This window comes from Electrophorus electricus, chromosome 2 (assembly GCF_013358815.1).
Source record: "Electrophorus electricus isolate fEleEle1 chromosome 2, fEleEle1.pri, whole genome shotgun sequence".
NCBI lineage: Eukaryota > Metazoa > Chordata > Actinopteri > Gymnotiformes > Gymnotidae > Electrophorus > Electrophorus electricus.
Window position 1 is genome coordinate 14,401,239 of NC_049536.1, and position 140,642 is coordinate 14,541,880.

The 140,642-nt window shown below is 39.1% G+C and overlaps 12 protein-coding genes across 16 annotated transcripts in view; 4 read left to right on the top strand and 8 right to left on the bottom strand.

Annotated features, from left to right (window-relative positions):
• Window positions 1-11,743: 11,743 nt before the first annotated feature.
• On the bottom strand, window positions 11,744-13,911 carry atp6v1f (ATPase H+ transporting V1 subunit F). The gene is made up of 2 exons (XM_027014247.2): window positions 13,653-13,911; window positions 11,744-13,137 (listed from the first exon to the last, which is right to left on the bottom strand). Exons 1-2 carry the CDS (start codon window positions 13,808-13,810, stop codon window positions 12,936-12,938), a joined length of 360 nt encoding a protein of 119 aa, XP_026870048.1. The 5' UTR covers window positions 13,811-13,911; the 3' UTR covers window positions 11,744-12,935.
• Window positions 13,912-14,035: 124 nt separating this feature from the next.
• Window positions 14,036-16,279, top strand: lamtor4 (late endosomal/lysosomal adaptor, MAPK and MTOR activator 4). Its single transcript, XM_027014262.2, has 4 exons — window positions 14,036-14,201; window positions 14,456-14,536; window positions 14,696-14,813; window positions 15,322-16,279. Exons 1-4 carry the CDS (start codon window positions 14,199-14,201, stop codon window positions 15,417-15,419), a joined length of 300 nt encoding a protein of 99 aa, XP_026870063.1. The 5' UTR covers window positions 14,036-14,198; the 3' UTR covers window positions 15,420-16,279.
• Window positions 16,280-16,733: 454 nt separating this feature from the next.
• On the bottom strand, window positions 16,734-19,721 carry LOC113579986 (ADP-ribosylation factor 4-like). Its single transcript, XM_027014260.2, has 6 exons — window positions 19,523-19,721; window positions 18,726-18,806; window positions 18,284-18,393; window positions 18,059-18,130; window positions 17,676-17,801; window positions 16,734-17,327 (listed from the first exon to the last, which is right to left on the bottom strand). Exons 1-6 carry the CDS (start codon window positions 19,587-19,589, stop codon window positions 17,241-17,243), a joined length of 543 nt encoding a protein of 180 aa, XP_026870061.1. The 5' UTR covers window positions 19,590-19,721; the 3' UTR covers window positions 16,734-17,240.
• Window positions 19,722-20,432: 711 nt separating this feature from the next.
• Window positions 20,433-25,058, top strand: gcc1 (GRIP and coiled-coil domain containing 1). 2 transcript variants are annotated; one of them, XM_027014280.2, is made up of 3 exons: window positions 20,433-20,496; window positions 20,950-22,102; window positions 22,443-25,058. In XM_027014280.2, exons 2-3 carry the CDS (start codon window positions 21,032-21,034, stop codon window positions 23,775-23,777), a joined length of 2,406 nt encoding a protein of 801 aa, XP_026870081.2. In that variant the 5' UTR covers window positions 20,433-20,496; window positions 20,950-21,031; the 3' UTR covers window positions 23,778-25,058. The 2 variants fall into 2 exon arrangements, with proteins under 2 accessions (XP_026870081.2, XP_026870082.2); XM_027014281.2 differs by lacking the exon at window positions 20,433-20,496 and having other exon boundaries at window positions 20,512-22,102.
• A 2,226-nt stretch (window positions 25,059-27,284) lies between these two features.
• dennd6b (DENN/MADD domain containing 6B) lies at window positions 27,285-35,053 on the bottom strand. The gene is made up of 20 exons (XM_035523902.1): window positions 34,845-35,053; window positions 34,449-34,487; window positions 34,324-34,367; window positions 33,748-33,862; window positions 33,508-33,588; window positions 32,587-32,692; window positions 32,015-32,094; window positions 31,596-31,658; window positions 31,442-31,497; window positions 31,224-31,346; window positions 30,889-30,984; window positions 30,619-30,713; window positions 30,465-30,530; window positions 30,314-30,378; window positions 30,127-30,216; window positions 29,930-29,983; window positions 29,618-29,727; window positions 29,315-29,417; window positions 29,111-29,185; window positions 27,285-28,176 (listed from the first exon to the last, which is right to left on the bottom strand). The coding sequence occupies exons 1-20, from the start codon at window positions 35,013-35,015 to the stop codon at window positions 28,054-28,056; spliced, it is 1,755 nt and encodes a 584-aa protein (XP_035379795.1). The 5' UTR covers window positions 35,016-35,053; the 3' UTR covers window positions 27,285-28,053.
• A 133-nt stretch (window positions 35,054-35,186) lies between these two features.
• Window positions 35,187-55,067, top strand: ppp6r2a (protein phosphatase 6, regulatory subunit 2a). Its single transcript, XM_027014265.2, has 24 exons — window positions 35,187-35,495; window positions 37,479-37,637; window positions 38,062-38,319; window positions 41,318-41,504; window positions 41,903-42,040; window positions 45,579-45,644; window positions 46,050-46,162; window positions 46,693-46,806; window positions 47,005-47,131; window positions 47,237-47,389; window positions 47,645-47,875; window positions 48,265-48,329; window positions 48,433-48,548; window positions 48,756-48,841; window positions 49,071-49,151; window positions 49,341-49,438; window positions 49,571-49,628; window positions 49,715-49,842; window positions 50,196-50,362; window positions 50,546-50,675; window positions 50,897-50,949; window positions 51,025-51,181; window positions 51,447-51,578; window positions 52,228-55,067. The coding sequence occupies exons 3-24, from the start codon at window positions 38,093-38,095 to the stop codon at window positions 52,271-52,273; spliced, it is 2,673 nt and encodes an 890-aa protein (XP_026870066.2). The 5' UTR covers window positions 35,187-35,495; window positions 37,479-37,637; window positions 38,062-38,092; the 3' UTR covers window positions 52,274-55,067.
• Window positions 55,068-56,358: 1,291 nt separating this feature from the next.
• Window positions 56,359-63,115, bottom strand: fam3c (FAM3 metabolism regulating signaling molecule C). The gene is made up of 10 exons (XM_027014266.2): window positions 63,028-63,115; window positions 62,343-62,439; window positions 62,139-62,237; window positions 61,924-61,947; window positions 60,885-61,008; window positions 59,948-60,006; window positions 59,811-59,861; window positions 59,617-59,701; window positions 59,301-59,427; window positions 56,359-59,094 (listed from the first exon to the last, which is right to left on the bottom strand). Exons 2-10 carry the CDS (start codon window positions 62,356-62,358, stop codon window positions 59,005-59,007), a joined length of 675 nt encoding a protein of 224 aa, XP_026870067.1. The 5' UTR covers window positions 62,359-62,439; window positions 63,028-63,115; the 3' UTR covers window positions 56,359-59,004.
• Window positions 63,116-64,585: 1,470 nt separating this feature from the next.
• Window positions 64,586-73,897, bottom strand: si:dkey-159a18.1 (sortilin). Of its 2 annotated transcripts, none has more exons than XM_027014264.2 (21): window positions 73,592-73,897; window positions 73,312-73,374; window positions 72,973-73,049; window positions 72,739-72,841; window positions 71,893-72,060; window positions 70,965-71,038; window positions 70,171-70,217; window positions 69,792-69,928; window positions 69,446-69,529; window positions 68,947-69,007; window positions 68,205-68,360; window positions 67,823-67,920; window positions 67,640-67,739; window positions 67,383-67,554; window positions 66,804-66,997; window positions 66,428-66,620; window positions 66,210-66,326; window positions 65,980-66,106; window positions 65,407-65,495; window positions 65,210-65,321; window positions 64,586-64,977 (listed from the first exon to the last, which is right to left on the bottom strand). In XM_027014264.2, exons 1-21 carry the CDS (start codon window positions 73,826-73,828, stop codon window positions 64,963-64,965), a joined length of 2,424 nt encoding a protein of 807 aa, XP_026870065.2. In that variant the 5' UTR covers window positions 73,829-73,897; the 3' UTR covers window positions 64,586-64,962. The 2 variants fall into 2 exon arrangements, with proteins under 2 accessions (XP_026870065.2, XP_026870064.2); XM_027014263.2 differs by having other exon boundaries at window positions 65,407-65,513.
• Window positions 73,898-79,906: 6,009 nt separating this feature from the next.
• cep83 (centrosomal protein 83) lies at window positions 79,907-87,816 on the bottom strand. Its single transcript, XM_027014249.2, has 16 exons — window positions 87,756-87,816; window positions 86,690-86,892; window positions 86,374-86,524; window positions 85,858-85,950; window positions 85,352-85,483; window positions 84,953-85,204; window positions 84,531-84,662; window positions 84,301-84,415; window positions 84,018-84,162; window positions 83,735-83,884; window positions 83,303-83,378; window positions 82,987-83,144; window positions 82,104-82,233; window positions 81,093-81,196; window positions 80,823-80,991; window positions 79,907-80,680 (listed from the first exon to the last, which is right to left on the bottom strand). The coding sequence occupies exons 2-16, from the start codon at window positions 86,890-86,892 to the stop codon at window positions 80,516-80,518; spliced, it is 2,175 nt and encodes a 724-aa protein (XP_026870050.2). The 5' UTR covers window positions 87,756-87,816; the 3' UTR covers window positions 79,907-80,515.
• A 1,611-nt stretch (window positions 87,817-89,427) lies between these two features.
• On the bottom strand, window positions 89,428-98,533 carry lrrc17 (leucine rich repeat containing 17). 2 transcript variants are annotated; one of them, XM_027014277.2, is made up of 4 exons: window positions 98,438-98,533; window positions 94,347-95,187; window positions 91,298-91,453; window positions 89,428-90,059 (listed from the first exon to the last, which is right to left on the bottom strand). In XM_027014277.2, the coding sequence occupies exons 2-4, from the start codon at window positions 95,074-95,076 to the stop codon at window positions 89,632-89,634; spliced, it is 1,314 nt and encodes a 437-aa protein (XP_026870078.2). In that variant the 5' UTR covers window positions 95,077-95,187; window positions 98,438-98,533; the 3' UTR covers window positions 89,428-89,631. The 2 variants fall into 2 exon arrangements, with proteins under 2 accessions (XP_026870078.2, XP_026870079.2); XM_027014278.2 differs by lacking the exon at window positions 98,438-98,533 and adding an exon at window positions 98,095-98,431.
• Window positions 98,534-120,956: 22,423 nt separating this feature from the next.
• fgl2a (fibrinogen-like 2a) lies at window positions 120,957-129,469 on the bottom strand. Of its 2 annotated transcripts, XM_027014267.2 has the most exons (3): window positions 128,751-129,469; window positions 127,288-127,939; window positions 120,957-121,618 (listed from the first exon to the last, which is right to left on the bottom strand). In XM_027014267.2, exons 1-3 carry the CDS (start codon window positions 129,376-129,378, stop codon window positions 121,399-121,401), a joined length of 1,500 nt encoding a protein of 499 aa, XP_026870068.2. In that variant the 5' UTR covers window positions 129,379-129,469; the 3' UTR covers window positions 120,957-121,398. The 2 variants fall into 2 exon arrangements, with proteins under 2 accessions (XP_026870068.2, XP_026870069.2); XM_027014268.2 differs by lacking the exon at window positions 120,957-121,618 and having other exon boundaries at window positions 125,902-127,939; window positions 128,751-129,465.
• ccdc146 (coiled-coil domain containing 146) overlaps window positions 125,144-140,642 on the top strand; it is a 16,272-nt gene continuing 773 nt past the window's right edge. The window contains exons 1-17 of the mRNA XM_027014269.2: window positions 125,144-125,802; window positions 131,159-131,241; window positions 131,358-131,567; window positions 133,008-133,065; window positions 133,178-133,354; window positions 133,427-133,500; window positions 133,766-133,993; window positions 134,153-134,339; window positions 135,232-135,324; window positions 135,534-135,704; window positions 136,121-136,209; window positions 136,508-136,672; window positions 137,037-137,261; window positions 137,514-137,742; window positions 139,605-139,721; window positions 139,820-139,957; window positions 140,514-140,642. The exon at window positions 140,514-140,642 is cut by the window's right edge and continues 120 nt beyond it. Coding sequence (XP_026870070.2) covers window positions 125,638-125,802; window positions 131,159-131,241; window positions 131,358-131,567; window positions 133,008-133,065; window positions 133,178-133,354; window positions 133,427-133,500; window positions 133,766-133,993; window positions 134,153-134,339; window positions 135,232-135,324; window positions 135,534-135,704; window positions 136,121-136,209; window positions 136,508-136,672; window positions 137,037-137,261; window positions 137,514-137,742; window positions 139,605-139,721; window positions 139,820-139,957; window positions 140,514-140,642 — 2,538 coding nt within the window. The 5' untranslated portion in view covers window positions 125,144-125,637. The remainder of the gene's footprint in view (window positions 125,803-131,158; window positions 131,242-131,357; window positions 131,568-133,007; window positions 133,066-133,177; window positions 133,355-133,426; window positions 133,501-133,765; window positions 133,994-134,152; window positions 134,340-135,231; window positions 135,325-135,533; window positions 135,705-136,120; window positions 136,210-136,507; window positions 136,673-137,036; window positions 137,262-137,513; window positions 137,743-139,604; window positions 139,722-139,819; window positions 139,958-140,513) is intronic.

Here is a 140,642-nt window from a genome sequence, read left to right on the forward strand (position 1 = left end):
GTGCAACAGGGCTTGTCTGCAGAGCCTCCCCTGATGGGGGGGGTTGAACACAGCCCTTAGTTCCCAAACGAACTCAGAATAGTCGTTCATTAGGGACGATGTGTCAGTGACTAGCACCGCACATCATGCGCGAGCTTTACCTGTAAACCTGGAGATCCCGAATGACACCTTCACGTGATCCGTCACCCGAGGCTGGTAACCAAAGAAGAGCTCACATTGTACAGTGAACCCCTCACAAGCTTCCAGGTCTCCTCCGTATACCTCAGGGATAGCAATCAGTCCTTTTATCCCTTCCAGTACTGGTGAACTGATTGTGGGGTTTGCCCGTTGTTCTGCGCTCGTGCCCAAGCAGTGTACGTACTTCCCAAGTACCTGCACCATCGAGCGAATCTCCCTGATCTCCTGCTTCTGGTCCAGAGCTGCCATCTGAACTGTCAGCAGGTGAACCCAGTCAGGCCTACTCACTTTGCTTCCAGTTGGCTGTGCATTCTGTGATGCTGGTGGCACAGAAGAAGCGAGAGGCGATGATGATAAATATATTCAGTAAAATTATCCGTGGGAATACTCTGGAAATTGAGTGGCAATACATCGAAGGCTTCCAGTGGTTTCCGTGACCGCTAATGCGCAGCGTTGTTCCTCGGGACCTGTGGAAGTATAAAGAGTGAGACATAGCGATGAGAAGCAGTAAACAGGTGATTGGGAGCAGGGTAAACAAACGGTACGGCCCTCGTCTGATGTGAGCGTTTCCCTCTTGGTGTTGGACTGGCCAACCGTGACAGACACTTTGACATTTTATATGTATATTAATCCTCATTTTTCATCCCTACAATTATGTATCCCAGTCATGTTGAGTCATTGAACCTGGACCATTATTACGACCCTGATTTTGGATTTGCCAATAATAAATCTCGCTCTTCTCAGCCTTTGCGTCCGCCTTACGTTCGCTCCGCATTACAGCCGTCAGATAGAGGCAGCTAATCTCCATTACCTCGACCTGTTACTATAATTGATGCATGTTTTCGCATATTTATGTGCATTTTACTTTTAATGATTTTTAATAAACCTATAATGATAAGAACTTGATAAGAGAACAGCTACAAACACTTTCTCTGAGCTTTTTTGTGGTTTATTGCACAGAGGTAAGAAAGCCACACTGCTAGCAGTAATCTCTCACTAAATTATTTTAGCAGTCTTCGTTTTCACAATACATCTGATGGTGAACCTTAAGGTTTTAAGGCACCAAACTTTCCACTGAGTTACCAATGAAATGAGGAAACGCGATTCAATGAAACCACTTCAAGGTAATTTGGTGTGTAAACCTCACATATGGTTAGAGTGAAAATACCGATAACATGTTTAATGACGCATGAATGCAGTGGGTGTGGAAAGGGAGGTTTGTTACATGGTTCCTTTTTAACTGGGGATTGGTGTCTCCTAGTCTGTGAATATTACCACGAACATGTGGGACGCGTGTTTATTACCAGTAACAGACCAACTGTAAAAACCTGGCGGTAAGCATTTAAAATGGGAGCCTTGGGCTAGTTGTTCAAAGGCTTTCTAAACAACTGTCCTTTTCCATTTTTTTTTTCTAACAGAAACACCGAAACATTATTGTTTGTGTTTTGTTTTGTTTTTTTCCTTGTGGACAGACAGTATTGCAGACAGCAGCAATTGTGCAAGCAAGATTATTCAGCATGGGTGTCGTTAGGCCTGTTTAAGGCATCTAAATACACACTATCTAAGAACTCACCTGAAAGAAGGAGGAAATATGAGGTTTTTTATATGGATGTGGATACTAGAACTTTTTAAGTAGATGTGATGGTGAATGATTACATTTTGAATTTATTAGTGTGTACACATTGGTATAAATGTGGTCATCCATCTTCACCATAAAAAGTACTCCAGTACTTGGTGTCTGCACTGAATTTATTATTATTATTATTATTATTATTATTATTATTGTTGTTGTTGTTGTTGTTATTGTTATTGTTATTATTATTATTATTATCTGGGCATTGAATAACCAAGCCAATTATATGTTATCTCTACAACATACAGACAATGCTTTAGGAGCATTGCATTTTAGCAGGAGTAGCTCAGTGGTTAAGGTACTTGACTTGTAAGTGGAAGGTTGCTGGTTCAAGTTGCCACTGTTGGGCCTCTGAGCAAGGCCCTTAACCGTCAATTGCTCAAGTTGTACTCGCTCATAATTGTAAGTCGCTTTGGATAAAAGCGTCAGGTAAATGTGCATTAAATGTGTGTGAGTGTGCGCACTTATAATTTAGAGAATATACTTTAATACTTAGTTCAAAACATGAGTGTAGTTTTGGAGGAGAGGACGTTCCCCAGTATCAAGGAACATAATTACAATACTTAATGTAGGTTCTAATACATATTATAAAACATGAATTCCGAGCAGGACATCGGTGTAAAATGCTTCTAGAAATGTTAGTCATAACCTCTACAGTTTGGAAAATACTCATTTAAAATTATGTCATACTGCCCTCTTGTGGTAACTACATCATTATTCCGCTGAATAATGAGGGTCCTGAATGTACACTATGCAATGACAGCAGTCTTATATTTTTGCTTTATTTATAGATAGATAGATTGATTGAATGATTGATTCCTCATTCCTGGCAGTCTTCTTCAAGCTCAGGTACATTGCAGAGTCCTGGGAGCTTGAAAGTCCTGCATAGAATCCTGCATCCCAGAATTGCAGTCTCACCCACTCATTCTCTCTCTCTCTCTCGCTCTCTCTCTCTCTCTCTCTCTCTCTATATATATATATATATATATATATATATATATATATATATATATATATATATATATATATATACACACACACACACACAAATTCTATGTCTGTAAGGTAGCTGTGGAGCAGTCATATTATATGCATTGCTGAATGAAAAATGGAGTGGAGTGGACAGGTGGGCATTGCCATGGGGTCCATTGACCAAATTTTTGTTTTCACAAAGTTTACTGCCTCAGTTTTTTTTAGCCTTTTGTCAGATGTTTATATGTTATAGTGAAATAACAAATACATCCAGTTTAAACAAAGACGTAATATTTACAGTGTTGACCATTCTTTTTTTAAGACTGTAATTCACCTTGGCATGTTGGATATCAGCTCCTGGGCAAAATCCTGACTGATGGCAACCCATTCTTGCCTAATCAGTGCTTGGATTTAATCACAATGTCGTTCCTTGATTTTCCTCAAGTATACAATTGTTTTGTTTCATACACAATAAATAGAAATAAAGAGGCAGACTCATTAATTAATTTAGCTGGTCCAATAATTATTGATGAACTCACTGTTACACATGAACAAGGCATAGTCCACAGTATGTCTAACAGTCTCAGGTGGGTTCAGTCTTTATACATTTTCATCAAGGTCAGTTACATAACCTTTTTATTATTACACAGTATTCTTCAGATTTTCCACCATTATGTTCAAAACAGATTGCAAAGCAATAACCCAAGTTGATACCATTATCTCCAAATCACAGACTGTAGGTTTTTTGTTTTTTTTTAAACAATGGCTTCATTCATCCCACCGGGTACCCATCACAATAACAGTGTATCTTTAGGTGTTATCTTGGCCTCAATCCCGGACTTGCCACAAAGGCCTAATTTGGTCATTCATCCTTCCTGCTTACTTCCAAAGCCTAATTTGATCTTTGACACATCATCAACACATCATCACTCAGCAGTTTCTGTGTTTTTGTTTGTCCACCCTCTTTTTGAGGATTGACCACAGGTTCTCAATGGGATTGAGATCTGGGGAGTTTTCTTGCCTTGGACCCAAAATTTCAATGTTTTGTTCACCTAACCACTTGGTTATCACTTTTGCCTTGTGACATGGTGCTCCGTCATGCTGGAAAAAAATTATGTTCATCACCAAATTGTTCCTGGATTGTCTGGAGAAGTTGCTCTTGGAGGGTGTTTTGATACCATTGCTTATTCATGGCAGTGTTCTTAGGCAAAATTTTGAGCAAATCCACTCCCTTGGATGAGAAGCAACCCCACACATGAATGGTCTGACTCATGGTAGCGTTCATCTTCTCCAGACAATCATTTGTCCAAATGTCCCAAACAGTCTGAAGGGGGCTTCATCAGAGAAAATAACTACCCCCAGTCCTCTGCAGTCAAATCCCTATACTTCCTGCAGAATGTCAGTCTGTCCTTGATGTTTTTCTTGGAGAGAAGTGGCTTCTTTGCTGCCCTTCTTGACACCAAGCCATCCTCCAAAAGCCTTCGCCTCACACCTGCCTTCTGCCATACAAGGGAGTGGGTTTATTCAAAATTTTGCCCCAGAACACTGCCATGAATAAGGAATGGCATCAAAATATCTTCCAAGAGCAACTTCTCCCAACTATCTTGTCACGGTACGGCCCCTCCCCCTCAAACATCTCCATGTGTGTCTGTATTGCCACGCCCTTTCGTGTCGTTCACCTGATCCTTGTTGTGTGTAATTGTCATGCGTGTATATAAGTCTCATGTTGTAGCATTGAAGTTGTCAGTGTTTGACACAAGTTGTGTGTGTGTGTGTGTGTGTGTGTGTGTGTGTGTGTGTGTGTGTGTGTGTGTGTGTGTGTGTGTGTGTGTGTGTGTGTGTGTGTGTGTGTGTGTGTGTGTGTGTGTGTGTGTGTGTGTGTGTCGAGTCGTAAATGTTACATTTAATTGTATGTTTTTGTTCAACGTGCCTCGTCCCCACATCCTGTTTAACTGTCCAACATTACAGAAACACTGACCTACGACGGATGTGAAGGTAAAAAGAAGGGAACGCCCTCCCACAGCCCGTGCAGCGAAGCCCCCCGTGTTCTTGGACACCCTCCTGACTCCAGGCGCAGGTTCAGGTGAGCGTGGTCCAGGTGCGGAAGCAGGGGAGTCGTACGGAACCACGTCTGGTGACCGGGACTGGTATAACAATTTCCAGTCCTCGGAGTTGGACTCCGTGGACTCCCACTATCCAGCGGAGAGACCTTCCCTCATCCTGGCCTCGCTCCAAGGATCCAGAAGGAGGGAGGAACCCGCTGAACGATTTTTTTGGGGGGGGCCCTGTGTATGGTCCAGGGTCGGACTTTGCGGAGTCCTAAGGAGACCAGCCGGACCATGAGAACTGGCACTCGGAGATGGGCTCCGCTGGGTCCTACGACCCCTGCTTGGAGAATTATGGGGGCTATGCTGACTATGGAGAGAAAGGGAAGGTAAGCGACGTCTGTCTGTGATCAGATATGGGGTCCGATCGTGAGGAGGACACACCAATGGAGGTGGAAGAGGACCCTCATAGGGATCTTCCCTCCCGTAGCGACACCAAAAGCTCTGAGAACAATGAGCCTCCAGCACCCAAGGCTCCGCCCAGGGCACGCCGCCCCGGAGCAAGCAGGCTGCCCCAGGTGGCTAGCAGGAAGGCATCATCGTCAGAGGAGGATACTCCTCTGCCTAAGGCGAAGAGCCCAAGAGCACATGCGCTTACGCCTAAGCCTTGTGGAGGCAAAAAGGCAGCGGCACCAGTGCCTGCACCGGAACCGGGCAACACAGATGGTGCTCTTCCCGACGCGCATGCACCAAAAGCAGGACAGTCGCCGCTACCCACGCCAGCGAGGGATAATCCCCCCAAGCTGGTTGGTCTCCAACCCAGGGGATTACTGGGGGACTGGCTAGGGTTCCTTCCCCCTTCTCCGGACTGTTTAATATGTGTGGTGTTATTCATGTGCCTGTCCCCGTCACCGTGTCTGTCCCCATTACACTGAATGTACCGGTCATTTTGTCCCCCTTTGTGTCTGTGCCTGTCCCCGTTAGTGTGTGCGTCCCTGTGTCTGTCATCGTCCTGGTCCCTGTCCTTCTCCCCGCTGCCCTGCTCATGCTGGCCCGTGGTGGGTTGTCCGGTCCTCCAGCCTCGCGTTTTGCCGTTGGTCTCGGGGCCGCAGTCCGACAGACAGGTGCACTGTCACGGTATGGCCCCTCCCCCTCAAACATCTCCGTGTGCGTCTGTATTGCCACGCCCTCTCGTGTCGTTCACCTGATCCTTGTTGTGTGCAATTGTCATGTGTGTTGTAACGCTGAAGTTGTTGGTGTTTGACCCAAGTAGTGTGTATGTGTATGTGTTGAGTCATGAATGTTAAATTAAAGCGTATGTTTTTGGTTAACGTGCCTCGTCCCCGCATCCTGTTTAACCCTCCAACCTTACAGATCCAGGAGCAATTTGGTGATCAACACTGTAAATATTAAGTCTTTGCTTAAACTAGATGAATTTGTCAGCAAAAGGTTTTTTAAAAACTTATGAAATGCTTATAATTGTACTTCACAATACCATATAAACATAAAAGGATTAAAAAAAAAAACAGGCAGTAAACTTTGTGAAAACCAAAATTTGTGTCAGTCAAAAAACTTTTGGCCATGACTATATGTATATGCATATAATAGTATATTATAGTATAGATAGTTACTCTCTGTGGAGCAATCACATTAATAATCAGTCTGTTAACAATTAGCAGCTCTGTTCACAGCTTTGTCGTAGAATTTGTAGATACGTATAACTTGTACAGGATTTATATAAGTTGTTATTAAAGATTTAAGAAAACATTTTATACTACACTGTGGGCTATTTGCCATTAATCCAGACCTAAATAAGATTTTGAGATGAAACGTTTTAGTTTCATAGCCCAAAGAACATAGCTGCAGTGTATTTCACAGTGTAATTCATTATGATTACATGTGACTAATCTACAGCTTACATTAATGATCTTACTTGTAGCTTCGGTTTCTCAAGTTAAAATTTATTTTTATTTTTGGTGACACATACATCATTGCAGCACTGTTTGACACCTTATTCAATTCCCACACCTTTGACCCTCGTAGTAAAACACTTGACCCCACATTTATCATATATAAATTGTTTTATATTGCAATTATTGCAATGTGAAAAGGTCAGTGAATATGTGCCCAGGTTACATGTATAGGTAGGATGGAAGCTCTCATCTCTTCCCTATTCCATACGGGTCGCGTGTGGCGCTCCCAGCTTTCTCATCCCCAGTCTGGAGTTTCTCACTCAGGTGATGCACGGCACATGTAGGCAAGAGGCAGTTACGTATTGGAGATCCAAACCTAAAAAAGAATACATCACTGCTTTACTACCTCAGACACAAGTGAAAAAGTTTTACCTAAGCACAATCATTTTCAAGGTAATGATACATTATATATACAAAGCCCAAAAATGCTGGCTACTAGACATTCAGAGGTCAACTCACCTGGGGTTTTTTTTGGCAGAATCTGATACGGTTGTTATGTAAGATAGGTACCTGGCAGAGAAAAATAAGGAACATTGTTACCTACAGACAACAGGAATCAGATATAAAACATCTCTCTCTCTCTCTCTATATATATATATATATATATATATAGAGAGAGAGAGAGAGAGAGAGAGAGAGACAGAGACTGGTTGAGCACAATGTTAACATTTTCATATATTCATATATTAATTCTAGTTTATATATATATATATATATATATATATATAGAGAGAGAGAGAGAGAGAGAGAGAGAGAGAGAGAGAGAGAGAGAGAGAGACTGGTTGAGCACAATGTTAACATTTTCATATATTCATATATTAATTCTAGTTTATATATATATATATATATATATATATATATATATATATATATATATATATATATATAAACTAGAATTAATATATGAATATATGAAAATGTTAACATTGTGCTCAACCAGTGTTGTAGTTGGTGCATAAAATATAGGACTGTTATTTAATAGGCTTAATAGGCTTTTCTTTTTAACAAGTTAACCTATAATACAATTGCCTTAACAAATATAGATATATTGATATTTTAACATAATTTCAGTGTTATTAATAGAATACATTTACCGAATCTACCTGGGTATTTATAATTTCAAAACACCATTAGCAAAAATACATCTATATGGCATTATTAAGCCATATACATTATTGAATCTGTGCTGGCTAAAGTGATCAGTGATTTGCTGCTTGCCTCAGATTATCAATGTGCTTTTCTTCTTGTACTGCTAGACCTGAGTATTTGATACTATTGGCCATGATGTTTTATGGGAAAGACTTGAAACCACAGTTGGTTTAAGGGAGAAATGTCCTTGCCTGTTTTTGAACTGACCATTATCAGTTTGTTAGCATAAATGGGGATTTTTGGGATTTTTAATTTTAATATGGTGTACCTCAGGGTTCTGTTTTAGGTCATTTATTGTCATTGTTCTATATACAGCCCATTGGACATGTAATTCGTAAGCACAGTAGTGGCTTTCATAATTACCCTGATGATATTTGCACACAGTTATACCAATCAATTCAGCCTACTTCAGACAACACAGCTATGCAAAATGAAAGACTATGAAATAAAATAAAATAAAATAAAAAATTAGATGACTAGAGACTTACCTCTTTAAAACTGATTTAACCAAAGATTGTTTAGGGGTACTAAGAAGGGTGCTAAATCTGCTCAAAGTTTTGATGATTTAATGGTTGATGGCTATTCTTTTAAACCAAATGCTATGGTTAATTGCCATGGTGTAGCCCCCTGATTCAGTATTTTATTTGCATGTTTTTAAGTAACGTCACTAAAACTCTCAGACTGTACTGCTTGTTTCATTAAGCTTCATCTAGTTCAGAGTGCAGTTTACAGCAGACATGTGCTTACCAGCAAAATACAGTAAGCTTTCTCCAGAATGTCTTCCTGATCTCTTGATACTCTATAGATGATACTGACCACTTTAGTCTGCTGAGGCAGACCTACTTTTAATCTCTAGGGTTACATGCAACTGAGTTGGTGGAAGCTTTTCTCTTCCTAAACTGTACTATTCTCAAAAGTATTAAATCTATGGAGGATTTTAAATTTAGTCATACTTGATTGGCCTGGCATATACATCGTTTTTATTTATTTATTTATTTATTTATTATTGAATTATTTGATTTAAATCTAGGTAGAAAATGCTATATAAAGATTATTATTATTATTATTATTATTATTATTATTATTATTATGTTCAAAATATTTGAAAGTCAAATAAGTCAAATAAAAGTCAAATAAAAAAGCATTTGACTTTATACTTATTTACTCTTGTTATCATTTTACTCATTTATTTCATGTTTTCATAAAGGCATGAAATCCAGTTCCACTGCTGAAATAAAAATATAAAACAGCTTTGCTTTTTGTGTTTATTTTTAATTTTTTTTTAATTACCTGTAATTCGTATTGGTAAAGACTATAAAACTTAGAATAAGAGATGATTTGTTCTGTTCCCAATTTGGAAGAAGGAGAAAATTCTGTAAAGGAAAAAATGCAGTATAGGGTTGTCCATACTATAAATATAGTTTCTGCAATTAGCACCCATTTCATCAAACACTTCCCTTGCAACTAGACTCAGTGACCACTTTTTAGGCACACCTATTACAGGTTTGAGATATACACACTGTAATAAGTGGCTGCAAAATTAGTCAGTGCCCCTCTATCCTGTTCATCACGTGCCAGTTTCTGCCCGCGAGATTGCTGCTGACCAGGTATTAAATCATTCTGAACCCAAAGCATTCTTGCTTACAAGTGTTTGTGATACACTTCAAACAAGCAGGGATGTCACATCATTCACAAAGCACAGGATACTCACATTGGAGGATCAGACAAAGTATAGTTCTGATTATCACAAATGAGGCCCGTACAGTTCCTGCAAAAAGTATTAAAATAACCACTGTTTAGACCCCCAAACAAACTTCTCTGACATCACCAACAGCTTTCCAAAAATGCATTTAAATACAATGAATTTATGCAACTTATCACAGGATTTAAAGGTTGTACCAAGCTCACTATTATAAATAACAGAAAGGCTATGTCATTAAGAGGCTAAATGCAGATTTGACCCCCAAGCACTTTGTAATACAGTGTTTTCATGAACAATCGAAATGACCATAAATATGTGCCAGTAAGATAAGAACACATTAGAAAATCTACACTGTTGTTTTCTTGTTCTTCACTGCAATAATGAAGGTCTATCCTAGACATTTTATTAGGAGAGTTTTAATACGATAAACAGTCAGAAATGTTCACACTGGTCAGGTAGTCTGCCAGCACATCACTTTATTCTGAAAAGTATAAGCATGTCTTTGATGTATGTTCACTTGGCTTTCATAAACCCCATTTGAGATTTTTTCACAGTTCCTTGTCATACTTAATAAGAGAGGTTCAATGACTGTTAAGGCATTTAGAAATATTTAGATATTTTCTAAATTTCTCACTGCCAGGACAATTGCACCAGTTTCATAAAGAAAATATTTTTGCAAAAGCCATGTTCCCATTTATGTCCAACCATGCCTTGCAGAAAAGGAGATCATAATACTTACTGTGTAGAATTGGAAGAGTTGGTATTTGAGCTAACTGTATAAAAGGGAACAGCATGGTCACTAAATGAAAAGAAACAGATAGTGACTTTTATTTTTACCTTCAAACATCTACCCTTCCAGAATTCAAATTACACATCCCAAAAGTGTATTTTTTATAGCAGATCTAAAGTTAGTGAACATCCTAATTCTGCTGGAGCCCATGTTAATCGTCAGTGTCTTACCTCATACTGGTGTCTGTGCTATTATAGTAGATGGGTGATCCAATCACAGTACCCAGAAGAAGTGCATTGAAGGCCCAGGGAGTAGGCATGTTCACAGTCTGCTAGAGCAGCAGCTTACTGAACTAATGAGCCTGGATCGCGTAAGTGCACATTTAAATACCTTAACCAGACCCGCTCCTTTCAAATACCCTTTAAAATTCCCATGCTTTTGTTTGATGTACAGTGGCATCTTTTGTTTGAGGTAGATGGTTCTCACAGTTCTACATAGCTTTAGTAAACAAAAAGAAAGAAAAGTAAACTTCATGGTAGATTAATAGGGCTTTCTGTGTGATCTGAAGATTAGTGGTCAGACACACCGACATAAATCAAATCCAGTGTCTCACTGTTGGATAGCAGTGAGAACAGATCTAATAACAAAGTGCATTACCTTTTAGGTCTATGTGAAAGGCCTTGGACTCCACCTGTTTGCTAAAGAATAACTCACTTTGTACACACTAGCACTGTTTTTGAAGGTTGCAGCTCCTCTTTCATTGTAGACACAAACAATCCATTGATTCAAGCCTACTGCAACATCATATGCTAGACAAATCATAGATTGGCTATCAGTAAAGCTTCATCAGTTATCCTTTTCTTATATTATCATATAAATGATATCATGTTATATCATTATTACTCAGTACTGAAATTTCTGATCGTCTTTAGCAATGAACATTTTCAGTTGAAAACAACCTATACAAAAGCTTCAGACACGTTAAGACTACATCCTTGTCTAAATGAATTACCCAGTGATGATATAGAATCACAAGAGTTTGTACCTTAGATCTGGACTCATGGGTTAGCAAGCTAACTTTAGTTTGCATGAGTAATATATAGGTGACCCTCCCACTCTAAAACAGCTAGTCATTTCCAGGAACATCTTGTGAAATACAAAAAAAACCAAGATGTTTAGGGAAGTGATCATCACTCCTAGATTCCCAACCTCACTTGGAATCCATGATGGACATTATTCTGATTAGTCTGTGAATTTTACCTTTAGTGTTTATATAAGTATGTGTGTTCATTTTTTAATTAATGGGGCAAATCACTGACCAATAAACTGAAAAATAGAAGGACAGACATGATACATATTTTTTTAATGAAAATTAAACACATTTGTTTAAACATATAATCAAATTGAATAATTATCACAAAGAAAAAATCCAAACAAAGTAAAACTGGATGCATCGTCAGTGTCATAGTCAGTATGATTTTACTCAACAAATTAATGCTGAAGCACAGCTATGGTAAGAATGTTAGAGGCTTCACCCACACCAGCACCTATAGATGTACAGGAAAAAAGAGGTCTGTGACATGCTGCAGTTAGCAACAAAAAATGCAATAGGGTCTGGCAGTATTAACCAGTCAGGAAATTTCTTTACATGTTTTTCACATGTGCACACAGCAAAAACAGGGGCAAGCTAATGCTACATTCATGACAAAGTAGGAACTGGGAGGCTTTTGACTTCAAAGAAAAAAAATCAACTTGAACCAGCCAACTTGTAATTTCAACACAGAAATTTGGAGACTGAAATTGCAGTCTCAGTGCTGTTAGCACTGAATTACTGTATCCAACATGAATCTATGCCCTTCTTTCTTGGGTGTTTGTGTACAAGATATAAAGCTATCTGAAATGTTTTTTGTTTTTTTTTCATACAGTAGCCAAATAAGTACTGCACACCAAGAGTGTCAATTTCCCCCCACTTCAAACAGTTGAGATTATGAATGAAGTTGTGAATGCTCTAATGTGGAAATCAGAAAATTCAGTTCTCAGTTGTTATGAATACAGCATAAGCACTGAACATGCATCTCATTGGACTCAGGAGCTTTGACAAATGGTCAGATGAGGGGCATGGATTAAAGAGAAAGCACTACCTATGTGGCTGAATCTGGGTGGAATTTAGCTAAATCAAAATCTGTAACTGTAGCTTTAAATTTAGTTCAAATGTGTTATGAAACAATTAACTAAACATATCTACTTAGTTCATGAGGAGAAAAAATTTAACAGTAATTACAAATTGCACACTGCCGTGTGGTTTGAGAACACTGGTAAAACATTTCCATGCTTCAAACGACAGGTTGACACTAAACTAGATGCACATTAACAACATTTAAATTTATAGAAGCTTTCCATATTTAAAGTATATTCCAGGCAAGACCCAGGAGAACAATCCACAAAACAGCAACAAATCATCAGACTCTTCCAGTCCAGTGCCCATAACCGCGTAACAACTTGTCTACCAAGCCTCCTCTCTCCTTCCTTGTCAAGACCTTACTGGAGCCCCTGCTTATCGGAAATCTTCCGCAGAGAACATTCCCTTAGCCCTGCGCAGGATGGAGTCTTTTGACGCGTCATACGGATGCTCTTTTGAGGGAATTTCCAACACAGCAGGGATGGACTGCAAATGAGCATCTATGGCGTGACGAATCATCTCTGCGATGAACTGGTTGATAAGAACGATCCCAATGTCATTGCGAGCCAGGAAACTCCTGTTTGCGAAATGAAACAGGACTTATTATCTGACACAATATACACATCTAGACAGTGTGTTGTCCGAGCTTATTCCTACACATAGTTTAGTTGAGTTTATTATAGATTTATAGCTACAGTGACCATCAAAACAGTAAGATAAGCGTCTACGGGAAATGGATGATAATGAGGATACCCAAAGCAACATAAGGTTATAGGGTCAGCTCGAGCCTTAAGCTATGTTTAGATATTCTCCTGAATAGAAGGTCCTGGAGTTTATTTAGATAACCGCTTATTGATAAAAGTGACAAGCAAGCTAGATAGTTAGCTATTACACTGAATGGTAGCGCATAGCCAGCTAGGACTAAGCAACGCCACTGACTAGCCACATAACGTTTGTCTTGTCGAAATCGATACAGCTAAGTAGTTTCTCTTAAGTGTGCCTAAACCAATGCTGAAAATAACATGCCAAACTTTACATATAATAAAATATAGGTCAAATAAGACAAAATACTGAGTGATAAAAAGAGCTTACTTGAAGGTTTCCTCTATCTCTGTGACGCTGGTGTCCTTCTCGACGACCAAGAAATTAGGTTTTCGATTTTTATTTAGCTCTCCGATCCCTCCGAGCAGAAATCCGGTGCATGTGTCTTCGTCACCTATAACGGCGATTAATTTACCCCGTCCAGGCATTGTGCTTTTTCTGTATTTTACAGGCCAATTGGATCAGGTAATGGACATAAAATGTACCCGTTTTAACTTACTCCCTGACTCATATGCTCAAGTCAGCTGACAGTCCCACTCACTTCCGCTTTACCCTCCCGTCATCTAAACTAAAGCTAGATACCTCAAGCGATGAAACTGTTGACTGTTGTAAACTAAAATGTCCAAATAATAATAATTTAAAAAAAAATAAAAATAAATAATAATAATAATAATAATAATAATACCTTTCTTCTCAGGCATCGATACAGTAGGTGGCGGTATGCACATTTACTAACGCAGAAGAAGGCTCGAACCGTCACGTGAGACTTACGAGCCAGACGAGCTTTCCTGACACTTTCTGTAACGTGAACTGAAAATGGTATGTACATTTATTTTATTTAATGGGCTTCCTATATGTTTCTTAAAAAAAAAAAGAAAAAACTATTTGGAGTGTCCAAATACTGTCAACTTGTAAGTGGCTTCGACCTGACTTGGAATTTATCCGAAATGTATATTTGTAACTAGCTAGCGGTTAGCTAACTGGCTTGCTAGCAGTGGCCTCATTAAGAGTTAGCTGGTCGATTTCATATTGAAATTTCACCCCCTGCTTTTGCCTTTTTTTCCTCGCGGAAGACCACTGCACTGACTCAGGGTTTGGAAAGAATACCTGACCAGATTGGATATTTGGTGGTCAGTGAGGACGGCGTCCTTGCAGTGAGTTTTGATATAAAGAAAAATAGCTGAGGCATTATTAAGCATCTTTACTGAAGTACTGAAACCGCCTCTTATCTGTAACATATTTACAGGATGCACTTACAGTAGAATTCCTCCAAATAGTGACTGACTATTTATTGTTGTGTTATTTTATGTCAGTCTTCTGGAGAGCTGGAAAATGATGAACACACTGCAGGAGTGATCATGCAGATGGTCAGAACAGCTTGTCGGTTCAAACTTCATGGAGCAGCAGAGCCTCCTTTCAAACGCATGTCAGGTCAGGTGTTAATAATGCTGTAATTTGCAATGAGTCTCACAGTCTGTCAATAATACTCTTACAATAGGGTTGCACAAAAAATCATTGGTTGATCATTATCATGATATTACATGATACTGATTGCAGAAAGCTGCAAAATGCAAATGAGCCCTTTAAAAATGTTTTGTGTGTGTGCTATGAACATTCTAACCAATCTCAGACATTCCAGATAAGTGTTCTGTGTGTGCTTTTGGTGAATCATTGCATTCACATGATCCAATAAATGAAAATAATTTTGGTTAAATTAATGTACATTAATCTTTAGTTATGTGGTCATCTTCACCAGTGAGTTTTAATATATTGCAAGAAATGTCTCAATTGCAATATGTAGATGTATTATTGCAGTGTAGATTTGTTGTAGTTTATATTACGCAGCCCTGTTCAAAAACTACGCAAATGCCTGCTAAGAGAAAAGGGTTTACTGTATTAAAAAAAAAATCTCATAATCATGCTATAATTTTGTCCACAGTGATGTTTGAGGACTATGTTTATGTTGTCACAATCTCCGGACAGAAGGTGTTTGTAGTAAAACGGCAGAACAACCAACGGGAACCTGTGGCTGTCTAGAAGATACAATTTGGACTACTCAAACAAAAACTGAGTGCCCTTTGATTAAATATGCACCCAAAACATGACGTCAACTCTACTCTGAGTGAATTACTCAAGAGTGAGTATGGGTGTCAATATGTATGATCCATTCATGAAGTCATTCTCCTCAAGCTTTAAAAGGCTTCACTGATTAAGGTCTCTGTCCAGATTTGATTACACTTTAAATTATGGTTAACACAATACAACAGATATATCTATAAAATGACAAAGTGTGAGTATAACAATTGCAAAATATTGGTAGATGGAACTTGTTTGATTTTTCATTTATGGAATAGAGGCTGCATTTGGCATCCAATTTTTTTTTTCTTTTACTGGTGACACCATTCTTTGAGTGTAGTTATATTTTGTATTAGATGTGAGAGTTGATATGCAGAACTAAGTTTGTGTACTTTAGTTATGCATTAGAATGTTGGGCGTTTTGTTTGAGCACTTTTTTCCCCCAGAAGCTCGTGTAATATTTTCAGTGTTTAATGAACGTTTTTGTACATATCCCTGTTCTCATAAGAATTCGGAATCAATATTCTTGCAATTCACTATTTGATTTTTACTTTTATTAATTACTTTTCCTCCTGATTAAGTATTATTGTCAGTGCAATTGGATTGCTTTCTTCCATCCCCTGGGGAAAGCAAGCAAGTCAGAAGAGTTGTCAAAGTTGGTGATTCAGTTTGGCCAGCCCTATAAGTGAGGTAGCAGTGTGGATTATTTACAGTGCTAATGCCATGCTTGATTGTTTGGCGCTGGACTAAGCAGTAGATATTGAATACAATAATGATACTAAATAAACTGCTGTGCATTAGAGTTGAATAGGTCATTTTTACACGAGGTTCCTTGTTTGACTTTAAAGTGGTATTTTTTTATGTAGATGTACATTTTTTTAAAACAAACCTCTCTGTAACACCTGTTGGTGTCAGTCTCTAGTTGTCATCATTCTGCCACCACAATGCAATGCACTTCCATCTCAACACCAAAGATGGTGTCATGCATCCAACACCCTCCTTATACATAATTTCACTACTTTCTAGTGTGAGTGATTCCTGTTTGATTCTTACTGGAAGCTGTTGCTTGGTTGGAAGTACCACAAACCAAACCATCAAAACAAAGAAAATCTTTTAATTCTCTGAACTTATCTGTAAAAAGACCTGTGGTCTGCACTGATCAGTGCCAGACTATGAACATAGATTCTTCCAAAGGTGTGCTCCATCCTTATAAATAACTGAATGTGATAATTGGAGATATATAATATTTTCCCCCTTGTGTGATTAGACCTCAGATTGCAGTTTAAAAAGTATCTTTATTGCATCAAAGGCCCTTACAGTGACAGAAGGTCCATCATATACTTATGGAATGGAACTTGTCTTCAGAGGTTGCTTTATGGAATTACTTGCACTAAAGGAGAAAAACCTTTCTTCCTATTAATGTCCAAATGAACCCACACCCCTAAAATACATCATTAATTCTCACAAACACCAAATAATTGTGTGTTTCATAGTCTTAGAACATGCAACTCAAAACCTTGTACTATAGAGAATTGTAGTGGAATAAAAAAAAAAAAAAATGTGTACAGAGTGCCGGTTTGAGGAAAATGAGGAAGAAATGTGGCGAAAACATTTCAGAACAGGAACTGATTTCAAAGTTCATTCAAGTACTACCCAACAAATACGACACCAGTGAGTTTCCCTCAAGATAAATGCTTGTCTGGCACATCTCTGTCTTCTATCCTTTCACTCTCTTTCAACTGCTTGTCTTCTGGTCCTTCCCAACCTGGTCTTCTTCACAATTTAGCGCTTTGACAGTTCATTGGATAACCAGTCCAGTCCCTCATACAGACCTGTGCCTTGAGTAGCACATGTGGCCTGAACATGCCACTGGTGGAACAGAAGGGGATGAGGAGCTTAATTGCAATGTGTAAAAAGTTTGCTGCATGCTAAAGTTTAGGAGTAATAACATACACAAAGCTATTCAATGTTTAAAATGGGACAAACTGTGCTCTATAGAAAAGGTAGGTATATTTCTACTTGTACCCAAATGTACCTGGAGTAAGTATATTTGGTCTTATTCTGATATTCTTATTCTTGTATATTATTTATACTATATATTATACTTACTAATATATAATTATTATATATTATTCCATTAATTTTGATAGCACAGAAGTGGAGCATCTGAACTGTCACAGGAGTAGAACAGTACACAAATAAAATGAACAAACTCACAGTTCGGCTCCGGAGGCTGTGTAGACCCAATTTGTCTGTCAAGTCACTCACTGCCATAGCATTGGGCAAGTCCTGTTTGTTAGCAAATACAAGCAGCACTGCATCTCTGAGATCATCCTCCTGTAACTAGATATTCAAGAGGGCAGGTGGCAGACATGTAAAAAAAAAAAAAAAGTGCTTAAATAAAATAGAACCATTAAAACTTGTTCTTGTTCTGTTTAAATATGAAGAGTATTAGAATATTCTTATAACAGACCTGGACTATATTAAAATATATTTAATAAATGCATATTTTTAATAGTTTATGATGGACTTAAATTCTCTTTGAGACATAGTGAAGTTCACAAACATTTCAGAATTGACTACTTTTGTCACAATCTTACCATTTTAGACAATTCCTCTGCAGATTCTGCTATTCTCTCTCTGTCATTGCTATCCACCACAAATATAAGGCCCTGCAAAAGAAACAGTGTGTGTGTGTGTGTGTGTCAACAAGGCTAGATTATAGAAAATATCCATTTAAGCATAACTGAAACCTCATGCTCGAAGACCTCTGTGTCACTACCATGATCACAAAGGCAGGTGAGAATGGAACCCATGAGTTGTACCTGTGTGTTCTGGAAGTAGTGCCTCCACAAAGGTCTGATTTTGTCCTGGCCACCAACATCCCATACAGTGAAGCAAATGTTCTTATATTCAACAGTTTCCACATTAAAACCTGTTTAGAAGAAATATATCCTTTTACAGTAAGCCATAGGTTGCCCAATTACTGTAAATTATGCAGTAGAACCTAACAGAACATATTGTACATGCATGTTAAATAAGGTACACAGAAAATGTAGTTCTTGTGTGTGAAATTACAACCACGAATGACCAAATGTTACACAATTCCTTTTTAATACTGAAATAATATCATTCTGAAATAGGTATGCCAAAATCAAAGAAAATAACTTGTGGTAAGAATGCTCTTTTTTTTTCATGAAAAACATTCCTTAGATTTCACAAAGGAGCAACCCGGCATCTCAAGCAAATCGACACATGGAGGATTACCAATAGTTGGAATGGTGGTTACAATCTCCCCAAGCTTTAGTTTGTACAGAATAGTAGTTTTTCCAGCAGCATCCAAACCAACTGCAATTAAAGGAAACAAAAAAAAATCTTAGAAAATGTTCAGAAACAAACTGTCAGTACACTGCAGCATTTGGGGTGAAGTAAGTTGCAATAAGCTCGTCTGAGGCTTGAACTATGTTAATGCTGCATGCGAATTAGCATTACCTGATGATAAATACAGAAACTATGCAAGCTAATGACTCGGAGTAGGAAGTAAGTCATTCATGCAAAATAAATACGGCTGTATGTGGTGAAAGCACTTTCAAATAGTATTTTAAAACTCATTTGTAAAAAGGTTAAATGGCCCTATAAAGGGTGCGTAAAGGGCAGATTTTGCGAAAAGGGAAGCTTTTCAACTACAATGTTACATAAATCCACTAACACGGTAAACTAATTACAAACAACTGACGGATTTACTGTACAACTCTCGAATTTTAAATGCATCAACTGAAATGAAAAGATACACCTGAACAACTGGTTAGTTACCTTGTAACTGAGTATCTAGACAATGACAAATGGTGTATCAAGTATTAAGAGGCTTGAAACACTGAAACTAGTTACGCTTTCAGACTATTATGGATGAAAAGAAATTAGAACCATCTATCTAGCAACTGAGCCTTGGTCATAGGAGCAGATGTGCGTGAAAACAGAAAACTGATATTAGTAAATGTCGCTAACGCGATCTAGATAGCATAAGTTAAGAATGTAAATAACAAACTGTTAGCTAGTTAGCTCACCCATAAGTATTCGCATCTGTTTCTTTCCGAAGAGTTTGGAAAACAGCGAGGAAATCGTGAGTCCCATGTTGTATAAGGATCTCACTTGATAGGAAATATAACTAATAATAAAAACCTATAAAAACAGAAGGTACTCAGTATGGCCGGTCTATACTGTGTATCCACACCAAACAGGTGCGTCCTCAGATGCCACGTCCAGGCCAACGCGGAAGAAATTACGTCAGTATTGTATTTTGTATGTTAAACTTTATTTAAATGATACAGAGTTAAACGTTTTTACGTATTTTTTCAAATCGCTGTTATGTGTCTACATTACAACACAGTTCACAAAATCCCACTTATATTTTATTGCTTCCAAACAAAAGCTTAGTTTAAAAAAACTTTCTGTTTCTCTAGTTATCTGTCTAATGTTGACACAGTTCCAGATCCATTTAAATAAAATATATACTTTATTCTATTTCGTATGTTCCTTACTTTATAATTATAAACAATCTATATATTTCTGAAAGTGAAGCTTGAGGTGGAAAATTCTTAGCATATTATGAAGATGTCTCGTTGTTTTAAAACAGCACTCATGACGTAAAGAGAACAGCAGGCGAAAGATGCTTTTATATTTGATCAAAAATGTTATTTTTGTATAGGCCGAAATAGTTGCATTTGATTTTATTCTTTTTAATATGTTCTTTATTTCAATTGATGTATTTGTTTACTGCTTTGTTTGTTTTGCATTCTGTGAGCGATATAATGTGTACGATACAGTTTCCCAAGTTGTATTATTGTGAGGGCGTTTGCATTATGAAAAAAAGGAAAAATCTAAATATTTCTATACGTTTGGACGTTCGTGTTTGAGAAGAAAAAAAAAACGGTAATCAGAATACAACGAAATTATGACGTAACTTCCTAAAACGGCCGGGAGAAAAGAAGCAGGAACCGAAATGAGGATTGTTGACACGTAACAGACTTTGACTATTAAGGTACAACAACTGTATTTAAGTTATTTATACATGTTAATAATTCAATTATGATAAGGATATATCCGTAACGTATGACTAAAAGAAAAATATCTACTCATATTTCTAACTTTATGTTTAGCCGCTTGAATAGCCTAGCATACCTAGCTAGTTTTCCATGAAGATAGCTAACCTAGTTAGCTTAGCTTGGTAACCGTCAAGATACTTTACGTTAGTGACGCAAATGCCTCTAAATACTATTTTTTGCAGATCAGTTTACTAGCTAATGATTTGGCGGCTATTCTTCAAACTTATTAACTATGCCATCACTTGCTTAAATAAGTGGCAATTGTAACCTAGCATCAAGTTTATTTGACTTGCTTGGTTTTCTGCTTAAATATCAGTATTAGTCATTTAATTTTAATATAACTCTAGAACAACAGTATCCAACAGTTGTCATATTAATCCCTCTTTTAGACATCCACAGTTTCCCATATTCTAGCTAGCTACCGTTTTAATTATGAAACGACAGTGAATGTGAGTTGAGTCTGTCCTGGACATGGAGAAGTTTGGAATGAGCTTTGGTGGAGGCCCAAGTAAAAAAGAGCTGCTTGATACAATTGAGGCCCAGAAAACACAGCTCATCCACTATCAGACCAGATTGAAAGACGTTGTCCGAGCCTATAAGAGCTTATTGAAGGAGAAAGAAGCTTTGGAAGCTAGCCTGACTGTCCTTACTGCATCTCAAGAAGTCAACTTGATCAGCAATGTCCCATCTTCGGGAGGATGCAGTGTCCATACAGAGTGCCCAGTGCCCTCGGAACTTGTGGATGACCACTGTTCACAGCATAGTGAGGACAGCTTGGACACAGCAGCGTCTGTTGACACGGCCACCAGTGTGACTAGCAACAGCACTAAGGGAGACCCTGCAGAAGAAGACCAGAGCAGCTCTGGAGAAGGACCCATTCTCCAGCAGTCAGAGGAGGCAAGTGGGTCGGAGAGCGGCGTCAGCTCTAGCAGCAGTGCAGGCATGGAGCAACCTGTTGCGCTTGCTGAGGCAGACCGTCGAGTAATCCAACTCAAGACCCAACTGTCTACCCTGACCACCTCTTTGGCCACGGTCACCCAAGAGAAGTCTAGAATGGAGGCCTCTTTCCAAGCAGACAAACGGAAGATGAAGCAGGAGCTGGAGGAGATGCAGGAAAAAATGGAGGAGGCACATAGGCAACACCAGGCAGAGTTCCACGCTTTACAGGAGCAGCTTGCGGAGAGCAAGGCCCGTGTCATCATGCAGCAGCACGAGCGGGAGCAGGAACAGGCAGACCATGTCCATATGCTCCGTGAGCTCCAGAAGCTCCTTCAGGAGGAGAGGAGTCAGAGGCAGGATGCCGAGCTCAAACTGGAGGATGCCAGGCAGACCTTGGTGGAAACCATGCAGGCCATAGACCGAGGGCTGGATTATGAGGAGCAGCTGAGGGAGATTACTCGGGAGTGTGAAACACTTAGAAAAAGCCTACAGGCTGCAGAGGCTGAGAGGAGCAAGCCTGACCCACGGGTGGAGGAGCTGCAGCAAGAGATTGGCGATCTCAAAGCACACTTCAACCAGCAGCTTCAGCAGGAAATTAGGAAGGTGTGGATTTACTGTGTCATACATAAATCTGACTGTATAACTGTGAAGCTCTATGGCCTAATTTATTTAGTTTGCAAAGATCTTGAATTTAAATTCAGTTAAATTCATTCAAATTTAAATTGAATTGAATTTATGATCAGTTAAAAATGTGCTTCAGCATGTTTTGTCCTGTTCTATACAACATTTCTTTGTGCAAAATATTAGTAGAGATTACATTACATGCCTTTTCACTAAAGGAAGAAGGCTATACTGTAGGACAAATCCTAAACCATTTTACACTAAATAAGAAAAGTGAAATGCACTCAAGATTCATGTGTTCTATATTCACATGTCTTTCCAGGTCGCTCAGGCAGAAGAGCGTTTGCGAGAGCAGGTACAGTTGGAAGAGGGGAGAGTGGCCAGTCTAGAAGAGAGAGTCTCTGAGCTTTCAGAGCTGCTGGGTACTTGTGAAAAAGCCAGGCAAAAGGACCAACAGAATGCTCAGAGACTACGGGAGCGCATCCTTCAGCTAGATACAGAGAACAAAACCCTAGCCATCGCAGCCAGCACCAGGCCAGCTGTGTCAGACCTCGGCCTCGATGAAGCGAACATGGATGTGAACATGCTAAAGGACAAACTGGAGAAGGTGAAGATGATGCTGCAGCTGGCCGTGCAGCGATCTCAAGACCAGACGATGGAGATTGAGAAGCTGATGGAGGGAGACATCGGACAAGGCAGCGAGGCATCGGATGGCGAGAAGGCCTCTGCGCTTTATTACCAGCAAGAGCTGCGGCAGCTGAAGGAGGAATTTGAGCGCTACAAAATGAGAGCACAGGTAGTTTTGAAGAACAAGAATGTCAAGGACGGCAGCCAAGCCAGAGAACTCGAGGAGGCCCGGGACCAGCTGGCCGAGCTGAAAGAGAAGTACATCAACCTGCGCATCCAGGCTGATGAGGCGGAGGCGCAGCACAAGCATCAGCTGGAGGATCGGCAGCAGAGCCTGACTGTTCTTCAGCAGGCCCATAAACAGGAGCTGGAGAAGCTGGAGGCTCAGCACAGGGACAGCTTCTTGCTCCTGGAGGAAGAGCTGCACAAGCAGCGGGACCGCACCATGGCTCTGCTTGCCGAGAAGGACCTGGAGCTGGAGCAAGTCCGAGCTGCTACGACGGCCGGCCTTGGAGGCCATCGAGGGTGGGGCACGAGCGATGGTGGCGCAGAGAGAGGAGGTAAGGTGGAAAGGGACGACACTGCAGGCAGCGTTCCGGCAGATGGAGAGAGCGAGATCATCGCCCATGCGCTGAAGCTAGTTGGGCCAAACGAGCCTACCATGCTGCTGTATGCCGAGCAGCTGGCTCGGAAGGAGGTGGAGATCACTGCCCTGCGCAAGCAGAAGCATCGGATGGAGGAAGATGTTCGTCAGCTGCAAGGAAAGTTGATTGCTAACAGTGAGAGACATGAAGAGGAAGTAGCCAAGCTACAAGCACAGCTAGACAAGTGCGTGCGCGACCAGGGCAGAGATGGAGCTAACTTGGAGTACCTTAAGAATGTCATCTATAGGTTCCTCACGCTCCAGGACTTCAGAGGGCGCCAGCAAACGCTCACAGCCATCTTGACCATCCTCCACTTTAGCCCTCAAGAAAAGCAGGCTGTTGTGAAGCAGCAAACACAGAACTGGTGGACAGGTGGAATGAGATGATATGAAGTCAGTGACAGTTAGAAAGGCAGATAGATTATTTATTTTGTAATTAATTAATTAGTTTTTCAAGACTACAGTTTTCTATCTTGAGGTTTATGAAAGTTTATAATAGTTCTTTTTTTAAACCTTAATTACTGTTTTTGTTCTGTTAAAGCTTGCAATCATTAAATTTGTGTGGCCTTTTGCATTCCAGGTGAATACTTATTTCAGATCTCTACTAACTAAACAAGTTGACATTTGGTAGGAGGTATTTTCAGGAGGAGAGACATTTGGTAGGAGAGGACTATTATTTTGTTTACTTATACAAGATCAGCACATCCTTGTTCCCTAAGGAGAAATGTAACCACTACCTTTTAAACTTGTATGGAAGCATGTAATTAATTCCACAAATATTAACACCAAAGAAGGCAGTCAGCTAATTTGCTGTTTGCAATAATGTATGAACCTCAGTTAGACAATATAAAATGAAAAATAAAAATCTGTAAATAATGCAGATTTTTGTACCCACTGTTTTTGTTCTTAAACCTTGTATAGTTTCTCTACATTTCCATGCATATTACTATTCAGATGGTCATGATTGTAATATTAGGATTGAAGACCCACTGCACTGCAAAGTGTAGCCTTGGTATAATGTTAATGTTTCCCCTGGCTAGTTAAAATCGGTTAATTATTATAAAGCTGTTTATGATGATAAGCATGTAAAGGGTGGAAAACAAGCTGTTCAGTGTTTTTGCCTTCTGACTCTGTTATGTGATTGTTTAGTAATTCTGTCAATTCAGTCTTTGTTTCTTCACATTTTGAATTCTTTTTTTAATTAATTACACCAAGACCACTACAATCACAACACCCAACACACGCTTATGTCAGTCAACTTTTCCTGTGACTACTGCTGATCAGATGAACTAATGAAAACATTACTGCAGATTTCAATCAGTTTTGGAATAGTAAGGCATTCACTTAAGCAAACAGACAATACAAAGTTTACAAAGCAATATGTATAAATAAATTATAACATTTATGTAAACAGGAATATTAGGGTAACCAGTGTGTTGAAATAATTTAATCCTACCTTACATAAATTGGCCACATTTGTATTATTGTATGCATGGAAACATAGCCAGGGATGAGCTGTTAATGACTTCTGTTGAAACCCTGCAGCTTTTTCAGATCTAAAAATGTCTTTTTGTGGAAAGTAACTATTAACTTTATATTTGATAGTTTTTCAACTTTCAATAAATGGATCATGTATCTAATCAAATGTATATTTTTGACTTCGATTAAAAATAAAATTATTCTCTTAAGGATAAAGGAGTCAGACATATGTACTATGATAGTGTGCTAAATAGGTTTTACATTGGAATCTGCAAATACAAAATTCAAATCTTGTCAAGGTGAAGTTTTCATTTCATAATTTGAATTTGTAAGTGATGATTAATTTAACCAAACTAAATTTACATTCCATATGTGCAAAGATTTGAAATGGAAAAAACAAAAACAATGTACCCCACACATCTCAGTATCAGCTCTTTAGATAGATTCAACTTTGACACACTATATGGGTGGAGTCTTCTACTGCCACCTAAAGCTGTTATGACAAGTCTGAAGTCTCTAGATTGCCACAGTCAATTTGATAACATGGCCAATTCTGAATGGTTGAGAGATGGTTTTTCTTTTGTCCATAAATGAAATGTGATTAATATTGTGAATTATTGCTTCATCAAATTCAGTTTCAAACTCATATACAAATTCAAATGATGAAACAATTAAAACTCACTAAATACAAATGATAAAAATGCTAAATTAATTTCCAAAATTAAACTTGAGTGGCACAATTCTCATTCCAATGCAGTTTTTAAAAAGATGTTTAAAAATATGAGGAGATATGAAACATCAGTATCACTTTTTAATTGCTACATTTTCATTAGCCCACTCATACAATCAAATTACAATCCAAACGAGGTGAATTCTGTAGTATTGTCAGTAACAGATAAGCATACAAAACAGAAAAAATATATATAAAATGCATAAAAGATTGATGTTAAAAATATATATATAAAAAAACCTTTCACAATATATCAGTATATTAGGAACTTGGTACAGAGTTAAGCCATACAACAGAAGTATGCTGATATTGTATGTAACCTATACTATTAATGCAAACACAAGTTTAAGTCTCCAACAATACAGAACCTTCATGAGTGCAGCCCGATGCCCTGCTCAGATGCATTGCATTCATCTTATCTACAGGTATTTTCAGGGTGTCATGAATTGATTAATTCTAATTTGAGGGTTCATGGTAACACGTACATATGCAGTTATGCAAAATAGATATGCAAAAAAAGCAGAAGAAGAAATGACAAAATATCACACTGTTCAGTTTTATTCTATAAAACCTTTTATAAATCTTTTTAATAACAAGTCTTCCACTTAAGCAAACACAACACACAAACCATACAAAGCAATATTTACAAATTACCGAAATAGTATAAACAAGAACAATAATACTTTGTGTGAAAATGGCTAATTCAAGTTCTCAACAGTAAAATAAGGAATTAAATAGCAATACTGCAGCAAATTATTTCTTTGATTTACTTCTTAGGATTTAAATTCTGATTCCATTTTCCAAAGGTAGTCTCGAGTGACATGGCACTTTTCAGGACAAAGGTGCTAAAATAAGCCTTTAAAAAAAAAAGAAAGAAAAAAAAAAAAGATGTGAAGCAGATCAGTCACTGTGTTTTTTGTTAAAAAGTATTCATTCTAGAGTAATATGTCCCATTACTGGTATGCAGTAGTCTAAAACCTAAAACGCTTGTAATGCCATTTGAATCGCAGACAACATGCAGCAGTGTCCTAAGAAAGGCATTTCCCCACATGTGCTTCACTTCTCAGCACCATGCAACATTCCACACCTACCACTGTTAACTTGCTTTAAATGGTCAAACAAAACCTTATGCTATGACCTACCTAGTCTTAACAAGCTCCAAGTATGATTTATACAGTTCCATTGGTGGAATTAAGTACAATAAACCGAAATTTCTGAGCATGAATGTATATCACCATGGCTATTAGAATAACAAAAAGGGGGAAAAAAAATGATTTTACTGTAAATAAACTCCAGATGGACTTCGACAGCAAAGTCAACACTGCCTATCCAGGCACTGAAACTGAGGCTGCCATGGATGAGATCAAAGATACTGTGCTGATCATAGTTGATGACAACTGACATTTTAACATATAACCTAACATAATGTTAAAACACTTCTGGGTTAAAGGGTGTAAGGTAAAATATTCTGCAAACCTAAATTTGAACATAGCCATTTATAATGACAACTGAAACGCTTCACATAAGGTATTAGACACCAGCAGCATGAAGGGTAACTTCCCTTTGAACGAGGAAAATAGCAACTTTGTTTTTAAGTCACCAGTATGAGTAAAATGAAACCAAACTAAATGTCAAAAGTGCTTAAACATTTAATTTAAAAAAAACACAACAAAACAAAACATGAGTTTCTTACATTTTCTTTTGATACAACAGGATTCTTTCACTGTTATAAACACACTTTTCATTAAAAAAAAAATCAGTTAATGTCACTAAACTGTGCATGGCTTTATCACACAACAAACAAGTGAAACATGACAACTGGTTGCATTTTAATATTGTTTTTTCCTTACATATATTCAGACCTGGAAGTGCACTGCTTCTACAAACAGAACTACCTGACAACGCAAGTGGCATATTTGCTGTGTTGGCTAAGTGCACCGACCCACCTCAAACGTTCTCTCTGAATGTACTTTGAGCATTTTAATAAATCACAGGCATTAAAGAAACCTGAAAAATGTGCTCTGAAAGCATTTCCACAGGTTTTGCTTGAATCAGCTACTGCAGTATTTTAAGCACTTAACTGCTATGAAATGCAACTACATAATGAATTAAAATAATCGTGGACATAGAGAAGTGTCTAGCTTGGACACAATAATTGTTTGTTACCATCATTTGTAAAAGACCAGGCAGAGAATAAACAGAAATAGGCTTTCTAAGGGAACTTTACCCTCAATGCTATTGATTTATCATAGCAATATAAGCCTTTTTTGCTCTACAGAATTTTGCAAGGTTTACCTTCAAGTCAAATGGGGTGTTGGTATCTGTTCAGCATTGCCCTTTGTGCATCCATCTCTCAGTCTCTTGGTAACTGCCGTCGATGTAAGTGGCTCTGTTGTTCAGGGTGCCACTCTTCCAGTGATTGGTGTGTCTATGAGTTTGGAATGGGGCTCTTTATCAATGTTTGTGCAGTACTGTCTGCAGGTCCTCAGGCAGGGAGCTGATCACAGTCTGAATGTAGCTTTCCAGTTTCTCCAGGAGCTCATCCTTTACTGGAAGCTGTATCTTACGAGCTCTAATCTGTCATGTGGGAAAGAAACCTACAGTTAGTTCTATTGTTTCACAGAAAAAGAGCCCGATAGCTAATTACTACACAGAAGCCATACGTTTATGTCCCTACTAGGGGAGCATACGGATGCTGGCTAGTAAGAGAGAACAAACTAAGTGGAGCACAAAGGAACAGGCTGAGAAAAGCAGCTCAGACAAACTTAAGATCGCAAATGCCACTTGTATGCAAACTCAGTGAATCTAATCATCTTATCATACAGCCTACAGTAGAAGGGTCAGGTAGGTGCACTGGGTTACAGGTGTAATTATGCAATGTTATGATTTGGAGCTAGAAATTGGCACAAAGGATTTCTGAAGAACACAGGTTTCTAAAACAGCCATCAGAGAATTCTTAAAATAACTTTTTTGGCTATGATCACACTGCAGATAAAAAGTGGTTAAAATCCAGTATTTTACTCCATATGTAACATATATTTGCATTTAGAGGAATCTGACATTTTCAATTAAAATCAGGGCCACTTTCATATGTGGTACTGAAATCAAATGTCATCCATCGATTCAGCTTGACCTTCATCATAATTTCACGGTCCTGGTCCCACTGTGGAAACAGTGTGAACCTCAGAGCTTACCTTCATGCAATGACATGCTGACTAATTTGGTCACCTTAATAACAAGTGTGTTATGACAGTTCAGCTACTGAACAAAGATGCAAGCTCACTTTTTGACTGATAGGTTTTTAATACACATCTGTTAGTATTCTTTCATATAAATTCACAATAATTTTTATAGTAATTGGAAATTGTAGAGAACAATAAAACATTATGGTCAGGTCAACTCTTGGTCTTACTTCTTGCCACTGTACTGCCATATTGCACTGGACAAGCAAGTGTAATTTATTGTCATTTCAGTACAGTACAAGTGTTGAAATTTCAGTGACGTCACTAACCAATTTCTCCCGCAATTTTAAAATGAGGTCAACGATCTCCACCTCTGACTTATCCTTGGTCCAACTCAGTAGATCCTGAAAATAGCAGAACAAAGATGAAGTCATCAGCAAATAACAATCCTAATATATTTAAGCAGAGAATCTATTCTGCTGAACTGCCTATTCTTATTTCATTGCCTGTACTGGTTTGGTGTCAGTACTTACAGCATCACAGATGGCCTCTAAATGAAGGCATTCAACTTTTTGTGTCATTTCCTTGTGTCTGAGACGATACCATCCATCAAAGTTAGCAGAGCGGAAGAATCGCCTTAAAGAGGAGAGATAAAACATCTGCACATTATAACTGTATCTTTCACGCTACTGAAGTGATGGCCTGTTTATACGAAAAACAATTAGCTTTACATAGCTCTGCCCAGTCATGAAACTGCATTCATTTTTAACCAATGAATGGACCAATTAACCAAATCAATCAACTAAACAAAGCTACAACAATGGAAAGCGTGTTACTTATAAAGTCCCGGCCAGTCCCCTTTGAGCACTGAGGTAAGTTGCGGTCCTGCATGATCCAGAGTGGCCATGAACTCATCCTGACTAAAAGGGCGGATCTGAGGAGGGGTCTGAAAGACACGCACATACAACACCTTCATTTTCTCTATACCTTGCCTTGTCTAAATTTCCCTGATAATTGAACATTAAAATCACAGTAATCACACTAATTATTAAAAAGTGAGAGGAAACAACACTGAAGCTTCTTTAAATAGTTCAAAATGTGAGTGAGCAAGTGAGTAAGTGGGTGGATTATACAGTACTGTAATTAACCTTCCATGGAGTCACAGATCTTTGCAGTGGCATCAGACTGGCTAAGTATCGCTCCTGTTAAATAGGACAGGTGTGGGGTTGATAATGAAGCAGAAGACTCGTCCCAATAATTTTATAATGGATTGTTTCTCTTAGCAATCTTAATTATGCAACAAGTGATTCATATGAGGCAAACAATGGATGAAAAGGGACTTTACCAGTGGAATGATGAAACTCTGCGTTAGTTCCAAGAGATATCGCCTCAAGATGGCACTCTGTACTTCTGAAGGCCTTTTCCTCTGAATTCCCTAGAGAGACAGAGAAAAAAAAAAAGAAAAAAAAATTACACTGGGAAAATGACTGAAATAATATGACAATTTTAATCACACGCAGAATCTAGTGTACCTTTAGGAGTCGCTTGATGAGTGCTTTGTCTTTATGAAGAAATGTTTTGTAAGCTGTGTATATACCTTGATGTACATACAAAAACACAAAACAGGAGTGAGAAGGCAGATATTTATTAGGTAACTTATTGGCAGAATCCTTTCAGATGTACCTGGTTTTGTGTCCAGCGTCTTCAACTTGGACAATTTCTTAACCTTCACTTGCTTTGGCAAATCTCCTGAAATTAGAGAGTGATCAAACATATGGTGTAATAGAACATAACTGTCTTTGGAGAATTAAGGGATTCAGAAGGAGCATACGCTTACCAGACATTTTCAGCTCCCCAAGACGCAAGATGTGAGGCCAGCACTGGAAGGTCTTGATAAAGAAGGGGTTAGTAACTCCCAGTATTACATTAGGCCTGGGTGTATTTAAAAAAAAAACATGAAGGAAGAGATCGAGTCAGGACAAAATAAGGATCAAAATGAGATGCCCTGACAGGACATACCCAAATCATCAAGGTTAATGGTTAAATTGTTAAAGTAGTGAGGTAGTTTGTTTTAATGAGTGTTTAGAAGGTCATTATGCATGCTTACGGTGCCTGAGTCCTGGTAGTGTACTCTTTAAATTCACTGTCGTGGATAGTGAAGTAAGGGCGAAAATCACAGCAGTACTTCAAGGGGCCGATAGAGCTGGAAAGAAGAGAAATAAATGTTCTCAAGTTTACTCTCAGCAGCTATGAGACAACACCTATAAAGCAAAACAGCATAAACATATTATAGTATGACTGATCACAGAAGAGCTCAAGTTGTTAATTAAATAATTGTATGATTTGTTTCATACATCTGAATGCCTTTTCTTTCTACTCTCACAGTCTGATGTGTGCAGGTAGGGAAACAGAGCAAGAAAAGCAGCAAGTTAGTGGCCAAACCTCACTAGGGCCAGTACAGTCTCTGAGGAGATGGCTGGAGAGGGTGCCATGACGACCATCGGTTCTCCTAGCAACATTAGCTCCCAAAGCATCTGGAGGTGAATGAAGATAGACTGGAAACACCTGATTAGGTAAAAGTTATACAGGATCAGTGACATTATTTACTTGATAGTTAAATAACCGTTATAGCCCATGTAAGCAGACAGCATCACGCTTACTTGAAAAGATCAAGCTCATGGACAGTAGGGAGAACCATTGGAGCTGGGAGAAGATTCTAAACACCACAGGAAGAAGGAAGGAATGAAGAAACATTAACACGCTAGCCTTAGCATACCTACTGTTTTTCTATTTACATATAAAAACTGTGTTTACCTCCTTTTGTCCCTGCCTGGTAGGACTTCCCCCTGCTTTGTCATCCTTTGAAGGAATCCTGACCTGAAAGTAGAGCATTAGATCGACCACACATAGCATAAATCCTTATCTCTGTAAATATCAGTTAAAGGGCCTCGAAAAAATTAAAGGAAAAAGAGATGTCCCAATCTGCAAAATCTGAATTTGCCCCCTCAGCGGCTGGTAATCGCATGGTGATTTTTTTTTTCTTTCCTTTTGATGTCATGAGCATGATTGCACTCAGTCACATTTAAAGCTACAAATTACAACTACAGGATTTAATATGGATTTAATATTTAAAATGTTTATACAACAATAATTCACTGATCCAACAATTTCTGTTTCTGTAATGGTTATTCCTACAAATCTGACATCCATGAATTCATCTAGTGAGTCCTCACCTGCACGACAACGCCCATCACAGGTAAATTGAGGGTTTTCCCTGGCACAGGTGGAGGCCACTGGTCAATCTCATTACACACTGCAGAGAAATTACAAATTAAGGACTGTGTCTTTCTAAGGACTGTGTAACAAAAAATATTAAATATCACTGTATTGTTGATACTACCCTCCTTGGAGGGTCACAGATGTATAGCTAAAAAACAATTAGTAAAAGGCTTTTTGTGAACACAATTACAATACAATACTAGTTAAAAGTATAAATGAAACTTTTTGAAAGAGTTTTATCTTTAGATTAGTAGCTATGAAAATGCAGAATAAATGTTTTTATTGTTCATCTCAGTAGGGTTGAATGGTGTCTTCACAACATGCATTACATTTTTTTATTCTAAATTAAGTGCTGAATTACATTTTAATCATGAACCTCAAAAAGCTTGAAAAACAAACTGCTTTACTGAATAACAGACATTACAAAACATCTGCACAACAGGATTCACATACAGGTAACTTAGTATCCCCCAATATATATTTCTAATGCTTACTACCATAAATAATAATGTCAAATTGTTCTTACCTGCCTCAAGACAAGGCTCTAGCTTCTCAAAGTACTCAGGAGTAATAATCTGCAGAAGGGAGTGAAACAACTGCACATACGGCAGTCTGGAAACCAGGACCAGTGACTAGGACAGAGTGAACAAGAAATGTCCAGTTGATTATTTACTTGTACCTACTAGTTTAATTAAAAAGTCCTTAGTCTCTGTGGTATTTCTGGCTCTAGACTCTTGAGTTTTCAGTATTTCCATAAATGAGAAATATATAGCAATATATTATTGTTTAATTGTGAGGCAGGTAAAAGTAAAGGACATTGCTAGGGGCTATAAGCAAAGGCTCAGCAACAGAACTTGAATAGATTGGAAAATAATGGGTGAAGCTGTATATCAGGTAGTCAGCATAAACATTTAAGTCAGAAAATCAGTGAGGTTACAGCTTTATCAACAACTAAAAAAAAAAAAAAACTTTTGCTGTGCTTCATTGTCAAAAAAAAATTCCAAAATTGCCAACTTAGCCTACATGTAATTATGCTCAGGTTCCTCAATCACTTAAAAATAAAAGGTCAATTTAAAAACACATAATCTAAAATCAGGTACTTTTATTGCTGAATGTCTGGAATTTGACTGAGAATAGAATAAATTAGTAGCTTGCTATGCATTTAAATAAAACCAAGTCTAAGGTAATGTACTCTTTATTTATTTACTGATGCTGTGCACACTTTGAGCAGGTGCATCTTCTAAATAACAATACAGTGTAATGTTACAAAAGTTAGTAACTAAGCAAAAGCTAAATTCATTGACACAGACTGATCTCACAGTAAAAGGTGCCTTATATGTTCCATTCTATGAACCCCTACCTGTAACTTCCCTTAGTGAACTGATGCCTGCTTACACATGTAAATATTACATGTAAACATGTAAGTTATTTCAGCTCTTGCACTCACCTTCTGAAAGTAGCCCCTTTTGACAGAGACATCTTTTACTTGTCTGAAGTACACATAGCCGTAGAAATGTGCCAGTTCCTTCTAACAAAAGGATACAAATAGGGAAGTAGTCTGAAAAATTATGAACTGATCTAAAACCACTATTGAAAGCATGAGCACAACTAACCTAAAGGTGGAGATAATGGTCAATCACATGGTACAATCTCATCTCTAACAGATTCCTATCCATACATTTCTTACCTGCAGTATCAGTGGCACATCCCTATTGTAGTCATCCTCCTCTCCAAACCACAAGCCACTGACTCGTCCCACAGACTGCCGCAGCCTAAAGCTAAATTGTGTGTCTCCAAGGCATGCCTGTGAAACAGAATGCTACAGCCTATACTGGAGTCTGGCATAGAAATGGCACGGACTAGAACTGCCTACACAAACATGAGTCTGACACTTGTTTCAGATCTAGAAGCAAATCTATTAAAAGATATTAAGTGAAAGGCAGGAACGATAATACTTACTGAATAAAATGAATTCTGCATTTGCAATAGTCAGCCATTTTCTGTTCAAATATACTTTAAATCTGTTTTTTCATATCAGTGAGTGTGAAAGTTAAGAGTAATATTTGAAACCATAAGATTTCCTATTTAACTAAACATTTCATCTCCTCAGTTAAATATTTTTAAAACATAACATATTGTTCATAGTTTTACAAAAAGATAATGGTAATAAGCTTAAATGTTAGAGGCAGGTCCTGATAACTCAGGCCATATCAGCTTCAGCACTGACACAGAAACCTAGAACTATAGCCTTAAACTTGGCTCACCTGAGTAGGAGTCAGGAAAGGATAAGTAGCATATGCTTGTTTTCTGAGAAAGAAAGTAAAGCGTTTTAAATACAGATAATGCAGGGCACTGTTCAACGCCAAGAACTATACAACAAAAACCTACCTCCTTCTCTGTAAGTTTTACATCATGTGGATAGACAAGCTGTGAGATAACAAGAGAAAGCATTTCAGTCCACAGTGCGAGGATGCTGTTGCATTTGTGATTAAGTGGTTAGCTGGTTGTTTAGCCAGCTAGGCTACGTATATAGTTTGATAACGCGGACCAAATCAACCTAGCTTTATTTTCAATGTCTATTATCGGACATCTGTATGCTGAATCTATTTACTCTTCGCTAGAAACCTAACTAACCTTGCTAGTTAGTAAGTCCCAGGCAAGCTTACTGTTACCTAGCAAGCGCTAGCTATCCATGTAAACACTTTTAGCAAAGCAGATGCAGAGCCAGACTGCATCTAGCTAAATATAACCAGCTAGCTGACCGATCTAACACTGGACAGATACCTCTATGGCTTGACCGAGCTCCAGGTCGAAGGTAACAACGCACACACATTCCAGCCAAGTGGAGAATCGGGCCCACGGAGCACATGTCGACGTCTCTCTATTTGTTGCTGCAGATGATGATGATGATTCAAATTTTTCCTTAAGAGATTCGGGCCTGTCGAGGGGATCCATCACGATTTATAACTCCATTTCATTCTCACCAGGCAGCTCTCAACCGCCACTGTCGGTATTAAAGACCTGGACCGTTAGCGCCCTCGCGCGGAGAGGACCTTCGGTGGATACATCAGCGCGCGAGCCTTGTACAGTAAATAATTCGAGAGCGCGCGCCCCCGTGACAGAGTTCGCCATTTTGAATCGAAAATATGACCGATTTTTTTTTCTCCTTACCTTGCATGTGAGCCTCCGAGTCTGTCGAGCCTGGTAGCTATATGGTTTGTTATAGCGAAAGGTGTAGGAAATACAGAAACACCATGTATCACCTTTTGGAGAGATAGCTAGTTCTCGAAAGACCGTAGGAACGAAAACAACGGAGTAGTTTTGGGCAGTAACGTTACTGGTAGCAAGCTAGCTAGTTAGCTTTACAGGCAAAACAAATCGGTTTCTCCGCTGAAGCTAAGCTAAGTAAGCGATCAACTCAACACTGAGCTAGAGGTAAGTTTGTACAAAATCGAAGACATGTCGATCTCAGCTTTGCCCGTTGATTTTCTGTTCAGCCATGTTGTCAGATTTCTAACGTCTTGTCTCTTGTCATATTATCCGACGGTCATGCAATCATTGCAGTACTTGAAACTTGAGTTTTACTAGCTGGGGACATTGCGCTATAGCTAACGAGCTACTTCTCAAACGTTGTTGATCAGCTAACCTAGCTAAGATAACTAGCAAGCTGGCTATAGTTACCGGCTTCAAACGAAACCCCACCCGATTTTCTTAGCTATAAAACGAAATTATTACGCACCCCGCGAGTCGGTTGTACCAAAACTTATAAAACGTCCAACTCGCTCGCAAGACAGTAAGTTTCAGTAATAAGCTAGCTAGCTAACGATGTTTAAATATTGGCTCTCGTTTGCTAGCTAGGAACCTGGCTTAGAAAGGCCTGGTGTTCCTGGTAGAACGTATACACTTAAGATAGCTAAAGATAGAGCATATTTATATCCGTCAAATAACAGTTCTGCTCATTTATAACAATATTGCGGACCCGAACGTGTTTATTGAAGTCGAGTTGTTAAACCACTTGTACTTAAATAAGCGAATTATTGAAAAGTTCTGTCAAGATACTGTCATGTCTATTTCAACTTATGTAGCTACTAATGTTCACTAGCTCCGTTTTCATGATCAGAACCACAATATTACAGAAGTATACACATTTTAATAATACACTAACTTACTGTTGGAAATATCGCACTGAAAACGCCTATAACCACTGAACGAATTCGCGCTGGCACTTTTTAATGGCTTCTGTGAGGCATAAACATTGCAGAAAGGTCTGGTGGTCAGTTTAAGTTGCTGTATCAGTTTCCCAAGTAAGCTGTTTCTGGACAATGCCGAGTTGTACAAAACTTAGCTGCTTCTTTTGCTCTTGACTGCTGCCCCAGGTTCTTGTCATGTTATTCTTCTTGGCTTTGTTCAGGTCTGTGCCTTATGGCCTTAATTGTCTAAAGTCACCAAAGCACTGTTCTATTTTAGATTTTCTTTTCCTGTTTGGAGCTAACTAGCAACACTCAAGGCATTGCTGTTGTACTGAGCTACACATTATGTTAATATTTGCAAGCTGGACACTTCTGCTTCTGCAGTGTAAGATATCCACATAAAAGCAGGAAATTATATTTTCCCCCTTTTTGGTAAATTATTTATTCTGACATTTGGATGGTAAGTCGTGTGCCTTCTACAGTTGTGTACCACTTAGTGGGCCTTGTGTGATCTTCCATAGTGTTCCTTTCATTTGTCATCACCAGGGTATTTAATGCTTAAGGAAACATGTACCAGCTGCTCCCTTGAGTGTACCATATGTACATGAATTGTTGTGATGGTGGCTGCTTCCTTTGGCATAAATGTTGTCAGATGGTGTGACCTTTTACCCATGAGAGATTTATGATTGCTTTATTTTTGCATTAGTGTTCTGATGCACATGCCAAATTGAATAAAACCCTATAGCCTACATGTTTTACCCACTAATATATTAAAGCAGAAGACCCAGAGGAAGTGTATCTGTGTATGCGAGTGTCCATTCCAGGGTTTGCATGTTTACTGTTGGCAAGAAAAGGAGTTGTACAGTCTTCTCTGTGTGAGGAAGCTTTCTCAAATTGATTTGCTGTATAGGCCATTGCAGACTGCAGGCTTGTGATCTCTGAATTGTTTCAAACTTTAGTCCTGTATATAATCTCTTATGATGTTCATAATTTATTTTAATGTAGTTTATTTACTAATAGTTTTGTATTAATTACAATTTAGTACTGATTTAGTACAGTTTAGTGATGTTTTAATACTTGCTGTGATTGCATGCTGCACATTGACATGCCTTGAAATTTATTGTATGTTGTTTGATGCATTTCTTTTTTCCTTTTTCTCTCTCTCTCTCTTTTTCTCTCTCTTATCTGTATCTCTCTTTTCTATTTCATACCTCTGGTCCTCTCCAAGTGTCCTTCTAAGGTGTGTGTGTACTGAGGAGGCCTTGGTGAGAAGTGGACCCCATGCTGATTCATGCCAGGCCGCTCCTTGCTCTCTGCATTTTGCCACTCAAATGCCTGTCTGCCTGTGGAGGAGGTGTAATTAAGGATTCACTGATTTCATCTGCTGGTAAATCATTCTGTTCATAGAAGACATGTCATTTGCTTGTAGGATATTGAATTTATAGCAGTTCAGCTGATTGGCTGATGGAACAGTTAAATTATAATTAAACAGCCTAAACATGGCTTGCTTGCCATGACTCCCTAACTACTTTGTTTTTGCTTTCTACACTCTATATGATATGTTCTGTAATGGGTTTCTTATGTTCTGATGGATTTTTTTATTAAATGTTGTATGTTGTTATACTCAACATTTTGATAAATACTTTTCTTTAATTTTTCAGTATATACTTGACATCACAATACGTATCTCATAATGACTCTTAAGGTCCGTGATGATCTGCCTGTGATTCTGCAGGAATATTGATTGGATAGATATTTGGCTGTGTTGTATGTTGAGCACATGCCTACTAATGTTCTGGCTTTGTTTCCAGGTCTGTGCTTCCTCCTGCAGCTGACGCCGCCATGTTCTGGAAGTTTGACCTGCACACCACCTCCCACATTGACCAGCTGCTGGACCGGGAGGACGTGACTCTAAGAGAGCTGATGGAGGAGGAAGATGTGCTGCAGGAGTGTAAGGCCCAGAACCGCCGGCTCCTGCTCTTCCTTTCCCAGGACCACTGCATGCAGGAGCTGGTAAGCCTCATCACGGAGGAGCCCCCTGCTGACCTGGAGGAGAAAACGCGCTTCAAGTAAGAAGTCGTAAATGTTTATTGTACAAAGGCTTCAGTAAAACATTCTGCTAAAGCCATGTGCCTCAACCTTTTTCACGTGAATTTATACATTTAAAATTCAGATGTAACTTGAAAACAGTGGACTGTTCAGGTCAAATCTTTTAATTAAAGATCCATTTGCATTTTTAAAAAGTAGCAAATGTGACTGATTTACTCACACTATAGAACCCTTAGATTGTTTGTTCTTATATGGCTGATTTGTGGGTTTCCTGTTTTCAAAGGTAAAAAAATACTTGAAGGTTTACATAATTGTTTCACTGATTTGTCTTTAAGACCAGTGAAAATCTGCTGAGGAGAAACAAGTTTCTGTGCCAAATCTATCAATGAGGTTCACTATTATAAATTAATGGAGGACCACAGTTTTAATAAGGTTTGGCTTGGAAAACAGTAAATAAATCCTTTAACATTGTCATGCATTTGTGCACAAAATTAGAATCTACTGTAGAACCTCCTACTATGAGTTACTTAGTTTTGTTAGACTCAGTGTAATCCATTTAACAGTAGTCATTAAATTACTACAGATGAAATCAAATTGCACTATTGATAACAGTAAAACTTTAACTTTCACTACATATAGATAGCAAATGTGCAGATGCTATAGATAGGTAATAGTTGTACTACCAAAGTTGTTCCATCACATTTGGTTGTATGTGTGGGAGAGAGTGAAAATTGGGGCCAGTCGTTTCAGAAAAAAATTAATATCTAGCGCCCTTCCTCTAACCATTTCACCTTTGGAAAGTTTATGCTATATATGTTGCACACAGAGGAAAGGTCTGTTTATGCAGTGGGCCAGTGCTCATCCGTAGTGTACAGACAAGGTGGGGGAAAGGATGGCTTGATTTAACTGATTTAGGAAGCAGCCACTGTCAGACAGCTAAGTTTTAGTGGATCGAGGAGGGCATCAGCACAGCTTTCATTATGCAAACTGTAGAACTGCATTTGTTATGTGTGTTCTCAAGAGTGAATAGTTAGAAAGAAAGAGAGTAATTAATATTTAAAATCTGCAAATATTTGGTTTATAACAAGACCTTTCTCTTTTTTGGATTAAATATCTGAGAGTAGTATAAAAATAAACATTTCTGCATTTCTAAAGTGTGTTCTACCCTGTTATTTTCTCTGTTATGAAAAAAAGGTTCTTTTCTGGTAGTTTTTTGTATGAACATGACCCTTGCCCTTATGGGGTCCTTGGTGAGTGGCAATTAGACATTATGCAGAGATTTAGTGTGAAAAGGGAAAAGACCACAGAGTAGATGATTATTATTATTATTATTATTATTATTATTATTTAAATTCAAGTAGGTTGACATGTTTGTTTATTTGTTTTAATGTCACGCAGTAACTCCAAACAGTAGCACATCCAAACAGTTTATGGAATCACAGGTTCTCTGTTACAACAGAAATATGCCACAATAGGCAAATCATGTGACGTAAATAATAGAAGATACAATGACGTCGCATGTATACAAGTACTGGCAAGGAAAATACAGTTTTGGTTATTGCTAGAGACACACTGACTCAACTACTGGCCAGCGGACAGTGTCAGGTTGTGGGTGGGAGTCAATGTCCAACGGTTGACCATACTCACCACGGTGTGTTCCACATCTTTGCCTATAGTAGGTCCTGGTCAGTGCTGTTTCAAGGCATTTCACCTTCACTCAGCGTTGGCAGTCAGCCAAGAGGGAGAGTTTTCTGATTGATTGATTGATTGATTGTTTAGTCACGAAATAAGATAATATAGGCGTAAACTGTATAATGGATTGTTGCTGTTGCTGCTGCTGCTGCATTGTGGCTTGGCATACCGATCCAGTGTTATTGGGTAACGTTATGTTTTGCTGCATTGAAAAAGTTTTGTTGTGCTGACTTTATAGAGAACATGTGGGATATTTGTCATTGCCTTGATGTTACCATATGCTATTTTATGGAAGGAATGAGCTCAAGAAGCGGTGGGAGTCACTCAGAACTCAGTACACTCGTTATAAGAAGCCTGCACCGCCAGGCAGCAGGGGTTTCCTTTCGATATTGATAGACAGACTAATGCACCTCCCAGCACCAGAGTTATTTTCTACTGCGCAGGTGTAGCGTGGATGTGCATGTTGTTCATCAGCTGTTTTCTGTTTGGTGCGTTGGAGTGCAAACACAGGTGGCAAAGGGCGGCAGTGAGGTGACGGAAGGCGATCATCTGTCACTCACAGCTGGTGTTAGTTCTTCAGTGTCAGTTGGTGTCCCCTAACCTAACATGCCTCGTTTAAAGGTTGGATGCAAACGTGCAGCATTAAGTCATGTTTCTTTTTATTTTCCTGTTTGTTTGTTTTTTCTCTGAATGGCAGCTTTAAATAAACAGGAAACTCCTTTATCTGTGTCTAAAAATAGCAGTCTGAAACAATGCCTCTTTAACATAATGTGCCTGGATAACAAGAACGTATTGCACATATTTGCACAGTACAACATTCATATTTAACACATCAGAAAACTTCAGTTTCCCCTGCATTTAAGAAATAAGTCCTTTCTTAGTTCTGGATGAGGGTGTATTATCCAGCCCAGCAGCTCTTAAGAGCTCATGGGACATGTATTTTAGCTTGCTAATGATGATTCTTATAAAATATCAGGAATTGGTTCTTGATTAATGGTGGGTAACTTTTACAGTGATCATCATTTTCACATCTACTAGCTAGATTGCACTTGCAGTTTAGCTGCTATATCAATAAAGTGCAAGCCTGTTTAACCTCCAGAGGTGGTTAGCTAAATCTAATAATGTACTTGCTTGCTATTACTCTGTATTTTGTATTATAATGGTCATTAATATATTTATAGGTTGCATTTTAATGCCAGAAGTGCAGTATTATAAATTTAGACATTAAAATTTTATCAACTAACAAAATACATTGTTTTCAGAGCATTTTTGGAAAAGTGCTTTATCTGGATCTTGGAATAAGTATGGAAATTTCTGTCTGTCCAGGTTTCCAAATATCGCATGTGAACTCCTCATCTCTGACATGACCGTCATTAATGATAAGCTGGGTGGAGACGAGTCTCTCCTAGAGAAGCTCTACAGTTTCCTCGAGCGGGACCCTCCTCTCAACCCCCTGCTGGCTTCCTTCTTCAGCAAGACCATCGGGAACCTGATAGCGCGCAAAACCGAGCAGGTAGGCCCTCGTTCAACATCCTCCAAAATGTTGACCGTCTCCGTCAAGTAAATCTGTAGAGGTGTTCTTTTAGCCAGAAGTCCAAATATTGTTTGAATTCTGAGTTACATTCAACACATACAATGGAAATGTGTTTTTGTGTGTACATGTGGTGCTATGTGCATTTTTTCTATTTTTTAATATATTTATTATTCCTTTTTTCATGTGCGCACGCATTTGCTTGTGCACAAGTGCCTATCAGAGTGAAACTGTGTTTTAAAGTGTAACTATAGTTCTTGACATTAGTTAAGAGGGCATCTCAGAGTTCATATGATCAAAGGAATGTCTGATTTGAAACAGTTATTAGCATTTAAGAGCTGAATGCGTTTTAAGTGAGCCCTGCATGTACACCCCTCCAGGTGATTTCATTCCTGAGGAAAAAACACAGCTTTATCAGTCTGGTGCTGAACCACATAGATGCATCGGCAATGATGGACCTGCTCCTCCGACTCATCAGCTGTGTGGAGCCGGCCCCCCTCAGACAAGAGGTCCTCAATGTAAGGGCAATCATAAACTAGTCTATGATTACTTGTTAAAAAAGCATAATTCACTGAGCTTGCATTCACAGAGTGGGTGTAAATGGTTGGACTAATGATGGAGATGGACCTGTACAAACACTGAAATCACAATACTCTGAACCTAAGGCCTGGATGGAATATAACTTTTTTCATACACTGTGTGCACAATTGCAAGTCGTATTTCTGAAGATTCATTATTATTGTTTATTTATTTATCTATTTATTAATTATTATTATTATTATTATTATTATTATTATTGAACAACTACAGTGCTCTCTGTCAATCTAAAATGTCAATAAGCCTCACACCAGAATATTTAAGAAAGTAAAAGTAAGGTTTTGGCTTTCTTAGGAGAATATATGTGTGCATTATTATTGGGCAACTATTAGTGTACAGAATTATTATGCAACTACATGAAAAATTTAAATGTCGGTTAAAGTGAGAATAATTTCATCAGTTAAAGTGAGAATAATAAACAACTCAAAATTTACAAATAAACATTTCTCACGTAAAAAAAAAATTTGTTGACCAATGGCCAACTCTTCTTTTCAATAACAGTTATTAGCTTTCCATTCATGGAGTCTGTCAGTTTCCTAATCTGTTGACGATCAACTTTTTGTGCAGCAGCAACCACAGCCTAACAGACACTGTTCAGAGAGCTGTACTGTTTTCCTTCACTGTAAATCCCCCATATAAGAAGGGCCCACAAGTTGTCAATAGGGTTTAGGTCAGGTGAGGAAGGGAGCCATGTCACTATTCTTTCATTTTTAAGGCCTTTACTGGTTAGCCATGCAGTGGAGTACTTCGATGCATCTGATGGAGCATTGTCCTGCATAAAAATCATCTTGAAAGGTGCAGACTTTTTCCTGTACCACTGTTTGAAGAAAGTGTCTTCTAAAAACTGGCAGTAGGTTTGGGAGTAGATTTTGAGACCATGTTAAACGCAAAAAGGTCCCACTAGCTCATCAAAAGGTCCAACTAGCGAAAAGGTCCAACTAGCTCATCAACACCTTCTGGGCACTCCAGGTAGGTTGCAGTTCTGGAATAATACCAGCTTATAGCAGTACCGCACCTCCACCTTGCTGGTGTCGGAGTCAAAGTGGAGCTCTGTGCCCGTTACTGATCCAGCCACGGGCCCATCCATCTGGTCCATCAAGAGTCGCTCTTTGTGTCATCGGTCCATCAAACCTTTGAAAAATTTGTCTTCAGATATTTCTTGGCCCTGTCTTGACGTTTCACCTAATGTGTCTTGTTCAGTGGTGGTCGGGTTTCAGCCTTCCTTACCTTGGCCATGTCTCTTGAGTACTGAACACCTTGTATCTCTGGGCACTCCAGGTAGGTTGCAGTTCTGGAATATGACAGGAGAATAATGGGTCATGGTTGCTTCACATTTGATTCTTCTCAAATCTTTGGCAGTTAATTTGCGTCTTTTTTTTTTTTTTTTTTTTTTTTTTTCCCCCTCAACACATTTCTTGCGACCCTGTTGACTATTTGCCACAAAACGTTTGATGGTTCTATGATCACACCCCCCATGTCTTAACAATTTTAAGAGTGCTGCATCCCTCTGAAAGATTTTTAACAATTTTCAGTGAAATCTCTTTTTTGGCCCATTTTGCCTGAGGAGAAGAAGCTGCCTAATAATTATGCACACACTGATATAGGCCACAACCTCCCTCCCTCATCACCTGATATGCTTAAATCCAATAAGCATTCAAGTTTATACAGCTTGGAGTTGGAAAATATGCATAAAAATGGTCAAAATACTCTCCTGCCTAATAATTCTGCACACAGTATACATTTCTAGAAAGAGAATTTATTTATTTGTCCTGTGTTTTTTATGATGCAGTTTATTTGTATATCTGTATTTTTAATTGATCTAGTTAATTTGGCCAATTTGTTAATGCATAATAATTATTTAAAAGCAATATAATACATGTAAATGCTTTAGGGAGTCTTCGAGAGGCATGCCCATAAGGGTGCTATGGAGTGGTAGGATTACATTTAAACATTTAAAATAAATGAAAATATGTGTATTTCACAAAATACCCATAGCATGTGAGATTGCTAAACTATCCCCGCGGTTGTAAAACATAATCTCTTGATCCAGAAATTGCGCTACAAGTCAAATAAACACTCTAAAACCACTGTAAATTAACTGAAATGTAAAAATATAGGAAATATTCCTTAATAGGTGTGTGTGTGTGTGTGTGTGTGTGTGTGTGTGTGTGTGTGTGTGTGTGTGTGTGTGTGTGTGTGTGTGTATTATATAAATATAAAGAAGGTTTGTGTGCACAACAGAAAAGTAGCGCACACTTAAAAAAAAAAAAACTACAGAAAAAAAATTATATATACGTGTGTGAGGGAGAGAGAGGGAGAATTAAGAAAATGAAATGTAACATTGACTAATTTTCCTTGGTTGATAAAATGTTTTAACCACAAGCTACTTAAAGACCTTAAAGTAGCACCACTCTGCCATTGGAAAATGTTCATTTAGCATACTTGCTACTAAGCAAGTGCAATTGTTTGGCCTTAGATTTTATATTGTATCTTATTTTGGTATATTAATTACTTTACAAATGAAATACTCCTCTGATGAACCACCATCTTAAGAATCCCTCAAAAGAATCCCCAAAATCAATGAAATGGTTGAACTGCACTAGTGTTAGAACTAGGAAGTGACTCTTTGCACTGATTAGTTGATTTTGGTCCACAACAAAATTGATCACTGTGTTTATACCTGCCCAAACCATCAAAACCAAGCAAGTAAACACACTTGGATTTGATTCGAACAGACTGCTGCGTATGTGAAAGTGTAACTAATGGTGCCTTTTTTGGCACTGCTAGGCAGATTGGAGTAAAGGGATGTCTAAGCAGCAGGCCTCTGCTTCTTCACCTGCAAGGTCTTTTATGACTGTCAGTCTTCATTGGTGACATTTTATTAGTGAGGTAATTATTCAGAAGGCTTTTATCAAACCTTTTCAATTAAATCCTGTAGCTCCCCTTTGTAGAGAAGGTAGAGCATGGTGCTAATCACACAAAGGTAATTGGCTTCATTCTTCCAAGGCACACATACTGTCTTACTAGTAGATATGTATGTCGCTCTGGATATGAGCATCTGCAAAATGCTATAACTGTAAAAGTGACTTTACATTAAGGTTGTCTCAGTGAACTGTAATCTTTAATCGTACATGGAAATTGAAGTATCTGGAATCTAAGCTTCCATATTCACTACTGACCTCGCATGTCCAGTTTTCATGTAGCCCTGTCATGCACAGTGATTACATATTACATAATGTTTTGGCAGAAGTGATTGAAACATGTACTTGCGAAGTCTTGTGAAAGCACTTCTTCCCTTTCTCCTGGATTCCCTGCTGCTTTGTTTTTGTTTGACTGCACTATAATTATAATGAACTATAACTGAACCTTTTTAAGCATCTGTGTTTAGTGTTCTTCCTTTCTAATGTATATGCTTAATGTGGCGTTCACCCAAAGCTTTAGCATGTGCTCTGTTTGCAGTGGCTGAATGAGGAACGGCTGATCCAGAGGCTGACTGAGCTCATGCACACAGGGAGAGATGAAGAGGTGAGACAAGCTGAGAGGCTGAATTCACATGATCTGCTCTTTTGATTTGCATAATGTGAATAGAAAGATTGAGTATATGTTACTCTTCTGTTTAATATGACCACAGGAACTTATTTTTACAAGGTGGGTGGGGTTTTTTATTATTATTTTTGGGGTTTATTGTTTGTTTGGATGTTTTTGTTTTGTTTTTTGGTTGTTTTTTTTTGTGTGTGTGGCTGGAACAAGGTGTTGGGTTTAATTACAGTTGATGCCAATTAGAAACTGATCAAATTAACATGAAGTGTCCTAGAGCGATATGTATTGTTGTGTATGCTGAATATGAAAAACTAATAGCCTAAATGCTTTCTGTTTTGAAGTCATTATTTTTCATTCAAGTACGTAAAAAAGGTCCCTTGTTTCCAACAGAGACAATCGAATGCGTCCCAGACTCTTTGTGACATCATCCGTCTTAGTCGAGACCAGGCCAATCAGATGCCAGAGGCCACTGAGCCGGACCCATTACTGGTAGTCCTAGAGTCGTAAGTTTGCTTGTCAGTTTTTACAGAGAAGATCTCCAGTCTGGCTCACAAGCAGCCCAGGTAGTTATGGCTATGTTTTTGGGCTCTGTTTTAATCTCAACACGAACAATAAATGTTTCCTAAAGAAAGTGTTTATTTAAAAAAAAAAAAATCTTATTTACATTTTCCACTTAGCCCAAATGTAGTTGGTCAGACAGTTTATGGACAAATCTTAGATGCCCAGTGTTATGGAGTTTTCTACTGTGATCTGCCAAATGATGATCATCTTAGTGTTGGCATCTTTGTGCATGCGCGTGTGCGTATATTAATTTTTTCACAAATGACATACTTATCTGACGAAGCACCTGTTTAAAAAATAGTATTTATATTGAAAAATAGTATTTTAAGCATTTTGGAAAGTATATCTTGGAACACACCTACATTTCTTTCCCATACATAATGCTGTTTGAGGCAACTTTCAACTTGGATCAGATAGAATGTTTCTTTTAACTTTTGAAAAAGTGTATCTTAACAGCCTGGTTTGTATTTAGAGAAGAGAATGTGGCGCAGCTTTTGAAGAGCATGTTTGAGGGGGAGAAGACTGAAGCTTCTATAGTCAATGGAACTCAAGTGCTTCTTACATTACTGGAGTCGAGGAGGTCAGGGTGAGTGTAACAAGCAAAGCTAGTCCCCTTTAAACTTAACATTAGAAACCTCTCCCTTTTATATTCATGATTATCGATTCACTTTCCCTTTGATGAATCACCATCACCATTTATTTAATGTGCATCACTCATACTCATATTCATTGGAAAACGTACATTGAACTGAGGCTTCCATCTCTCGCCCTGTCTCCATTTCAGGCTGGAGGGTCTGATGGAGCTGTATTCTCAGGGATGTGAAAGGTCTTACACTGTCAGCGGCAGTATTCTCCGTGCTATTGAGCCTCATCTAAAAGACTTCCAGCAACTCTTACTGGACCCTCCGAAGGTACAGGCATGTCCTATACCACTTCCATTAACCATATTAGTTTTGAAGCAAAACCGGTCTTAGCCTTAAAGTGCATCAGCTCCATTCCTGATCTCTCCTGTGCAGAAAAGTGCAATACTCACAACCGTCGGCGTTCTGGAGCAGCCCCTGGGGAACGCCCGCCTTCATGTGGCCAGACTGGTGGCCTCCCTGCTGCAGAGCAGTGACCACAGCATCTGCCAGGAACTCTGTAGACTCAACACCATGGACCTGCTGCTGGTGAGGCATGAGTGATACTTGCATCATCGCTACATGACACAAGACCACGTTGTTGTTGCTTTTTGCTGTTTGTTTAATTCTGTGAGCTGCTGCTGCACATCATTATGTTTCTGACTTCCATGTTTGGCATAGATATTTGGTAACACAGGCTTCTTTTGGAAAGAGTTTGTGGTCTTGGTGAGGCTTAATTTTATATTAAAAAAAAAAGTTTTAAAATGACTTACTATATATATATTTTTTTCTTTCTGGTTGCAGGATTTATTCTTTAAATACACCTGGAATAACTTCTTGCACTTCCAAGTGGAGCTGTGTGTGGCATCGATTCTGAACCACTCTGCACACGCGGGTCTGCAGACTCCCGCTCTCCAGAACCACGAGGAGAACTCTGTTCCAGTTTCAGACAGCCAGACTGAGCAGGAGATTCCAGACTTGACCAGCAGCACAGACTCTGCACACACACCCATCCATGGCGCCTTGGTGGCCAATGTAATTACCACTGCATTTTGCTTTCAGCATTATGTTACTGCCATGATGGCCAAAACGTGACTGACTTAGTTAGAGTCTCATTTTGAAAGTACTTTGATAGAGTGCAGTGTTTATCTGCCCTGTCCACAGGAACTCCCAGACAGTCCACATTTTAGCTCCAGCCCTGCTCGTGGTGCGGCAGCATCAATTATTCAGTGTTCTTGATTGCTCAGCTCAACTGGGGTGTAACAGAAATGTGGACCATCTGGGGGCTGAGGGGGGTTTCCCCAGGGAGTCGGTTTCCTATTATGTTAATGCTGCTCCCCACATTTTAGTGATTTCTTGTATTGTACTGAGATTGGTGCTGTTAGTCATGTAAGTCCATGTTTATGTCCTTATACGTCCTGCAGCTCTTCCAGCAGTGCCGCTTGGTGCAAAGAATCTTGGACGCTTGGGAGGAGAACGATAAAATTCAGTATGAGTTACACAATTCTTACTGATTTATGGATGGCTATGTAGTAGGTGTCCTTGTTTTGTGCTGTTTACAATGTGATTTGCTGTGATGCTGATACCGGTAGGGCTGCTGGCGGCACCAGGAGAGGTAACATGGGTCACCTTACTAGAATTGCCAACACTGTGGTTCAGAACCTGGAGAAAGGGCAGGTCCAGTCTCAGATTAATAATCTGATAAAAGGTTGGTTTGCATTTTTACATACATACACACACAAATATATATGCGCTTTAAATTTAGTTGCAGATTTGGGTTCCACGGATTTTGAGTTATCTGTATGAGCTTTAGGAATTGTTGGTTTGTGTGTGTCTGTACAATAATGGCCCTATAAATCACTGTTACCCAAGTTTTATTTAGGGTATATTACAACTGGGTTCCTCTTGTTTACAGAGCTGCCCGAGGACTGCAGAGGGAGGTGGGAGAGTTTTGTGGGTGAAACTCTGAGGGAAACGAACAGGAAAAACACTGTGGACTTGGTATAAATACATACACACACACACACACACACACACGCGCGCACACACACAGACACAAAGGAATGCCAATGGAAAATGGCAGTGCATTGTGAATTATTCCAGTTCTTTTATCTAGTTACAAGTTTTTTTGTTTGTTTGTTTTTTTCTTCACTAGCATTCTATATATGTGACAGATAAATGACAATTCATTGGCATTGTAGTGTCGCTTTACAACCTACATTTGTTGCAGGTAAGCACACACAACCTGCACTCCTCCAGTGAGGACGACGACTTAGAGAGTCCCTTCCCCAATGACCTGTCTATCCAACAGGTAAGCATAACTAGTCAATGATGAGCTTCATGAGCAGTGTTTCTGGCTGAAGTTTTCTGGCAGCCATGTGGAATTTGGAATGGAGTAATGCTCTCAGATCATAAAACTTAAGTTTACCACTCAAGGTTTCTTGTTAATTTTTCACTTTCACTGACAGGCATTTTCCTAAATTTTCTGTTTCACTGACAGGCATTTTCGGATTATCAGATCCAGCAGATGACTGCCAATTTTGTAGATCAGTTTGGCTTCAACGATGAGGAGTTTAGTGAGCATGATGAAAACATCAAGTAAGTTTTCTTGTGTGTTTCTTTTTTTCCCCAGAAAAAAGAAAAACTTAATTAAAAGAGCATCTTCAAGCAATTACACCTGTCATACTGTGCTGATACAGCCCCAGAGTTTGGTTTCTCTTTTGTTTTCAGTGCTACTTTTGATCGGATTGCTGAGATTAACTTCAATATTGATGCAGATGATAATAGTGTAAGTGTCTGGAGACATGTCAAATATATATTCATTTAAACCTTTTTTAATGTTAAGTTGCTACATAAAAAATAATGTCATTTTAGGCCAATGCTGCTGCTTTTGAAGCATGTTATAAAGAGAGAATACAGCAGTTTGATGACTGTGAAGAGGAGGAGGACATTTGGGAAGATAAAGCGATCAACTATGCAACTCAAGTGAAATCCCGATCTAGGTACACTATCATAATTTATGTATTTAAAAATGGGGACAAATATTTACATTTATGGCATTAAGCTGGGCAGTTTTATCTAAAGCGAATTAGTTATGACTGAATAAAACTTAGGCAATTGAGGGTTAAGGGCCATGCTCAGGGGCCCAACAGTGGCAGTGTTGCAGTGGTGGAACATGAACTGGCAACTTTCTGATTACTAGTGAAGTACCTTAACCACTGAGTTACCACTGCCCAGTAGATTTGCTCATCATGCTTTAACAAGGGCTAGCTAGTTAGTTCTTGTTACATCTTTGAGGAAAACTTATCTTGTGCCTAAAGATTTAAATCACTAATCTGGTCCGTCTGTCTCTCAGGTTTGGGGTGTCTTTGTCATCAGACAGCTCCCCTAAGGATCCTGTGAGGAATGGGCAAAGGGGCCGCGGGTCGGCCTCGGAGGAAGAGGAAGAGGAGGAAGGGGCCAGTCCGCCTTCTATACAGACACCAGGCAGCGAGAAGGCCTCATCACCACGGACTCCACAGAGTAAGCCTTCCTCCAAGCCACAGGTTTCATGGGGTTACCAGAGGTTTCTGATCCACAAAGGGGTAGTGTGTGCGTGCAGGTTTTCCTTACAAATAAGTGGAATCAGGTGTGCGGGTTGGAATGTAAACATGAATGTCAGTAAGTCTTTTGTTTCTGTATGCATGTGTCTCCATGTGTGTTAAGGTCCTGGTTGGACAGCAAGTTTCAGCGAGGCAGGGGATGGCTCCTCCTGGGGCTCTGCCCCCGAGCAGGCCAGTGAGAAGAAGGGGGATACAGTGTGGGCCACATTCACTGAGTTCCAGCCTTTCTGCAGGTAAACTTCTAAACCAGCTACTATGTCTGACCATATATTGTTATATTAGAGGTATGATGAAGACACCAGAGCCTGTTTAGAGATGTCTGATCCATATGTGTAGTTTGACATCCAGGAACTTTAGAAGTACTTGCACAGCTAATGTCCTAAACATTCTGTCTGATTCATTGAGAAAAGAAAATGCATCCATATATATTCCACAAATCCCCCCCCCCCCCCAGCTCAGATTCCAGGAACTCCAAGAGCCAGTCTGAGCAGAACCAAGAGAAGAAGAGTGAGTATTCTTTCATTTGTGGTTTTCATAAAGCTTTTCAGTAAATACTTGGTTGTAAATAAAGATCCACCTCAGGTGCAGGTGAGTGGGAGCTGTGCGGCGGGCGAAAGGCTCCTCTGGTGGCCTCAGATAGCAGCTCTTCTGGAGGCTCTGACAGCGAAGAGGAAATGGGAAATGACAAGACTGAGGGCTCTCCAAGAATAGCTGCCAACCAGAAAACAGCAGCCCAGAGGTATACTGTTGTCACAGCATATGGGACAAGGCCTGTGGTGTTGCAAGTGGTAGCTCCTCAGACATAATTATTCAGAAGTGTAATGCAAAAACATTACCACATCCTACAGGCAGTGTCACTACAACTAAAACACAACAGATCCTGCTTGGGGAGGGAGATTGGTTATGGTTGCTGAATCATTCAAATCATTCAGAGAGTTTGGGGCAGTTAATGGTTTGAGTCTTGCAAGCTGACTTTTTTTATGGGTGTGTGGGGGAACTTTTAGTGAGGTGCCTATTGAGTCAATGGAAAAGCTGACCATTTGCGATGGGCCCCTGAAAGTCACAGAGTCTGCAACACCTCCAGAGGCTCAGGAACCCACAGGAGACTCGGAAAACACCACTGTGACAGAGAAGAGGTAATGAGTCACTTCTGAACTTACCAGGTGAACTTGCTCCAGTTTATCAAAAAAAAAACACACACACACTTAAATGCTGGCATGATTTACAGTAAAAACAGGCTAAACCAAAAAGAATTAACAAAGGAATCCGAATAAATAAAATAAATGTTAATTAGTTTCCTCTAAGAAGTTCATAAAAATTTGCCTTGTTTATAATTGCTCATAACAGCTTTGCTGAAAACTTTGAGAAACTTTGCTTCTTCATTCCAGTCGGATAAGCTTTCAAACACCCCAATCAACTTTTTGAAAAACGGGAAACTATAGTATAGTCACACGTCATGTATTTTGTGTTGATTCAAAACATATTTTTGAAAATATTTTTAGACACTTTCACATTTGACCTTTTGAAACCTAAAGGCATTGCTACATCCCAACAACCCTCTTCTTTCCATGATGTAATAGGCATATTTATTTAAAGCAGTATAATAATGGTAGTAAAATGATTAGTGCTGGTGCAGATATTACAAAGCTTTAAGGACATCCCAGCAAGAATTTGAAAAAATAAGGATGTATTGACATATTGCATTTGGTCATAACATCTGCAAAGTAATCTGTCATTGTCTCTAACACATCTGAGACATTCTCTTTCTTATTCCTCTCCCCCAAGAGTTGATGTACCGTCTGAAATGACGACACCCAATGGACCGATCTGAATGGACCGAGCTTTCATTGAAAAGCTAATCAACACCCCAGTTAAACCCACTCTTTGTTGCTTCCATTTTTAACCCCCAAAACCTCAGTACCACTTTTGGTGTTAAAGTAAATGATGCTGCCATGTTATTGGACCTGGATACTGCCAATCAGCACCCGCCAAAAGAAGAGGCGAGGGGCATGTAACCCCAACCAGTAACCAGAACAGTGCTCAGAGGAGTTAGTCTTTTAATCCTTTTAACTTTGTATGAAATATGCACAGTTTTAATGTAGCGGTGATCTTTTACTTACAGGATCATTAAGGATATGATTTAAAAATGCTTTTTTTCTCATTTATTTTGGTTTGGTTCCCCTCTTTTAATTCATTTTTGGAAGATGTTTTACTTACAGACTGTAGAAACAGGGATATGAAGGCCCTCATAGGAAAGCACAGGTCCTTATGTAATTATGCCTCAACAGGTCCTTACTCAAATCAAAATGTTGTTGCTTAAGAAGCACTTATGCAAGCATTCACTGTATATTTAAGCACAACTAAAGTATTATTTAAACTTTTAATTTTTAGTAGAAAGCATCCAATTGGTTCCTTGTTGAAGACAGACTGTAATCTCCCAGACTCTGTAACAGATACTTGAATGTTTTCAAGTGCTTTTGAGGCGAGTCTTTATTTCGGGTTTTGGGTCGATATTTCAACTCACAGATGGTGTCACTGCTTGTCTTCATTGTGTGCAATAATGAAATCTTAGCATTTTATTTAAATTTCAAATCACATGATAAACTAGCATTGGCAGTGGGATGTTCCAGTATAAGTTTAATCAGGATTTTCTTATTTCTTTTGCATGCAGAATATTGTAAATCAAGCATATACAACAACTCGTTTCTGCTGACATCTTTTCTAGGCCTTCTGATTGTATTCAGTGTTGTCCATGCCGTTTTTCCCCTCTCCACATCAACAAAATGATATCTGCCTAATCCTATATTATCTAATGTACTGCTTAACTAAAATATTTTGTCCCCTGATAAAGCACTTCTTTGAGGTAAATACATATGTAACCTTTGGGTCAAGTTAAAATATTTACAGTAGGTTACAATAATCGTGAAACAAGTTGCCACAGTAAATGGTCTTTCTTGAAACTTAAGCATTATGTGAATACTTCTCCCACAATATTTTAATATATGTGTATATTCCTATTTGAACATTTTATTTTCTTACCATAGGCAAGACAGTCAGAATGGTCCCAAGTACATTATACTTTCTGTAAGACCAATAAGAACAATGCTTTTGTACCATAAGAACAGACATACTAATGTTAAAGTAGTTGTTCATTTATCCTTCCTTCCTTTCAGAATCGGTCCCTAGCTCAAGTATGTCCATTTGTGTGATGATTTATTGTGGCCATCATTTGATTTAGGAACTTTGGTTTGTTTTTTGTTTTTTTTTTAATCAATTTTTTGTTCATCATATCTTTGAATTTAAGATGGTACCAAATCTGTGGGATTACAGGATAGGGATTTTGAATTATTTATTTCAAACTTAAACAAGGTTAAGTTCATGTGGAAACCTGTGCACCCTTGATGCAGTGTAACACCATTATTGTAAGCTTTTATGTTCTCTACCGCTGGCATATGAAGCCTCATTGGATTCTACTTCTTTATCTGAAATTTTCAATAGGTTTGTTTTCAAAGCCAAAAGTATGTGTTGCCTTTTCTTTAACTGTATACTGTTTAAAGAACCTTATTTTTCTCTTTAACCATTATTTTACATATTGTAGAGAGTCTAATTTATGTGATCCTCAGCAACCAAATACTGCTTTCTGTTTGTTTGTGTCTGGATTGGTTCTCTGTAGGTGTTTTTTAGACCCACATAAAATGGTCCTCTGAATATAGGGCTTACCCCATACATGGGTGCATAACAAGGTTTTCTTCTCTGAATTATAAAGCTGCAGTAAATAAGTTATGGAAATCAGTCATGCATGACCTGACAGCAGCCATTCCAGTCCTGCAGGGTGCCGAAATGTTCCTGTGCATTTTAGAGCTTTCCCTGCTTTCAGCACACCTAATTCAAATAATCAAACACTTCATGAGGTTAAATGGGATGGTGGATCAGGGGAACCACTCAAATCTGGGTATGTGCTTCAGGGCTATGACTGTTACATACAGTGATGGGTTGTTTTGTTTTGTTTTTTGTGAGTTTGTCTTCATTAAAAAACTCAATCAGAATCACTTTTTATGCTGCACCATCAGCTTTAGTGGCAAGTTAGCAAAAATGCATGTTTGGCCAGACACTGCAGTGATTTACTAAAGTTTTGTTTTAATTCAGATTTTCCATTGGTTCAGAACTTAATTACTGCAGCTTCAAGTGGCTGATAAAACCACAGACTTCCTAGATTTCTGTTTCAAGGATGCTTTATGAATATTCCAGTAGAGCATGTGTATTTTTATGGTTATAGAATGAGGGTCATAAAGCTGTGGCCCAGCGTCACAGCTTAAAAAAGCTAGTATGTTAACAGCCACAAGAGTGCATTATGCTAATAATGAATTGATGAAAAATAACAATGCATTGGAAAGGAAGAAAACATTGGTATGCTGGTTAGTAAGTAATGATGCTCATTTTTTAAAAAGGCCCCCAAATTATAATTGATTATATCCAAAATGGGGGAAAATCTACATTGACTTCTGTATAGACTGGGTCTATACATGGCATTGTTAACTATATATTTTGATAGATATTTTCAGATTTGTTTGATAGTCATGTTCAGCATTAAATTTAATAAATGTGTTATCATATTTTACTATCCATCAAACTGTCAGGCATTCAGCTAAAGATGACCTATTCCTCAAAGGGATATCAAGGAACAGGCCGTTAGCCAGTTGATGTCTGCATAAATACAGGTTCGTGAACATTCCTTCCAGTTACCTTTTAATAGGCATTTTCTTTACCAGCTGAAGTATTGCTCTCAAAATATATTGTTGCAGTATATAGTCTCAGGGAGTACCCTCCTTGATTAGCTTACATGTCAATGCTCCAAAGACATTTTTGATCAGGTTTGTCATATGCCCTCATGCAACTTTTATTTTTCTATTTCTACAAATGAGCTAAATTACAGTAGTGTATACCCTGAGCTCTGCATTGCTATGGCGCATCAGAATTTTAGTCTCACCTATGACTTTGATGACATTGGGCTCCTGATTGAATGACTAAGTTTATAAGAACATAGCGTAGTTGGTGTAAGGGCAGCTTATACACAGGATACTGGTTATACTTAAAGCTTAGGTGTGTGATCCATATGAAATTCACTTTTCTTTGTCATCATTTTTTGCCAAAAAGTTTAATTTACCTTTTATCTAGTGTATTGCAGCCAATACTTGCAATACCTCACTCGTTTCTAATTAAATTTAGCCTCTTGAAATTTCAGGGATAGAAGAACCCATCGAACAGATGCAACTTGAGTAAAAGCACTAGGGTAGAAGCAGGAAAAACATGTGCCCATATAATAAATCCATAAAAAGACAACTATTTTAATCAATGAAAAAAAAAAATTAAAATTTGTTTGCACATCATGCAACCCCATTTATATTGTGAAGCAAAAAATCAGTAGGTGAACATTTTCACGCATTAACTTGAGCACCTCATGTCCTATGAAAAATCAGAATCTGTTCAAAGCCTGCCTCAAGTATGTCTACTGCAAAATTCATTTTTTCATTGCTATACATCCCATTTTAAACTCTTTAAATGGCTGATTTGAATCAGAGGTGTTGGCAGCAGGGAACACAAACTGCACATAATTCAAGGTGATTAAGAAACACTTCAAAATGGTAGGATGCCACCATGAGTATACACCATGGGAACATAATTTAAAAATGGGCATTTCACCTAGCATAACTTTTCTATATTTCTTTTCTATATCTATGTATGTATATTGATGATACATTTTTACCATAGCCTTAATTTCGTTCCCTAATACTACCATCAATTAATTACAATGAAGTTACATTACAATGAACAGTTCCATATGCATACTCAATTTGGTGAGCTTCATCTAGTCTTTCTGGCTTTAGATTTTAGGAATTAATACAACAAACTCAGGAAGACGCCACATACATTTAATAAAGACCAAATCGTTTTTTTTAACAATAAAAATAATTTAAGTACAAGTTAATATTTCCCAAAAATAGCTCTTAGAAATGTCCCACCATTACATCTGTTTGGTGTAAAAAGGCACATCGATGGTTCTTTTAATTATGGAGGGAACAAAACTACCTCTTCACAGCATACAACCAGTCCATTAAGGTGGCTACGATCGCTTTAGCTCAACTAAAGGCAAGCCTGGTTTAAATACATTATATTTTATAACATGCCAGATAATGGACTGATTGCAGTTACAACATTAAGAAGGCATTATACAGACCACATTAGCAGTGCTGGGGTTTGCAACATTATAAACCTATAAATCCACAAGTCTTTCTATAGCAAGACCACCTGATCTTTTCCGCTCAAATGATAAATCAATCCATATGTAAATACAAAAGTCCTGTTGTACATAATGTATCAACTTAAAGCTACTTGTATTAAAGACAAAAACACAAATGTTCTATACAAATGTATTTAAAGTTATTTAAATAAAAAAATGTTAAAGTAAAAGCATGTCACACTAGCTTTTCTGTAAATGAAACAAATTTTCAAACATAAGGCATAAACAGATCAGCTCTCCAAGCTACATTTTGCCATAGGTCTGTACAACTAAGTAAAAGGTGGGTATTGTATATTATATAATGTAGCTCTCAACTAGTTGTTTTATGATGAGAACTGTTGCTCTAATTCCAGTAGTAGAGATGCCATGCCCAGCACATCCTATTAAAACCCCTCACTTAGCTCACAAAGTGCAGGATAAATATCGGAAAACTTGTTTTTTTTTTAAAGAGGGACCACAAGAATATTCGGTGCATGGGGTCCCCAAACCTGGAATTAAAAATAGCTGTGGAAGATTTAAAGGATAATTTTTCCAAGATATTGCATAGTACCAAACACTAATTACAACATGATTTTTGAACTACTTTGCATTCTGTCTCGAGCTGAATAACCTGAGCTGGTCACTATAAAAATAACTACAGAAACAATGAGAGCTGTTGCGGCAAAGGTTGCATTGACCGATTCAATGTTGGCAATACATTTATAATATTTCTAAATAGGCAGAGAAATTATGCATATGTTGGAGATTATTTTTATATGAATAAAAAAATAATCAAAACTATATTATTAGACGAGTATGGGATGACCCATACTGACAAACACCTAGTAATAAGGATTGTCAAATGCTTAATTCCCCACCAAGAAAAAACTAAGTCACAATCAGTAAGTCATTTAAACCTAAAGCCTTACAGGACAAAAACAAAATAATAAAATAGCTATGAAACCACTACAGTTTCTCCAGTTCTCCATCCTCATTCAACTATTTTGGTTATTTATATATTTGAACAGTTTTCTGACTGGCTGATTGGTCAGTAACAGTGATGCACACATTTAGTGCAGTTATATTTTTTATATGGGGGTGGGGGTTCTTAGCTTGCACTACATAAGTGATGTGAGTATTCAACTAATTTACTTAAGTGACCTCAAATTAATGAAAAAAGTAGCTGATACAAATTGCTATTAATAATCACCATGCTGCCCTTGCAATGGATTTTAAAGTAAATCATTCAGCTATATGCTCAGCCAACCAGAAATTAAGAAAAATACTTGTCAGCTTTTTGCTGCATTGTGGTTCAATTCAATTTCTTAAGATATAAGGAACAGTAAGTATATGGAGTGAATTTAATAAATGTTTTACTCACTACACAGCTGTATGAATGAATGCAACCATAATGGAAAATGCCACAGAGATAGAAAATTAATGTAGCATGCAACACTCATGGAGTGCACTTAAAGGCAAAAATCTAAAATGTGCAAGCCACAAACTAGTCAGCACCACTAAAGCAGCAGCTTCCATCACTTTCATGGGAAAGTCAAATGCCCCACATCAATTACTAAATAATATGGAAACATTCAACTGGATTTAATATAGCTGTGCTAAGCACTAACAATGCTAGATGACTATCCAACAATAAATGCTAACAGTTTTTTGACCTTACATTTTTAGCATCTAACTGAAGCAATGAGCTGTCAATGTCCATAGGCCATGACTAGTTAGGAAAAGAGAAAGCAAGCTAATGCACGTATGCACACATCTGCAGACTTCATTTCACATTTCATATGAACCATATTTTATGCATTCCCATATTGCAGGATTTCAGATATTCAAAAGTTATTGCTGATACCAATTCCTGGCACTGATCACTGCTGATACCAATTGCAAATCCATTTTTTTTCTCCTGTTATAAACAAATATAAAACCAATACCTGTACTACCAATTGTGATAAAATACTGTAGTGACAACAGCAGGACTATAATTATGACACAAATTCAATGCATTTCACTGCCTATAGGAACGTGACTGGCACACCTATGTGGATTGTCAGCCGACTTAACCAATGAATAAGAGCATTTTCAGTTGGGTTTTGAAAAGGTTTGGGCAACCACTGACATTACCTGTGCTTCAATTAAAGATTCCAAGACCTTTTGCATATAGTGAGGACAGGCTAACAATATGGAAGTATTTAAAATCTTACTGAAGAACCCCCCACCCCCTTATCAACGGTAGATAATTTGGTCCAAGAAGACTGATCAGAAAACATGGATCAGTCTTGCCTTCGAGGAATACAACCTTCCATTTCCAGAACCTCAGGCCAGCCTTCATACTTGTTGGTTTCTGCATTGTTCTTGATGTACTAAGGACATTAAACGCAAGGTTTATCGGTGTTTCATTTAATGACATACTACTAATCCTCTCAAGTCTTGCTCTGAATAGACCTTTAACCTTAGAACCACTGGACAGCAAAGTCCAGCAGGCTGATATTTATATGATATGCTTTTTACTGCAAACAAAATATAAAGGCTACAGCTTCCTCTGTTAAAATTGTAACATTAAATTCACCTGCTCAAAAGGACTCTTTGTTTGGATCCCCTTTCCTCCAACAAAAATCCAGTTATCCCTGAAGCCGAGGGAGTTGATGTTTGAGCTGCCCAAGGCCGATATTAATTTCTTTGCTTCATCGTTAAGTCTGTGTTTAAAAAAAAAAAAAAAAAAAAAAAATTGCCTCTATTTTTAAACATCAAAGTCGAATACTTTTCAGGAATAAATATTTAAACAATAGTTTCAGTTTTAAAAAAATAAGTAACCATCTAAATAGGTTCACAAAAAGTTGAATCTCCATGCAACATCTTCAAATCCTAGCTACAAGGAAACTTACTTTGTAGAAGCATCATCAAACGTGGCCATCATTACGATTGTTCCATCCTCAATTATCTTCAGAAACTTGATAAGTGTGTTGACATCTGGAGAGTTATTTTTGTTATTTTGTTTTGTTTTATATAAACATGTTAATGATATAAAGTCCTTGTAAAAAAATAAAGGGAGATGTGAACGGAGGAAACAAATACGTACCTCCAGCCCACATGTCAAAGAAATCAGTCTTGATAAGTTTACCAGTCCTTCCTGTAATAATACACAAATGTGGTACATTGTAGTAATTCTAAGTGGTAGTGATTTGCTCAAGCCTAAGCCTTAATGAGCTACCGTACCATTGACTAGAGCGATGTTTATACCCCTGCCCACGTTGTTCTTCACCCCACTCATCAATCTGGGGAATAAGAGATATCAATTTGGTCAATTTGTTCCATTGAGGAAAACATTAATATGTACAAAATTTTTCAAAGACACATGTATTACAGTTATCGGTTGTATCTGTGGATAAACTGCTCCATGTACTGAATGTCCAACCACTGACAGTTCTCAGCTGAATGACAATCAGTTAAATGATCTAAACACAATCTTAATTCTAACATTTCAGTATGGACTATTTTAGCACTGAAATGACACTCCTACATTTTAATGAAATAAGAATTTCCTGAGACCAGGGTAACCTGTCTGTCTTGGTTCTCTTTGGTCTCTTAGGGATGATCAATTTTCACTCTGGAACAGATGACGATGTTCCAAGATAGTTCTGAAGCAATACTCTAACAAAAGCCTGTTAAAAGGATATTTTAGAGCAAAGAAACTTGACTGACTTAGCCTAGTTTTGGTATCTTGGCAATGACTGAATATTATAGGACCAAACCAACACAGATCCCCAACCATAAAGCCAAACTTCTGTAATGTCCATACCATGTTTCTAAAGCCTGTGAAATAAGCTAGAAAGGAAAGAATAAATCTGAGGCATATAGAGAGATCCTGCAGGAAAGACTGATCACCACTGCATTTTTCTACAAAAAAAATGTACTTTTTTTCTTGTATAACAGCATGTGTATAAAATCCAATACATTTTTGTCCAGCATATTGCTCATCTCTTCTTTAGACCACCAATTGAGAATGCCCTTGAAATCACATCCTGTTACATTGATCAGTGTCAGTGCAGTGGTTATTTCAAAGCAATGAAGTGGCACACACACAATGCACTGGGGATAGCATAGCTGAGAAAAATCATACTATGGAAAAGCCAGGAAATACAAAGATATTTACATATTGTCCTCCAGGCAGATTTTGGGCCCAACTACACTGGCAGCACCACTTGCTATCTTGAAGGAGAAATGGTCTTCAGGACAGGGCTTTAAGAGACTGCATTTGTACCGTATTGGTCTGGTAGCTATAAAGAAGGAATATGACACTCTCATACATACATGTACAGAAAACATACTTGTGTAATTGCAATTAATAATCTGTAACACTTTCAAAAATTCACACCCAACACACCACTTCACTGTTCTACATATCTTCCTGATGGCTCATAACTGTGTCAACTCATAAAACTGGCTCACAATCGTCTCAACTCATTTGTCTCTTTGGTAATTAGATGGTTTGTGTATGATAGCATAAAAATGTTAATCTCTACACAGCAGTGGGATTTCAGGATTTGACTAATGAATGGTAACCAAATTTTATTTTTAATCATCTAAATCTAAGGAACAGACACGATCAAAGCAAGTTGTAATAAATGACAGAGCAAACAATCAGTTTAACAATACTACTTGAATCAGTTGTAATCTGATACCTAGATCCTGTTAACACACCCATTCTACAGTGCCACATAGAAGCCCAGAAAGGACGCTTTAGATCCCAGCACTTGAACATATTAGGCCAATATTATATTTCCATTGACTGTCAAGTTAAGACAATATATAGGCCTATTATGGGTTAAGTTATCCTGATGTTTACAAAAATTACATTTCTTTACTCCATTTGGAGAACATGCTACAAAAGGACAGATCAGTTAAAGGTTTGTTGCCTGATACTTTTGACATTACATAGCAATATACTCCATACATGTCATCACATTTAGATATATAAATTTGCATCTTGAATTAATTTAACTGGATTGGTAAATACCTTTATAAAAGCAGAATAATATCTATATTTATTAATAAATACCTAAATTTGTAATAATAATAATAATAACAACAACAACAACAATAACTATATTTATATTAATAAACCTTTACTTATTAATAAATAACTACGTGGTGAAGGGGCCCTGACAAACAAATTTGGTGAGTATACTCACGGCCTTCTTGCACTGGTGCTGATCCTGCAGTAGGAGGGGAAAAGAGAAACATCTCATTTAAACAGGATACTGGAGGTCTCATTAATCAAATAATTTCACCTTAGTGTGCTGGACAGCCATGACTCTACGAGGTAACTAGATTTTTTAATTAGGTATTCTACAAAAAGTGAAACATGTTGATCAGAGGTTGTTTATCATAGTTTGGGTATATTTACCAAATAAATGTGTCACAGAAAAGTTTATTTCTAGAAGCTCAAAGGCCAGGAAAACAGCCAGACACGAGACAGAAACCAGTGCTACAAGCTTCAAGATTCCTGTAAGAGAGCACAGGGATACTGAATTAAAACAAAAACAACTCAAATCCCCACCGCACAAATAAGTAACTACAAACAATATTGTAAAACAAAAATAGAACTGACCTCCTGCTCTCATCATTTTATGGCAACACGTACAATACGTTTACAATGGAAAATTACAAAGGACAGGTGGCTAAGTCAACAGGAATAATTCAAACACCTGAAATACAAACACACAAGGAAGTTACTTAGGTTAGCTAGCTAAGCAGTTAGCATAACTAGCGAATAACAGTATCAGAGATCTACCTTCACTGGCGAGTTAATTAAAATTTACTTGGATAACGAGGTAGTTAGCTAGAGGCTACGCAACTAACCACTGACTATTAAGTTAGTTAGCTGGCTAGTACATTTAGCAACGCCGGAATTGAGCAAGCTAAATCTATGAAGTCAGCTAAACTCCATAACGCTAATAATGTGAGCACAACATATCAGTATGCAGCTAGCTAGCTACCAACCTACGCCGGAATACCAGGAGACATGCCTATCTAGCTAGCTATCTAACTAGTGGGCTATAGGTACCCTCACTGTAACTAACCTACATAGCCAAACACTCAGATAAAATAGCTCACTAACCATATAATCACACGAAAATGTAACTAACTTGGTAGCTATAGCTAACCTAACCAGCTAGCTGCCTGACAAGAACTGTTATCTAGTTAGCAAATGTCATATGAATAAACAAATGTAACTAAAAGCCGAGCTTCGTCAAATTACTAGCTAGCTAGAAAGCTAACAGCAAATTACTAACCTTATTCAGCAAACTTACGCCGCTAATACACGGCCACTGTAGCCACAAGAAAAACCCCAAACGTCCAACTGCAACATAACTAGCGAGCTGTAGCACAAGGAGTGGTTTACTAACAGTGACGGGAAGGGGGCGTGGTCATCCGCAGCATGCCAAATTGTATTAGTAGTAGTAGTAGTAATAATAGTAGTAGTATTAATATTGTTATTGGGGTTTTTTTTCGGTTTTTTGTTGGTTGTATGTACAGGTGCATTAATGTTGGTACAACGACATAAAAATTCAAAGTAGAGGTTGTAGGCTGACATACTGGACTGTTCTAACAGTCCTAATGTTGGCTCTCCGAATTCGAATCACGCCAAATTGCCGGTCGTTTATCTATTCTAACGATAACATTTTCATTAGTGTTCATTTTTACAGACTTAACATTCACAGGAACAATGTTACAGTCTATAAAATCTAATTTTATAGCTAACAATCTTATTCTTAGTCATCATCACTATCAATAAGCTCTTTCGTAGATTTTCTCTCATGAATAGTTTTTATTATTATTATTATTATTTTGCCCATTGTAATACCACTGTAACACCATTTTAACACCATTGTAATTCATACTCGTCACTACGTACTAAAATCGCCATTACCTAGATAATATATTGTAACCGTATCGGCAAATTAAAATAACTTGTGTAACAATCCGCCACGTCATAGAACAAGGAATGCGCGTACAGTATGATTTGAATTATCTTGCGTATTCTGATAAAAGGAATGCTGTCATGCACGTTTGGTGGCGTTTCTTTCCAGAAGAAATGAAACGGGAAAGAGAACACTGAGAAGTATTTTTATAAGCTCACTCGGACGCCAAGAAAAGACAAACATTCCCTATTTTGCCTAAATATCTGTTTTGCGATTAACATTAACATTAGCCTTAGTAAGAGTCTTCTGCGTTTATCTATCTGTACTTTTAATTGTTTTGTTTTTCTATTTAATTTTTCCTCATTTTTATTTTGTTTTGCTTTATTCTCTCATTTTACTTTATTAAACCCTATTCTTTTTGCTTCAGTATTTTTTTTTATCTTTATATTGTATATAAAGTGTGCAAGATAGCAATAAAACAATCCTTTAAAAACCTTAAATGATATTTGATCCTCCTTAACAACAGGGCTGACTGATTGGTAAACAAAGTTACAAGTTTTCTAGCCAGGTGAAAGCTCAGCACATTCAGGGTGATTTACTAGATGGCTACACATTGCTGGGATTTCTTGCGCTTCCACCTGAGCCTCAGACACCCCTGCACCTATGCTCAGGTCCTCGTACACAGAACCAGACTTACTTCGGTTAGAGACATGTCTTTTAGCGTGTCTTATGAATCTGATGCCAAAAATGTGATGCTTCAAAAAAATTAAAAACATAGCTTGTCAACATAATTGCAGCTATTATGTTCCTGTTACAAAGAAGTATTTCTAATGACTCAGCAGCTTCCATTTTTGAAAATAATAGTGTTGAGTATCTTCAAAGCTATCTAAATGTGCTTTAAGTATTAACTTTATGAACTGACTCAGAATGGCTGCTGCAGAAATATTGCATATTTATTTTAAGTACATGGCAGATACATCAGAAGCTTGGTCTTTTCTACACTTCTTAAGGAAAATATTTTCAGTAGCAGCTCTAAAGGCAGTAAACTACACAATTAAAATCACTGCATGTGGAAATTAAGTTTAACTCATAATATATTGTTCAATAGTTTGGCATAGAATGTATTTAATTTATTGATATGAATAGGTAAATGTTAAATAAATAGTTTGGCTCACTGTCCCCGCATTTTCTTCCTAACTTTTCAGTTCCGGTGCTTTCATCATAATCTAGTGTAACAGGTTGAAACATAATGCTTGGAGTCTCATAGATGCAGGTCAGCTCGAACACTCAGGACTTGGAGATTAGTCATGCAATAAGATCCTAAACAAAGTAGAAGTACATTGGTCAGTGTTAAATATCAAAATTCATTAAAAAAAAAAAAACCCACAAAGTCCACATGAAGCATCTCTTCCTTAACATTTTGTTATTGTAAATCAGTTTCAGTCTACTTGTTCCTTATGTTACAATTTACTTTGTTTTTTTGTTGTTGCTGATGTTTGTTTTTATTTAAGATGAAAATAAAGTATAGTTTGTAGATGAACGTCAGACTTGCATCATCTGAATCTTCGTGGAAACTGCCAGGGTTACTGCTGGGTCTACTCTCAGGGCTGGCGCACTGTTCCTCTTCCTTCAGTTGGAGAGCAGAGAAGCGGTATGCCGTCGCCCTGGAGAGGGCAGAGTGGAGACAATGAGCCTGAGGAAGGAGCGTGTCGGACTGCTCAAGTACACCAGTGGACTCTGATGTTGTACCTTTGCGTGAAGTTCATTCTCCGAACTGTAATGGCGACTGCAATAACGACAGCCAGTGCTATGATTCCCACACTGACACTTATCACAACCTGCAACCACATCTGATTCTGTGAATCAGTCAATAATCATTATGATTTATTTAAATAGTCATATAGCCAACTGCAGGAGGAAGAACAGTGCTTTATGATATTAAGGCCAAACACTGGGTAACTGCCTGTCAGATATAGAAAACAATTACAATTACATTTACGGCATTTAGCAGACGCTCTTATCCAGAACGACTTACAAAAGTGCTTTGTCGTTTACTCATAGAATACATCCTAGCCAGTAGAGTAGGTTAGAGTCCAATATACCAATGAACTAGAATGCAGGGAAATACAGGGATCAATAGCGATGCCTAGAAGTACAAAATACATAAGCTCTATCTTAGACAATGATAAGTGTAATAAATGATAAGTACTAGTTTGTTAGTCAACATCGGTGTAATAAACAATATCCTACAATAAGTAAGTTTTGGTTACAAATTATTCACTATTTATGAATGAGAAAGTAAAAGAATGTTATATTACATACTGGACTACGAGGATAAAGGCTCATAGAGGGAGCTTGACTGGGGTCCCCACAGTTCTTTTTGGCAACATCCATCTGACGTGGAGGACTGAAACCACCCTCACACTTATCACTGGGAATCTTACGGTACCTGTACGTAATGCAAGCGAGACATTATAGTGAGCTGTGCTGTTGTGGGCGTGCATAAGTATGAGAAGGTGAGACAGAAGAACATTAGACGGCGTGTTCCATACCCTGCTGTCTGAAGTTCCTTCATCTCTCCATTTAAACACAGCTCCAGTGTCTTGTCTGGGAGATCAGGCTGCTTCACACACTCAGAGCTGTTTTCGTGTCGGTAGTAACCATAATCACTGTCATAAAGAGACAGAGCTGTCTCACTGCAGATTTTTTCATCTGTTCTTGCGTGGTAAATGCCACAGGGTATTACAACTCAAAGGAGCTATCTTCTTACCACATGTAATCTTCCCTGCTGCAAGGGCATGGGCTCTGTTGCTTGCTGACGACATAGTCCCAGCCATTTCTGCAGACGGACAATTTCTTCAACTTCCTAAATTTTTCCTTGTAGCCTAAGACACATCCATCAGTTTCAAAGGCCCCATCTTCATCTGAATGGGCTAGCCACTCCACATAGTCTTGCTCATCGCCTAGCACGTAAAACATTAATATACATACACAGTTTAATATGACCTTTTTAAAACATGTATATATAAAGCATTCACTGTGGCTGTGTAGTGAAAAGAAAAGAAACAATTGCCATTTTACTATATTCACAACTTTTCATAATCATTACTGCCAAAGTTGATAAAAGGATAAAGCATTGTTCTTACATTCTCTGGTTACCAGCTGCTCAAAGTCTATGGTAACTGCAACCCACATGGGCTGAGCGTCATCATCAGGCCGGTAGCCAAACACACTGATATTCATGGCCTTTGAGCCAGGCTCAGATGCCAGGCCTGCAAAGAAGATGGGCTGCTGAGTGAAATTATAGGTCTTCCAACACTGGCCCTCATCTGTGGAAAACCTGTAAAAAAATAAATAAATAAAATCAACCTATGCACATTAAAAAAAAATCCCAACTTGTGCCATCAGTGATTTCAAATGGGTTTATACAGACAATTATTGTGAAGTTCACTGATCATGTTACTAAAACTGTTCATGTTATGTAATCTGCAAACCTGATCCTACCTCAGACACAGGTTCTCATATAGTTGATATTGATGCTTATATGTACAAACATTACTAACGATATATAAATAAGCTGCAAAGCAGCATTTTACATTTTCTCAGAGATGACATCCCCTGGTCAAAATATGCTTTGTAATGTCAACATGGAATTGTATTAAAGAGACAGAAAGCCCTGCAGGAAACTCCTGTCCCTCGTGTGCAGCAGGAATAACAGGTCTTACTTTATAGACTGAACCTGCCGATCTCTGTGTGCCTCCACAGCCACAATCAGGCCTCCCGAATCCAGAATGCTGTAATGATGAGGCCCCCTCAGGGCACACATCCAGTTGTAGCCTCCATCTGAAGACACGTACACGTCTGGCCTAGATGCTGAAATGGACTCCCCAACACTGCCTGTGAGAGCAGATGGCGTAGATTATTATAATCGGTGGCAAATGCCAATTGGTGAAAGTTATTTAGAGTTGGGTGGGGCTAATACCGTGGGCAATAACCAGGCCGATAGCAGACGGGCTGGACAGAGGCAACATAGGGGAAATGCCACTGTAGTGGCTGTGCTCTCCATGGATGTGTAAGTAACACTGGAACACACAAACACAAGACATTCATCACTATCCCTACTCTCTGTTGTGACCTTCGGTTATACTGCCCTGTGCATACATACCCTTTTTGTGCTTCCTCCACATTCAACATTGTTTGGCTTTTTTATTGATCTCCACTCTCCACCCTTATTAAAGGAGATGACTGAACAAATTCGTTCATCTGTAACAAAGTGACCAAGTTTATTAGTAGGTAAAAACCTGTTAATTTGCGATATGAGTATTAGACAGGAATCCTTAGATTTCATGTCCTCAATCACTGTTTTTCTAAACAGTCCTAAGGGCCTACACGGCCTTTGCTCTAAACCTAGTCCTTATGGTGACTACCCTGTAGTCAGTGTTTTAATGTCTGGGTTCAGGTTAACAGGGTTAACTGGTAACTCCACTGCCTCAACAGTGGAGAAACAATGCCCTAAATGATCACAGTAGGTAGCTGGGAGACTATACCTTCCTTCAGGATGTTGGTAAGATATACGCCTCTCAGTGAGGTCACATTGGTGAAGTCACTCTTGCTTTCCCCGCCAAACAAGTGTCGCTCGAGAGACTTAGAGTAGAGGATTCCACGGTCATCAGATGTGTAGACTGTCCCAAAATAAGACTGATCTACAAACATGAGAGGTCACACTTGACACACAATTGACAGCTTTAAAAGAGAAGGAGTATGCAAATAATCTGAAGTGGCATTCCTGTATTCCCTTACTGAAACTATGAAACATTCTCTTTTTCTCGTGTGTCGTGCGTCTATGGTTCTGGTTCTCTTTATGTGTGGATGTGGGTGAACCCTGACACATGTACTCACTTGTCAGCTAATCTGACAAGCCCATAAAGCCACTGTAGTTGCATTTCAGTGGAAAAGGAACACCATGCTAAGCTTTATCTTGTTAACTAATCTCCAGCACAAAAAAAACTCAAGGATTACTGAAATATGAACAGTGTATGCTCTAGCCCAAAAGAGTGTGTTGTCTGTTGTCAGCTAGTTGCAGAAACAGTCTGATTTGTCAGCGGTATATGGGACCTGTTTAGCCAGTATATAGCAACACTAACAAATGTGTGATATGTTGTGTCAAACGGAAGAGTTATCAGCAAAAGGCTCACATGCCACAATTGTTATTTCAGATGCTATGGTATTTTCAGTGGCACGGCCACTAAAAGAATGACTGGGGAAAATAGAGTACAATAATCTCTGTACCTCCAGGGCTGTCCACATGCATGAAGATCATATCTTCATCACCATCCAATACTGAGTAGAACTGGAAGCAGAGAGTAGAAACATTTGGGTGTGATAATGAGAGACTCATAGAGAGGAGTGTGGATCTATGTATGTCTGGATATGTGTAAAAGTGTGTGTGTGTGTGTGTGTGTGTGTGTGTGTGTGTGTGTGTGTGTGTGTGTGTGGCAGGCCCTCTAAACTTTGTGAGAAACTTTTTTCCTGTTGAATCAGCAGGTCAGCATGTTGCAATATAAAGCCTACTGAGCTGGATCTTGCATCCTTACAAAAACACACTTGTGTGTAAGTGTATGTAGGTGTGTGGAATGAACAATGTATGATACAGATGCATTAGTATTTTTTCTAATAAAATCTATCATTTTAAATCTACCACTAAAAGCTTGAGGTCAGATAAAGCAGACAATGTTTTGTTAGTGCACTGCCAGGACTGTTAGCCTGTTTACCGGTCACTCACTCTCACCTGCTCTGTGGTGGCAGAAGGTAGCAGAGCTTTGCTGAAGTGATCACCCTGATCTGAAGACACATAAATAACCCGAGGAGATCCCTGCCAACACACATTATACTCATAAGCCTATAACTGCAAACACAGCCTATTATAACTTGTCAAATATTAAATGCTGATTGGTGGGGAGAGCAAAGGGTGTAGATAGGGGCTGGGGGAGTGAACAACTGGGCATTTTGTAAACTCGTGTTCCTCTGAGTGTATGTGTGTTAGTTTCAAGTTTGGTTTATTTGTCACGTACATAGTCATACATGGTATAACCCCCAGTGAAATGGTTAATAATGCCCCCTTTATTTTTACCGACCTGTTTTTCCATGACAGAGGTGAAAAGGAAGCGCCCAATGTAGCCAAAGGTGAAGATGTTCTGAGCAATGGTAGTGAAGGTTCTACCCAGGTCCTGTGTACGTCTTAAAAGAAGTTCTCCTCGTTTGTCTGCCTCCGCTGCACCCAATTTATAACATTTACAATACAGAACGCAACAGAAAAAACATGAAGTAAATTAGAAATGATTGTATTTTTTGTTTTCTCACCATTTTATTCTGCTCACAGTCAATACTAGTATTATTTCATACCAGTTGTTTTTCATTTACTTTTATTTTGTGAATTTTATTACTTACCTTAATTGTCAGTTTCTATGTGTTTTACAGGAATAACTATAAAGCAAATTGTTACAGCAAACTTACCTGTGCCTTCCAGACTGTAACTTAAAAAAAGGGTGATGCCTCGTCCCCTTCAGATTAAAAAAAAAAGGAAAAAGGTATATGAAGATTAAAAAACAGCTCAGAGGCCCAATGTCATGGTCAGAAAACAAGGATTTACAGGCTAATGACATATGAGGATCGCTTTAGTACAGTACAGTAATTTTAGATTTCAGGAGTAATTGCCAGAATTGTTATCAGTGGAGATGAATCAGTGATTATGTTCAATAATTCCAGAAAGCTGGAGATGAACCAGAAATGAATCTTGCAGCATAATAAAAGAATACAATTAAAAAAAACTCTCTTCATTCCTGCTATGGAATGTTCATGGATCTAAATCTGTCTGAATTGCAGAGAGAGTTTCTTTAAGCATAATTTAGGTGAAAGTAAGTCTGCAAACACTGTCAATGTTGTAGCCACAGTCACTGCAAGCTGGTGCAGAACATCTCACATATAACCCCTGTGATCAGATTTGTTCTGTGTATCACAATTAAAATCCAGGTAAGCTCAATGCAGTCGAATGCTTTAAAAGTATACCTATAGCTAATTTACAAAACTTTAATGTGTAGAAAAAAATTCCCAATCCAGATGTGATTCTGTTATTTTATTTATTATTATTTGTTAAGTCAGTTGACTGTAAGATTAGTTGCCACTTGTGTTTAATGTATGGGGCAAACATCTTTACTGGAATGTTTATAGTCCATAAATAAAGAAGCATTTCTAAATGGCTTTGCATAATAGTATTAAAGCATTGTAGGAGCGATGTTGTCTGGCCTCACCATGTGAAATAATAGACTCCTTCATGGATTTTAGACCACTTGTTCCCAAAGTCCTGTGACAGCCATAGACTACTCTGCAAAAATGTTACAAGAATCAGGGTCATGAAATTTTCTCTGGAGATAAAATCTTGGTTTTGCCTTTGCCTTTATAATGCCCCACTATGTTCATATGTTGTATGATAATAAATCACAGGCAGATATAAGGATGAAGCATCACAGATGGAGGCTCATCAAAGGCAAGAAAGGTTGCATTATACACACATGATTTTAACTTTTTTGTTTTTGCATGGCATACTGATATATGAGGTAGTTTCGTTAACGGCATTATATCCCTTGGCTAGACCAGTTGTTTCATCCATTATTTAGCTGTGACTTATATAAACAATCAAATCTGTGCTTTCATCAGTCTATATAAGTGTATATAGTATATAAACTATATATATATATATATATACATACATACATATATATATATATATATATATATATATATATATATATATATATATATACATACATATACATACATACATATATACATAATATACATACATACATACATATACATACATACACTACATATATATACATACATACATACATACATACATATATATATATATATATATATATATATATATATATATATATATATATATATATATATATATATATATATATATAGAGAGAGAGAGAGAGAGAGAGAGAGAGAGAGAGAGAGATAGATAGATAGATAGATAGATAGATAGATAGATAGATAGATAGATAGATAGATAGATAGATAGATAGATAGATAGATACAACTTTAAGATTCCAATTTAGAAAGCAACTATATATACTAGACCTGGTGGGCACTTAAATTATTCAGCTGTGCTTGATTTTTGACTCACAGGAGTCAAACATTAGCAAGACCAAACATCCAACTCACATCTGTGCTAATTGCTAGCAGGTAGAGAGGGTTCTGGTGGTGAAAAGATACGAGTTGGGCTGGGTGGAACGGCAGCTGCACTGACTTGAAAGTCACCCCTGAGTCCACCGAGGTAAATATGACTCCTCCTGGGGTCTTGGTACTAGGCAGCTCAGCTGTCAGAATCACCTGCAAAGACATCATCATGGCTGTTATAAAACTATCAGGTATCAGTCATCAAACCCACTACCCTAATATAATGTATTATAATATAATATAATGCACTATAATATAATATAATATAATATGATATATCCTAATGCAATCTGGGCCAGTTTTAGAGTGCAATAAAGAATAAACACGATCAGAATCTATCGACGCGCTAAGGAAACCACTCAACAATGGCTCAAGGAAGTAACACTTTTCAAATGACAAAGTTAGTCAAAATTCTCATCTATGTCCCCTCCCTCATAACAGTGGAAACAAAATTGTGGCTATGGGTTTTAAAGACTCATGAGCATGGTTGTGGTTAATGGCAACCACTCTTTCGCTATTAGTAAAGTGACAGCAGTAAGCTGTGTCATAAGTTTTTTCTTTAACAAGAAAACATCTCAACCACACACAAAGACACTGACCTATGGTGCAAATGCCTCTGTACTTAAAGAGTGACTAATGTGACTAGGAAAGACTACATCAAACCATTTTCTCATAGATCAGTGGCTCAAGCATGCTGTGGTGCTTCAGAGCCATTTTCCCAAAGCATTATTGTTGTTTGGTCCACCACCCCACACTGATTCCGTGTTTCAGTGCTTCGAGAACATTAGACTCTTTTGTAAAACATGACATACAGATGTTAGAGTTGCATACCTGCTGAGAATTCCCAGGACCCACTCCTATACCAAAGTCCTTTCTTATGAAGGAATTGTTGATGGCATGGGAGATATCATGAAATGATTTTCCATAGTCTGCACTGTGAGAAAGCAGAAATATCAGGTTATAACAGAGCTGATATTGAAAATTAAAGTCAGATGATATCAAATAGATCAGCAAAACTAATTTAAAAGTACCACAGACAGGGAATCCCTAATTCTATGCACTAACCTTCTGTAAAGTCGAGTGGATCCCCCTTCATAAAATGAGTCAAGCTGTGCACTGACTGTAGACAACACTAGAATTACCTGACATAAATCAGACAAAATTTTCTTTACTAAATTTATAAGTGAGTCTGTTTATAAGTGAGTACAGAAATTCATGTTCAAACAGAAAAACCACAAAAGGGTGATTTGCTACCACTTCCTCATGCAAATGCTTTATCCAAAACAAGTGAACATCTAGGTAGTACAGTGATACATATGAATGTTACCTAAAGTATCTCCACATAACATTTGTGTAATACATTTACAAATCTACCTTATCAAGAGATTAAATAAAGTGTCTTACCCCAGTTCCATCCCCTACCCATGTAAGAGTAAAAGTAGAGCCATCATCTCCATGAAACCCCGTCTAAAGAATGATTAAAATAAAATAATGCTTAATTCTGTTGATAGTATAGTAATACTCATGAATATTGGAAAAGAAAGCTGATAATTGACTAGTTTCCTTTGTTGAAAAGCACTTTCATTCTGGTTTGTGTTTTAGGTTTCTTAAAGAGGACCGAGAGAGTTAAGAAACGGCAATACTAAAACATACTTATTAAACATAGAATAATTGTCATTCTTACCTCATACGTATTGCTCTCCAGGACCGTTTGCTCTCTAATGCTGAGGGGTGTTTTACACGCTATGAAGTTGGACTTTGCTGACCAGGCGTCCCGTTTTCGTCGAGAGTAACTAGGCTGTGCGTCCATAACAGACCGGGAGAATGTCACTGTTCTTGTATCGCGCTTCAGATAAGGTGCACCTGCTTCGCCGAGGACCAGTAAACATGCAACCGCCAATATTGTAAGTCTCCAAATCATTCCTATTTCTAACAAAACCGATAACACGTAAGGCACACGTAAAGGAGCGATACAGGCTGCTTGTGAAGTTTTGACTTTCAGAGCGTTGATGACATTTAGGGGAGGAGCGCAAATTAAGAGTGTAGTTTGTGGATGACTGAAACGTTACACATGTGTATAGCGTCAGGCGCTAAAGTTTACCGCAAAGGAAGCAGGGATTACTTTTTTTCCCTTAATGTGAGCCCACTTTATGATCTAGATAAAACAAATAAGAATTTGTGCTGTTTAACCAAATGTTAACTTAGTTTTAGTGAACATACTGCACGTAAAAGAACCAGACAGTTCACATCTCTAAAGTTAAATCCCAACACAGGAAAAATATATAATATCTTACATGTCGTGCATGTCGTGTCTTCCACCCCCTCTAGTATCACCCATTCATCTACTGTTAATGTTAATGCTAAAGCTAACCCTGCTGCTCAGAGAAAGCAGTACATGGAATCACTCCATTAGCAGAACAGATTTGAACCACTGCAAGGCCTCAGTGTGGATTTTTGCAAAGGCAGTGAAAATACCAGCCAGAGCACCCCAGCACATCCACAGGGCAGCAGCCTGTGGACAAAGCAGCCACACACTTAATTGGGGCCAACTCTATCAGGTGAAATACCAGAAATTCATAGTTCAATGTGAGCTGAACATCACAGTCTCTGATATGAAAGAAAAGGTTCCAGCAATACTGGCTGAATACACAAAAGTGAAGTAGATTATCGTGCATGTTGGCAATAATGACAAAAGAAAGATTTAATGAGTTATTAAAAAGGGACTTCAATAATCTTTTCAACACAATTAGCAAGCTCAACATGGTCTTCTGCATACATGAACAAATATTTTCTCAAAGATACTTGGACACTGGGCTATATAAAAGCTGTAGGTCAAACAACCTTAACTTTATTGACAGAGAATTGGAAGAGATAATTTTTTTACACAAAAACAAAAGGGTGTCAAAACTTTGGAAGAGTGTTTAATTTTCTATGTGGGCAGCATATCCTCCCCCATTGGTGGAGATGCATTGGCAATGGCTCCCTTGTATCAGTGGATATTATGGCTCCAGAGACATATCTTACCACCACTGACATAGCTGGCATGATGATGACCAAGCTTATCAGCTTCTGGGGACACCACATCCCCATGAGGACTCTACACTGTCCTCCATCTTCACTCCCCCCATCACCCACCTGAAGTTCCTTGCAACTATGGAGAAGTTGGTATCAGCTGGGACAAGGCTTTTGCTTTCCATTTCAACTAGCCCTCGGGTACAGCATAAAACCATTGCCTCATCACAACTTCCATCCCCCAGACCTTACCCTAAGAAGTGTCGAATTCTTCAACCACCTGCAGTATCTCAAAGAAATAGACAAGCTCCTCAACCCCCGGAAAGGCAGCTTTGCTGTCCACCCCATTGTCAGCAGGACACCCACCATAATCCACTGTAATAGAAGAAAACACCCCAGCATGCCACAGTGATAATCTCCAGGTCCTTGCTGCTACAGTGATGATGTCAGCAGTACGTTTTCAAAAGACGTTCGGACCCAGTGTGCCTGTAATCTCTCCCGTTCCGGTTCTTATCGGAAACAGAAAAAACAGGGAGTACATGTCAGTTACTGTAAATATATCCAACCATATACCCAACCCGCAATATGTAAAATGTGAGCCTCAGCTTTTGGAGCAAATTACACAAGTTAGTAAGTTAGGTCTTCTCAATATTAGATCAATCACAAACATATCTCATTCAATTAATAATTGTGCTTGATTTTATGCCTTTATCTGAAACATGGTTAAATTAATGTATTGCCACAACCGTATTAACCACCAAAATCAGCACCAGCAAACTTCAACTTTATAAATACCTCTTGTACCAGCTGGAAAGATGGATGTACAGCTGCTCTATGTCATGGTTTCTTCCAATGCAAGCAATTATCATTTGGCTACTTTATATTCTTTGAATATCTCTGTGCAGTTTTGACAGGGGTGCAAAGAATATTACTAGTAGAGGTCTACAGGCCTCCAAATGACTTTGTGTGCTTTGCTCCAAAGGCAGATTTTCTTTATGAATTTACAGATATGTTATGTTTTATTATGTTAACCATTTGTAATTGCTGGTGATCTCCAGGCTTGGTATGACTGGCTCTGCATGGAAATGGTTTCAGTCCTATCCGGAGGGATGGTCCTGTCAGTTAACATGAAGAGGATCCATATCCAAACCATGTAGACTCTCCACTGGTGTCCCACAGGGCTCAGTATTAGGCCCTCTTCGCTTCTCTTTGTATACTCGTTCTCTTGGTATATCTTCTCATGGTTTCTCATACCACTGCTATGCTGATGACACTCAATTATTTATTTATTTTTCACCCTCTGACATGCAGGTCTCCAGATGTATTTCAGCATGCCAGACTGACATTTTGTCATGGATGACAGCCCACCACTTGACAGCGAAACCCCAGTAAAACTGAGCTTCTGTACATTACAGGTACTCCCAACCCTTAACATGACCTCACAGTTTTCTTCAAGAACTCCCTGATATCACCATCTGAAGCTGCTCATAACCTGGGCATAACTTTGGACAACCAGTTGTGATTCTCCACTCATGTTTCAAATCTAACCCGGTCTTGAAGATTTCTCCTTTGTAACATATGAAGGATTAGGCCCTGCTTGTGCAGTCTCTTGTAATCTCAAAGCTAGACTACAGCAACTGGCTACTTGCTTTTCTTCCTCTAAGAGCTATCAGACCTCTACAACCTGTTCAGAATGCAGTAGCACAACTGGTCTTCAATCTTCCGAAGTTCACACGTCACTCCACTGCTGCTCTCCCTTCGTTGGCCTCCAGTAGCTGCATGCATCAGATTTAAAACCTTGATGCTTTCCTACAAAGCCAAAAATGGAGCAGCCCCTCCATACATGAGGTCAGTGGTCAAAGCCTGATTTATACCTTGTGTACTTTGAAACTAAAGTACATCTTGGCTTGAAATACCATGCTTCAAGTCTCATGGAAGACAAGCATTGCGACTATTCTCCATCCTGGTTCCTAGATGGTGGAATGAACTTCCATTTGCTGTCCGGACAGCAGAGTACCTTGCAGTCTTCTAATGCAGACTGAAGACCCATCTATTCATGGAATATTTAAATGTCCACTGACCCTGCTCCTATATGGGTTAACTAAAACAAGTACTTATTGTAAGGTATTGTTTATTACACTGATGTTGACTTAACAAATTCTAGTATTGTTTATTGCACTTATCATTGTCTAAGATAGAGCTTATGTATTCTGTACTTCTAGGCATTCTGTACTTCTAGGCATGATCCCTGTATTTCTACAGTATTCTAGATCATTGGTATATTGGACTCTAACCTACTCTACTGGCTAGGATGTATTCTATGAGTAAACGACAAAACACTTTTGTAAGTCGTTCTGGATAAGAGCGTCTGCTAAATGCCGTAAATGTAATTGTTTTCTATATCTGACAGGCAGTTACCCAGTGTTTGGCCTTAATATCATAAAGCACTGTTCTTCCTCCTGCAGTTGGCTATATGACTATTTAAATAAATCATAATGATTATTGACTGATTCACAGAATCAGATGTGGTTGCAGATTGTGATAAGTGTCAGTGTGGGAATCATAGCACTGGCTGTCGTTATTGCAGTCGCCATGATGAGTGTCCACTAAATGCTGTAAATGTAAATGTAAATTTTAATATACATATTGAAAATCCCAAAGATAATTATACCAAGGATCCCTGTGTCATAGGATATTTTTGGACTCTGTCATCATATGGCTGGTAGCACACACCACCATCACACTCTGGATTCAAAGTCTTAAAAGGTCTCAACATATCAGCCTTTGTTAAGGATGTAGCTTTGTCAGATCATTACTGTGTGTGCTTTGATACGTGGGCCACACTAGAACTCAAGATCAGATGGGTCAGTTATGAGAAGAGGGTTATAAATGATATCACAGCTACACGTTTCATCAGCAAAATGTGCACAGCCCCATATGAACCATCCAAGTCTGTTGATTCTCTGCTGGACAACTTCCAGAGTTTACTTTAAGTAAGATGACCATATTTTGGTTTTCAAAAAAGAGGATGGAGAAGGGTGATATGCATACATAACCACTTTTAACAAATTTATTTACATACTTATGTAGGACCAGTACAAATTCAGAGCCTATATGGGCAGATAATCTTATTCCTCTTCATTCAGCTGTCAGTTGTCATAAAAATCCACTTTTCACTAGACACATTTCAGTAATTCTGCTGTGTCCAACTAGACTTTCCTGAAGATGTTTTAGATAAGAAAATGCCATTTTAACAAGACATATGTGCATTGTTTTTCATGTTTTTAATTTCAAACCTAAAAAGTAATTTAAGCCTAAGTGCTGAGCTGAAAGTGAAAGATTTTTGCAAAATTCTTATGTCACCTGCACGCTTCTAGACATGACAAAATGGACATTGCAGAAAATGAGGCCCAACCATCAATCGGCTCTTTGATTGGGCATTTTTAGGCCATAATAAGGCATCATAGAAAAGATCATATAGAAGGGAAACTTCATGCATTCTCCCTGGTCATACGCTTCTGTGAAGCAGTCTGACCAATGATCGCATGTAAGGTGTGTATATGATCAACCAATTGTGGCGTGCAAGAAGGTGGGACCTACAGAGAATGGTCAAAGAAATGCAAAAACACACATTGTATGGTGACTGTAGAAAGTAAATGTTAACATGATGAACATGAAACAAGACAAATCCTGGACATTTTTGGCATTTTTAGGTCCAAAAAAGAGAACATGTCTAGGAAAAAGAGGACATATGTTCACCCAAATTTAAAGTATTATTATGGTTCCAGAATGGTTCCAGGAAAGGACAATGAAGAATGCATGCTGAGATGTTGTGGGGCAGTGCTGCTTCCGAGTATCAAAATGCATAATCCACCAGGACTGATACAAAGCGGTAATGCAATGCACTTTGGTCTACTGGCCTGACAGAGTCCAGGCCAATTATTCCTAAAAGGACCTTGATTTGGTGGAGGGGGCTCAATGGCACTCTAGGGATGGCTGGGGGTTTAACTGTGAGCTCCTGCTCAACCGGATGACTTCAAAGAGCATGGGATGCAAGTGGATTCCCAAGCTCTCCTGCCACCACCAGTTTCCGCATACCCAAAGTTCATATACAAGTTGAATAAAAGCTATTCAGATACAGTTTTGGCACCTTGCAAAATGAAATCTTTTTGGATGTAGTAAACAGTGTCTATAGCTAATCAAATATAAAACAATATGCTAAATCAATTACTGACTTTCATAATAAAAAAATGATTATCTAAGCATTGCCAAGGCTTAGATTTTTCTTGACAAGGTCTCAGACATTGACTAGCACTCAGGTCTGACTTCCACATACAATTGTACACATTTGTTTAATTCAGTGGTACCTCAGTACTTAAGGTACTGGATGAGAAAGCAGAAAGCTGTTAGCACAGCATTGCCAATTTACCAGTTTTGGGCCTCTAAGCAAGGCCCTTATCCCTCATTTGCTTGAACTGTACAATAACAATTGTCAATTTGGATAAAAGTGTCTGATAAAAGCTGTAAATGAAAACTTCAACAAAGCAGATCCTTTCCAGCAAATATGACCAAAACCAGTTTAGCACCGTTCCTAAGATTCCAATCCCATTCCCAAATCTAAGAGTATTTTATAATCTATGGTGTAAGAGGTGGTACTAAAATCAAATAGTAGACCAGATGTAGTAGACAAAAGTGCTGTGTGTGCCAGAATTCTGACTATTATCTGAATAATCTGAATATTATCAAAATAGCTATTTGAGGATAGAAAAATAACCAGCTGACTGAAGAGCACTTTCGGTTTTCCAATGAAAAGCATTTGAAATGCGTCTGTATTTATCAGATCCATTCAGGTTCTTCTTTCTAGGAGGGTTTCATGATTGCAGATTCAATCCCAGTTCTTTTTAAGGTGTCATGACTTCTGTTTTTAACACACTGTATAAACTGCAGTATAGAGCTAATATTTAGTAAAGTGCCAAGACTAACAGTAGACGACAAAAGAATGCCATATATTTTACAATCAATTTTAAATGGAAATTCATCACTCTGGGCATCACTATTACACTCTAAAGTCAGTGAACCAACTGTACTGGAGTCTTCTATCCTGTGTACATTAGATCAACCTTTATCAGCTTCCATCATGAGTTGGCCTTTATATTAAAGACTGCATTAGGATAGAGATATAGAAAAAAGAACTTATTTCAAAATGATAAAACATGTATGGTATGAAACACCCAGAAATATAACCTGTCACCTGAGAACTATATCAATATCAGGAACAATAAATTAAAATTTGCCATGAAAATGACATATGCATTACAAAATACTAGAATATAAGCCCCCAATTTATTGTACAAATCAGATTATTATTAATACAAAAAAAGAGCACCTATTGAGATATTTTTAAAAATAGTTTTAAAAATGTAAACATTAAAACAGTAACACTTACAAATGCTATATAAAAATAAATATTTATCCAAGAATTCCCTGTAACTCCTAATTGATCGAGGAATCAAAAATTAACAGTACAGCATTTGAGCCCAGTTGTGACTGGTCTTTGGCACAGTATGAATAGCCCTTGTCTCACAGTGTCAAAGGTTCAATGGTGAGGCAGGCTGTCCTGTGGTCCTGGAAGTCTTTCTGCGTCAGTCTGTCTATCCCAAACCTGAGGAGTGGTTAGCTCTTTCAGCTGCTGCTGCTGACTGTTCTCCAGCTCCTCCAGTCTCCTCTGCAACAAGGACAGCTCCTTTTGGTGCTGCTCCTCCTGCGATGGGAGTGCCGGAGCAAGAAGAGGAGTTCAGTATAGAGAATGACGAGTAGAGGATAGAGGCTAAACAGCAAGAAGACATTGTTATTACTGTTATTACTGTCTTGCCTGCATTTAAATAGTGTGTATTCCAACTTACCTGCAGGTTTGAGAAGCTGGACTCTGGGCCTGGGATGAGCAGAGAGTGGGGGAGAGGTGTAGAGCTCATCTGATTGCCCAGCAACAGCCTGCGGAACTCATTGTGTCTCCTCTGCAGCTCTTTTAGACGTCTCCTAAGATGGGTGTTCTCCTCAGAGTAGGATGAATTTCTGCAATACACATGCACACAAAAACAAACATATTTACGATTTAGCCATGCACAAAACAATCTTCCAATAAACAAATCACATTTTCCCAGGGAAAGTAGTACTTTTTTGCCACACGAGCCTCTATTTCCAATTCTTCCATTTTGGCTTCGAGCAGCTGTATCTTATTCTGCAGTTTCTTTTCTTTAGCTTCTGTCATGGTCTTTCTCTAAAATGAAAAAAAAAGGTTAATGGACTAAAAGTACTTAAGGGCTGAAATCAGTGAAAAATACCCACACAATGTAATGCTTATATACACTGCCTGGCCAAAAAAAGGTCACCATCCAGATTTAACTAAATAGATAAGAGCCTCCCATTGGATAATTACTGCATGGGTGATTATGTTTCAGCTGGCAACAAGTTATTTAACCCTAACTGATGCAGTGAGTAGCTTATCATTTGTTAAAAAACCATGTCAAAAGACACATCCTGTGGTCATGGAAAAGATGTTAATCTGTTTCAGAAGAGTCATATTATTAGCATGCAACAAGCAGAGAAAACACAAGTAGATTGCTGAAACTACTAAAATCGGAACTGTCCCAACACATTATTGAAAGTGGAAGGACAGTGGGGAAACATCATCTTCAAGGAAGGAATGTGGCCCTGATGGCATGGGCATATTCAAAGATGACATTGTCAGCATTCATCGGGCTCAAATTGTGAAATAGTGGTTCAGGGAGCATGAGACATCATTTTCACACATGGATTGGCCACCACAGAGTCCAGACCTGAACCTCATTGAGAATCTTTGGGATGTGCTGGAGAAGACTTTGCGCAGTGGTCCAAATTTCCCATCATCAGTACAAGATCTTGGGGAAAAATTAATGCAAGTCTGGACAGAAATAAATGTTGTGACATTGCAGAAGCTTGTGGAAACGATGCCACAGCGAATGCGTGCCATAATCAAAGCTAAAGGTGGTTCAATGAAATATTAGAGTGTGTGACCTTTTTTTGGGCAGGCAGTGTATGACAGGTGGATGGATAGACTTTAACAACAAGAAAATAGTGCGCAGTCCCTCTCTTGACACTAGTGAAAAGAAAACAGCAGTTCAGTCCTGAAAACAAAGGAGAATGACCTTCTTTTGAGCAAGTGCTGCCCTCTGTAGGCGCTCCTTGGCTTGGTCATGCTTCTCGTGCAGTTCCGCCTCTCTATCTTGGAGTTTGTGTTTCTCCTCCAACCACTCTACTCGCCTCTCTTCCACCAGCCTACAACAGAGCGGAAAACAACAATGCTTTCACCATAAGAGCACTGTTAACAGTGTCACCATGGTTAGGACAGTTTAAGTAACTGCAATTCATAGAAGTGACTGACTCAATCAGGGGCTATACTATGTAGGATATCGTTGTTAGGTTACAATACATAAAGGCTCACTGATTTTGGTAATCACTTTCAAAAAACCCTTGCAATTCTTCACATCATAAACTTCTTCATATTTTAAAGCTTTTAATGTGTCAAAGATGCCTGGAGTATTCCAGGTGGCATGAGTTTTTTTGAAGAAGGTGACCAAATAACCTATACCATACACATTTTTCTTATCAGACGCATGGGAGGGCAAGCCTTTTTTGATGGGTATAAATATAAAGCAAAGACTGCAGTGTCAAATGATCCTAAATTAACATAGTAAAAGTGTTAGATATGACAGGAGATTAGTGTTTTTTCATTTACATACATATTATTGGTCATATTCAGCAATTAAGTAATATTAGCTCATGTTAGCTAGCTAAAAACATTTTATTCAAAAAGCTGACCAGCAGATAAATACTATTGCTTGGCAACAGAGTTTCACTTCCAGACCCAACCTTCAAAAATGCAGTATGAATTCATGGGGAAACAAAAGGCAATGGAATGCACCCAATGTTTTTCACATTTAAGAAAAGCACTATGAGAACCCCCCTCATTCTACCCCGTATTCCCCTTTGACAATGGATGATGAAACCATGAAGGAATATGGGGAGTACCTCTCGGCCTCCTGCTGGGTCCTTTCCATTTGTGTGCGAGCACTCCTTAGTTCCTCTCTCAGCCTTTCTAGACACTCTCTCAGCCTACCATTGGCCTCTGTAAGCTCACTCTCCGAATGAGACAGAGTACTGATCTGTAGACCCAGCTGTGTATTTTGCTGAGATGAGCAGAACCATGTATAAATAATCGAGCATTGCTTACCACATCAGTCAGTCACATTTATTTTTATAACATCTGACATGTATGATGTGTCCAAAGATTTCTTTGATTTCATGTTTTACTGATTACAGTTAAGTGTGTGGATTTGCTACCTACTTGTCTCAGCTCTGAGTTCTCAGTCTTCTGTCTCTCCAGCTCCTCTAGCTGTAGTAGCTGTTGCTGCACCTTTGCTCTTTGCACAGGACACAGACACCCACCAAATAATCAGTATGTAAGAAAGTAATCTAAATATACTTTGGCTGACCTATTTCGGTAAGTCTCTTATTAAGGTAAGGGTCATCTCAATGCCCGACATCATGGAGCTCAACCTTATCTAACTTCCAGGAACTGTGTGCCTCTGAGTTATACATATGCACTTACAAGATCTTTTTTAGAATTAAAATCAACTCCCAGCATCTCTCAGGGAAAGACTGATTCCATTTCCATCATGCATATGGTTTGTATTTCAATGAGGTGTGGGGCTACCAAGAAGTAACCAGTAGCCTGTCTGGATAGTCTTGCTCCAACACTGGAGTATGAAGAGGTCACCTGATATTCTGCAGCTCCTTGCGGACAGCCTCCTCCCCCAGCTGCGCAGCACGGACACGATCCTCCCACTCTTCTTTCTGGGAGTTTCCTGTGGCCTCCTGCAGGGCTCTCTGCTGTTCCAAGTCAGAAAGTCGATTCTCCAGTTCCAACCTGATACATGCACACGCAAACAAATATAAAAACAAATGTGGAAGACTTTTATAACAAAGGGCGAAATGCATAAGTAATTTCTAGTTTACCAAAAAAAAAACCAAAAAAACCAAAAAAACCAAAAACTATGTACTTCTCCTCTTGAATGACAGCCATTTTGTGTATTTCATCCTCTCTTGCTGCTTGTACCCTGCGAACCATTTCCCGCTCTTTTTCGGACAGCATCTCTTTATTTCTCTGCATAGCCGCCTTTAAAACTTCAAGATCACACTGCAGACCTGAGGAGAATGTGAGGAGAATGTTGTTCTTGAGAGCAGACACTTTGAGTGAGAAAAAAAAAATCAACATAAAAAAGAACAATGATTGAACTTAAGGAAGGTGAGAGGAATGCAGGGTTAAAGAATGTTGTGGTTTACCCTCCACTCGGGCTTGCAGTGTGTCTCGCTCCCTCTCCACCTCTCCCCTGGCCTTCACACACTCCAGCTTCACATTAGCCAACTCCAGCTTATGTGTGTGGCGCATCCCTTCAACCTGTTTAATAATTGAATTTATTACAAAATGCCTAAAATATTGAAAATGTAATTACTCTGGGCTTGTGGTGGACTTGTGGTGAATCTAGTTCTTTGAGCAGGCAGGATGTGCCCACCTGACTGTTGAGGGCATTGCTCTCCCTCTCGGCTTTATGTAGCTTGCCAGTGAGCAGGGTGTTCTGCTCCTGGGTAGAGCGCAGCTCTTTGTCCATCCGCTCCAGCTGCATGCGCAAGGATTGCTTCTCTGACTGAATCATAACCATGTGCATCAAACAGTGGCATCAATAACAAGCACTTCTAATTCATTTAATTTTATTTTATTAACTATATAATAAGGAACGTCTCATGACTACATAAAATATTCTTTGTAATTATAATGATCAAGTATTAATAGCAAATGGGGAAAAATGGGGGGGGGGGGGAACAAACAGCCTAAACAGGGGTATAAATGGAGACAAATTTATGAAACTGAAAAAAAGGCAATGGATCTGAACATAACCACACATCAATGGACTGTGGCACCTGTCTTTCTGCTCACCTCCAGGGCCTTGACTGCAGCCTGGGACTCTGCTAGCTGGCGGATCTGAATGCGCTGCACATTTTCGGCCTGCGCCCCAGAGTTGTCCCTTTCGGCACGGAGCTCGGCCACCTCGGCCTCCAAGCCACGCAGCCGTTGGTGCAGCTGGGCTTTCTCCCTTAACAGGGCTTCCACTCGCCTCCCGTCCCGTGCTGGGTCGCCACTCTGCAGCTGTGCAGTTAGGGTCTCCTTCTCCCTCTCCAGATGTGACAGCTGAACACGATGGATAAACAAATACATACAAACACACACACACACACACACACAGAGAATTACACTAAGACAGCCTAAATTAGAGATGGATGGGATAAATGCTATGCATTTTGCACATAAGCAAATATTCTTTTCCAGAAGACGTACTTCAGCACTGTATCGCATCCTTCTCTCCTCTAGAATGCGCTCGTGTTCCTCTCGCTGGTGATCAAACTCTGACTTGAGGAAAGTGATGTCATAACGCAACTTGTTGTATTCAGATCTGTACTTCTCTGCTTCCTGCAACAGTGAGAGAGAGCGAGAGAGAACTCATTTTAAATAATTCCATATTTAAACAAGAACACTTGTTTAACAAAGCACAACATGATGCTATAAACCCCCTTGACTTATTTTGAAGTGGTCTTCAGCACATAGTTTTACTGTTTTGAACCAACAGTTGTGCAGAACACTCTTGTGAAGAAGATATGTAGATAATCAGTGATTGTTTCCACCTTTATTACATACTAGTTCAGAAAACCCTTCAGGCTCTAACCCAGGGTAGCCTAGCTACAGATAAGGAAATATCTTATATACAGAACATAGAGAAATTCTGCTTTGTAACAGACATCTTAGTAATCCTTTCTCTAAAGTATAGAAACACAGATATTTCTTACCTCCTCTAGCTTACTGAAGCGCTCTCTGATAGGAGCCTCCATCTCCTGCTGAACCTGGGCTTTCAGTAGCTCCAGCCGCTGAGGGGTCACCGCCTGGCATGTTCACAGGTATACACACACACACACACACACAATTCTATAGATGTTCTGTTAAGTAGATAATTGTCTTGCTAAGTGCCAGTGGCCCTTGTGCATTTTTCAATAGCAGTGCTCAAATTGGCACAAGAGATTCATTTCTAGGAGTTTTTAATCTTTTTTAGAAACCATTTTCCCTATTAACAAAGCCATTTTCTCTTTATTCACAAGTGAAATAACATTCACACTCACAATCCACAATCAAACAAACGAACCACAAATTAACTAAGGTTGTTTAAAAAAACAACCAACCAAAAAAATCTGTATTGACCCTACCACGACAAAAAACACATTGTGATGTAGCAAATAATTAATATATTATAACAGGAGAAAACAAGGTACAGAGCTGCAGTTCTCCCATTTTAGTATTATTTTATGGACCTGCAGTCTGAGCTCCTCCAGCTCACGGGTTTTGTCCAGTAGCTGTCCTCTCAGATCTGCCAGAAGCAGCTGCAGCTTTTCCTGGCCTGCCTGCTTCTCATTCAGCAGGCGTTTACACTCACTCTGTGCCCGTGTGTATTCATCCTGCAGTCTATACACACACACAGTCCAAAAAGGTATCAAAATACTGTAACCCTACTGTAGCAGCTCTCAGAACAAATATAAACCAATCATCACAGCATGTGACCACCAAAAAAAAAAAAAAAAAAAAGGCCTTTACTACTCTGCCTAAGGTAGCCATGGTATAATCTCATACCTCGTGTGCTCAGCTTTCAGGGTCTGGTAGTTGGTTTTGTGATTCTCGCCGCGCATCCTCTCATCGATGAGCAGCTTCTGGAGCTCCATGTCTGAGCTGCTAAGCCCCACTGGCACTGCCAGCAGCGCTGATGCTTTCCCACTCCCACCAGCTTCCAGGTTTGGAAACATCACAGGAGACTGTCCCACTGCAGGAGCGTTCATCTTGTTTGCGAGACAGAGGCACAGAAGAGCAGAAGAGATTTTAAACCTTCTGCACAACTAAGGACGCTTACTTGCGACCTTGACAGCAAGGACAGCAAGCCCAGCCAAGTATCGTTGCAAATTTTGTCAGACAGTGTAGAGTGTGTTCATATTATGACCAAACTGCTACTGAATGAGTGCCTAATCAAGGAAAGTCAAGTGCACAGTTCCCGTTACCAAGGCAGTAGGAGTCCCCTTGGTTCTAAAGTGGTGGCTCTGACAGCCATTCAGCTCGCACGGTTAGTCTCAAGTGATTTCATTTTCTGTTGTGGAAACGAACCTAGCTAATGTCTTCTAACTACCAGAGGGTATGCAAAGGTTCCAGTGTTGTCTGGGCAACTGAACAAGACAGCAGGATGGAAAGGTATAAGTTATTCTGCGTGTTTATCGATGTTCGGTTTTACCCATCAGAAGTTCAACCAATAGCAATATTTAGCTAGCTAACACCTACAAACTAATGGATATAAAGTAATACGAAATCAGATAAGACATCATATGAAGCTCACCTAAACACATACCTGACGCCACATACACTGTTTAAAATAACAACTTTAACGCTACCGTGAACTGACTCACAAGCGAACTAACTTAACTAACGTTAACAAACGTTAGGTAGATAGCAATCCCAGTTAGCAATCCCAGTCGCCTATTAAACAGTTGGCTAGCTAGGTTACTTATGTTAGCAGTGGTCATTTCAAATAAAGTGTACTGGACAGGGATTAACACCGGGAAAAGTGAACCAAAGTATTGTGGAATAATGTTAAATAACTTTTTCCTCCTCTCGCACCAGATGTAAATTCATGTAATTTATAAATATACGTTACCTCCTGTAAAGTATACCTAACAACGCAAAAACCACAGTATCACATTTTCAATATGGCCGCCAAATCGATAAAGCTCGAATACAAAATAAAAGTCTAAAAAAAAAACCGTATTGAAATCAAAGCTAAATAGCCCCTTTTGACTTCTTAACAACCTTTTGCCTGGTACGATAATAAGTTACTATGAAAAAAAAACTACATAAATATTTCAAAACGTTTTCTATAGTGAAATATGGAAAATTACGTTCTGGCGTGCCACTTACTTAACAAGAGGGGGAGACATTGTACACTGCTGATTGTATGTTGGTTACGTATTCAAGCAGTTCTCATAACTTTCACCTCTAATAGGCTAAATCGTACACAGCTTACAATGACTTGATGCCTAAATACAAAGTATAAGCAAATAAATATAAACATGTAAGAACTGTATTTGTAATGTAGGCCGTTTGGTTGCTTACCAAAGATTTAGCCTTGTATTCTCCTGTTCGATCATAAATCCCAAGACACAGAGCTTTTAATTCATGCAACACATCACTTTTTATATCTTGGCAAATGGTTCTTATTTTTGGAACGTTTTCCCCTGGAACTTAACTCCATGATGGTTATTTTGGCCCTGTATTTGAATTTTAATTATTCTATATTTGTGTTTTTTCCAGGAAAGCTATTTTTGTAGGTTTTGTTTTTTGGGGGGGGGGGGGCACAGAGGGCCGTGGTTTATCTCGAGGAGTACAAAACTTCTGTCAGCATCCTGAGAAGTCCGCAGTAGGAATTATACATCACTGTATGTGACTCAGTGTAAAGTCATAGCTGTCCAACTGGATAGCAGTGTGTTGTTATGAGGTTTTGGGTTCCCAACTCCTGTGCCCTGCCTTGATAAAATCTTTTTCTCTCAGTCTGATTCTTTGAAAATGTTATATTTCTTTTTCTGTTCTTTTGTGTTTCATCATAGGCCTACACTGACTGCTAATGAGTTTTCAACATTCATAATGATTCATCTTTAGACATAAAATTAATGCATACATCTGTTAACGTTAAAGAGCGCACTATGAAAGCATCATGAAAAGATGGAGTATTTAATAGAATGCAAAGCCAGTAAAAATAAACATTTCTTCATGTTTGCATTAAAGAAGGGGGACAGAATGGCTATACTGTCATGCAGATAAACTTGATATTCCAGATCAAAGGCTATTCATTTATCATTTCAATTAAATACTGAGAAATCAGTTATGTTTTGTTTTTGGGTTTTTTTTTGTTTTTAGGGACATCCTGGTACACTCTTTACAGCTTCTATACATGCTTTGGTGTTACACTCTAGGTAATGACTCAGTTATTCCTCTGCATCTGTTTCAGTTCAGCATGGAGATAGCCTACTGGCTAGACTAATACGCCCCCCATCCCCCTACCTCAACTGCAGACATCTGCATATGTTTAAGATATGTCTGTTGCTCACCCACTCTAAAAGACAAAACTTCCACAGGATATGACACTTATTTGTTGCAAACATTTAAATGGAATGCACATCAAAGGACTCCTCATGTGTATGTGCATGTGAACATGAGTGTATTTTTGCCTTGAGCTGTAAGGCAAGAGTGTCATGTTTCAGTTTCTGTATGTTATCACGACAGAAAAAAATATATTCCATTTTATTAACTAATAGACATTAGAAACCCAGCAGTAGAAAAAAAAGGGTTGACTTTTATTATTATGATTTAGTTTACAGAACAATTGATCAGAAACATATACTAAAAATGTCTTCTCAAACTGTGATACAGATGATTTAAAGGTTTAATTTCTGATCTGATGCAGACAAAATTTGAATTATTCTCAGGGAAAGTCTACAGTTCATCCAGAAAGACTGACAGTGCTTAGAGTCCTTGCTTTAATTCAGGCGAATGATCTCAAATTTCTTCCGTCGTCTATCTCTGAGCGGGTTGGGCAGCAGGTCTGGAACTTCCTCAGTCTCTGCAATCAGCTCCTGGGATGTCAGGCCTGGCTGAGCAGTGTCTGTCTGTGAGCCCACCTGCTTGTCTTTGGGGCACTCTGCGTTGTAGGTCTTGACATAGTTCTCCACAGGCCAGCCTTGGAACTCATGTGGCTCGCTGCACACCAGACCAGTGTAGTCAACAGCTGGGTGGTGCTTCAGCCAGTAGATCAGGTAGTGGATGTTGTAGTCACAGATCCAGGGGTTGCCACCCAGAGACAGTATCCTGAGGTAGTACAGGTCTTCCAGAACACCGTAGCTGAAGTAACGTAGGTTGTTATTAGAGAGGTCTAGCTCTCGCAGGTACAGAAGGCCAGCAAAGGCATCTAGGAGAGCAGAAACAGGGAGTCGAGTTGAATTAGGTACAGTGGTTCTGTGGTCAATCAGTTGTTTATCTTATGGCTCAATATTTCTGACTATTCAATATTTAATCCACTGTGAAAGCACCATATTCAAATTTCTTTGAAACAGGAACAAACAAAGAAAATATGTTTCAGTTGCTTTCTTTTTCTGTCTGCATTCTGATTTCTTAATAGTAAGCAGCAAGTGATTGATGGTTGCTATCTGGTCAAATCAGTGTAAGTATTCTATAATGTATAAACAGATTCACCATTTTGTATTTTTGCAGTTCTCTGTGTGGTCTCTGACACAGTATCTGAATTCTGAGAAACAGTCCCTATAAGGATCATTTGTGTGACTAACAGGTTAGCAACTATGTTTACACCTTGCATTCATACGATGCCTGGAGTGTGTTTAAAGAGGCTTTAGACAGGGAGGAACTAATTACATATAATGTCCATATTGTTTGCTAAGTGGACTTCCAGGAACTCATTAATGAATAATAATTATCATGAAATATGCTAATAATCTCACAATGTGGCCAGTCTTATCACCATAAACTTAATTAGCTTTAAAAAAAGCAGGTAGCATTTGTAAAGAAACCTATGCTGCTGTCTGGCAGTATCTGTTTATCACACACACACACCCTTAGTGTACCAGCACACTACATATCCAGGCAGACTGTTCATGTGGGTAATCGGATCACATTCCGTTACATTTTCAGAGCAAGTCTGAAAGGCCTGGGTATCTTATAACTATGTCAGTTTATGAGTAGTTGGCTTGGTTTGTTGGCTTGTCAATCTATAAATAATTGGTGTGGCTTTCTAGAGTGGAGAGAGTTATAGTGAGCAACCTATGTATGTAAAAAATGAAAGAACAGTAGGATACATTTACAGTTCTGTTGTTTTTATTTATAAGGTTGGCCTCTACGTAATGATGATATGATAGTGATAAATAAAAGGTTATTGTACTGAGAACATTACTAGCAGCTTCAGGGTTCTTGTTAAAATGAGAATAATGACTTTGTCTCACTCTTGCAGACTGAAATGTCTGCTCAGCTGGGATTCAAACTTGAGTCCCAGCAATACAACCAAATTCTGGAATTGTAATATGGTATCTGGACTAGATAAGCTACTCTGGAACACAGCCAACTGATGTCATAGTGACTCAAGGGGTGTGTTTTCTGTTCAAACACTCTATGAACTCTTCCGATTCACCGATTCACCTGTGTCAATGCGTTCTAGGCCGTTGCTACTGAGGTTAAGAAGCTTCAGGTCCTTGACAGCAACAAACTCTTTAGGCCTCAGGTGTGTGATGTTGTTAAAGGATAGATCCATTTTCACAATGCTTGCTGGGATATCAGCTGGAATGGTCTTCAGCCCTGAAAACAGAGTGTCCCATTAATTAACTATTAACTGTTAATATACATAAATAAACCATGCATTCACTTTCAAAAGAGGACAAGCAGTAGAAATATCTGATGCTCGATTTGGTATGAAGAGCAGGTCTATAGATTTGTCTCTAAAGCCTTAGAGACGTGAGAAATTATCCTATGCCACAGGATTTTCCATGTGCTTGCATGGTACTCTTTGTGTTTCAAAATGATTTACAGCAGTCTAAACACAGATGGAGGTAGCTACCACATTCATAGCTGCAGGCTCTATATAGTTTGGTCAATGTTGGTGGTCTAAAAGCTCAAACCTATTCTCATAAAACTTACTAATAATGGAATAACAACAATAACTGCAACAAAAAAGAGCTAAAAATAAAGCCGATGTCTGTCATCCAATGGTAATGAAACAGTGAGTTGAAACTAAGTGCCAAGCACAAAAGAGACAATAACAAGTGGGCATGGAACTCTCCCACTGTTTATTTTACAAGTACTTTTAGCTTTGTGTGTTCCCAAACACAGCCTCTGGACTTGAATGAAGTCCAACTAACTGTTCTTGGTTGCTTTAATTTATTACGCCATTATTTGAACTGTAGCACACATTTTAAACGTAGTGTCCATGGCCATATGAAATGCCGGCAACATAATGAATTATCATCAGGGGCTGAACTGGGTGGGCAGAAGAATCGGTGACATGTGAAACAGGGATAGTTCAACTTCCTCCCCCAACAGAATAACATTGCCTGCTTTACAACTTAAGGCTCAGTCAATCCCGCATTATCAGAACACTGAACTTGAACCTAACAAGCCCTGGAGTAGTTGGGACACACTGCTGAAGAGCTCTGCAGTCTCGATCTGCTTGCACCAGGACATGCATGCCGTTACTTCACGTCAGGGAAAAACCCATCACTGAATGACCGATATAGGGATTTTGTGCTTCTTCTGTTATTGCTACCTCCTCCAAGATTCCTATGCTACAGTTTCACTTTTTCTGCTGACAAAAGAAATCTCCAGCCAGTTATCGACAGATCCCAGAGCAAAATGACATCATGGCACAACAGAAGGCAGGCAGTTTCCCTGTGCTGCACTGCTCACTCACCTTTTCTGAGTACTGAAAATAAGAAAGCTCAGATCCCTCTGGAACCCATCTATCTTCATTTACTTCATAAGGACAAATTCCTGCTCCTGGCTGAGATCTGTACAATCAAACCAGTCTTTGGCTGTAATATGTTCCTTCTTATAATTTATTACATATTTCAGTACAGTGAGTCAGTCTGTAGCCAACACATCCAGAGATTCAGTGCAACTTGATTCAAGTACAATATAGAAAGCCTTCCCAAACAGCCCGGTGCAGTGGAAAATGTTGGAGATGATCCAGTGCAGTAGACAACACTATTTCCAAACTGCAACAAAGATGGTGTTGGGGTGAGGTTGTTATAAGAAACCCTCAAATGATGTCACTGTCTTTTCCAACAAAGACTATACAAATCGCACACAGAATTCTTTGTTGAAATATGAATGATCCATTTCATTGCTTCTCACAGACATCTTTTCACTAAATGCATCTCCCTTGATCAAAGTACTTCTTCAGCTGCATATCATAAATACATAATAGAAACAGTGTCTTCAGGCTTCTACGAAACAAATGAACAACTTTGGAAACAATGAAGTACAATATATAGGAGATTATGAACAGAAACACAAGGGGACCTAATGGGGAATTCCAGATGTATGATCTGAGAAACAAAGGTCTACTCTTTTCCAAATAAATGTATTTCTCTGGCTTGCATGTTCTGACCAGATGCTTAGATGCCTTTCTAATTGGACAAACCAAGTACTCACTCAGCAAAATCAGGAAGAGGAGTAGAACAAATCTTATGTAGTCTCCTTTTGTGCTACATTATACTACAATGTATAATGTTGACGAAAATCAGAATCCCCAAAAGAGCAAACGCTCTTACACTGTACAGTTACACTGTACAGCACCTATATCTATAGCCAGCCACAGAGCAACATTCTCAGAGTTTTGTTTGACATTATGGAAAGGTTCTCACAAAGTTAGGAGGTTAGGAAGCTTTTAATGGAGTCTTCTTATTATATTTTCACTTCGACAAAAGTTCTTATGCCATATGCAACATTACTTAAACATTCTTTTTATTATTAGAGTTGTCTTTAAACTGTTCATTGAGAACATTCACACTTAAATGTAACGTTCTGAAAAGATTTTGTAGAATATGTTTAATAACCCAGAAAAATGAATGTAAAATATCTGAATTTAACATTTGAACTGCAACAATTTGAGAGGATTTTTTAGAATATATAGAAAAAAAGTTAGCATTATCATTAAGAACACCTGAAGCAATTAATGATAAAAGATTAAAAACATAATGCTCTCATAACCTAAAAGGAACATTAGAGGAATGTTCTTGAAATTTAAAATAGCTGGTAGCTTGAAACTTTTAGCTGGGAGATTACTGAGCTGTGCTAAAGGAAGTGCAAAATTAAAAATAATACTGCCATCAATCAGAACTAACACAATGAGCTTGTGTGTTGCCAGTACATTTATGGAACCACCTTTTTATGCACTCAGAACTACATTAGTAAATATTGTACTATGGAAATACAATATATCACAATTCAATTTTTTTCTAAAATTCCCAGCTATAAGACACTTGGCTAGAAGCTGAAATATTTAAGATTTTAATGTTGACTTTGGCTTTCTAAGATAGTTGATGGTTCAAGAAAATTTGCTTGGCATAGTGTACATATTAATCATTTTTCAAGTAATGTAGCTACAAATTGTATGTGTAGATAGCAAAAGGACAATACATGCTTAAATTTTAAAGACATTATGGATTACTCTGGCAAGTTAATCCATTCTCACCTCTGCTCTTGCACTCCAGCAGTGGTTTGGGGAACACATAGGTGTGGCACAGTAATGTTGCATCAAGATGTTTTTGTATACCGGGTGGCCTTGATGGTAGAGCTACTGGCTGGAATTCTGGGGAGCAGAGCAAGGTGGCATCCAACTGCTTCAGATGCTGCCCCCACAAGTGTGTGGGCTCGGCGCACTTTGCAAAGTTGCCCATGTGACGGTTGCTGGGCACCTGCAGGAAGCGCACGAGGCTGTCTAACTGGCAGCTGCACCTCCAGGGATTGTCGTGAAGACGCAGGTGGCTGAGTCGCACCATGGGGATGAGCATGGCCTCAGTGGCCACCTGCAAGCGGTTGTGCTGCAGCAGCAGGATTGTCAGTTTGCTCAGACCATTGAATGCACCTTCCTCAATCAGGGAGATTTCGTTCTGCTGCAGGTCCAAGCTCTGCAGCTTCCTGAAGTGGCTGAAGGTGTTGTCTTGCAGCACCTGGATCTTGTTCTGTGCCAGCAGCAGGTGGTCAATGTCTTCCGGCCATCCGAGCAAGACGGCAGTCAGCCGGTGTTCCTGGCAGTCGAGGAACTTGGCCCCATATTCTACGTACCCTTTGCAGTCTGCCACGTAGCGCTTGACGGCATTGGCACGGCTGTGTGCCCGGCCTCGGCCGCTCCGGGCTGACTTCCGTGTCTCAGCTGCTCTGAGCACCAGGACCAGCAATGGCAGAGTGGTGAGAAGACGCATGGCGAGAGCTGTGACTGGGTCACTCACCGGAGATGAATCCCTCAGGAATCTTCACAGCCTGGAGTCTAGCAAGCTCACCAAGGAGAGCGAGTGGGGTTACAGCTGAAGCCCCTGATTGGAAACAAACAGCATCTCTCAGACAGAGCTGAACATGGAGATGGAAAACACAAAAGCTGGCTGCTAAGAAGTGTTCAGGGGTTCATCTATAGCCAGAAACAAGAGTCAAAACAAAACAAATGTTTTTTTTGTAATCTGATAATGAATCTTTTAAAAGTTCCAAGATAAAATTCTTAACTATATGAGCATCTGAATTACCTTGGCCACATAACGGCATTTGCTGTCATATCCAGGTTCCATTCACAACTTCCTGATCAATACTGAAGTCAGTGCAAAAATCTTATGTAAAGTCAGTGTAAATAAAATTATAAACCATGACATTACTGCAGTAACAAAACATTTAAAACCTTTCAACAGGTCTTTAATGTCTACATAATTCCTTTACCCAGAGACTTCCTTTATTTAAATGCAACCCAGTCTCACTGATACTAAACCTAGTTTTATTCAGCACAAAACATCAATAAACGTTTACATTGTTGCATGCAATCCAATAATATTCTCACTTGATTGATACTACTGTTTAATTCTGCCCACAGCGTCAATATATTTTTACACAGTGGAAATGATATACAGACATTGTTTGACTGTATATAATTGAATACACTGACAACTTCTTCACTTTATACTTTATTGTCTCAAAGGGGAAATTGGTTTGCGACTTGGAAAACTGACCCAACTGACAACATCACTCATGACATCACATCACAAACTTAAATACCACCAGTGATCAGTGATGAGGCCATGTTTCCACTGCATAGGCCTTCTTAGTGTGCTTCACTCTCCTACGCCATCCTACTGTCTTTAGGTGGCAGCTACAGTCAAACGCCTGCCAAGGTAGGATTTTGGTTTGGCTAACCAAATTCAACTGCATCCAGTTCAGCTTTCTAGGGCAGGATCACATTAATACACACAGTGGGTTTTTCAATCCAACTGATCCCAGATCAGCAGATACTAAAAAAAACGGCTCCATCATCGACACAGTGGAGCCTTTTGTACTTTCAGCATGCAAATAAGCCACTTATGAGTGCACAGGCAGGATGCGGTAAATGAAATCCCATGCACTAAGTTTCAGCGATGCCAAGAGCATTGTCACTGCGTGTGTGTGTGTGTGCACGCATGATGAAGCTGGAAGGCTGAACATTCCAGTCTGCACCTCAGCATGTTGAGGGGGGGCATTCCAGTGAGCTCAGAGCCCACCAGCCTGGGGCTGCTCAGGACATGCTCTGCTCTGTTGGGAGGAGAAGTACCTGAGGTTGCCACTGTAAGACTAGCATGCCAATGTAAGCACTGTGGCATATGGGTAGCACATGGAGGGTACTGTCTGGAGCTGAAGGAGGCTACATTACATGGTCAGGTCCTAGGCTCTGCTCAGAGTGCTAGCCAACCTGGAAGTCCTTGGTTAAGCCTGTTACATAAAAGCTCCTCCTCTTGCTCAAGTGTTCTTTCCACACACGCTTTCTCTCAACATTTCCCCTGGTCCACATAATTGCCACGTGTAGGTTCATCAATTATCTGAACACTCAGAAATTGTTTATAACTCACAGTAATATTACAGGTCAATAATTCAGCAAAATGGCCTTCACGGTCATTCATTTCCAGAAAGCTGTAAAGTTGCCAGTGGGATGACAAAACTCTTGGAAAGATTCACTTCTCTGATAGATAATGCCTCAGGGTACGTGCTGCATGCCCCTTTATGACAGCATTCACTGTTTTCAAAGGTGAATCTCACAGATAACTCACGCACATGTGTGTGTATGTGTGTTCTACTGCAGTTAAAAAATAAAACCATAGCAGTGACAATATGCAATGCACATTCAGTTACACAATACTAATAAATGATCCTAAATGTTGAGACAGTAAAATATTTATTATAGTTCGCCAGCAACCCTCTCCAGACAAAGAAATGGCGCTGTGCTCTGGCCAGGCAAGGAGTGACCTGGCAGGGGGAGCCGAAGTGCAGCAGCCAGTTCTGCAGTGGTTTCTCTTTTGAGTGCCACAGGGGGGATTTTGTCACAGGCCTTGGTCACGTGAACTCTGTTGATGAAGCTGCAGGCATGAGCAGGAGGCATGCAGACCTGGGGTTTGGGCGTGGCATGACACGTCCACTCGCCGTAGTAAAACCAGGCAAGCTGCCCCAGGCGTGCATGGAAACCTCTAGCAGGAAGCACCGCAGAACACAGGTCACAGTACTGCACAAAGAGGAAAGGGGGGGGGGGAGGGGTTCCCCCTTTTCACTTGCCTTCTCTCCAGGTCATCTGGGCCGGCTGCACAAGTCTTTGCATCTCTATTCGCCATGACCGCTGTGTCTGGAGCAGACGGTTTATCCCTTCCTATTCATTCTTATTCTCAACACATACATCCCTATGCATGTCCACACCACTGAGTGCACGACCATGACCAAATACATCCATCAGTGTAATCCAGGGAGACAGTGGAGAGCATAAAGAGAGACAGAAGAGAGCGAGAAGGAGTGAGAAAGGGTGAAGAAGGGGGCAGAGAGAGTGTGAGTGTATATAGCCTCCAGTGCTTAGTTAAAACCATTTGAGATTTCCTGCAGAGGAAGGGGATCATATATGCTCTATTCTCATTTATTTAAGATCCTAGCTGATAGTGTTTTGACTAACATGTCATTTTGAATTAAGACTTATTCTAAAAAGACAAGACAAATGTAATCAAGGACAAGGTTAACTCTAATAATTCTCTTTCCTCTACAGAAACACCTTTACACAGACATACAACCAATGAACTCAGTCCAATCCCCCACCAGCAGAAGAAAAAAAGAAAAATTTAAAGGAAACCGAACACCAATGAAAGGATTCTCCATGATACACACTGTCTGTCTCTCCTGACTCCAGCTGTGGGAACACCACAGTCCTTAAACATGCAGGCAAGAAGCATTACCTGAGAACTCCTCCTCTGCTTGGTCCTTATTACTGGTCTGTGTCTTGGAGAGCCACCAAATGCATTTACGCCTTATGTGCAATGTTAGCTATATATACAGAGCCTGCTTCCAGGTTGTGCCCATATTCCAGCCCAGAAGCCTCGTCCTAAAGTCGGAGTGGATTCCGCATGCATGCGAGAGCCAACGTGGAGCACAGCTGCCCAGCAACATGTGCCACATTGTAGAGAGAGTGCTGGAACTCCTCATCTCCTGCTCCTCAGGATAGATCCCCCTCCCCCAGAGTGCGCACCCACACACACAAACAAACACACACACACATACACTCAAAAAGGCCACAGGTACCTGGTCACAGGGAATTTGCGCTCACAGTGTCATTCAGTCCGGTATGCTGCGCTCTCTGCGTAAGGAGCGCTGAGTTGTACTGGAGGCTGGAACGAAGCCTGCTGTACTCTGCTTGTGTGTGAGGGTGCGCACGTGTGTGTGTATATGTGTGTGTGTGAGGGGCTCTGTGCAGTTGGAGGCTTTGGCCGGTTTTAAATTACAACACTCCTCTGCACAGGCAGCCTAACCCTCATATCCAGCAGTGAATAACTGGACTGCCTCCAGCCTACTGTATGTGCTAATCATATTATGGCAGAATGGTGTACAGATAAGCCTAACAGCCTCCAAACCACTATTAAAACTAGTTGAGAAACAGTCATTCTTTCGGTAATAAAATGCTTTTGCAAACAAAGTTTTGCAATAAAATTTTTGTCTTGAACGAACGAACATTAAACAAAAATTTCAGAATCTTTTTTAAAGTTACTGGCATATTCCTCTCAAAATGATTGATCTCTTTTAAAGCTGTGTCTTGCACATAATTCACTTAATGGCATAAATAAAACTACCAGGCAAAAAAAAAAAAAAACCACCAGGAAGGGCAATGTTGCTGGGCCTGGGCTATCTTAGACCTTGACTAACACAAGCGCACTAATGAGCAGCCTCCCAACAAGGCCTCCAGTGTGAAAACACAAGCTGCCCCCAGTAGGACCTTTGCTTTCCAAAATCCATTTGTAACTGTCTCTAGGTCCCCCAAATAAGGAATAGCTCCACTCTGGCAGTTCCTAAAAAAGAAGAAGAAACATTTCAAGCATGTACAAAAACAAACAAAGAAAAAAATGTATCATCAGAGACCCAAGTTATATGTTTGCTTGTTTGTTTGTTTGCTTGTTTGTAGGACTGCTGTGTTTTATTTCTTATATTTTTGTAAGCCCATTTTTGTAAGGATGTGACAAATGTCACCTTTACCCTTTTAAAAGTATTTTTGTCTTCTTGCAGTTTTTCTTTGTGTATCAGGGAGTCCTGTGTTCAGGCTGTTCTATGTCTTCAGGAATTTGACATCCCTCCTCCCCCCATATGCCCAGTCTAGTCCATGCTTCTGGATGTTCACTTATTCCTGAAATGAACACATTATAATGCAAATGTATTGATAAAAGAAAGTTGGCCAAAAAGTATAAAACTATAAATTATAATCTGTCATAAATTATTTTAAATAACATATAAATAGTTATGTAACATTCCAGTGCACACATTTGTAGCCAGTGTTAATGTTCCGTATAACCATTCATACATCTTTCCTACCATTCCCTTTATCTTAAAACATTTAATTACAATGCAGTTCAAATAACAAACTATGTATAAAATGGACTGTGGTTCACACAATATAAGTGTAAATCTACCTAAATTAAAGTTGGTATCCTCATATTATAAGTGCAGAATAAAAACAAACAAAAAAAATACTCTTTTTGTTTTAAATCCAATGTACTGTAGTACAGATGAAAAACAGCAAAACCTGTGATGCTACCAAATTACTTTCAGATGACACTGTATTATATGGATCAAATGTCCATGATTATTCCAGTAAAAACACATTAGTTCAAGGATTCAGCTAACTAGTAAGTCCACTTTTATCATTGTAAAAGAATCCCTCTCCATGCTTAAAATACAGTTTTGCTGTTGGCAGGGACACATGCCTTGGACCACAGGAACTGTACCATTCTAAATTCACTATATCCATACCTACTTGCAGCTGTTGAGAATGGAACATAGAAGTTTCCAAAGATCAGGGCAGTACTGTCATGTTATTGTATTCCCATAATTACCAAAGCAAGCCCAGTACAGACCATGGGGGGGGGGGGGGGGGGGGGTTGAAGAATTAGTTCACTACTTCATCGTGGTTGCCTTCATGAGACATGATTTCATAAGTCATGTATTTGCAGGCAGATATGTTTTTGGCCTGACTCAACCCTTGCCTCTCATCGAGCCAGCAGAATATAGACAGCAATGTAGACTGCAGAATTCAGACCGCAGGATACAGACTGCAGAATACAGACTTAGAATATTCATATGGTGATTATCAAAGCTACAGGCATTAAATGCCCTCCATTAAACAATTCATACATAATGTAAAGGGAAGTTTTGACCAACCTATAAACTGATGTATACAGAATAATTTGGTTCTGTAATAGAGCACAATTTTCTTTGCAGGTAGGGTGCTAACAGACAGACTGAAGGACATACAGACAGGCTTTCCAACACCCCAGAATTCCTGCACTAATCTTGTCTTAGCGAAAGTAAATATTGTGCTGCATGGAGAATGTTTGCTTGACCATGGGTATCTTCCTTTTTCATAAACTCCGTTCACAGCACTCTTCTCTGGCTTTGGTGACTAGCTTTGGACTTTCAACACTTCACATTGTGAGTTAAATTCTTTTCCCTCAGGAGCACTGATCATCATGTCCCTCTGCCTGATGAGGACTGTGAACTTTAGTAAAATGTTAGTGGGCAACACTGATTCCATAACTGGGCTAATAATGAAACCCCATGCCTTTGACAAAAAGTTACTTTGAACTGTGATTTTTGGAGAAGCTGTCAGATAAGAAGATTAAACCAATTGAACAATTTTTTCTTGTAACAAAGATCTGTCAAAACAGTTGGATCATCTTCAAAACTTCAAAACAACCATGTATTGCTGGGTTTGTGTGTGTGCGGTTTTTTTTTTTTTGGGGGGGGGGGGGGGGGCGGGGGAATTTGCATGTCTCTCACCACTGATGACCCACCAGTGAGCTTGTCACAATGCAATGCCTGTGTGGACTGAAGCCAGAAAGCTGTTCTAAAGGGCACGCTCAGGCAGAGAGGATTGTGGGACATGTTGAGGACTTGCCAGGTCTGCTGCAAGCAGATGTGTTCTCCATCATATTACATACTCTACCACTCTTTCATTGTGTTTGTATGTGTGTGTGTTTGTGTTTATGAGACAGAGAGAGGGGCTGGGAACGAAAGACACAGAATGTTCAGACCAAACAGTCTCTTTTGAACTGTCTCATGGTGATGTTCATATGAGACATCTATGTCAGCACCTAATTTGAAATTTCTTGTGGTGTGGTGCTTGCTCTTTTTCTTTGATTAATGTTGTACACAGCTGTCCAAGGTTTGCAGCCAGCTTCACTGGTTTCCTGACCAGAATCTTCACATAGTGCCAACACTGGTGCTTTAGCTCAGGCTGTATTTGCAAAGGAGAATAATGTTCTTTTATATTAATGCATAAATGGTTTGTTTCCTGATAGGAATCTCTTACCTGAGTACGCTTGCGCAGATGTAATGAATAATGATGCATGCTCCTTTTTCAAGCAAGCTATTTAGGCTATGTAAGGAGAGTGGCTGTGTAGGTGTGCTTGTCACCAGCCTCCTCTTTTCCCAGATTCACAGGCTCCAAAACCCCATGACTGGATGCATGCAGATGTGCAATTTCCTCCCAGACGCCGGCTTTATACTTGAATTCAGTGAAAATTTCAAACCAACTGTTTACAGTTCAACATCTGTACCAAAGTTTAAAGCATAGTTTGTACAACCAGACCTCCTAAATGTGCTCACTTTCCATAATGAGAATATAGTATTTTGAATGACTATATAAAGAAATAACCCATCAAATTGCAGTTTTTTTTCTAGATTACGTCTAGACTAAACCCATAAAAAATTTACCACCACCATCTGACTCATATGGCTGATCTCACTTCCTGGTACCATCTTACAAATACACATTCACAGTCAGCTAATCTGGACGTGTGTCATGCTAATTGGGACCAATGTAGTATGGCAATGTAGGACAAATCTGTTCCACGTTATAGAATTTCTAACAAGACAAAACATATGGAAGACAGGTGACTACAAAAGCCAGTGTAGAAGCATTTTATGTTACTGCACTCAAAGGATACACTCACAAGAAGTTTAGGTTTGCTCCTTTTTTACAATGGTTTGGAGACAACATACTTCTTCTAAATCCTGACCACTTTTGCCCTTTTGGAGTTGGCCATCTTTCTCAAAACAGTATGTGTTTGCGCCTAGAGGCTGAGTTTAAATATAGCCTGAAAGCAAATTATGGCTTTAAAGTAGCATAAAATGGCAAACACTCCCCAACTGGCGTTAAGAGAAAAAGTTCTAATGGGTATCTTCTCTTTTTTGTTTGGTTTAAAGAGAAACAATAGCAGTCACCATCATAGAGTGCACCCCTGGCTAAGTGGCACTACAAAGGCTCTTTTTTAAACACTGATGTCATGGGTATTTCTAGGTTGATGGGTCAGAACATTCCAAATTGTTTTTCCTCTAATGAGCCCAACCTCCCTGCTTTGGCTTTGCGCTTGAACCCCAGTGGCAAGTCTATGTTGTTTATATGGAAATGTTCTTTAATTACTTTTGGGGTGGTTTTAAGGCAAGCAGTAAGCATATGTGCTATAACAGAGTGCCATGTAGTGCCTGGGGGCATCTTCCTCTCATCCGCAGTCTGCAGCAGAACACAGGCACTCCTTTTACTTCCACAAGCCTTAAACGCTGCGCAGGATGTCGAAACAAAAAGAAGTTCAGGGCAGAAAAACTCCACTTAGCATCGGACTGTTTCATTCTAATCCTTTTCATCATGTATGTACTTCCAAGAAAAATGTGCCTCTGATCTTCACCTGCGGTCAGAAGTATTCCGTACTGTTATTCCCCAATATTCATGTGTTGTCACTTAAGACATTAAAAATACATTAAAAATACATCAGTTAGATTGACTATGGGGTTGGATGAACCCACAAGGAGCATAAGTAGTGTATGTGAATGTGACTACATTAGGGTGTGAGTGTGTGACGAATACAGATGGATGGCCTCTTCTCCAGTCATTGGACTGCTTTCCATGCAGCTACACTGAAACCTTAGCACAGTCAATGAAAGGCTTTAATGGTTTGCAAAACAGGGAGTTCTAACACATGCCTTTATGAAAATCAGAGTTAGGGTTCAACTAGTCCCTGCAAGTCAGCTCTCCACAGTAGTGTCTGCAGTCTATTTCACGGTGGAATTGCATGTTCCTCTTGCCAAGTCACACAACCATAAATCCTGCCATGTCTCTACCTTTATTTGATTTGCTAAAATAAAAGGATGCAAAACAGGCACCTCCTTCCCCAAATTCCACTGCAGTGCTGCCATCTGTTCAGGTGATAGAGGTACCTGAAAAACCAGCCAGCATTTGAATAAGCTTTGAATAAACATCTAGTCAGATTTAATAATGATGATACATGCAATTCTTCTCCCACATTCCTGAAATTGGCAAAGGGGAAAGATCATTCACATTAGTGGTAGTGCAATGTCATGGACATAAACACTCTGCTTTTTCATAAAATTGTTCAACTTTATTTATTTATTTATTTTTGAGCAGTGTAATTTATGTGGAAATGTTCATATGATGTTAATCAAATAACCACATCGGACCGCTCTCAGGGTTCTTTTTCTGTACATGATTAACTGCTATAGCAGGAATTCCAAACCCTTCCCACTTATGGCTGCTCAAGATGAATAGCAAATTACTTTTCTCTTTCCAATCTTCTACCTGAAAGCAGGCAGATCATGTCCCAAGTGGCTACATTTATTTCATGGTTCTATGAAGGCCAGTTGATAACATGCATAACATGCCTTTAAGTTGAAACTACATCATGTCTGCAGTTTAACTTAGGGTTAATGGCCTTTTCTACAAACCTGTTGTAGTACTGCAATGCATTTAACTCCAGATTTAACTGAGAAATACTATTAGGTCAGTGTATTTTTATGTGGGAAAAACCTTTATGTCTGTCTGGGTAGTAGCTAGAACAGCTTGTTCTTTGTGTTTTCACATGCTAAAATCAGGTAGTAAGTCACCCTGCTTGTTTTTATCTTTCTTACAAGAAAGCGAACCATCTTTGGCTTGTCAAGATGAAAGTGTATGGACTATCTTGCTGGAAACACCTCTCAACTGACCGCACTCCCCATTCACACCTCATTCACTCCACGTTCACTCCTCATTCACTCCCATTCTCTTCTCATTCACTACCCTTTCACCCCACCCCCCACCTCCTCATTCACTCTCCATTTACTCCTCATTCATTCTGGGAGAAGTCAAAAGCATGGAAGGGAACAATCCCTTCCACATAGCTATAGCATGCTAACCTGGACAAGAAGAAGCAGGGAACAGGTAGCAAAAGGTAGTAGATCTTTGTGACCAAACAGCCACCTGATGCTTTAGTCCCCTATGCGTGCAATCATGAACATGCACACCGGCTTCCTCTCCAGGAGCAGAGAACATGGCATCCTTTCAATCCAGGTCTCCATGGGGTTACCTTCTCACTTATACTATTCACCACCTCTGATTCCTTGCCAGTGTGGTTTCTCCTGCCTGATTTTTAATTATGACCGTCTGACTCACCAACTGCACATAAGGCAACACTAAACTTCCTGAGCCAAACACACAATCATCATTTTTAAACAGAGGTCACACTATGACAAGATGCAATAAAGCTAAAATGAGTGTCCTCTGTCCCAGTCTATCAGTGCTTAGCATCACCAACTCACTGACCAGTCCTCCCTTCTTATACTACAGCTCCACCCTAGAACAACCTCCTCATCATTACCAGGGTCTATTCGTGGATTCATTAGGACGCCATATAAAGGCTCCTGTGTTTGTCATCTGTATAATCTTATGCCTGCTGAGTTTTTGAGTCTGTTGTGCAGTTGCTGGTGTGTCGCTTGTCTGTTTTTTCAGCCTGTAGCCAGTTCCTGTTTATTGCTTTTCCATCTGCTGTTGTATATTGTTTGCTACAATCTTTCTTTGTTTCTGTGAACTATCAATACTGGACTGCAATTTTTGGTAAAGTTGCTCAGCACATGTAATAAAAATAATTTCTATCATGAATTAATGATTTGTAGTGACACAAATACAATATTAATTACTGTCGTGACATAAATGCCAAAGATTATGTTTTGCCTATTGCAATGCAAACAGCTTATATTCATCTGAACAGAGAGAGAGAGAGAGAGAGAGAGAGAGAGAGAGAGAGAGAGATAGTAAAATTATAGAAGATGTCAGGAGTACACCTTTATACCTTTATCACCATGTCTTTTAATAATAAAATGAATTTGCAGCTGGCCGACAGTTGAGCTAGTTTTCCAGGCCATCTGATAGAATGAAGACCTGCATGACAGTACTCAGACAGTACAGAGTCAGCCTCTTGGGGTCCACTGCTTTCAGATGAGTAATTCTTCAGAATGTAATGACTGAGATCCAGTAGGGGACAAGGGCCTGCATGGCAGATACCTAAACAGCAGAATTGCTTCGTTAACCTTACTATAGATTTTAATGGTTTCCATATAGTTATGTTTTATAGCATGCGTTATTCCTTCAGAGTGCTGTTAAATAGATTCAAGCGCAAGCAGCTGTGACGGCCCGAGTGCCGCGGGCGCGGAACAGGACTCACAGACTACCTCGATAGTGACAGACGTTTATTGACAACGAACAACGAATACAACGATGCCACTCGCACTTAACATAAACGGTGAACATTGACAACGACACCAAGAACAAGGGCAAACATGAACAATGACCGACAACACTGCACACACCAGCTTGGATTTAAATACATAAACATACCGAGATTAAAACCAGTCGCAGGTGTGTGCAGGCGTGATTACAAACACGGAAAATCAAACAAGACCCTCCCACTGCATGCGGGCGGGCCAAACCACATGACTCATGGGAGTAGAGTGTTCCGTGACAGATACAATAAATATTTTACCAGCAGTTCTCCAAAGTTATAGGTCCATAAAATGGTTTCATTGTTTGACCTATTTAATTGTTCTTCCTGTTTTCCAAAGTTTCTAAATGCCATGGCAATTAAACTATAACCTTCATAACAATTAAATCATAAACTTTAACTAGCCTAATTGTGATGTATTTGGTATGATACTGCAGAATAATGGTAACAACTGTAATTTTGGGATTGATGACGTGGGTGTTTGTTTGTGTGTGCCTACATTCTCTCGGCCACTCTTTTGTCTTCTTCTCTGGTTTTTCCCTGGTTTTACACAACTAATGGCCAGCCTCACCCACTCCTCTCCTCATAGACCATTTATTTAAATCAGCTGCAGAAAAATTGAAAGGGGAGCTAACTGAGGAAGAGGCCAGCATCTACTGTACTGTTTCACGTTATACCTCTGCCCCTGACCCCTTCTGACTTTCTTTTCTCACACTTACTCCTGGTCTGCATGCAGAAAGCAGTCTTATTCTCCAGTGTCAAAGAGCTGCTTGCATACATGACTTATCAGACTTATATCATGTTTCCTTCCTCTCCTAATTAAGCCATTTAAGATGTCTTTGACTTTAAACATTACAGATAGCAGTCACAACAGTCTGACAAGGCTTTCTGCAGTCTACATAAAGTACTCCTAAATATTTTGTTTGTTTGTTTTTGTGCCAAAATGTGAGTGCAAAACTGATAGATGAAAATTACACAAGACGAACCAAGATTTATTCTCTTTTGACATTAATGATCCTGTTGCATAGGAGGTAAGAAAATGAGTCTCTAGTAATTTATCACAGTTCCTTCTTGAAAGATGTTTGGACTCTGGGGTATAGAGAGTGTTCACAGAGTTTTTGCACAATCACTTTAACTTTGCCGAATGTTCACTCCCATGTTACCCAAATCCCACCACCATGACACAATCTTCTCTGCATGCCCAACTGAGGGAGCCATCCAACAGATCATCAGAGCCCAGCTTTTTATGTTAATACTGAGTGACAGTAATGAGATATTTTTAGCTGGAATGGAATTTTTGACCCTGCTAAATAAAGTTTTACAGCATTTTGGGGTTTTGGCCATATTTGGGGTAGAAAACAGGGTACTGTTTAAACAATGTGGCCAAGCTGGTAAGGAAAATGAATGAATGGAACAGGACACCTCTCACAGTAGAGTTAATGGATGTTGTGGCACTAAGGCCTAGCCTCTGTAATTTTGTCACTGTTTTGAGTGAGGAATTTGAATATTCTTTAGTTATTTAAAGAGTCTGTGTAAAAGAGATATATTTGATATATTTGATATATTCTGATGAACCTCAAAATGATCCTACCTAAAGAACATTTCTTAAAATGCTCTCACTTTGCTAAATTCCAGTATCACTAACCAACAGCACTCTACATTGTAGAAACTCAGTCATCTTATTGCAAGTTATACAAGTCAATTTAAAAAAACATCCTGGTGTTTATTTATCTTCTCCAAGTGCTCATGAAGGCTGTGAAGGGACAGAGAAACAGCATGGAGTAGCTGAAATGTATAATAATAATATTTCTTATCACAAGTTTCTATATGCACTTAATGAATGTCAACATGAGGACCACTGTGAGGTGGTTATACACATCTGACACCTTATCTCATATCCTTTAGTGAGTGGACAGAGGATAGGGACAAAATACAGGAACCATATGCACTCCACATTTAAAATCAGCCTTTGTAATCCTTTGGACACCTCTGATGCAGGAGCTGGTGCTGTGCATTTACAGATCTATTTCAATCCATTGTCTCCAAAACAAAACAAAACACTGATGTCAAGAAAGGCCTAACATCATGAGAACTGTTTTGCTATATTATATAATACTAGACCACAAGAGACATGAAAAAGACTATATATTGTCATTCGGAATAACAATGTATATCAAAGGTGTCTAAATTAAACTATATTCAGTTCGGTACATGGAACTGACATACTGTGAACCTCAAATGCTGTTGTCTCCTCCTTCAAATGCAAATCCTGCACAGGCAAAAGACGGTGGTTTAATGGAACAATTCCCAAACTGTTTCATAACTCTCTTGAATCATTAACGTTTATGCACCCAAAATGTACCTAATTCAGCCCACATTCTGGCCCAGGAAATGTAAACATGGACCTCCACAGAAGAAACAAAAGAGGTATTATGATGACCAACTACGACAACAGAGTAACAATAAAAATGGCAAATTATGTACAGAAATGTATCATTCCAGGTTGTGAAGGGGATGTCAGCACTTTTGATACCCTCATAAAATATCAAGCAGACTTCACACAGCATTTTACACTCAATGGAGTGGCAATTCCTACTTTATTGGCCTCATAACCCTAACCACAAGTAGGCAACCATGCTATGTGATTTTATCCACTTTTTGTTGGTTGAATCCAGATTATCTTAATTTGAAAGCTTCATAGTGAGTCTTTTTTTTCAAGATCGAAAGCAAGTAGCTAGTATAGGTTATGTTTGCTACTAACAAGCTAAATATAACTAAATATTGTATAATGATGACCTACCTTATTTACAGAGAGGTTTGTTTTATTTTCCTGCTTGTGTCCCAAAGAAAGCCTATGTTGTCATATAAATCCACAATATAAAAGGCTATTTGTCTCTTCATCACATAAATTCCTAGGTTATATGTCATAAACAAGACATAACCCAGAAGCTAACTAGTACGGTTGCTTAGAGATATCTATTCTATAGCTAACTCACACCTTCTAATTAATGTTAGCTTCTATACCACTGATGTGGAAACAATTGTCATTTGACAACACGTTAACCTGTTAAACTTTGAGAAATGAGTTAAATTTTGAGGAAAATGAAGTATCATTTTGACAATGATTCTGTGTAAGCCATCGCAGTGCCTCACTGTAAACTAGCCAATCAGGGCAGAGCTAATCAAATGAGCCCATCAAGTGAGCCCAACAAGAGGGAAAACAGCTTGTGTCATTCTAGAGCCAAATCATAGGGATGTAAATAGGCATGTAAAAACTGCTTCTGGGCATTTTTCTCCTTCATTAAAGTCATATACCTTCTATGTAGACATCAGATAATGATTTAAAATACTGAATAAATGCTGTGGCACCTTTAAGACTGAACTTTTACTTACCTGGTAGAAGTCATAGGAACAGCAGTGCTACTAAGCATGTTCCTTTATACATCTGGAAGGGTCTGTGATGATCCAGGAGTGAGGGCAAATATGTCAAGGTATATGTGAACAAGTCAAGTTAGCTGATAATTGTACCTATCTGGGAATTGAGAAACAGCCATTTGGAAGGTTGCTGGTTCAAGCCTAACCACTGCCAAGTTGCCACTGTTGGGCCCCTGAGCAAGGCCCTTAACCCTCAATTGCTCAAGTTGTACTCAGTCATAATTGTAAGTTGCTTTGGATAAAAGTGTTAGCTAAATGCCTTAAATGTAAATTTTACATTTATTGAACAATTTAACTTCCATGTCACCCTATGCTGGTTATTGGTAGTGCGCAGGTCCAAGGAGCGAAGGGCCACAGGTTTAATTGTGGAAATGAGAGAATGAAAGGAAGATTAATTTCTGAATTTGAAAGGTCTGAGTGGCTTTGCAGACCTCTCATTTCTAAATTCCTCTATATGATGGCATAATAATTTCTATTTAATTCAAGAATAAAAATGCAGACTTGAGAATTAGTTGAAAAGAAAAGCTGGTCCCGTTCTTTATTGCAGGTCAACATTAACAAGCATTATTGAGGCATCCTCCTGAGAATGTCTTACAATCACACAAAGAACCCAAATGATTATACAGTTTTCAGGAGTGATTATGTAATCCACCATTATATCCAAACCATATATTATTCAATATATGCAAACTGAGATCCAAGAATGTTCAAGTTACCCATCATTAAGAAAGATGAAGCTTGACACCATTATATCCCATTGGAAGATTTTCCTTTTTTTTAAAGCAAGGGTGATCTCCACTCACATCACCAAACACCTGCAAGATAAAGTTGCAGGTCAGCATCACCCTGTCCTTGGTGGTGAGATAACGAACCTTGCTTAGCCACAGAACTCTCAAAGAGACTTTCAAGTCTTTTAAAAACAATGATCTTTCAATAACAAGGAAGTTATTTATCATGGGAACAGTCCAGAGTGGTCTGCCTTAGGCTTGCCCCACAAGGGCCTCGATTCTGTGTTCCAATTCATAGGCCTTACTTTAGGGTTTCTTATTCAATGCCCAAACCTACAAATACTTTTATTACCTTGCCCACATGCCAGTCCCTGCCCACATGGTAAGAATCCGACAGCTGCTAAATCGTTGAATATAATACCACTGGATACTAAGTGGGACGGAGGAGGCACAAAAACAAGCGGTGATGGGGTAGAGCTTATGACAGGTTTCAAGAGATATGTAAAATACCAGGTTCACCCAGAGACTTCTTGGTAAGTCTAACTTGTAGAACACAGGGTTGATATCTCACCTTGAAGGGCCCTGCATGTAGGGACTTTGCATGTAGTAGAATGTTACATGAAGACAGTCAGATTTTCTGTTCAGGTCAGAAATGAGGTGTCTTTTTGCATTTGGCCTGCTGTTCATGGCATTAAGAGGTGTGTTTGCCCATTTTCTTGGCCCTCTCATATCTGACCACTACAACCTCTGAGGAGAAAACTACAACCTGTGGTTGTTGACTGTGAAAGAACAGAGGCATAAAGGCATACTGAATCTCACATGAAGACATGACAGCTGGTTATGAGCAATCTGTGCTATGGGAAGCAACACAATATAAATGCTTCTCAATTTCATGGTTGACCCATTCTGTTTGTCTATTTTATGTGACTGGTAACCTAATGATAGACTAACAGATGTGTTAAAGAGCAACCAGAATGCCTTCCTGTACCTAGGCCTCAATCTGATACCACATCCATAGGGATGCTATTGGTAATATATAGCTTATTTCAGCACAGTATCAGTCATCTCCACAGATGGCATCATGGCAAGCTTGAGTAGTATGGAATGGAGACTGTCCAGAGATCCTGAGCAAGCCAAAGCCTATAAACTAGAGATGGAGAAACTGATTCAGGCAGAGTCAGTGACTAAGCTCGAGCCTCAGATGCTGGCTGAGGAGGAAGTGTGGTATGTTCCCTCTCCACATGGTCAAACACAATGTTGAGAACTGACTAGTGTTAAACTGCTCTTATCAGTACCGGGGTCAAAATACCTACTTAAAGGATCCCTAACGTGCTTCGTATGGTGTGACATGGCACAAGATGAGTCTGTAGCAGTATATGAGTGGCAAGTAATCCCCTTTGGCACAACCTGCAGCCCCTGCTGTGCCACATTTGCCCTGAAGCACCATGTTGCAGAGAACAGCCAAGGAGGAACCAAGGTGAGGTCATCAGTTGAGAAATGTTTATATATTGATGACTGTCTGCAGAGCTTACCTACTGTCACTGAGTCCAGACATCTAGTCAACAAGATAAGACCCCTTCTCCTGTCATCTGGGTTCAAGTAACGTCAGTGGACCAGCAGCAAACCAGGTGCCATCAGTGGCCTACCCAGCAATAATTAAATGTGTTCTTTGACAGTTTGAAGAATGCTTATTGCTCAGTGGCCTACCTGCAGACTGCTAATAATCAAGACAGAACCTACTTGTCATTTCTGATGACCCACTCTAGAGTTGCTCCCAAGTGGCTGCATACTATGCCCAGGATAAAACTCTGTGCTGCACTTACAGGTGCATTCCAAGGTCCTGTGGAATGAGTTACACTAAGCATAGCTATGATGGTCCTAAGGTCAGTCTCCATGACAGTATTGGCATGGCTTAAGTTTGAATCTTGCCATTTTAAGGTCTTTGTTAGCATGCAAGTAACAAAGCTCCAAGACCTTACAGATCTCCAAGCCTGACAGTATGTAGATTCAGCCAGAAACCCAGACAATGACACAACATGGGGTAAGATGCTGCAAGAAGTTACAGAGCCCAATAGGTGGAACCAAGGTTCTCCATTTCTCCTAGAGTCCAGATCTGTGGCCAGTAATCCTGCAACTCTGCTTGAGGTTGACCACTCAAAGCTCTGTATGTCTATGCACTGTGGCATTGCTTCTACAGTGCCAGACCCTTTGGATGCATATCTGAATGTGATACATAGAAGGAGCTCCTAGAGAGCAAAGCACGGGTGCTGTGTAGTGCGGCTGATGAGAGTAGTCACCCCACTGCCAAGCATTACCACAGTGGAAGTTGAAACCCACTGTACTGAAGACTGCTGATCTTCCTCTGGCATGTCACCGCCTGTTCAAGTCTGCCTTCAACTCTATGGGGATGGACTGTGTGACAAAGAGGTGTGAGACCACCAGAGCTGTGCACTTGGATATTCTTACCTCTGTTGATGTAATAGTGAGCAGTAAGGAGGTGGACACATGCAGAGAAGATTTATTAAGGGCAAATCCAGATTCAGAGTCGTTATAGCGGTCCAGGGTCATTGAGCCAATACACAGAATACGAGGATGCATGATTAAACAAACAAACACACACAAAGGCAAACCGGGGATGTAGGCTATAACAGAGGCTAGGAAGAATAGTCAGACTAGGATACACAGAGTACAAACTTACGGGCATACATATATGAGCTTTCAGACATACAGCCAAACAGCCAAAACACAGGGAAAAACAGCATTGAAATACATGAACTTAACAAGACTAGAAACGAGGAACCGGTGAAAGCAATGACGGGAGTGGAAAACCAAACGATGGATGGAGAAAAGGGAACCAAAACAACACACACGACAGGGAAACCATCAAAGCGAGGGGGGACCAACCGTGTCAGTTGACACTGATTCATTTTTGATGGCTCTTTGGAGATTTAAAACTTGGAGAGGAACACCTGCAGAACTGTTCTCAGATCAGGGCAAAGACTTCTGGGGAGGAGAGAGAGAGCTTTGAGAGGCATTCTCATTTCTGTTTCCAGCAATTCAGTAGCACTTAGTGAAATAGAAGATTTATAGAGGATTTATAGAGGATTTTGCCTCAATCCTCCTGCTGCACCTCACTTTGAAGGTGTATGGGAGCAAGAAATTTGTTAAATGAAGACCGCTGTATATACTACAGTGAGAGCCAAAGTTGTCCAAGAGGAAGTTCTCCAGACAATTCACACTAAGGTTTAGCATTCTCAACTCGAAGCCACTGGAAAATGTCTCTTCTGATATTAGTAATCTTAACCCAATGAATCTTGATGTTATCTTGATGGGGTGGCCTGATGGATTCCTGCCTCAGGTTGTTTATTCTAAGAGTGAGCTCCTGAGCGGCTCACAAGTGCTAGTAAACCATTCCGGTCATACTTCATTTGCCTATACTTACCAGGCTGCAGTCATGCCAGAAGTGGCATTCTACATCAGATGATCTGACTGAGGACTCTGTAGTGATGATCATCATCCCCAAACTGCCCAGAGCTCTCTGGCTGATTGGACAGGTCCTCCCTAGTTCAGATGGACACATTAGGTCTGCTGATGTTCAGGTAAAGGATAGAGTCGACCCGTCGACCTGTCGCCAGACTGAAAGTCCTTTCAGCTCTTCGCTCTGATGAAGATGAAGACAGTGTTATGTGTATAACCATAGTGCCTTTTGTTGTGAGCAAATGTATTTCATAAATTTGGGGGCAGTTGTACAAAAGGCCCAGTAGTGATGCAAGATTAGGTTAATTATTCATGTTGTGGTTTATATTTAGGATGTTCTTTGTATCTTGCTTACTCAACCTATCATGACTCCCCAGTTAGGTAATTTGTAATTGGTTGGGAGTATTAATTGCATGGATACATGCATTAAGACATCATCATTCAGGATTTAGTTGGTGAATGTCTGTTGTGTTCACTCTAAAGCTGTGCGTTAATGATGATTCATGTCATATTTGTATTATGAGGTGAGTAATGGCATTAGTAATGTGTGTTGATGTCAGTCTCACTGTTATTATCAAGTATGTATTGTGTGTACACTGCATTTTGTGTGTATTGGTTTCGTGCTAGTGTCGATGTATTAGCTTTTTTCATGTGCTTTCTTTCCTTGGTCATAGCATGTTTATGATGCCTGGATGATGTACTTATTTTTTGTATCATTACCTTCTTAGATCATACATATCTGTGTTGTATGTGTTAAGATGTTATATTGGTAGTTTGAGCAATGTTAGTTGCAGCTACGCCTTTCGCTCATTCTATCAGAGTCATTGTGCCAGCTCAAGATGTTGCTCAAGATGTTGCTCAAGTATTACTCATGGTTATTTTCTTTAGTAACTGTTCTTGATGGAGAATGGTTTTAAGTTAATATGTATGTTGTCATTTATGTATCATACCAAGATGATTGAGTTGAGATGATTTGTGTATTGTGTTTCAGACCATGAACACAGTCAATGACCATACCTGTTATTACTGTTATTACTGGAATACTTGCCGTTATTATTAAAGTCTTTAACTCATCCTGGCCTTAAGTGGTGTTCTGGCCGAGACACTGGGTTGAATGCAGTGTAAAAGACAACCAATGCCACTAACCTTACATCAGTTAGGCGTCTCCCGTACATGTACATTCAAAATCAAACCGAGATGACACTGGCTTTTTGAGATCAGTCATGTTAGGGGCAGGGGCTGATGCTCTCCTGCTCCACTAAAGCCTGCTGTACTGGGAGTAAATAGGGGTTGGATTCAAAGTTCCCAGACTGCTTCCATAAGTTTTGAAACTGCCACCATTTGTGGCTCTATCTTCTTGTCACAATGAAAAAGGATTGAGCACAGATGCAGACAATATGGAGAGGCTCCTGAAGCATTTTAATCACAAGATCAAAAAACGTTAACCACAAGATAAAACAAAAGCCATTAGATTGCAAACACAATCCCAAAGTCAATCAGTGCATAAAAAGAGTCCACAAGCCTAAGGCCCTAGAGAGACTTCCCCAAAACAAAGCACAAAAACACAAGGATCTTTAGTTCTAAAAGAATCGATCTCCAGTGTAGTTCCAGCAAATTAATTGAAACTGAAACAGCACACAGGAGACTACACCAGACAGTTTATGTCCTGGTGAGCTGCAGGTGTAGATGATTATGGAGTCTGCAAGGCTGATGTCACTTTGAGCTGACACCCACCTTTTGGAACATTACTAGGGAGACTGAAGAAGCTACAGCCATTGACTCTAGACTCCACAACAAACTGACTGAGAGGACCTATGTTCTATCTGCTTTGTGAAGTTATCGCCTTGGTGCATAGTAGGAACCAGATACATGTATGTATTAGAATTATTAATATTTACTGACTCTTTAGAATTTAAATGAATTATTACATTGCAAAGGGAAAACTATTCACATACTTAAAGAATTCACTTACTACCCAAATAAAATGTTTAAATGAGCAAAATTCCCAATTGTCACGCAATCTCCCTCAGTCCATGACTGCAACTCTCATCTCCCCCAGCACAATCTCACCAGATCCTCATCACTAGTTTACTAGTGTCACCTGTGTCTCATCTTTGCTACGCTATTTATTCTCTCCGATTCCGTTAATTCCCTGCGGAGTATTAGCACTGTTCTATCGTTTGTACTGAGCAATTCCCTGGTGTGTATATCTGGCTATTACATTGCCTGTTTTGCTTTACAATTGTTGCTTATCCTGCTACAAATAAAACTCGCAAGCATCTGGCTTGTTCTAAGATGTCATGCCAGTACATAAATAGACACACAAAACCCCCCTCACTTTCTCTTTCCCAACTTTGTATTAGAACAGGTAAAAAAAAGAAAAGGAAAAAATATTGTAGACCTTGGAATGGCAGACAATTATTTTCAAAACCTTTCATCAGTCATTCGACATACCCATCTCTGAAAGTAATAAATCACACTAAAAACTCTTAAACTCTTAGTTAAAAAGACATATACTAAACTGTGGGCCCACACACATAAAAAAAACAAACCATAGCTGGCCTGTGCCATGCTCAGGTGTAGTGTGGCCAACAACTAGCACCTTCTGTCGGGTTGGAAAATAATTCAATTTATGGTTTTTAGCAGTAGCAGGAACCAACATGGGGTAATCTCATTGCAGTGGGTAAGAAGATTAATCTTATTACATCTATCATCACAGGAAGGATTCTGTGAAAAAGAAAAAAAAAACACATTAAACAGTTTATTTAAACAGAAACATAATAACGTTATATAATTGATTTAAATAGAAAATAAAAAAACCAATGAAATAATTTAATAATAAACTGAAAGAAAGTGAGAAAATACATAAAGATAAATATAATAAAAAGTATAAAACTATAATAAAATAATAAACATAGTGTAATACTTGTGATGCTGGCAGCACAGAGAGAGTGACAGGCAAGGGTGAAATAAGGGCGTCTTTATTATCCATCATAATAAAGGACGATAAGCTGCTATACAGCAACAAAGGAAACGAAAACAATCATTGGCTTTGGTTAGCGCAGAGCTGTGGAGCAGTGCGTCGCTCTAAGGGCTGTCAGTGTGCATCGCTGACTTCACTAACCTGTGGGCTTAACTAATAAGAGGGGAAATAAGGATCAAGTGAGTTGGGTTAATAGGTGGGTGATTGGGACCGTGGCAAGTTCTTGGTGCAGTTCTGCACAGGAGTGCCGTGATAATAAATAATAAGAAAGAATGATAAAGTATAATAATAAAATAAAGCGATACCAAGATATAGTGCCCATCTATAAGAGAATATACATGTTTTTAACCTAGATGTAGAAATCTTTGTTGGGAAGTTGGTTCCAGTTATGTGTAGCATAAATGCTATTATCACAAACACAATTCTACAACTAACTAGAAGCCAGTGTAGAGATTTTAGAACTGGAGTAATGTGCTCTGTTCTCTTTGTCTTGTTTAAAACTCTTGCCGAAGCATTTTGAATATGGTGTTGCTGAGATTCTTTAACTGTAGTATTTACGTTTAGATATTTAACTGAATGCAATTTTCATCCGTTTATTTATGTGATCCAATTATAGACAAAGTGTGTCTATTGGGCCATATATAATCTGCATAACTTTAAGATTTTTTGTATAGAATTTCAACTAGTGAGAGCAAATATTGAATAGAAGTGGAGCAAGAAGTGACCCCTGGGGGACTCCACATATTACAGCTATCCTATCAGATTCATAACTACCAATCTGACCAAAGTAACTCCAGCCTTCCATAGAAGACCCATTTGAGGACAGTTCCTGATAGTCCTACCGATTTTTCCCACCTGGCTAGAAGAATTCAATAGCTACAGTGTCAAATGCAACACTAAGATCATGTATTATCATAGGCTGCATTTTACCAGGCAGTATTCAGTCATATATTATTCAGGACCATTATGAGGCCAGTATCATTACTGTGATGGTGTTGGAAAACCTATTGAAATTTGTCAAAATAGCTAATTACATTAATAAAATTGGCTAGTTCATTGTACACCACTTCCTCGATTATCTTACTTATAAAAAGAAGATTTAAGACAGATTTATATTTGATAAGAATAGAAGCACTAGGAGTTTAAATTTTCAGGAGTGGCTTAATGGCAGCTGTTTTAGGAACATGCCTGCTAGGAGTGAGTCATTAACCACTTGCAGCAGATCAGCTGCTAAAAAGTTGAATATGTTGTTAAGAAAGTAATTTGGCAACTATCAAGACACAGACAATTAAAGGGGCTGATCTATTTCTTCAAGTGTTACCATCAATTATATTAAATTGTGACATAGCAGCCTGACAGTGAAAATAACATTGTCTTATTATTTGACTGAAAAATCTAATGTTTCTAATTGTACGATTAAAAACCTTGCAAAGTCATTACCTTTTTCAATCGAAAGGAGTTTTGCAGTTACCTACTTTTCTGCATTGTTGGCTTTTCTTCCAAAATAGAAAACAGGTATTGTAGATGCTCCTGTTAGTGTTCTCAGAGGGATGAGATTGTCAAGCCCTACTTAATTCAAGGTTACACGCTACAAAATACCAAAAGTATCAAAGAAAGCAGAAAGTTCTTTGGCATTATTTTTCTTAGCGTTGTCTACATGAAAGAGAAACAAGAAAGTTAATAAGTGCACTGGAATGTCAGGCGTATTGGAATGTCAAGTGTCTCGGAATATGTTCCTCAAGCAGCCAATCCACCTCTTTTCTTTACAGTTTGGTATGTATTCATACAACTGATTAAAAAAACGCTTGGAGGGGCTGTCTCATTGAGAACAGTTTCATCCCTGCCCTCTGCATGCCTTGTTTCCATGAGACACATTAAACACACAACAGCTTGTATTAGTTTATAAAATCATTTACTAAAAAAGATTTGTTAGACCTGATGTTAAGGAATGCCATCCTTGCACTGGTAATGGAAGACCCTGGGGCCATCTGAGACTGATATGCCACAGATGTTAGACTAGACTTGCTTGTGTTAACAATGTGCGTTAGCACACTATGTACTCCCTAAACATACTATTCTGGTGCCTTACTGATCAGTACCATTAGGTGTAGCATCTGATTCTCACCGTGCAATGTCGTATGCTGTTTGACCTGTTTGTCACTGTCTGGACTTTACAGTCTGTCTATGTGTATTTTAGCATGGTCTCTATGTATGTACACAAATGAGATTGTGAGAAAGCTTTTCATTACACCGTACTGTTTAAATGAATTGAATGTCTACATTTAAGAAGGGCTTCAGAAGGAGTTAGGTCCTATATGCTAGAAGGGTTAGGGACCCTAGGTGCTTAGTGAGGGGGTCTTATATATGATACTGAGAGCAGACCCCCCCCCCCCCCCATTACCAGTGTGAAGATAACGCCACTGTGTGCATTCACCTAACTCTACTATGTGCATTCCCTATGTATATCTACAAAAAACAAGTTTCCACCAATTCAAGTTAAGAACTACTATTATGATTCATTTTGTCCTCTCTCTGCCTCTGTGGTGTTTTTGAGGGTTCCTATTAATGGCCCCAGGGCAAAATGTTTTCATAGCTTTGAGGTTCAGTGAGATCACAACATGTCAGTTCAAGTTCTGTATCATCAACACTGTAATTTTGGTTTCAGTATAATTATGCAGTGTATTATAGCATATTTTTCTGAGACCCATCGGGTTTCACTCAACATTTAAAACAAAGACAAAGAAAAAAAAGGGTGCATAAAAACAGATTTACTTCAAACTTTCGTGTCCTAATTAGGCTATTTTTAAGAGCTGAACAAAATGTAAATTAGCCAATTTCAAATTATTTTTGACTAGATTATAATAAGTTAAATTTTATGTAATATTCTGATATATATTTGGAGAAAAGTAATATGGTATGACCAGTCTTTGTCATCAATTAGCTAAGAGACATGAAAACATCCTTTTCAGTATAAATGTAAACACAGGACCATCATTTGTGCCAAATTAAAGTAATTCCTCTATAGAAGATGTTCCAAATTTAGGCACCATTTGCATTTTATTTACAGGAATGCAAAAATCCCATTGAAAATAAGTGTCATCAGTTTTAGCCATTGTTTTCACCCCATGAGTGATGCACGGGTCTGTGTAGAAAGTACGGAAGTGAACTAAACAAGTGCAGATTAAAAAAAAATAGTTTTACCACCTAGATAAAAAAATGTTATACCCTTCGACGTTCATGCTTAGTGAGCAATGTGGAGAGAAAAAAAATCACCTAAAATCTTTACAAAAAGACAAATCTAAAAAAATTAGCTGTGTATTTTCAATTGAAGTGTCTTTTGAATTAATAACATTTATCTGGGCTAGCACATGTTTATATCATAAAGCTACATTTTAAACCAGACATGTCTGCTTTTCTTCCTAACTCATGTTTCCCACCACAGGGAAGCTCTGGCAAGAAGTAGCTGCTTGGGATAGCTGTGGCTGGAAGGAGAGAGAGCGAGAGGAGAGAGAGAGAGAACTGGGCCTCCTGAGGATACCCGCAGTGTGGCTTGAAGCCTCTTTTTACATTTAAGTTGTCTTTTTTTCTCTTTCTCCAAGAGTTTCAATCTCTGGCTCTGTCACATATGAATAATTTCTTCCATCTTCCCAAGTAAACATAATAGACAATACTCTGTTTTTCCACATTCGCTCTGGTTTTCTACCACTCATATTTGTCTTTACTCAACTTTTTTTTTCTCTGCGTTCATTCATACATACTGTCTCTCTTTAACCATAGCGCCTTTCATTTGCTTCTGTTCCTCTGTCGTGTTCTCATGTCTTTTTCTATCTAAACATCTATAGCTCTACCTTACCAGCACCTTCCCCCTCTGCTTTCCCACCACTTGTCCTGCTCTGCATGGAGCTTCCTGTGTCTCAGCTCCTCTGCTGGGTTACTATAAGTGTGTCACTGCTGGGGGCTTCCTGTGTCTCAGCTCCTCTGCTGGGTTACTATAAGTGTGTCACTGCTGGGGGCTTGGTGAGCCTCCTTTATAGTTCTTGCCTGCTCATAAAGGTCTGTCTCTGTAAGGAACATTCTTCCACTCTTTACTGGACACAATGATTCATATAGCTACAGATGTTTTCTCTTCAGGACTGCTAAGGACTGCCAGACGAATGATGTAATGTGGCATGTGTAATGTAGGTTGATTTAACGTATTGCTTAAGAAATAATAAGACAATTACTTAAACACAGTTTCAGAATCAGTGTTCACGGTTTAAAAACTACTCTCATAAACCCCAAGGCAATTCTTCATTCCGCAAAACAGCATATTTTATGGCCTTTAATAAAATCTTATGTTCAAAAAAGCTCAACACCAGTGCAAAAATGCAAGGTGCCCTTTACTAATTTTGTCATTGTTTGGAAAAATCCATTAATAATACTTAATTAATAAACATCCAAATTAATGATTATCTCATTCATATAGAAAGGTGAGGAGCAACCCATTATATGCATCTGATACCTCCTTGATGTTCCAGATTCTTTTATGTTTTACCCCAATTTTTAAAAACAGGCTATTGTGAAAAATGTTGAAGTTCTGACAGATTGAATGCATAATAATGTAATAAAGCGCAAATGTAATATATCAATGTAATAAAATGCATACAAAATAAAATACTACTTAACGAGACTACAGCACATAAAGATTTTACTTTGGTGGAGGTAAGCCCATTACATCGCATTAGCTCTCTTAAATGACACTCACATGTCACACATCTTGCAAATCACTCTACTTACTAGTACCACCTAGTGGTGCGAAACGAACAGTACAATGTTTAAACAGTACATTTACATGGACTTCTCTTGGTAGGTCACGAAGAGTAACTCTCTCTCTCCCACAATGCACAGAAGATTTTGAAGTATCATGAAGATGCTAGCAAAGGAAGAGCATAAAAAACTGGACAGAAGGTAATTCTCTAAGAGTTCTAAACTACAGGTAGTGATGCAGTGATAGAGAAGGCAGATCTTGCTGTCGGTCCTGCTTTCATGTTTTCCATTTGACCAGAAGCTAAGGAAGGATGGGCAAGAGAGAGGTATTACAGTCAGGTTATGATCTGGGTGAAGATAAAAGTGGTGGAATTCTCAAGCAATAGTTTAAAAAAAAATTAATTTAGTGTATTTACAACATTTATCCAGGGCAATTTACAGAAATGCTTTTCTGTCTATTTGGAAATTAGTCCTAATGGTCCTAATATAGGTTTAATTCTAAACCAGCCATCAAGCTAAATGAATACTAGAATCGATAAGCATTAAAAATATAGGTATGTATACCAGATAGCAGAGAAATGCAATAATCTAGTCATGCGGTAACAACTACATATAAAACTCAAAGAGACAATGACTGAGAATGTTTGACTCTTTTAACTTGTAAATAAAGAAGGATAGAAGAACATCAGAGGAAATAACAAGATTTGGACAGTGTATATTTAATGGTAGTAAGAAAAAAACTTTTTACTGTTTATCTTAAGGAGGTCATGAGTAATCCGAGTTTAATGTAACAAAGGCAATTCATACACAGGAGAAAGAACAGTCTTGTAAAATTATGAGTATAGTAATCAACATTGTTGCTAGTAAAGATGCTAATAATTGTACCAAACTGTACCAAATCACAAACGCAACAATCATAATGAAAAACGACACAGTCCAGAGACCCAGAGTTGGTGAAAACCAGAGGATTATCAAACAAAGTAGAAGCTTAGTCAAAATCGGTATACCAAGAGAAAATCATAGCTGAAAACCAAAGAACACAGTGTTTAAAGGAATCAAGAGACAAAGAATAATTGAAAATTAAATACGTTTAAAGGAACCATTCAGATTTGCGGGCTAAACACAGCGCGACTGAAAAGGCCGACTGTATGTCAGTCCCATAAACTCATACTATCACGGGCTGTTGTTGCAAATGGGCTAGTGTGGCTAAGCCCTGCCTGTTTTTGAACTAATAAAGACGTCACAATAATCCATCATATGTTTTGCCATCCACGTCGTTTTATTTGCTGTTAAATACCTTGAAGCATATTATTTTCGCCTAATGTGCACCTAAGTACAATAGGACCATATAAAGGTAATAAGAAATATAAGATTTGGCTAAAATTAGCTAATTTAATCTAGGTATAATCTTTAAATTCACAGAGCCTATCTGGCAGGTGTTTATATTACACACAGTGAAATGCCCTCTTGATTAGATATCTATTGGGACTACTTTTTTAGCCCACGATGTCTAGCTCAACTTCCCACGTCAGCATTCAGTAGGCCTACTATTTGAGGCAGCCAGGCTATTAAAAGCAACACAGAGACTATAAAATTAAAAAGTTAAAGGAAATAAATGGAGGACCATAGCATAGCACTGAGTTCCCTTCGTAACACGGTCACTGTTTATAGTTGTTGTATATTTATCTAAGTGTATCCTGTTCGCGCCCGGGAAGAATAACACGTTTGCTAGCAATAGCGTCTATCGTTTAACGAAAAAACCTGCGTGTTTTTTCTTTGATGGCCTGTTTGTTTTGTTTAGTGGTGATATATAAAAACCATGGAGAATCTCCGCCACACATTTATGAAATATAACAGAAATGAAACAATAGTGTTTTAAAATTCTTTAATGTGAATATTACGCTATGATGTCGCATCAGAACAAAAAACGTACTTAGTGTCAATAACCCTTTAATCTAACAGTAATGTAGCGTAGCCAAACAAAATGTACAATTTTTAAAAGAGTGGAAGGGACGCGCATAGTGTTAACTTTATATAGTAAAGTATATTATGCGTCAAATATATAAATGCACACACATACACTTATAAGTACTACGTTAAAAACGTAATGATGAGAGAGGACACTTGAAACAAGCCATGAGAGTGCAAATTGTTCTACAGATGGATATCGGACGTCCTCTAGTGGACATTATATTTCAGTAACTAATTCCTTCTTCTGCTCTAAAGGTTGCTATGGGGACAGATGCACGCGTCCGACCACAGAGAGACTGAGATTTAGGAAATTGTTTAACAGCGGAGTTTTTTACTTATCAGTTTGGTTTTAATTATATGGAGCAAACTTGTATTATAGATGCTGAACGGTAAGTCAAAGCCTGTCAAATAGCTTTAAACGAGTTAGCTAAATTAGTATGGTATGCCTAGTGTAGCTAACTAAATAGATAGCTATCGGTTAGGTTAGCTAGGTTATCTTAGCTAACCTAGCGATAGCTAAATGAATTTAATTAAATATTCTATAATATATTGCTATATAGCTAGGTAGTTTGATGAGGCAAAGAAGAATTGAGAATTTGTGAGTTTATCATTATTTTTGATTTCTTTCCATATCAACAAACGCTGCGACTTTAAGTGAAAATCTAGAATAAATCTAGCTAATATTTATCAATAAACCAAGGTTCATCCTTCGCTATGAATTTCTTGGGTCCTGTGTCTACTGTAGAATCATTAGAATACCAACTAGGTTAACTAACCCTAGCTAATCTAGTTAACGTTAACCTAGCTAGGTTAACTAGCTAGCTACCGTTATTTTAGCTGGAGTAGAAAAAGAATTGTGGTTAGGCTTGCCACCATCAGTGTGAATGAGCAAGGGACAGCCACCGCCATCCATTACAGTTTAAAAATGTTGTTTTTAAACGTTTTTCATGTTTTTATGGATTTATAATAGTATTATGTAAACGCGTAGCTATAATATTTCAAGAATGTCGAAACACAAAGCAGCATATGGTTTAAAGTGCTTTATTTCAAGTATTTTTAAAAGCACAGAGAATTACGTGACTCGTTGATTAAAAATTTTATTTGTAATACTAATTTAACTGAAACAAATAACAGAAAGAGAAATAAACATAGCTAGCTAGTTTTGTCTAACTATCTAAATGGCTAACACTAGAGAAACATTCCTAAAACATGGAAACTATTAGTGTAACATTACGATCATTCACCTTTAGCTAATTAGTATTAAATGGAAAAATGTATTTCTCTGGAGCAGTTAATTCTCTCTCTCTCTCTCTCTCTCTCTCTCTCTCTCTCTCTCTCTCTCTCTCTCTCTCTCTCTCTCTCTCTCTCTTTCTCTCTCTCCTCGGAATATGTTATTCAATAAGTCAGTCATCTAGTCAGAAGAAGTGTCTCTTTGTGTCTGTCAGCAGTTCTGTTCAGTCAGTATTTACTGTGTGTGGAGCCAGTAAGCAATTTATGTCTCTCTCTACTTGCTCATACATAAGTACTTTTTATCACTCCTTGCTCCATTAACCAAAGGTTTGTTCATCACTGAGTTGGTACCCTACAGGTTGAAGTAAAGTGATATCAGGAGTTCGCTTGCCAGCTCCACACAGCGCCGGTTCCATTTTTTTTTAATTGCTCAGAAAGGTTGTCGTAAATGGAGAAAAGACGACGTTCACTTACGATCGCACTCGGCTCTCTCCCGTCATTCTCTACCCCATTCTATTTATTATGAGCTTCTCCAGTTGTTTCTTGTGAAACGGATTTGGTACTGTGAGGACGATCTGTAGTATATCTATGAAACAATGTATATGAAATTACGGTACTAATCACGTCCTGTGTTGATTCAGTAAGGGACGCAGCATTTTATTTATCGAGGCGTTATGATCCGGTACTATAAGGGACGGGTGGCAGCCCTACTTGTGGACCATTAGTAGCTATATGTGCAAAGAAAGTTGACTGGGCTAGTTTTACCTTGTCATTTCCTTACAGTTTGTCACTCTTATTACCAAAAATATAAACATGGTGCAGGTCCAATGACTAGAGCTGGGGCTTTTGTGGTGACTATTAATTACATGCCTATGTAAGGCAATGCTTTTTAAATTAAAATTTACCGTTCTTTAAGTGGAACAGTATTATTTTTTTCTTGCTAGAAGCAAGAGAATATGTTTCATTTTTTCCCATGATGTTGTATCACTGTGTATGTCATATTGAAGCCTTCAGAGAAATGTACAAAATAGGTTCCCAGTAAAACATCGCTAAAAGCAAACTTGACGGGTCTCACCAAATGTGAACGTACTCTACACTTTTTGTGAGTGTTTGCAGAGCATGAGTGATCCAAAAGGGAGCAGCAATCTTTCAGCCGGAGGTCATGAGGAGCAGGGTTCCAGTGAGCTGGAGGAGCCCATCTATGCATTAGCTCCAGAGGCTGATTCACAGGAAGAACATCCTAACCCTATCTCAGCCAGTCCAGCCCTGCAGTGTCTGGAGGAGGTAGAGGTTCTCACATGTCATGGCTCTCACATGAGCCCTCTTATTCATCTAACACCTTTCATGAGGCAATGTAGAAAAAGATAGAGACAGAATTTGCAGAATTAATTTTTTTTTTTTATTTTAATTTTGTGTAAATTGAGTAGTATTATGCTTGATTTATGAAACAAGATTATAAGACTTAAATAAGACTTCAGATATTCAGATCAGTTAGAGATAACTAAGAGCCACTCAAAAACCTGTGTGGAAACATAAATCAAAGATCATACAATGTTTCCAGTGTATTTTTATCTTTCAGTGTCCTCTTTTACCATTTTAAATGACTTTAAATGTACCCTTGTTATTAGAAGCACATACCTTGCACCTAGACTCACTAGCCACATTAATACACACCTTACACCCATCCTAGATTTGCCTGTCTTCTATAGGTGTTCAATCCCAAACTACTCCATTTGTTGCCATGCAACATTCATCAAGTCCATTACTGGTCAGGTTATGACATCAGGACCACTGCAGCCCAGATATTCTTGTTGCCCTGATGGCATCAGTCTGGTCCAACCTTTCTATCATTATATAAGTTTTTTTTTAACTTTGCTGTTTATAAACAAAATGCTAATAATATAAATGAAACAAAATGTTTCTCTTATGGTTACTGACTGATATCTTTTAATCTAAAAATTAGATTCAAAACCTGATTATAAATCAGATTCAAGAGGACAAAACTTCCAATAGTTTTGCAGGATAAAAACCTGAACTGGGCAAAAGTTCAATAAAAGCTATGATAAACCTACATTTGAATATTGAATATTTATGAATACTTATAAAACCAAGGAAAAATACACATAGAAAACCAAAATGTGATTAAAGTGCTTCAGTTCAGATTTTTGATAATATGGAAATACAGACTAATAGGCTATTATAGGCTATTTGTGTCATTCATGATCACAAACATATTGTCATACACATTCCAAAATTAGATGGTGCCGCCGCTATTTAACATCTTTTTAAACAAAATATTGTTGACTTTTTATATTACTTATAAAGGTGCTTAAAATAAAAAATAAATACTGTACATTTCCTTATTGACTCAACCCATTCTTGTTTCTTAAGGCTTTATGCTGCAACATTAGATGGCAGTATAAGACAGATATAAGAAGTCATGATCTTAACATTTAGAGCTGGATTTTGCTGTATGTTTCCATTTGCACTGTATGCAAGTCTCTTGGTGTGACATAACATACTTAACTCATATCAAGACTAGCTGTTGTTTGTTCAAACATGGTTGTTATATTTTTTGTTTGTTTGTTTGCTTGTTGTTTCCCTAAGTTTCCCCTTTAGTTGTTTTCCAACTATTACTAATACTGTGTTTTTTGCAGTCATAAGGTGCTTGAATGCATGAAAATCCTGTTTTCTACAGTAATACACACATTAGCTTAGGGTGCATAGTTTTTTGGTCTGATCATCATCTTGACTGTTTTAAATGCTTGCCTGTAATTGGTTGGGTAGTACTCGCTGGTCATGTTGTGCCATGTGCTCCAGAAGATGCCATCCCTCTTGCCTTTGTACTTTTTGTGGTAGTACTTGCCATTGAGGTTGGCTGACATGCAGGCATCAAACCACCAGCCTGATCCGTAGTAGTTGCCACAGTTCCCCGAAGGGTACATGTCATTGTCCTTGTCTGGGGTGGTGAAGAACTTCTGATCATGGTTGAAGCTCTTGCTGAAGTGCAGGGCATCCCCAGCTGTGCCAGAGTAACCGCTCACAGACAGACGATACTTGAGGAATTCATTTGCCACATAGAACATGTCATACTTTGCGTACTCGCGCACACCGTCAAAATCCTCAAGCTCGATGCGTAGAACCATGTCTCTCGTCTTGGTGAGCAGGTGGATCCGGTCATTACCGAGCCAGAATTCCCCATGTACGTCCCCGAAGCCCTTCTTGTAGTCGGTCCAGCTGCGGTTGAAATTCAAGCTGCCATTAATTCGTTGCTGCACCATGGTCCAACCCCCGCCATATGACTCCATGTCACAAAACACCTGAAAGGTCCCATTCTTGGGGTCAGGGGTAATCTGGTAGACTCCATTTTTTCTTTGACCCATGACTTGGTAGTCTGAGCAGTCACTAGGCACTCTGATATCTAGAACGAGATGAAATTTGTTTGTTCTTTTAGTTTATGTCAGATACTTTTTTCAAGAGTGAACTTAATTTATTCAAAGACTTTTGTAGTAATACAGTATTGTAATACAAAAGAAAAGCCTATTTAACCCAAAATCAAATTCTTTCTTAGCTGTTCTGTTGGGATGAGCTTTTTAAACAATGTTATCTTGGACCAGTTCCTTTGGATTGCTTTTTTATTTACGCATAACATAATTTTGTTATCATAATTTTCTGCATTTCATAATTTTAGATAACTTGGTTTGCAGGCACCAGACATAACTGGGTCTTTGCAAGAATTTTGCATATATTGTGGAGAAATCTTTGAACTATTCAGTTCAAGCCAGACTTAAAAGTTCAACATCTGTGTTTAAGATAGAGGGAAACATCCAGTAGGATTCACTTGGGCTTATTCACATTCATCAGGGATTCCTGGTAAATTGGTACAAGGCACGTTTCGGTTTTGTTAATAAAAAATTGATTATGACTAGTTTGCATTCCGCAGCTGATTTTTTAGAATTCACAGGCATATCTGCAAAGCTTCTTTTAGAGACCTGCAGTATCTCCACTGACAGATAAACTGCATGTAGTACCTCTGTAGAAACATTTGATCATCTCATTTTACAATGAAAAACATGCCTTAGATTCTGTAGAACCATTAATGTTGATTCAGATTGTTCTGCATTTTTCTAGATAGATAACCTGTAGTACACTTGTAGTATATATGGCTATCTATTACTTGTAGTATGTATAACTTTGTAAATCTTTGTTGAGATGATATATATAAAACTTACGTGCTGGGGAAGCCAGTACAGGGCACTGTGATGAGCAGGTGTTGTTGAGTCTGCTGATCACGCTGGTGATGTTCTCTACCTTACTGATCACCATGGCTTCCATTTTCCCCAAGCTCTGGTGACTGAGCTCATCCAGGCGCCCCTGCATGGTGTTGATCTGCCCTCGCGCATTTTTCAGGCTGGTTGCCATGCGGCTCATCTTCACCTGTATGTCCCGGATGGCAATGCCTGAGCTGTCGTTGCCGGGGCCTCTCGTATGCACGTCCCCTCTGCCCTTATCAGAAGTCTCTGTGCTGTCTTTGTGCAGACCCATGTCTGCCTGCTCTCTGCATTCCAGGCAGATGCTCCTCAGCTGTCTCACTGTCTCCTTCAGGTTCTGTAGCTCCTTCATGGTCTTCTCCAGCATACGGAATTGCTTGGGCAGCTGGATGGTAAGGGGAGGGAGGGTGATCTGGTAGGGACATTCCTCTTCATCTTTGCACTGGCCAGCAGGCTTCATCCTCACCTGAGGGCAGGTGTCGGACACAGGGGCTTTCTCTAGCAGGCCAGAGGCATCGACGTCCACAGAGTCCGAGTACAATAGCACCATTGCCAGCAGACTGTACACACACACCATGATCCGTTGCATGGTGTTGTCTAGCAAGAGAGCGCGAGCTGTGTGAGTGAGAAAAAGAGAAGTGCCTCTCACTGCATTAGCTGTGCCATTAATATCAGAGCAGAGACAAAGAGTGTAACAGTGGGTGGGGCAGAACTATTGTGTAATTCCATTCCACAGCAGTGCAGCAAGAACTAACAGCGCTAGAAGCAACACTAAACCTTTTTCTTAGAACATGACTCAGGAATCACACCCTTTTCCAGAATTCTTTGAATTTCCATAGCACTTTAAAAGTTATATAAGCCCACAGATTACCGTCTTCCTTTACACGCCTCCTCTGTGGCTTTCTGTAATATTGTTGATTTCTGTCATCTGCATTAAGTTTGGAGGGGAATGTCAGTATTTCTGTCTGATCCTATTCTTAAAGAAATAGTTTCATAACGAATTCATTATCGCAGTCTCTGAGTAAGTGCTGAGTAAGTCCTAAAAGCAGGACTAATTCATAGGAAGTCTGCCCATCTTTTCTAGCCAGTTTGTAATATTATTAAGAGGGAGGGAGAGAGGGAGTGACAGTCCAAAAATCTTTATAGTGAGATGGATACATTGTTTTTGTCACCTGTTCTTTACCCAGTTTTCATATATTTTACGGTAATAACAAGTGTGGGTCTTACTAATGCCTGTCTTTTGTACCTTTTGTACTGGGCCATTTTCATTTTAAGCCATTGCTAAAGTGCACATTTCAAACAGCACATAATTTGATCCATAAGTGTCTCTGTCTTACTTCAAAGCCCACCATGCACATGAAAGCCTCAAGCTCTAAACTCCATGAGCTAACTGCAAACTCTTACTCCTGGCTTAGAGTGCTCCTGCTTCAGACAATCTTCCAGAAACAGCACTCTTAAATAGAAACTGGCAACACAGAAAATCTGCCAGGCAAGATACATGACCAGCATTTCCTCCCTGATGTCTGCCATGTGTCTGATAGGTACTTTTAAGTATATTTATAATATCTTTAAATTCCTAAATGTGATAATAGCAAGCAGTAAACACATCACTGAAGAAAGTGTCTTCTCCAGTCCTAAAAAAAAACATGTTGGAAGAGATAAGCACATGGAGCAAAATGGTATTGCAATGGATATAACCATTTTGTGGTATTAGAGTACCTGTAGTTAAATGCAGAAATGTTATACTATTCTCTTTAGCTGGAAAAATGTAAAGCAAGTATCAGGTTTAAATTAGGTCATATCACATGGCTGCATGCCCTAGCTATCACATAGTGCAACAGTGCAGGACCCAAGGGCTTGAGGTTTTCTTTGTCAACTGAGTCCATTTGTCTCATCTGTGTGCTGTGTAAGGTGTGTGCCTAAATGACATTGCCGTGAGGCCAGCAAATACCTGAACCGTCAATCCACAGACTTATGGCCCTTTGATTTGTATTTCATCAGCAGCATATCGAGGCCATATGTTGACGATAAACTATTCTGAAAAGTATGAAGCTCTTTATGCTACACTGCTTCAAAACATGTTCAGACGTAGAGTTTCTAGTGGAAACAAACACAGATGTTCTCCATTTGTGATGGATATGATAACCCATTGAGAATAAGAAAAAAAACAGTCTGTTTGTCTGTCCTTTTGTTCAAGTCTGGGGATATACTTTTCTAACAAGTGCGCAACACTGGTCTGACTGAATCTACAAACATGTGGATGTATTCCAGATGCTCCTCAAACATGCCCAAGACAAACTGGATGTATTCATTCTTCAGGGGCTCTTGATATTTGTAATGATTTTATTTTTTGCTGAAATCCTCCCAAGCTCTTCGCACTGGGGAAGATCAGTGGGGATAAAATGGTGCGACTAAAGGCCAGTTTCAATCTTCTGCATGCCACCCTGAGGAGGTAAGACCTGACTCAACCTATTATGCAGCAGCTCAGACAGCATACTATACAACGGCTCAGCTACTATCAATTCATACCAAGTAGTAACTGCCAGTGGCTTTGCTTGTTTCTCAAAGTTCTCAAGAGTCCGAGCTGAAACTACTGCAGGAGGAGAAGCACTTCCGCACTGAGCTGGAGCATCAGCAGCAGGAGCTGGAGAAGGCCGAGCTGTTCCCAGATGGCCAGGACACAGAAACCAGCCACATGAGGAAGCAGATCCTCCAGTTCCACAACGAGCTCCGAGCGGCCGAGGAGAGGGAGTACCAGATGCAGTACCAGCTCGACTGGTAGGGGGTTCTTCTGACCTGACCCTTGCATTGGCTGATGGTCTTCCTTGGGACTTTGGAATGAATATTTGTACATTTGTGTACAAGGCAAGTGAAGACACACCATCACCTTTGCCCTGGAAGACCCCAGGCAACCATGTGGGTGCGTGTGCATAAATAGCAGTGTGACTGTGCCAAGTGAAGTCTGCTGCTAAAGGTTGCCAACACCACGCAAGCCTGTTTTTTCTCCCTCCGCTTGTCTCCTCTCAACACTTCTTTCCTTGTGTCCAAAAACACCTCTGCCAAAAAGCAGATACGTTTGTATAGAAATCAGACGCATACTGGAAGAGGGAACCTATTTCCTCAAGTCTTATCATAGGTCAGGATAAGGATATATGTAAGGGAGGGAGGAATGCTAGAATATGGAACCCCTGAGCCTTTGGCTGTATATCAGTAGATATGATATTTATGTCCGTGGTGAATCATAAATGAAATATTCAGTGTAATTAAAATCATCACTCAATAGATTCTTTCATGACACTGTAGTGAGCAATATAAGTGAATCATATATTCTGTGAGGCCATGCTGTTGCAACAGCAGAAAGGATCATTTACCCCATTAGACAGTGAGCACACAAGACCCAGATGGACTTTCCGCGGATGCCTGTAAAAATCCTTCATCCGTAGCCAGTTCAGGAATTCACCTTACTTACTGTGCTGTCAACTGCCTTTCTCTTGCTGATTCCCAAGTGCTAGCACTGAGCAAGCACAGTGGGCTTAACTGTTTATATGATAACAGATTTTTATATAAACAGATTAAATTGCACGGAATTGAAATCCATTAAATATTTACCATGAGTGTATGTTAAAAAAACAAATAAAGCTCCAGAGAGCATTTTATGCAACTGCCGTCACCAGTAAATTGATGGTGAAATTTTTCCTCAACTGATTAACCTGAGTTCACATTTTTCAACCAATTCAGAAACCCAGCTTTTTTCATTCTATAAAATATAAATGCCTTAAACCACTCAAATTCAAACTTCCTTGGAATCAAATAATTAATACAGTCAGAACAATTTATGTGTAAAAATGCAAGCTACCTTTGATTTTATTTTTTTTCCCTAATTACTTGAACATTTTCAAAATGAGTCAGGCCCCAGAACTCTGTGAGCATTTTTAGTCACCAAATTACTCAGAAATGACAAGTTTAAAGACTTCCTCTGATCAAATTTCACAATATATTGTTGGTGCAAATGTACACTTAGTGCTGAGCAACCACAAACAGTACTAAAAATCAAAAAGCTGCAACTGAAAAACAGAAACCTTTTTTTCCAGGTTCCTCTTGATTTCCAGGAATTTTTAGGTTCCTCTTTCCTGTAGAATAATTAATTGCTATCTGATCTCTATGGGGGAAAAAAATTCCTATGTGTTCCTATGATATGTGTTTCTGCATATTTTTTAGTCTGCAAGAGGAAAAGATTTGTCTTGAGAAAGACTATGGGAGCCAACTCAAGCCTGTAGTAAGTGTGATACATTATGGGGTGGTTGTAGTGTTCATTGTGTTTTAATTTCCATATTCGGGTCTTAAGTGTGCTTAATGTTCATTGCTGGATGGTGTGTGTACTCTCCTAGGATGAAGAGAAGAAGTACATGGCCCTGAAGGAGAGCTGTGAGGAGATGAAGAAGGAGATTGCCCAGCGGCGGGAGGAGATCAGGGGTTTAGCCGAAGACCTGGAGGCCCGCACCAAACAGCTGCAGAAGGAGCAGCAGGAACTAGAGGACAAGAAGGGGATGATCGAGAGCAGGGAGGTAAGCTCCATCTGTCAGTGAGAGAGCTCCATTTGTCCTGACCTTTGATGTGCATGTTGTCTTTGTCTACAGGCTGAACTGGCTCAGCTGCTCTCCATGCATGGTCATCTGGGGAAAGAGATTGAGAGAATCACACGCAAAAAGATGCAAGTACTTTAAAGCCTTTTTGATTCGTAGGGTAATGTCAAAGTGGCTCAAGCCTCTACTTATAAATATACCAGATATAGGATTGTGAGACAGTCCAGCATTTTCTGTAGTCACCTCCAAGTGTCAAGGAGCAGGTGGTGATGTGGAAATCTTCAAAGATGGAGGTAATAAGGCAGCGTGCTTGTGTGTGTGCATGCGTGTGTATGTGTGCGTGTGTGCATATGAATATGCTTGGGCGTGTATGCACGTGCGTGTGTGTAACAGGGACGTGGATACACATAAGGCTGCGCTGGAGAAACAGCTGCAAGACCTGGCGGAGGTGAAGACGAGGATGCAGGTGCAGTGCAGGCAGCTGGATGAGGAACGGCGGGCCGTGGCGAGGACACTGGAGGGCCACAGGGCTCACGTTGAGGTCATACAGAGGGAGAACAGCATGCTGCTCAAAGAGATGGAAATGACCAAGGAGAAGGAGACCGTCCTCCTGGGACAGAGGTGGATAAAATGTAGTGGATAAATAAGATATACTGTAAAAATCACGGTATGTTATAGCATTTTTTTGTTGTTGTGGTTATTGTTGTTGTTTTTTCTCTCTCAATGAAATGGGCTGATTGTAGATCTAATTCTGATGACTTCTGCTATTGTGATACCCAGAGGCGTGTTGGACATCAACCTGAGCCACAGCATGGTGGAGAGGAAGACCCTCCACGAGACCCTGGCACACCGGCTACGAGAGAAGGAGAGGCTGCTGCGGCACCTCAAGAAGATGCAGCTTAAGCTGAAGGTGGCCAGAGACGCTCTGCTCCACACGCAGGAGCACTACAACCAAACCAAGGCCCAGGTCAGTCACTAGTGCACGGCTGAGTGGACATCACCATGCCCAGCTCACAATACCATGACAGTTGTGGTTGGCTAAAGCAATTAAAGGGAAGTGAAATAGATTGTTCATGTGATGCACACACATATAGTTGCAAAACAGGAAGTGTAACTTTGACAAATGACTTTTATATGTCCATTTTCCTTTATATGACTATCATCTTTTGCAGTGCAGCTCAGCAAATCATAGTTTACGAATCAGCATTCTTTGAACATTTATCATGCCTCACTATGGATACACCAAAGCCTTCAAACTTCTAAAGTGTTCAAAGTATTATCAGTTCTTAAAATATTTAGTACATTAGAATGAAGAATGTAGACTGATAATTAAAATTAAGGGATTTTTGAGACCCTCCAGTGCAGCTCCTGACACAGATACAGCCAAGCTTTGATTGCTGGTATTGTATATAGGGACTTCAGTTCACACCAAGTGAATACATCCATTAGCTATTATCTGAAATGTTGTGTGTTATATCAGTGCCACTTTCATCTTTGTCAACACAGGGTTAGAGAGCTCAAACTTGTAGCCGATATAATTATTTGACAATAGGCAATTATTTACTAAAAAGCCCTGTTTATCTGGAAGGATAACCTTTACTTGCTGTGTAAAGCAAATGTACTGTTTTCTATAATCTAAATCTACTGGCTATATGCTGATCACTGATTAATGACTTTTACATTTTTTCACAGGCATGAGTAAAATTCATGACTGCTGTAACATAGTATATGCTTATTGAACAAAATAATTTATGTATTACTGGTTGAGTATGGTACAAAAATAAATTTCAGTAGAGCAAGACATGAGTAATACCATTTCTAAATTTGATAGCACTAATAAACATATTTGTTTCTTCCAGAGGGATATAATGCCTGGGAATGATGACTTGCTACGGAAAATGAAGGATCTGCAAAAGGAAGTAGACAGCCTCAAACTGAACTTAGTTCATCAGGTACTCCTCTGTTGTATAGAGCCTAATAGTCCACAAAGTTTGATAGACATTTATGTTGATATAAGGTACAGTTAAACAGGTAAAGTTAAACCTTTGAGCTCTCACGAAAAATTCTCACAGGTATGTCATTGTACATGTTCAGCTTTTGTTCAATTCCTCAGCTCATTGTCTGTGTGTGTATATGTGTGCGTGTGTGTGCATGAGAGCAGCAGTCAGTAACAGATGCTGAGGTCCATGTGGTGCAGCAGTGTGTAGAGCAGGAGCAGGCTCTGATAGGGGAGTCTAATCGGCGCCGAGGGCAACTGCACCACCTTCATGCCCTGACGCACATCAAAGCAGACGAGAGAGATCAGAAGAGCCGCGAGCTGCTCAAAGCTCAGGCACAGTGCCCCACTCCACTTCTGCACCACAGCTGCAATTTTTGCAAAAAAAACACTCCACACAGATCAGTTATACGGGCCTATAGCCACTTAGGTGTGCACTATGATGAGTTGCATCCAAAGCTAGCGCTCGACCTTGAAGAAAAGGTCAAGCGTAACCTAGTGATTTACTGCTCTGAACATCCCATGTCACACCCTTATGAATGTCCAGAAGCATGTCTTATCATACTTTTATATAGGCAACACGTCAGGCTTTATTTCAAATAAACAAAAACATTTGCCATTGATTTCTGTGCAGGCTCTGCATAGGTTCTCTTCTTAAAAATCGACCAAGAGGAAATGGATTCTGGAGTGCATATGGGTTGTATGAGCTAGCTCATGCTGTCATGAGCCAACTGACACCAATCTCTTTACAGTTAAGATACAGCCGAATCAAACAGGATGTGCGGGGCAAACAGCTACAGATTCTGGAGCACAAGAAGCAGTACCAGGACATTCAGACACGGTAAGCTCCTGGAAGAATGAAAGAGTTAAAAGGAAGTGATTCTACTGTGCTGCTAAAAAAAAAAGGGGGGGTGGGAATTGAAATAGAAAATCACACACTAAGCTTCTATTTCCTTCTCATAGTGTACATTGCATTACCTTTTGAAAAAGCTTGAATACTATCTAGTATTCCTATTGTACGTTTGTGCTAATATTATTCATCATAAAAATTCTAACCGTTACATATGTTGACTGCTCATATAACAGTGAGTCTGTATGCATATGCTGACCATATACTGTTGTGTCCCTGTTGTGGCCAGACTGAGCGTGTCTGCCAAGTTGTACGACATTGTCAAGCACAAGCGGAACAAGTGTGTGAACCTGATCCAGACTGCTACCCAGCGCATGGTAGAGATGAGGGAGAAGTTCAAAATCCTGGAGAATGAGATTGAGATCCTGCGCACCACTGCAGTCAATAAAGACAGGTTCTCTCATATTCATAACTCATTCAGTAAAGAGAGGTTCTCTCAAATTCATAACTCAGTCAGTAAAGACTATCCTTTTCATAACTGTGAGGTGTTAGACGGACACAAAACATTTTTCACACAGTTTACCCCCCGCCATGGGTGTAAATGAGTGATAGCTTAGATAAAATGTAGCTCAGGTACATGGTGTCATATTCGAACACAAAGAGGTCATTTTGACTAGGTAGCATACCGTATTAGCCATCATGTGCAAAAAAGTCTGCAACATCAGCTCTTAGGTCAGGGGGTACTGCTACTCCCCAGTGCAGTGTGGGTAAAAAAAAAACAACAACACAGCAGCGTCATTCTCCTGGTGCCTCCACAGGCTGCTGCAGAAGGCCCGTCTGAAAGGTGTCCACAGCCATGCGATCAGGGACAGCGTGAAGAATGACATCTCCAAAGTGGCCTTGGCACTCCAGGAGACGCGGCGGCAGAGAGATGAGCAGAAGCTAAACATAGACCAGCTTACATACACCATCAATGCCCAGAAGCAGGATCTGCTGTGCATGCGCCAGAGCCACGCCACCGTCATCCAGAGCTGGAAAAAGCGGTGAGGCAGCATGCGGCCCACCACGGTGATGAGGGGCTGAGAGGGTGGTGGTGGAGACAACTCAGCAGCTGAGCTGTTGAGCCAGTGGATATTCACCCTTAGCCAACAAAGCGATCTGGTGGGTTAAGGGTGAACCTGTGGTCTCGAGCCAAGGGTGGAATGTGACTGTTGCCCTTCAGCAGATATCTTCACAAATGAGCCTGGGTAAGAGTGTGTGTGTGTGTGTTTGTGTTTGGTTGGTATGTCTGGCAGGAGTGCACAGCTGTTGAAGAGAGAGGAGGAGATGCATATCTATTATGAGAAGGTGAATATGCAAGAGTGTGTGATCCAGGAGGGCTCCCTGGAGATGCAGGCCATAGAAGAGGAGATCCGTTCCCTCACAATGCTCAGCAATGAGGAGAGGAGGAAAGTCAACCTGACCAAGAAACAGGTGTTGTGCAAGAGAGTTCTGGAGGAGCAGTGCACCTTACTGCAGATTCAGGTAATAAGAGCACACAATATAATGTAGAGTTGATTTGTTCTTTACTCTCCTAAAACTATTGAACACTACAAATAATTTCTCAAAAGTCTGTGTAACATTAAAGCCTGAATTGTACGTACTTTTTAAAATGGAAAAATGTAATGACATTGTGTTTATTTACTTACTACCAAATACTAAATATGCAGGCCTTTTTTCTTTTGCTACTTTAAGTAATTTCTTAGTGTGCACTGCCATAAACATCTGCTGATGAAATCATATACGCATTTATCTAAATAGACACTCATCAGTATCTGCATTTAATGTAAACAAAACATATTGTCATGTACAATAATGTAAATATTGAGTTGTGTAGATGAAAAGTGTGAAACTGTTCGATTTCTGCTATCTGCACTGATAATGCAGCATTGACCATTAGTAGAAAGAATGCACAGAGAGACGAGTATAATAAATGAACTGGATGAAATCCACCCAGTTTTATACTGAGCCATGTTTAAACATCAGGCTTTCTTAAAATCAACATCTCCTAAATCAAGTGGTCTAAAACAAACACTTTAGCAAGAGATTTTCTTACAGCTTATGCAAGCCTGAGAGCCTTCCATTAGGGAAAGGCCTGGTCCTGTTTTGCCACAAGCTTCCTGTCATTTGCACATGTTGGTGATTTCCTGAAAACAGTGACTTCAGTCACGACACTGCAGTTGTGGATGCATTATAAACTAACTGCAGGATAAATTCCTATCTTGTGATTGCATGATAAACAAATTCCAACTTTCGAGAAGCTCTGCATGACCACACAGCTCTTTTGGCTAAATCTGTCTTCTTGTTGCTTGGGTTGTTCCACGCTTAATTTTACTCTGAGGTACCTGTTTTAATTTCTTTGCTATTATTGAGAGGGCAGAGAATTGTGTGAAGGAATAAGATTTCTGTTCTTCTCATCATTCCCATATTTTATTGTAACACTGAACTTGACTGGAGCACTGCCTGGGTTGTCTGGTCAGGTCTGCTTCAAGTTGAGGATTGAGCTGATGTTTTAAAAAAAAATGCCTCCATTCATTTATTGCTTTTTTCATCACTTTTAAATGCCAAAACTGATATGCACATACATTCATGCTTCTTCTCGACACCTGATGTTTTCTCTGTTGTAACATAAATGGAGCAGCTGAAATGTTGTCTAAGTGACTGGCATGGAGTGTGTGTGTGTGTGTGTCCAGGCTGACTGTATATGATTAGCTGAATGACACTGAGCTTTGCTCAGCAATAAACGAGCATCAGTGCACATTCAGAGCCAAGCCTTCACAATGTATAGGATCTTCTTGAATACATGATTCTATGAATAAGTCTAATTACTTAAAGACTTTATGTAAATAAGTTCAAAGCTGAACTGTCCCATAAAAAATTATGTTTTGTTGTATGACTTTCAGGAAGCACAGCATGTTTGTTACAAAACATTAATAGAAAATCCCCAAGAATCTTTTACAGATAAACTCTGAAGGTGTCTCAACCTGAAGGTGTTTTCTAGTTGTTGTCAAGTGAATGATGCCTGTTCCACATTTGAATTGTTCTCTCCTTTCACAAATTAATAAAAGAGGGAAGAGGCTGAGTAATAAAAACGTAATCTTACTTGCCACCATACGATACTTTTTTTAGCAGAGGCATCAGTAATAACTATGCATTTGATCTATTATCAGCTAAAGCTACTAAACCTAGGTCAAAGGAAAATGCAGGTTTTTGAATTCAACAAACAAAAGTACATCATTATGGCTAATTTGTGGGGGCTTGCGGGACCAATTAAAAAGATGAAATGGATTCTCTGTTAATTCTGAGTTCATGGACCTCTCCTGGTGTGTCTGCTGTGTGTATGCTAGCTGTCAGAGTGTAAGGACTGCATCATTGCCCTGGGGGACCAGGATCTAGAGGAACGATCACAAAAGCTGATTGGTGAAGATCCATCCCCTGTAGAGCTCATTAAGAAGATAGAACAGGTACAGTTAAACTCCACTATAGTTCTCTCACTAAGTATTCTCATAGCTATATGATTGTGCTTGTTCAACTCATGAATTCTGTGCCTGTCTGTGTGTAGTTGGAGGTACAGTTGGCAGAGAGAGAGGCCCAGCTGCTGGAGAAGGAGCTGGTTTATGAGCAGGTAACCCAGTTGTCGGAGCGCATTCGCACCAAGGCAGAGAATGGAAAGGAAGACACACTGATACTGGCAAAGAAGGTGAATTCAACGCGCGCACACACACACACACACACACACACTCTAACTTAATCTAAGCTTCAGTTACTGTTCATGATACTCATTTTAGCTCATACACTTGTAATGGCTCAGATACACTCAAACACTTAAGTTCAGAGTACCCTGTCATTTTCATTATCAAGTCTCACTCTGAAAACAGACAGAAAGGCATGTGTTTGGTGATGGACAAGCAGACACCCGTATGGTTTGTGCCTTCTGCAAACCAGAGTCCTGTTGAAACTATATGAGCAAATCTCTTACAGACACACACATCCACATTCTTATATAGAATTCCTCCAGAACAATTTAACATCCTTGCTTACTACTAAGATTGTGCGGTAGTAGAGAGTGAGTTTCCCTAAGGTGACATGGTTAACAACGCTGTCCTTTAATTTTACATTCAAGTGGAGTACTTAAGTGCTTGTGTGTGCGCGCGCATGAGAGTGCCAGAAAAGGAGGGTGGGTGAGGGAGAAAGACAGACAGAGATTCCGTGCTGTGTGTGTGTGTGTGTGTGTGTGTGTCTCTTTGTCTACCCAGGTGAACGAGCTCCAGGGCCGCATCAAGGAATGCACCAGGCAACTGATGGCAGTGGTGGCAGAGCTGGCCATGTGGCAGGCGCAGGCACTGTGCCTGGAGCAGGAGCTGCGCACGCGGGAGCAGCAGCTG

Excerpts from the sequence above, each read along its gene's own strand:
- atp6v1f (XM_027014247.2), bottom strand. The coding sequence starts at position 13,810 with ATGCCTGGACGGGGTAAATTAATCGCCGTTATAGGTGACGAAGACACA. Across the intron at positions 13,138-13,652 it reads GAGATAGAGGAAACCTTCAA|GAGTTTCCTGGCTCGCAATG; the intron begins GTAAGCTCTTTT and ends TTTCGCAAACAG.
- lamtor4 (XM_027014262.2), top strand. Across the intron at positions 14,537-14,695 it reads GTGAGGACGGCGTCCTTGCA|TCTTCTGGAGAGCTGGAAAA; the intron begins GTGAGTTTTGAT and ends ATTTTATGTCAG. Across the intron at positions 14,814-15,321 it reads TCCTTTCAAACGCATGTCAG|TGATGTTTGAGGACTATGTT; the intron begins GTCAGGTGTTAA and ends TTTTGTCCACAG.
- LOC113579986 (XM_027014260.2), bottom strand. The coding sequence starts at position 19,589 with ATGGGACTCACGATTTCCTCGCTGTTTTCCAAACTCTTCGGAAAGAAA. Across the intron at positions 18,807-19,522 it reads ACAGATGCGAATACTTATGG|TTGGTTTGGATGCTGCTGGA; the intron begins GTGAGCTAACTA and ends CTTTAATTGCAG. Across the intron at positions 17,802-18,058 it reads CAGAGGAATTGTCTAAAATG|TTACAGGAGGATGATCTCAG; the intron begins GTAAGATTGTGA and ends TTGAATATCTAG.
- gcc1 (XM_027014280.2), top strand. The coding sequence starts at position 21,032 with ATGGAGAAGTTTGGAATGAGCTTTGGTGGAGGCCCAAGTAAAAAAGAG. Across the intron at positions 22,103-22,442 it reads TTCAGCAGGAAATTAGGAAG|GTCGCTCAGGCAGAAGAGCG; the intron begins GTGTGGATTTAC and ends ATGTCTTTCCAG.
- dennd6b (XM_035523902.1), bottom strand. The coding sequence starts at position 35,015 with ATGGATCCCCTCGACAGGCCCGAATCTCTTAAGGAAAAATTTGAATCA. Across the intron at positions 30,217-30,313 it reads TCATCAAGCGACTCCTAAAG|GGAATTCAGAGGAAAAGGCC; the intron begins GTACACTAGATT and ends CTGTCTCTCTAG. Across the intron at positions 29,728-29,929 it reads GATCTGTGACTCCATGGAAG|ACCCCTCCTCAGATCCGCCC; the intron begins GTTAATTACAGT and ends CGTGTCTTTCAG.
- ppp6r2a (XM_027014265.2), top strand. The coding sequence starts at position 38,093 with ATGTTCTGGAAGTTTGACCTGCACACCACCTCCCACATTGACCAGCTG. Across the intron at positions 49,439-49,570 it reads GAGCATGATGAAAACATCAA|TGCTACTTTTGATCGGATTG; the intron begins GTAAGTTTTCTT and ends TTTTGTTTTCAG. Across the intron at positions 49,843-50,195 it reads CAAGTGAAATCCCGATCTAG|GTTTGGGGTGTCTTTGTCAT; the intron begins GTACACTATCAT and ends TCTGTCTCTCAG.
- fam3c (XM_027014266.2), bottom strand. Across the intron at positions 61,009-61,923 it reads AGCACCAGTGCAAGAAGGCC|CTACCAGACCAATACGGTAC; the intron begins GTGAGTATACTC and ends CCTTCTTTATAG. Across the intron at positions 59,095-59,300 it reads CAAAGAGTCCTTTTGAGCAG|TACATCAAGAACAATGCAGA; the intron begins GTGAATTTAATG and ends TAATGTCCTTAG.
- si:dkey-159a18.1 (XM_027014263.2), bottom strand. The coding sequence starts at position 73,828 with ATGATTTGGAGACTTACAATATTGGCGGTTGCATGTTTACTGGTCCTC. Across the intron at positions 67,740-67,822 it reads GTGGAGGAAGCACAAAAAGG|TGTTACTTACACATCCATGG; the intron begins GTATGTATGCAC and ends TGTGTGTTCCAG. Across the intron at positions 67,555-67,639 it reads CGGCCTGGTTATTGCCCACG|GCAGTGTTGGGGAGTCCATT; the intron begins GTATTAGCCCCA and ends CTGCTCTCACAG.
- cep83 (XM_027014249.2), bottom strand. The coding sequence starts at position 86,892 with ATGAACGCTCCTGCAGTGGGACAGTCTCCTGTGATGTTTCCAAACCTG. Across the intron at positions 83,145-83,302 it reads AGAACTCAGAGCTGAGACAA|CAAAATACACAGCTGGGTCT; the intron begins GTAGGTAGCAAA and ends TGCTCATCTCAG. Across the intron at positions 80,681-80,822 it reads CCAGCTTCTCAAACCTGCAG|GAGGAGCAGCACCAAAAGGA; the intron begins GTAAGTTGGAAT and ends CTCCCATCGCAG.
- lrrc17 (XM_027014277.2), bottom strand. The coding sequence starts at position 95,076 with ATGCGTCTTCTCACCACTCTGCCATTGCTGGTCCTGGTGCTCAGAGCA. Across the intron at positions 91,454-94,346 it reads GCTGGAGTGCAAGAGCAGAG|GGCTGAAGACCATTCCAGCT; the intron begins GTGAGAATGGAT and ends CTCTGTTTTCAG. Across the intron at positions 90,060-91,297 it reads CCTAGAACGCATTGACACAG|ATGCCTTTGCTGGCCTTCTG; the intron begins GTGAATCGGTGA and ends CTGCTCTCCTAG.
- fgl2a (XM_027014267.2), bottom strand. The coding sequence starts at position 129,378 with ATGCAACGGATCATGGTGTGTGTGTACAGTCTGCTGGCAATGGTGCTA. Across the intron at positions 127,940-128,750 it reads TGTACTGGCTTCCCCAGCAC|ATATCAGAGTGCCTAGTGAC; the intron begins GTAAGTTTTATA and ends ATCTCGTTCTAG. Across the intron at positions 121,619-127,287 it reads TACTACCCAACCAATTACAG|CTTCTGGTCAAATGGAAAAC; the intron begins GCAAGCATTTAA and ends ATCCTTCCTTAG.